This window comes from Notothenia rossii (genome assembly GCF_949606895.1).
Source record: "Notothenia rossii genome assembly, chromosome: 2".
NCBI classification, from domain to species: domain Eukaryota; kingdom Metazoa; phylum Chordata; class Actinopteri; order Perciformes; family Nototheniidae; genus Notothenia; species Notothenia rossii.
Window position 1 is genome coordinate 44,247,434 of NC_136904.1, and position 144,179 is coordinate 44,391,612.

At 42.1% G+C, this 144,179-nt stretch overlaps 3 protein-coding genes and 3 long non-coding RNA genes across 6 annotated transcripts; 1 reads left to right on the top strand and 5 right to left on the bottom strand.

Annotated features, from left to right (window-relative positions):
- Positions 1-23,396: 23,396 nt before the first annotated feature.
- Positions 23,397-24,617, bottom strand: LOC307030325. Its single transcript, XR_013805618.1, has 2 exons — positions 24,129-24,617; positions 23,397-23,911 (listed from the first exon to the last, which is right to left on the bottom strand). It is a non-coding gene; the product is annotated as an uncharacterized lncRNA (long non-coding RNA).
- Positions 24,618-24,688: 71 nt separating this feature from the next.
- On the bottom strand, positions 24,689-26,973 carry LOC307028952 (zinc finger BED domain-containing protein 5-like). The gene is made up of 2 exons (XM_079664371.1): positions 25,812-26,973; positions 24,689-25,573 (listed from the first exon to the last, which is right to left on the bottom strand). Exons 1-2 carry the CDS (start codon positions 25,980-25,982, stop codon positions 25,097-25,099), a joined length of 648 nt encoding a protein of 215 aa, XP_079520497.1. The 5' UTR covers positions 25,983-26,973; the 3' UTR covers positions 24,689-25,096.
- Positions 26,974-50,039: 23,066 nt separating this feature from the next.
- Positions 50,040-52,834, top strand: LOC307030576. The gene is made up of 3 exons (XR_013805697.1): positions 50,040-50,429; positions 51,441-51,716; positions 52,772-52,834. It is a non-coding gene; the product is annotated as an uncharacterized lncRNA (long non-coding RNA).
- Positions 52,835-57,229: 4,395 nt separating this feature from the next.
- On the bottom strand, positions 57,230-59,378 carry LOC307030575 (uncharacterized protein). Its single transcript, XM_079667079.1, has 2 exons — positions 58,839-59,378; positions 57,230-58,465 (listed from the first exon to the last, which is right to left on the bottom strand). Exons 1-2 carry the CDS (start codon positions 59,224-59,226, stop codon positions 57,420-57,422), a joined length of 1,434 nt encoding a protein of 477 aa, XP_079523205.1. The 5' UTR covers positions 59,227-59,378; the 3' UTR covers positions 57,230-57,419.
- A 15,204-nt stretch (positions 59,379-74,582) lies between these two features.
- Positions 74,583-75,754, bottom strand: LOC307030552. Its single transcript, XR_013805686.1, has 2 exons — positions 75,022-75,754; positions 74,583-74,928 (listed from the first exon to the last, which is right to left on the bottom strand). It is a non-coding gene; the product is annotated as an uncharacterized lncRNA (long non-coding RNA).
- A 987-nt stretch (positions 75,755-76,741) lies between these two features.
- Positions 76,742-99,199, bottom strand: LOC307029614 (uncharacterized protein). Its single transcript, XM_079665694.1, has 10 exons — positions 98,993-99,199; positions 98,212-98,292; positions 97,776-97,888; positions 97,414-97,583; positions 97,225-97,323; positions 96,793-97,025; positions 96,526-96,704; positions 91,111-91,455; positions 77,930-78,129; positions 76,742-77,761 (listed from the first exon to the last, which is right to left on the bottom strand). The coding sequence occupies exons 1-8, from the start codon at positions 99,092-99,094 to the stop codon at positions 91,332-91,334; spliced, it is 1,101 nt and encodes a 366-aa protein (XP_079521820.1). The 5' UTR covers positions 99,095-99,199; the 3' UTR covers positions 76,742-77,761; positions 77,930-78,129; positions 91,111-91,331.
- Between the last annotated feature and the right edge of the window lie 44,980 nt (positions 99,200-144,179).

The following is a 144,179-nucleotide window of genomic DNA, read 5'->3' on the forward strand; positions in this document are numbered from 1 at the left end:
TGCATGATGAGTCTGAATGAGTCTGCACGAGTCTGCAGGAAGTTTCACTGAGCCGCATCCCCTGAGCCAAACAATAACTTCTGGCTAAAGACTGGGCAGATGGACTGGGGTACGTTGTAATGTGATTTTACATGTTATAAGGAGAGTAGCGAGTGACGCAATTTATAGTTTTCATTTTTTATCATAACTGGCAAAAGAGATATTTTCTACGTCATGCTATCTGCGCAAACGACATATAATATGAAAGCTGAGATTCCACAGATTCCATATGTATAAGTCATCTCATCCCTGTACGACCAAAACTCACTGAACTAGCTGCCAGGAAAGAGCAAGAAAACAACTTTCTGTTCAATAAACAATAAATATGTCTTACCTTTGCTGTTTTGTGATCAAAAGTTGTGTTCAAGGGCATATAAACGCTGCTGAAGGTTAATCCAATGTCTCTATGTCACTTTGAAATGATTTCTGATAATCCATCATTACATTTATGGCAATAAACGGGGCATAATGGTTAGCAGTCCGGAGCGTCAGCCTTAGGGCATACATGCGTGTGTGTCATTCTAACTGACCAATGGTAATGTTTACATGGATTTATGAACTGTCCCTCAATTCTATTGGCTGTAAATGTTACAAAGAGGTGTCACCCAATTTGACCAATGGGTTCCAGAGATACATTCCTGCGTAATGCATACGAAGAGATAGAGATGTTTTTGAATCAGTTGGAGTTTTATTGCTTGTAAACATCTCTCTTAGCTCAGGATGTGTCCCAGCTGCCTTCAAACATGCAGTGGTTAAGCCACTACTTAAAAAGAGAAATCTCGATCCCTCCATTCTCCAAATTTTAGGCCCATCTCACAGCTACCTTTTTTATCTAAAGCCCTGGAGTAAGTCCAGCTGCAGTCGTTTTTAACCACACATGGCATCCACGAAAAGTTTCAGTCTGGCTTCAAACCCATGCACAGCACTGAAACAGCCCTTTTAAAGTCCATGAAATGTCCAAAATAAACGTTATTCTGTGTTAATAAATCGCTTCATCACTTTCCACTGTTTCATTTGACATATCAACATTGATCATGGGTGCTGGAAGATTGTGCACAAAACTCGGGTCAGAATTAAGTTACTACAGGTGTTATGCCAGCTTGAGCTAAATGTCACCAGAGTGAACTTGCCTAGTGACTGAAATATATAAAAGTTGAAGTGAAATAAGTAAGGCCAAAAATGAATTACGTCTGAATATCTTTATTATTTTTACCACTTTTAATTATTTGTGGGCTCGCATATATACCAAAATAGACTAATGTACACTGCAATAAAGATCAAATGTTACAAGTGAAAAATTAACAAAAGAACCCTTTTTTATTTATCAAACAGTAAATTAATACAATCTTACAAACTTCTGATTTGGAAAATGTTGTTATATTTACATGTTTCTTTGGAAAAATAATATTGTAAATGATGTACTTTGTAAATTATTTACATCATGCGAAACCATTTTAACCAGTTCAGCTGCATGACTTATGTCAAATTACAGATTTGGCCATTGAAATCCCTGATAGCGGCCTCCCGGTTCAGGGTAAGTCTTCCGTATCTCGGTTACAGCACATGCAGGCAGCGGGACTCTGATTTTTGGGCCGAGTACACCCCAGCACCAACGTACAAACTGTCGATAAGCTGTATATCGATACTTCCTAATGAAAAAAAAGTATACAGATTATAAATATATTTGGAGAAAAATAAAATGTTATGTAGTACTATTATGTAGCAATGGTTACAAATTGGCTTATAACATGATATTTTTATTTTACTTGTACAAAATAAATATGAGGTTGTACATGACTGCTTGACAGAATCATAGACCTCTTATATATTTCCTCACATGTGTAGTTGTTTCTTTTCCCAAGCATACATTGAACTTGCATACACAGAAAAAATAAAAGCCAAGCTGTTTTTGACTGCTTGAAAGAGTTTAATGGTATCTTTAAAAGTGTACCATATCTGTAGCGACTAAAAGTATTATATGGAAGCAAAGCTGCAATAGGCAGTTGGGTCAATCAATATTTACTTACTGGTGTAGTGGGCCATCAACTGCTCTGTGTTGTTGTTTATATTGAAGATACGCTATTTTCAGTGTCCAAACACTGAGACAGCCTTCTCTAAAGCCTGGGTGGCTAATAATGCACCTTGGTTTCTTGTCGGTGTTTTCTATCTGGTCAGTAGGTTGCAAACTGTCTATTTGTTCCATCACCTGCCAGATCTCTCTGCAGCATACACATTCATCTGCAGTGGGCATGCTTTCACAGCATTGACATGTACACCTGAATATTGTACATAACATTAAAAAAAAACTATATCTGCCGGACGTGTGAGGAACAGATGACAAATTAAGATTGACATTTAGTGCAGGTCAAATTAAATAAAACAGAATACCATTCAGTATTGCCGACTCGAGTCTCGCCGGCTGCGGAATCCGCTTCTCTTTCACAAGTTTCTGCCTCGTTGTTCGATTGCCGGGCAGGAGGCTCGTACTGATAAGGCAAGATGCCTTGAAGTGAAAGGCTAGCTGGTTCACTCTCTACTTCTGTAACTGAATCCAGATAACCCACCGAATCTGAGCTTGAATGATCGCTGTCGCTGTCGCTGTCTGAAATTGTCGCGTTGCTTGCCATTTGGACTGATTTGATCAAATGGCAATATTTGCCACGTGTGACTTCACCGCTCGTTCGGGAGTGATCGGGGGCGTACTCGGCAAACTTCGGAACCAACATCGGTTTTTAATGTATATGTCATTTAATTATGACCAAACTTTAAACATTTTTATTTATTTTTATTCTGGTGATATCTAAACTACATGTTAAAAAACACCTGTGTTAGATGCATTACATGGCCTTTAAGAGTTTTTAATGATCTGCTCCTAGCCGCCAACTCAGGTAGCCCTGCTGTCTTGGTGCTGTTGGACCTGACAGCTGCCTTCAACACTGTGGATCATATCCTGTTGTCGCGGCTCGAACAGTCCGCAGGCATCACAGGCTCTGCCCTTGCATGGTTCAGGTCCTACCTGACACACCGTAGCCTCTCAGTGCAGCTAAGTGCCTTCTCCTCTGCCAAAGCCCCTCTTACCTGTGGGGTTCCCCAAGGCTCGATTCTGGGCCCCATCCTTTTTCTACTGTACATACTGCCCCTAGGTTTAATTCTCACAAAACATAATATCCCCTTCCATTGTTACGCTGATGATGTACAGATCTATCTGCCTCTCAATCAAAATGCCAACTCACTACAGCAGTTGATGGACTGCTTAACAGAGATTAAATCCTGGCTGAGCCAAAACTTCCTCACCCTCTACGAGAGCAAGACCGAGGTCATCTTTTTTGGACCCCGACCTCCAGCCTCTCCGGTTGATATTCTGGGCTCCCTCAATAAAAACATCCTCCCCTCTGTCATGAACCTTGGAGTGACCTTCAATAGCACTTTTAAATGTGATAAGCAGGTCAGCACCTTAGTCAAGACCTGCTTTTTTAAAATACGACTATTGGCTAAGACCAAGTCGTTTTTATCTTTTAAAGATCTAGAAAGGGTTATTAAAGCCTTTGTTACCTCGAGACTGGATTACTGCAATGCTCTGTATGTGGGTATGGACCAGGTCTCAATTAGACGCCTGCAGCTAGCAGAACGCAGCTGCACGTCTTCTAACTGGCCATAAAAAGCGTGACCACATCACCCTAATTCTGGCCTCATTGCACTCCTCCATCGCTACACCCCAGGCAGAGCCATAAGGCAGGGTTGCAAACTTTGGGTACCTGGTTGGAGTGAGATTTCGATATCATGGGTTTAATTACACATGCACACGAAATGACTGCTATTGTGTCAGCAGCGGGACCTTAGCATATATATCGGATATATACAATATATACAAATACACAATATTGGACACAGACTATAAAGGGCACACAGTTTCATTCACTAATGAAAGTCAAACACATGTTTGTTTCCACTGTTTTATTGTGTGCCTGTCGCGATAAGCAATTAATTCACTTATCGTACGATAAATAAAAATGAACTCGATAAATTGCCATTTACATGAGGATGTGACTAGCAGTTTGAAAGGATGTACTTGAATTATTATTATTATATATTATCATTATGTCAGTGGTCTAAAATGGTCATACAATGGTGCCGACAATATTATCGTTTATCGCAATAATTTCCGGGAAAATGTATCCAACAAAATTAATTATCGTGAGAAGCCTATACATGAAACACACACACACAAACAAATCTACAGACTTACTCCAAACTGCAAAATATATTAATTAACACACTCTCACTCTCATATACTCTTTGACTCTAGTTTGGCCTAGTAGAACAATAAGAAGCAGACTTTTACTTTTTTATAATTTCTACTGGATCTTAGATTTGCGCATGCGCAATACGGGTCGGCAGTTGCAGCTCCAGAGTATTTTTGTTGGGTAATCTATGGTAGGGCTAACCCATACAGTGGTGGGGCTCAAATCAGTATTTGCAATGTAATTACATACACGCTCCCCTTGACAGTGAAACGCCACGCGTGAGGTTTAGATTATTTCCCTGTCTCAATCCAAATGTAACTGTATGAATGGGGTCTGGGGAGATCCTCCCCCAGGAGATTTTTTTGAAATACTAACATAAAATACACATTCTGGGAGGCTACTCTCTTGAGAAGAAAAATAAATAAATCTATTACTACACGACATATTTAAAAAAATGATTGCCATTTTAGTTTTGTGTTACTTTGTTCTGAAAGCTGAACCTGCTGCTCCTCACTGAGAGAAGAGGAAAGAGGTTGTGTGAATTACTTTACATTGTGGATAAGGGTGGAAAGCCCCCATTGTTCTGTGTGTCAAAATGAAAGACAGCCCACACACCTATCAATCATCAAACCGTGGGTTCTTATTTCATTACGTGTTAATTTCTATCAACACGTAATGTTGTATCGATGTATATACAGAGATGTAGGCCTACTACAGCAAAAGTATTCTCCGTCGGGACTTCCTGCAACAACACTGACTCTGATTGGCCAGAAGACATTATCAAAGATGTTCTATTGAGAAGACGATCACTACCTTACAAAAGTTTTCAAAACCGTTTCTAGTCTTCGGTATTCTTATTTTTGGCGTGATAATAGTTTGTTCAGCGTGAGAGCGTGAGATTGAGAGTGAAAGCGTGTCACACGCCAGATGCGTGAGAGTTGGCAACCCTGCCATAAGGTCGGCTGACCAGCTGCTGCTGGTAGTGCCTAAGACCAGGCTCCGAACCCGAGAGCACCGAGCATTCGCAGCAGCTGGCCCTAGGCTCTGGAACACTCTGCCCCTCCATGTGAGGTCGGCCCAGACCCTGGGGTTTTTTAATTTAACACTTAAAACTCACTTTTTCTCTCTGGCCTTCCAGGCTTCTCTTATCAAGAATAACTTTTATCTAGGACCTTTTCCCTCTCTAACCTCTCGAGGTTTTATTAGAGGGAAACGGTTTGCAGAGTGGCTTAGACAGGCCGGGGAATGTTACGATTCGTAGACACAGCGTACATCTATGGGCTCAGAACAGTCTCATAATACACACATGCACACAGTAGGGGTTTCACAACTACCAATATTTACTAGCCGACACATTTTTCAAAATAGTAGTCGACTAGTCCAGTGGTTTTCAAAGTGGGGGCCGCGGCCCCCTGGGGGGCCGCCAGGGGGCGCTAGGGGGGCCTCAGAAAATTGGAGGGAAGATAAGAAAAAAAAAGGAAAGACAAAAAAAAAAATTCTAATTATTTTTTAATAAATATTTTAAATCTGATTTTTAAAAAAAAATCATAATTATAAAATATAATTTATAATAATGGAACATATAATTTGCCATAGTCATCTTTCTGATTGCCTACCAGTCAAAACATCGTTCACGACGCCATGGCGTCATGTTTAGACCTGGCGGTTTGCGCCATTTATCAAGCTGCTTTGCTCCTCAAGCGAGCAAGCTAGCTAGCTCAAAATGGACAGGTTTTTGACAAAGAACAGGTCAACGGAACCGACCAACAGCCCTGCTGTGGAGGACACTGCTGCAAAAAAACCTAAGAACTCCTGGCCAATTAAAATCAGAAGGTACGAGGCAGCGTACATTAAGTATGGCTTTACAGCCATACAGAAAAATGGCCATGATTGCCCGAAGTGTGTGCTCTGTCTGGAGACCCTCTCAAACGAGTGTTTAAAACCTTCGAAACTTCAGCGTCACTTGATGCAAAAACATCCGGCAGAGGCCGAAAAAACGGCAGACTTCTTCAGACGTAAAGAGGAGCATTTGGCCAGGCAATCTGCTGCATTCACACAGCAAGCTACCGTTCCCGAGCGGGCCCTGAAGGCATCATTTTTAGCTTCATACCACATTGCTCGTGCAAAAAAACCTCACACAATCGGAGAGGATTTGCTTTTACCAGCTACCAAAGACATTGTCCGAGAATTGCTTGGCGAGGATGCTGCTAAAAAAATTTACGCAGTCCCACTCTCGGACAACACCGTCAGCCGACGGATTGGTGACATGGCGCAGGACGTATCTGCTCAGCTTTTGGAGCAGGTGAGAGCCAGCGAGTACTTCGCTCTTCAACTAGATGAGAGCACAGACATATCGAATGAGGCCCAACTGCTTGTGTACATTCGATTTATTTCCCAGGAGAGATTTGTCGAGGAAATACTGTTTTGTAAAGCACTTGAAAGAAGAACCACTGGGAAAGATATTTTTCAAGTTTTGGACGATTACATCGAGTCTAACGGATTGAACTGGGCCCGCTGTGTGGGGGTGTGTTCGGACGGAGCCGCGGCAATGACCGGCAAGATCAGTGGAGTGACCGCTCTCATTAAGCAGAAAGCCCCGCATGTAGTCGCCACACACTGCATGCTCCACCGTGAGGCACTTGTCGCAAAAAGGATGGATAACGAGTTGAATCAGGTACTACAGGAGGTTGTACAAGTGGTGAATTTTATTAAAGCCCGCCCCTTGAAACACAGACTGTTTACCCTGCTTTGTAATGAGATGGGCGCCCGTTTTGAGGGGCTGCTGCTTCACTCAAACGTGCGCTGGCTGTCACGGGGCGCAGTTTTGAACCGTGTCTATGAGCTGCGGAGGGAGGTTGGAGAGTTCCTCTCTTCTGAAAAGCATCAGCTGGCAGAGCGGTTCACTGATGCAACCTGGATCCGCAAACTTGCATACATGTCAGACATTTTTCTGCATCTAAATGTACTGAACCAAAGCATGCAAGGACGTGACACGTACATACTGCAGGTGCAAGACAAAGTGCGTGCTTTTTCCAAAAAGATTATGCTGTGGTCAAACAAGCTCCAGGAGGGAGTCACAGAGATGTTCCCACTACTTCACCAGGAGCTGCTGTCATGTGATGATTTGGGCTCCATCTCTCCAATGATCCAGTCCCACCTGGAGCACCTCCAAGGATATTTTAAAGACTATTTCCCTGACCTTGAAAACACACATTTAAACTGGGTTAGGAACCCCTTTTCCCCCGGTGTCGGTTCTAGTTTGGACATAAAGTCACAGGAGGAGCTGATTGAGATGACAAACTCAGGGGATTTAAAACTAAACTTTGAGGCTCTTCCCCTGTCTAACTACTGGCTACATGTAAGAAAGGACTATCCCACCTTGGCTGACAGGGCACTGAAATGCCTTCTCCCTTTTGCAACAACTTACTTGTGTGAGTCTGGCTTTTCAACTTTAAAGGTACTCAAAACTAAACATAGAGCACGTCTACATGTGGACAATGACATGCGTATGGCACTGACAGACATTAAGCCCAGGCTTGACAGACTGTGTAGGAGCCACCAAGCCCATCCCTCCCACTAGTGTGATCACTGTCTGTCACTTCCAACACACACACACACACACACACACACACACACACACACACACACACACACACACACACACACACACACACACACACACACACACACACACACACACACACACACACACACACACACACACACACACACACACACACACACACACACACACAAAAGAGAGGTTTGGTTTCTTTTTTCTGTTTTTGTATCATCAACAGTTTGTTGAAAGGTTTGTTATTCAGTGGGAATATAGTGTTGAACTTACAGAACCAAGTCAGTTTAATAGATTTTTTTTCTTTTTTGACTGAAAACTTTTGAAGACATAATGCAAGAAAGACAAAAAAAAAAAACTCTTGCATATGTAAATATATTTTCTGTAGGGTAAAATGTATTGCAACATAGTGTCTATAATAAGAAAAACATTGTGGTGGAACAAAGATGCCCTGCCATACAAATCTTATTCTGTGTTGAAAACATATTGTTAATATTATTCTCATGCTAAACAAATGTAATAATTACAGTATTGAATAGAGAATAAAAGTAACAAAAACGTTCTTAAAGTTGATGTGTGACATATTTTGTAGCATTGTTGGTGGGTTTGCAAAGGGGGTCCCCGGCCAGAAGCTAATGATTTTTGGGGGGCCTTGGCATGGAAAAGTTTGGGAACCCCTGGACTAGTCGACCAGTCGTTACGTCATAATAAAGACACACAAAGATAGGTGTACAACTGTATTTTATATTGGAACTCATACAGTAACATTAAACACTGCATTTTAATTTGTGTTACATGGCTGAGTAAATAACAAACAGTAACTGGACTCACCAAAATCGACAGCAAAAAACTCTTGTTTACATAAATGCCACGTAAATCCAGTGCGCAACAGTTTATTCGCTGTCCTCCACGATAACGTCCACCTTTCCATATTTTTGGTTTGGTTTGAACACCAACGCATCGACATGTGAGGGAAGGAGGCTTGACCGCTTTCGGGTGACAGTGTTGCCTGCCAGGGAAAAAACCCTCTCACTCGGGGTGCTTGTGGCAGGAATAGCCAGGTAGCTCCTCGAAAGCGGGGGAAGCGGTGCACGTTTTCTGCCCACCACTCCAGTGGATTATCCATTGTGGGGATATGCGGTGTCCGCTGGCAGTAATCCCGTAGCTCATCATCCGCATCACTGTTGACCCGTGTTTTCTTGCTGTTCGTTTGCCTCTGTTCAGCGCTGACGCCGGTCCGTTGCTCACTGATGCTAGCATTACTGCTAGTGCTAGCTGTCGGCAGCGGGTGTCTCATCTTCAGATGGTTGCGCATAGCAGATGCATTTGTATTGTACTTCAGTACAGCTGTACACAACTGACACTTCACTGTGGAGTTGGTTACATCTTCGTTGAAGTACTGCCATACATAAGAATGTCGGACGTGTTTTGGAGCATTTTGCAGCACCTCGTTTACCTCAATTTTTTTCACGACTGGTCGACTAGGGCCTACAGCGCCGACTAGTGGTAAAGGTAGTCGACTAGTCGACTAGTCGATTAGTTGGTGAAACCCCTAGCACACAGAAGGATTCACACTTGTATTTCATGATCTGCAAAAGGATTCACACTTGTATTTCCGGATCCACACTTGTGTTTTTCAATGCACGGTCAGCCGATTCGTACTTGTAATTTTTCTATCTATAGCCAATCAGATGTCTCCTCAATTCTAAGCCAATCACATGAGCGCGCCCCCACGAGGGTAGATTTCTTGCGTTCATGACGTAGCGTTTCATGTACGCATTTTGCGCAGTCCGGAACTGACAAGTCCATGGAGCCTGCCTGCAGGCGCTAATCTCAGGACACCTCCACTCTCAGTACATTGCCACTTTCCGAACAGGAAATGCACGCAAATACAAACCTTTATATTATTAAGGTACAGCGCCACTTTCCGAACCATTGATGAATGCCTGTGTGTACACAAAAACGGCTGGCAAAACCGTTTTAAATGTGTGTTTCCTGTATGGCGAATACAGATTAGGGCTGAACGATTAATCGATTTTAAATCGAAATCGCGATTCGAAATTATGCGATTATAAATCGCAAAGCCTGCGATTTATTTAAACCTTTTTTTTTTTTTCTTTTTTTTTGATTCAAAAAATAAATAAATAAATGTCTTCTTGTGTGTCAGTCATCCACACCAATCAGAAGTGCTGTGCTCCACATGTACTAGCCATTGTTAACCAATCAGAAGTGGCCCATGATAGAAGGTGATAGACAGATTGATCCAAGTATTTTTGAAAGTGCCTGCCCTTTCCAAATGGCTTCCAATGGAGCTTTCCTAGATGGTTTGGTAAAAGAAACCATCTGAGTCAGGTTAGTAATGCTCCATCACATGTTTTATATTAAAGGGTGAATCTTAAACTGAAGCTTGACTTTAAAGCAGGGGTGGGGAACAATTTTCCTCTCAAGGGCCATCTCAATTTTTTCAACATCCTCCAAGGGCCGTATAAATTATTGACCTCTGCTTAAAAATACTAAAATCACAGCCCATTAATTTCGCCTTTCTTTCACGCTGTGCAAAGAAAAAGCAACCTCTTAATCCAGATATCTTGCCATGACTCGCGCATGCATGCACGTGAATGGTTGTGGCATGACCACCAAAACAGAAAGATACGGACACAACATGTGTGCAATTTAGTTTCCTATCCATGTGAACATGTTTTAAGTGGGGGGGGGACCTAACCTCCTCTAGGGGGGTCCGGGGGCATGCTCCCCTGGGAAGATCTTTTTTTTTAAATCTTGAAGTTAAAAGCATCAATCTGGTGCACTTTGAGAGCAACATTAGGAGATCTATGGAAACATCTCTCAACATCAATATGAAACAGAACTGTAAGCAGATTTATTTTTTATTTATGGATATTTTACAAATCACTCCCCTTTCAAACTGTATTCTTGTTTATTAATAACAACTTTTTTTACTGTCATATAGTATTTTATATAGTAGTTTACTTTATTCTCTTATTTTTTTATAACTATATTGATCATATAAAGATGTGCCTTTACCTCACTGGTTGTAGAAAAAGCTTCTTATATTTGTTAGCATAGCTAGCTAACCAGATGCTAATAACAACAAAGATTTGTTGATTGATTGTATGATCAGTATGACAAATGAACAGATCGCCACTGGGCTTACAACTAAGACACAGCCACGCAAAAACTGCAGCATGTTTACAGCTCATTATCTGAAGTGGCGGAGCGACGTTCTGGTGCTCTCTGTCAGAACTGCACCCCTGTCAGACGAGACATATACCACGTGATGACACGTTAGGCTCGTGTTGTGTTCAAGGACCCTGACATATATGGCCAAGGCCAGGAAAAATAGGCACTCGCTTGTTTAATTATTTTGCCGTCTAGATTTCTTTCATTTTTTTCTTTTTTGAGTGTGTTTATAAATGATCTCGACGGGCTGTACCAAATGGTCTCGCGGGGGGGCCGGAGGTTCCCCACCCCTGCTTTAAAGCAACCCAACAGAAGTTTCAAGTAAGTTTATTTCTTTCACTTGTAGCTCGGGCTGCGGGGGTGCTAGAGACGGGGGCATGTTTATGCGACCTTCCTAGCCGGAGATAAGGCCGCATTTTACAATAAACTTCCGTTGGGTCGCTTAAAAACAAATATCGCAAATCAAATCGCAATCGCAATATTTGACAGAAAAATCGCAATTAGATTTTTTCCCAAAATCGTGCAGCCCTAATACAGATGCTTTATTTATGTCCGTAAGAAGTTGTCGTGAGTGTGGAGGGAGCAGCTACAGGTTAACTTAGCCTAATCGATCAGTGCACTACGAAGCCAGTGTAGACAGTGAACTGTCAACGGGGGGGAGCCCGGCCCCGCCGGTCATTATCGGCCGATATTCACTCTAAATAGTTTGATCGGTGCTCTCTATAAAGTCCGATCAGGAGAGCTGGATCTGATCGATATGGACATAAACGCGAGTGAAGTATAACCGGATGCGAGAGAGAGATCAGATCAGCTGCTGAGTCTGACGGAGACATGCAGCTGTACATGATCACCTGATGCTCCGCCCTCTGTTTAGCGAGCTGACCGGACTGCGCAAAATAAGTATATGAAGTGTCATGAACGCAATAAATCCTACCCTCGTGGGGGCGTGCTCATGTGATTGGCTTAGACTGGAGGAGACATCTGATTGGCTATAGACGAGAGAAATTACAAGTACGAATCGGGTGAGCGTCAGGGGAGTCTCAAAAGACCCACACACGAATGCACAGCGATCCGTGCACAGAAAGCGGTTTGTGTTTGCAGGTTCAGGGGATTTAAACGGAAAACAAATATGTGAGGATCAAAAATACTAGGGGTGCACCGAATGGGAAATTCTTGGCCGAAACCGATACCGAAAATAGGAAACAGTTGGCCGAAAAACGAATGCCGAAAGGCCGAAAATGATTAATAGAAATATATATATATATAATGTATACATTTTTTACCAATGTTGTTCAGCTACCTGATTATGGAAAAAGACATGATTATGGCAAAACTTAACTTAAATAATAATCACTATTATGGGTCCATAAAACATTTATTCAGCACTTTTGAATGCATACAGTACATTCATTCCAAGTCAAGTGCATTTTCTCTGTAGGATAACTAGAACAAAGTGCATTCAGAACAAAGCCAAGGTACTTTAAAACTGCATAAACATCTAGGCAAGTAGGCCTACAACAAAATAGTGTAAATAAAGACTGTAACAGCCAGGCCTTCAACAACAACAAATGCACCAATAAGTGCATGCATACAAATCTGCAAACTGGATAAATCCACATGAATGTAACTATTTACAAATGAAATTACAATTCAATTTCAAGAATCTGTAAATAAGGCTGTCTGTCCTCATAAGCAAAGTAGTAAACATTGTATAAAGATACATAAAGTGAAAACTGGATACAAAATCCACAATCAATTACAAATTAAATTACAATTTCAAGAATGTGCAAATAAGGTGGTCTGTCCTCATGAGCAATGTAAACAACATTGTATCATTTAGATACAGAAAGTACAATATATTGAACACTGTGCTGCTGTCATTTCCCCCTAATGATAACTTGAGATGGTGAATTATAACTCACAATGAAAATTGTTCAGGAAAGTGGGTATAGAGTAGACATGTAGAACTAGATAAGCTTATGATAAGCCAGCCTTGTCTACTTATTAAGGAAAAGTGGGAGGTTCTTTTGAATGAACATTAGCTTCTCTGCTTTATCAGCCATAAGTCTGCTCCTCTTCTCATCAAGCACATGAGAGGCAGCGCTGAACAGTCTCTCGCTGTCAGTGCTTGTGATTTGATCTTACTCCGCATATTTGTCCGGGTGTTTTGATTTCAAGTGGTGGAGTAATCCCGAAGTGGTGAAAGTCTTTGCAGTTACACCCCCTCGAGAAATGTCAGCTGAACACGTTTTACAAATCGCAATCCGCACCTCTTTCTCTGATATTTTTAAATATCTCCAAGCGCCAGACATGTTGGCTGTGAGCCAGCCGCGAGCATGGTCGCGCGCTGTGCTTGTCGCCGCGTTTTGATTACGTCATCACAACAACACGTTAGCTAACCAACGTAACCCTGTTCTCTGACATTCTGTGATATTTTTTCGGCCGAAAGGGCCTTTTTAACCATTTTCGTCCGATAATTTTCGGCGGCCGAATATTCTGTGCATCCCTAAAAAATACATATGTAAAACGTTTTTCTGTGTTTGGATTTTATTTACATGTAAATGAAAACACATTTGTGTGTGCATTGAAAAACACAAGTGTGGATCCGGAAATACAAGTGTGAATCCTTTTGCGGATCATGAAATACAAGTGTGAATCCTACTGTGTGCATGTGTGTATTATGAAACTGTTCTGAGCCCATATACCTCCCTATCTCTCATCAATTTCCAACTAAGTCTCCAGTGGGGACCTTGTTCCCTGAGTGTGCCTCTCCACCTATGTTTCTTGCTCTCTTACTTGCTACCCTTTGCCCTCAACCTATTCTATGGGAGTGCTTGTTCTTCCGTCTGTCTGTCTGTCAGTGTATTCTCTTGTTCCGATTAACCCAGCCACATTTTTTCTTGTTTTTTGTCTGCCGGAGTCGAGGCCATAGCCGTGGGAACATGTTTCAAATGGGGGGTGCTGTGGGGATGACACCAGGGCTGGTTCTGACCAATGTGCCCTATTGGCAAGATTTTAGCTGGTAATGAAAAACCTCTACAAAAGACCAATACACTACAAAAAGAGAAACATATTGACATGGTGGACAGCTTATATAACAAGGCTTCAAATTTATTTAGTATTATAACATGTTTTAATTGGGGGGGTGGACTTCACATCCTCTAGGGGGGTCCGGGGGTACTCCCCCTGGAAGATTTTTTTAACATTTTAAAGTAAAATGCTTCAATTTGGTGCACTTTGAGCGCCCAATTAGAGACTGATCTAGGGGCTACAACTCTAAACACCCATATGAAAAAGATCGGTTTGCATTTTATTAATCAAATAAGTAGGTATGTGAACATTTCCAATAACCTACCATAGCCAATAACAAATACATGTAACTTATTTTATTTGTGTTGTTCATTCATATCTTATTTTACCAGTTAACATTTATTTATTTATGTATATTTTTAAATCTCTCCATTTTTTAACGATGTTTTTGGTTTACTGTCCTATAGTATACATTGGAATGATTTCAAACCTGTTTTTATTTATCCTAATAATTATAAAGGTGTGCCTTGGAAATATTTGTTTACATAAATTGTGATCAAAACGTTTGAGACCCACTGAGATAACTTAGACTAAAGTGAACTATCTAAACCCTCAGAGTCCTTTACCTCACTGTGCCTCTCAGTCTGACAGGACAGAACTCTCCCTCCAAATTATTGTCGAAACAGCTTCTTATATCCGTTAGCGCAGCAGAAGCTAAAAACAATCCCCCCGGTACCGCGGTATCCCCTCTCTCTATCTCTCTCACTTTGGCTGCGGGCGCCTGCTAAGCCAACATCCCCCACTTTCATCACTTACAGCGCCCATCGTACAGGGCAAATGGAAAATGTAACCGGGATGAAAAGGGTGTTATCTTTACTTAATTATGAATGTTGTTACATCAAGGCTGAAAATTCGTTTTTTTTGTATTGTGGAAGTGCAGATCCCCTGTCCTCCACCAGGGGGTGCTGCAGCGCCCTCAGCACCCCTACTTCCCACGGCCCTGGTCGAGGCTGATCTTCTTGCTGTGGTCCTGTGTCCTGGATCCTGAGTTCTGGATTAAGTCGTGGACTTCGGGTCGTGGCTAAACCTGTCTCTGCGGTCCTGCCTGGGTCTCGTCATGCTGCTTCCCTGAAGGCTCCCACAGGATTGTAGTTGACATCTTCGTAGATTCATCTTGTTATTACAGACACATGCATTTCCTAACATTTGGACTACCTATGCTGTAAAATGTATTATCTCTTCGATTTACACACGGCATCTATTGCACGTCTGTCCGTCCTGGGAGAGGGATCCCTCCTCTGTTGCTCTCCCTGAGGTTTCTCCCATTTTTTCCCTTTAAACTGTGGGTTTTCTCCGGAAGTTTTTCCTTGTACGATGTGAGGGTCTAAGGATAGAGGGTGTCGTTTTTCTCATACTGATATTCTGAACAATCTGTGTTGTTGTATTAGCTGTAAAGTGTCTCTACTGTAGGCTATTTTTATTATATGTACAGCACTGTGGCTTGACCAAAAATCGTTTATAAAATGTGTTATATAAATAAAACTTGATTTGATTTGATACGTAATGCATAGGTCTGACTAGCAGCCTGCGCACCATTACGCCGGGATTCCACCGGGTCCGTCTGCACCGCGGTTTTGTTCCGACCTCCGAACAGCGCCAAACCACACCGGGCGCGTTTCAGAAGCGGAGCGTCTTGCGTGCCGGCTCGCAGTTTTTGCACAAAGAAAGTAAGGCTACTTTGTACAGACAAAGTTAATAATAATTGTAGTAGTCCAGTTACAAGCGACATGAATCAAAGATGTGTTGCTGCATTTTAGTGGTAAAAAAATGCATTAATCATAGTTATTCTTTATATAATTTACACACAGTGCCTGTAAACTCTGTAAATTCTCCTACTTGAAAGACTAGGGAGGGATGGAGGTTAGGGCTGCACGCTATATCGTGTCGTCGTGATATATATATATTTTTTTTTAGGACGTGCGATATTAAGTAGACAAATTAACTCAAACACGTCGTGTTATAATTCTTTTGCTGCTTGTTACAAAAGGAAAACTTGCGCGGCTCTCATGTCAGGGTTACTTGAGTGAGTGACATGCAGACTCTGACAAAGCAACATCTAAATTGATTCTGACACTTCTACAGCCAACTCACAGGTGTATCATTGCTTTGATAAAAAATATTATTTATATACTGAAGTATTATTTGAATTATTTGAAGTATTAAAGTAACTAGTTATGGCAGGAAAGTTCAATCTGGTATATTCATTTTAATGTCACCTTAATGTGTGTTAAACTTGTGATTTCTGCATTGAGTGACTTCTGCCTAGCAGATACCAAGAAGAGGCCCCTAGAGTCTCTCTGTTAATTATCAATAGTCCTTGCAATTAACAGGGGAATTCCCGGATACATTTTCAGATATAAGACAGTTAAAGTCTTGTAGAATTAATGATTTATCTCCTACACATCCTGCAGGCCTTGAGACTTGGGGCACCCAGCAGTAAACAAGATAAACGTCCTTTTGAGCTTATCAATAAAATGTATTCATTCCTAGTAAGCTGACTTTGGGGTGAAGGGAAGTTCAGGGAAGCCATTAAGCCACAAGAACAATTAACTTATGTTGGTTGACTGATGCGGGGACTGTCATGGGACGATGGCGTTTGGATATTTACAAATATGGCTTTCATAAAGAAAAACAGGTGACTGTTGTGTGATAAGATACATCATAGGATGTGTGTGTTGAAGATGTTTAGGGGAAATGAGTATGTGTCCTGTCAAAGAGTCCTCTGTCATGACTCCAAATCATTGATTGGGGGATCTGCCTAAGGGCAGAGGGACAGAAACACACACACACATACACTGTGAAGCAAACGATGGAATCAACAACTGTGGACTTACTACTGTGGACTTACTACTTGGGGTCCCGCTCAGAAGTGAAACCGACCAATGGAATACTGCCAACTCACTGTCTAGCTCGCTCAGAAGTGAACTCTGTGTATAAATGTTGTGATCATTTTGAAGATCGGCGCTCTTGTTTTTGACTTGCCGTTCCTGAGACGTGTCTCACACGGTGGTAGAACCTGAGCCCGGAGTACTCTGCAGAGTGCTTCGTGATTAGGTGAAGTATTTGTATGTTTCCACCATTAAAGCAGATTATTGTTTAACCCTTATCCTGGCTGCTTTGAATTTTTCCTTCTTTTGAGAACCCGCTCATATAGGAACGGCGCGGAGCAGAGATTCTGCCCCAACAATACCCCTTTTAGAAGTGAAGATATAGTCATTCATTCTGGGCATTTCATTTTAGAGCTTGAGTGCTGAGAAATAGGCTCAGGGCTTAACAGGTTAACAAGGGAGACGCAGTTTTTTTGAATATAGGTCTCTATCAAACGGTTGAGGTGTTGCTAAATAAAAAGTGCATTTCTAAGAATCTGCATAGATTGTTATTTGTTGCAGTTTGGGGAAGGTAGCACCCAAAAGCAGATTACAAAAAAAAGGCTAAGGTCTACAAACAAAAGCGAGCTTTACTACAAAGCCGATCAGCAAAATAGCATGGCATGGATAGCACAGAGGTAACACGAGGAAAATACAAAACCCAAAACACGGTCGTGACCAACATGGAGGGAGACGGGAAATAACAAACAATGAACCAACACCAAACACAGGAAGACACAAGACTAAATACAGGGGGGGGTAATCACGAGACGAGAAACAGCCGGGCAGGGGAGGAGAAACACAAGGGCAACAGATGAACACAATCAGACAATTAGACACACCAGGGAAACTAATGACTGGGAGGAAAACACAGGGAGAAGGACCAGACAATAAACAAGGAGGAAAACATGACAGGGAGAACAGAACAGCAAAAATAACCCCACAACTAGACACAACAAAACTCAAACCCTGACAGTTATTGTCACAATCAGACGAAAGACCCAAATGCGCTCTAAAAACCAAGGAGTATTGGTAGCAGACTTTATTTGCAATACTTGAGCAAAGGGAGATCCAGCAGAGCAGTAACAGCTAGACCCTCCAGAAAAACGCGATTCTGTGATCGCAAAATTTACCGCATAGTCAGCAAAATGGCGCAGATTTTTAAAAGGCCGCATATTTATCAAAAGGCCGCATAATCCCCGCATTTTTCCACACAAAGTTGATTTAAAAAAAAGTGAACTCGTCTTGACGTGAAGTAGTGATGATGAAGACGCAACGTCATCAGCCCGCGCATCACAGAAGTTAAACAACACCGTAGAGTGAACGTGTGGAACTCACACGAGAGAGAAAACACCAAGATGAAAAAATCTGATCCATCTCATTTACCGGGAGCATTTCTGCTAAAGACCGGGCAAAGCAGTACCCTGATGTCTTTCACGAAAGTGGGGGGAAACTATTCTGCACCCCGTGCAACTGTGTTGGAGCATAAGAGAAAATTGACGGTGACGACCCACTTTGATTCATTCAAACATTCGAAAATGCTTTCTGCTGCTGCGGACAAGAAAGCCAAACAACTCACGTTCACCTAGGCATCAACCTCCAAAACCCTTTCGAGGGCTACAAGAAACGAAGTGAGTAGCCTACAAGATTGAAGCTCGTCAGATAACGAACGAGTAAATGAAAACAGAATGAGGCGGAGAAGTGTGTGTGTGTGTGTGTGTGTGTGTGTGTGTGTGTGTGTGTGTGTGTGTGTGTGTGTGTGTGTGTGTGTGTGTGTGTGTGTGTGTGTGTGTGTGTGTGTGTGTGTGTGTGTGTGTGTGTGTGTGTGTGTGTGTGTGTGTGTGTGTGTGTGTGTGTGTGTGTGTGTGTGTGTGTGTGTGTGTGTGTGTGTGTGTGTGTGTGTGTGTGTGGTGAGTGAGTGAGTAAAATAGCCCAATTGCTTTTACAATAAATAAACATTGAATATGTGTAATTGAATAGGAAAGGGGTTTAACGTTAGTGGCAGGTTGTGTGTGAGAGAAAATAAATAAGACAGCCCAATATTTAAAAAGAAATCTATTTTTTTTTCCGCAACTTTCCGCATATTTCGCAACTTCCCGCAATTTCACCGCATAAAATCAGATAAAAACCCTGCATGTTTAATCGCATAATCAAGGATTTTAGCCCGCATAATCAAGGATTTTTGCCCGCGTTTTTCTGGAGGGTCTAAACAGCCGGATGATGGTGCAGGCAAGCGAACCAGAGGACAGCAGGCAGAAGGCGAGTCAGGGCCGGGCAGAGGGTCAGGGAGCAGGCGAGACAGGCAACACAGGTACAGGGAGCAGGCAGGTCAGGGAGCAGGCAGGTCAGGGACAGGCGGGGTTGAAACCGGGTAAGCAATCTGGGAACAAATGCGGGAAAGACTTGCATGAAGGCTGTTAGAAATTAAAATCAATATTGAATGACGTAATTTAGCTTAAACAAACAGTAGGTTCAAAACTGTTTTATTCTGAAAACAGTTCCGGTGTCGGTACAAGATGTGTTCGGGGTACCATATGTGTTCGGGGGCCGTCTCTTACCAATGACGTCACGCATTGTACGCATTGGGATTGGCTGTACGGTAATTTACCCAGGGGTGCTCGGGGGCAAATCACATCTACAGATCATGACGAACCGAATTGAATTATTCCTTTGCTCCTAGCGTGTGAAAATGTTTGTGAAAAACCTGTTAAAAAAACATGAAAACGGAGCAATGGCTGTACGCCATTGGCTGTACGGCAACTCAAGAGCACCATCATACACGGTCAAATTCCGAACATTTAAACATAGCCTACACTTCATTCTTTACTTTGTCCGTTATTATATGTAGAAGATGAACTACCTCTCTGAAAGGTCCCAATGTGTTAATTTTGATGGGCTGTCTTCTGAGTGGTTAAACATCACTAAAGATTTTCTGACTTCTGACTGCTTTGGATATATAATTACACCACATTAAGGTTTTACTATCACAGTGCACTGAGATTTGTGACAAACTGTAAAGCACTTACGCATCACTGTACACTGTAAACCAAGGCGGTTTTGCCATCACTTACTGTACTGAGGCTCAGTCACTGGTACATTTTCATTTACAAAGCCATGTTGGATAAAGTACCATCTTATATCTGCTCCCTGATCTCTCGGCAAATTGAAAGTACTTATTGCCTGAGATCTCATGCTGTGGTTTTATTAAATGTGCCAAGTGCTAGGACTGTCTTAGGGAAGAAAGCTTTTAGATGTGCAGCTCCACTAAATTGGAACAGTCTGCAAAAAGAATGTAAAATTACAAAGCTGGTACCACTACATGTTTTTAAAGCTCGGTTGGATGCTCCACAGTCAGATGCTGTTGATACCTGTACATGTGGATAGATATGTACATTGTAATCCCTGTAATTTTTGCTGTATGATGTCCTTTTGTTGTTCTGTTGTTTATGTTTTTATGTCTTCATGTGGAACCTACTGCTGCAGGTCTCCCTTGAAAAATAGATCATTGATCTCAATGGGATTTTACCTGGATAAATAAAGGTTTTGAATTGAATGTCGAGCATTAACTGCAAGTCACTCAAATGCATAAACTGGAGAATAATTATGTTACAAGTGTTACAGAAAACATATCCAAGTGTAACAAACATCCAGTATTAACCTTACTGTTTTTTTACTAACAGTAACCAACTAATAATTTTCATGAAGTGCATATTTATTCCAAACTCACAATATATATATATATATATATATGTAATAAAACATAATGCACAATGGTACACAGTATCCAAACTCTTTAGGCACTGGTCAGAGGCATTCATGTAAAGCAGATCACCAGAATCCAATACCGGTAAAAACGTTGCAGAGATCAAATGTTTCCTTGTCTGAAAGGAGAAACCTAATTTTAAAACAACATTTTCAGTGTGTGACTTGAAAGATAAGTTCTGATCAATAATAAAAGCTAGATATGTGTATGTAGTGACCCTTTCAATGTCAATGTCAGTCCCTTGAACAGTACAAATGTTGGGGAGAAAAGAAGTTAACTTTTTGCGATTTGAGAATATCATGAGTTTGGAGTTGTCTGCATTTAATACTAACTTGAGTTGAGATAAATGGGATGGAATAACATCAAAGGCAGACTGGAGGAAATCAAGACTTTACTCTATAGAAGAGGATGAACAATAAATAACAGTATCATCTGCATAAAAATGGAAAGCAGCATTTGAAAGATTATTAGAGATTATTTACATACAGTATATGGTGAAATTATTGGTCCTAATATGGAACCTTGGCGCACACCCTTTCAAATCAAATCAATCAAATCAAGTTTTATTTATATAGCACATTTATAAACGATTTTTGGTCGAGCCAAAGTGCTGTACAAATAATAAAAATACCCTACAGTAAAGACATTTTACAGCTAATACAACAGCAGTTTGTTCAGAATATCAGTATGAGAAGAAAACGACACCCTTTGTCCTTAGACCCTCACATCGTACAAGGAAAAACTTCAAGAGAAAACCCCCGGTTTAAAGGGAAAAATGGGAGAAACCTCGGGGAGAGCAACAGAAGAGGGATCCCTCTCCCAGGACGGACAGACGTGCAATAGATGCCGTGTGTAAATCGAAGAGATAATACATTTTACAACATAGGTAGACCGAATGTTAGGAAATGCATGCGTCTATAATAATAGGATGAATCCACGAAGATGTCAACAATCCTGTGGGAGCCTTCAGGGAGGCAGCACGACGAGACCCAGGCAGGACCGCAGAGACAGGTTCAGCCACGACCCGAAGTCCACGACTTAATCCAGAACTCAGGATAGAGGATCCAGGAAGCGGGACCACAGCAAGAGGATCAGCCTCGACTCAAGATCACATCAAGATACAAAAGAAGAAAAATTTGGCTGGGTTAATCGGAACATGAGAATACACAGATACAGACAGACAGAAGGAAGAACAAGCACTCCAAGCAAAACATTTTTTTAAAATTGAAGTTAAATGCATCAATCTGGTGCACTTTGAGAGCAAAATGAAGAGATATATGGATACCTCTCAACATCCATATGAAACAACTGTAAACAGATTTACTTTGTCTTTATGGATTCGATTGTGGACTTTATTGTGATTGCTGCACATTATCCCTTACTTAATAAATAGTTTTTTTGATAATCTATTATATAGAAAAGTATATCATATTGATATATAATATATAATTCATTGATAATATATAATATAATCAAATATAACAATCAAAACGAAATAAGTAGTATTAAGTATTAGGGCTAAGAAAATATTGTACATGTGAAATAGTTTTATGTATTGATTTAAATTGACATGCATACGCTAAGAAAAATAGTCCATTGTTACTGTTGGAACTAACGTACCAACGGCACTGAACATATTACATATTACCTACCATATTACGTTATATACTTTTTACCTTCAATTTCTCTTGTTCTTCTCCTCATTCGTCTTTGTTTTTCTTCAAGTTTTATTGTATTTCTTCAAGTTTTTATCTTGTTGGTCGAATGCACTTAAGCGTCAGCTAAATACAATGTAATGTAATGATCAAAAAACCCCTCTATACTCTAGACAGCGTGGGTGAATTGCCGTACAGCCAATCACAATGCGTGACGTCATTACGTCGTGACGTCACTGGTAAGAGACGGACCCCGAACACATATGGTACCCCGAACACATCTAGTACCGACACCGGTTAAAGGGTTATGGCTAGAAAGGATCCGTCTAATGTAAATATGACGTCACGTTCTCGTTCTAACTCTCGTTGTAATCGGAGCGGCTCGGTTGTAATCGGAGCGGCTCGGAAGCGCAGTAACGTGGCTGAATGTTTACGTTTGGGATGGCGAGAAACTAAACTATATTAAGTATGTAAATACTTGTTAGCGGTCTTGCTGTTGAAAGAAGAATGACAACACTGTAGATCAGCAACACTATGGTTTATTTTGTATTCACAGGCAAGTCAACGTTGTTGCAGTAAAAGTCCCAAGATAGGTCCTGGTGCAATAAAATATATGTTGCATGTTACTGCTGTAGATGTGTTTACCTCTTTTATATCCCGTTGGGTAGTTTAATCTTCAGCAATACATCATATTCTATAATATCATCATATATGCGTAGCTTTGTCTCTGTCATATCTTTCAAAAGTAAAGTGAAACAGCTGTTTTCAGTTTTGTGATGTATTTTCCAGCTGATCCAAGAGGCTTTTTAAACACCTTACTTGGCTTAAGAGGGAGGGGAATTTTATTAACACTTTATCCTTCAGTTTATCAAAAACATTACATCAACACATTTGGAGATCCTAATTTGAATTCAGTCTGTAATTTGATATTAAGGTTTTAATAATGAAATGAGGTCATGAATCGAGTTCAAGGTTAAGATCATCTTTATTATCCTATGTACAAAAATTAACATACAACATTAATATAACAGTAACGAATAAAACAAAATAACATTATGCAACTCTGATCTTCTTGCTGATACTTTTCAAAGTTACTTTTACATTTGCTCTACTTCTCCTGCTACTGTTTGCTCTGCTTTCAACTTCTCTTTCAACTCTGCTCTTTACTCTGCTTTCCCTGTTTCCTCTGTTCTCCTCTCCTCATCTTCTCCTCAGACTATCCTCCTTTTGCTGTATCCTCTCCTCTCCTGTTCTCCTATCCTCATACTCTCCTCCTTTTGCTGTTTCCTCTCCTCTGTTCTCCTCATCTCCTCAGACTCTCCTCCTTTTGCTGTTAGATATTTAGACTGTAATGACAGCTTATGATATACTTTTTATAACTACATAAATCACATGCAACGGATTAAAAACGTTGTTTTACTTACCACCTCTTTACAGCTCCATTCATCTCCAAGCTTCCAACATTCACCTGGCGGTGGTGCCTTGGATGAAAACAACTTTTGATATGATACAATACAACAACAATAGTTAACACCTATCCACAGCAATAAGCACAATGAGAAGACTAATGGTCTCTTTTATATCAGTTTCTATTGGAGTGAAATGAACTGTGCCATGTCACATAGGATTGGAATGGATGATTGGCTGTGTTTTGTGAATATAGAGGAGATGGCAAAAGTAAATATACTTTGTTCTTACCTAAAGCATCTATCCTCCTCTTCGTACCCCTGCCTGCTCCTCCCGCATTAGACTCTGGGGACTTAGCTTTTAAAATCTTGTTCAAGCTGTCCACTCTGTAGTTGGATCTCATGACCTCAGCTTTATGACCCACCCGGCCTGAAAAAGGGTGTCTACGATGGCTGGTACTGAGAGGTGTTATGGTCCTCTTCTGCCTTTTGTGTTTGGGGGGCGTGAAGGTGAGAGGAAGACTACTGTCATGTGGGGTGTGTTGCTTTACGCCCTCCAAAAGATAATTTAGTCTTGATATCACTGTACACATGAACGTCTCATCCTGTAGGTGGTATGTGTGCTCAGTAATTTCCTGCAACAAGGTCCCACACTGCTGTCGTTTCCTATCTCTTGAGGACTTTGAGTGGTTACCACTGCTCTGATTACAACGAGAGTTAGAACGACGTCTCTTCCCGCGTCCCGCCCACCCCGACCCTTTCCGATTACAGCCGAGCCGCTCCGATTACAACGAGAGTTAGAACGAGAACGTGACGTCATATTTACGGGGTTCTCAACCTTTTTTGGGCCAGCGCCCCCCTGTCCATTATCCAGGTCTCTTACCGCCCCCCATCAAAATAAGTAGACTTATTTTCTTCCCTGAATATTAATGTTGACTAAAATTCTGTGTTATATCATTTAAAAAGAATGTCACTGAATGCCAAATAATAGATTTGATTTAACTGGGCAGTTGGAATATCATTATCATTAGTTTACCAGAGAGCAGAAAAGCCATGTGAATGTGAATTAAAATGATATTTATGAGTGTTAAACAAACTCAGACAAGGGCAGAGAATACAAACAGACTGCTACGGAACAGCAGCAATTTCACACATGTCCAGTGCAGAACAAACAGTAGGCTACAAAACTGTACATTAGGCCTACAGAACTAACAGGTCGGAAAGGTGTTGCATTTCGCCGAATTGCGGGGGGGGGGAAGGTTAGTGTGAGCCCTGCGCTTGGTGGTTCTCCGCCAGTTTCTTCACTGCGGGTTGCAGAGAACTTAGTTTCAGTCGCAGTGCACCTGAGGCCGTCAAGTTCAAGCGATTGCGGTACTTGGACTGCATGTGGAGGACCTGGCTGAATCCCTGCTCCACGAGGTATGTGGTTGGGAAAGCCAGAAGAAGCAGCCTCGCTTTCTCCCAGAGAGCCGGGTAACGCTGAGAGTATTTGACCCACAAGTTGCCCCAGCCAGAGGTGCGGAAAATAGCCTGGGCCTCATCGTCACTCTGGATGTCGATGAGATGCTCCTGTATTGCTGGCTCGCATTCCGCCACGTCCGCCTGAAAGGGCTGCACCACCCAGGTGGGAACATCGAGGTCCAAAAGATCTCTGAAGTGGATCTTCAAATCGGCATTCACCATCCTCAGGTGGTCTGTGTAAATGAGAAGGCGCTCATCGGTAAGAGCCTCAGACACCTGCAATGAGTATAACCAGGAAATTGTTATCGGTGCAGAATGTTACCATCTGATTTTAAACTGGTTATTTTATTGCTAATTAGTTTACTAATTGATGTTTCTTTATTCTCATAATACATTCAGAACATAAGTTATTTATACTAACCAGGAACACAAATATAGTGTTGCATAGAGTAGCCTACATTTATTACATGTATTATTTATTATTATCATTATTTAGTAGCCTAGGCTAGATCACCTTGGTCAACAGCGGGAAATGAGCAAACTGCCTCCTGCCTATGCTCCGGTATAGATCCAGCCTGGAGGTGAGACTGTGGATGACCGCCTTAGTCTGGATCAGAGTAACTCCTTTTCCTTGGAGCTTCAGCGTTACTTCATTCATTTTGCCAAAGAAGTCTGTGAGGTACATGATGTCGCAGCGGCTGGATGACACCTGTTCCCCGAGAGCTGCATCCACCTCCTCCAGGAACTCCACGATGCTGTCAAACAGCTCACAAAAACGAGCAAGGCAGTTTCCTTTTGAGAGCCAGCGGACATCAGTGTGGAGAAGAAGACGCTCAAAGGTCTCATCATTTTCCTGACACAGCTGTCGGAACAATCTGTTATTCAGGGCGTGGGCTTTTATTTTGTTTATTGCCTTTACTGCAACATTGAGAGACTTGTGGAGAGGTGGACTTTTAGATTTGGCCACAAGTAGTGTCACGATAACGCTAGAGGGCTAGCTGGTGACATGACAAGACATCGTGCCGGGAGCGGACCGGAAGTCGTTGTAATTTTGAACAAACAGCTCTGTGTGGAGCAGCCTGGCTAGCCAGCTCTTCCATGTCGTAGCAGACATAGAAACGGGTATTATTTTCATAAACTGACCACTTAGTTCGAATCTGTTAGTGGAATTTGTCATATCAAAACATATCAAAATTTAACAAAGTGACACAGATTATTAACAGTCGCGATCCCAAAATTACAACGACTTCCGGTCCGCTCCCGGCTGCTTTTTGTAGGGTACGTTCGTAAATGCGCTCAGAGCGCTCCGAGCGTCCCCGTTCCACAGTCCAGAGCGCTGCGCTCTGAGCGCTCACAGCTGGGTGCTCTGGCGGAACAGACGGGTTGTCCGAGCGGACTGACCGTTCGTGCATTTACGAACGTACCCGTAATAACACTGCTGACAGCTGACCAATCGCAAGCAGAGTTGTGGTTTCCTATAGCAACAAAAGATGCTGACAGCTGCTTTTTGTACAGGAAAAGACGCTGTGGGTGGCCAGCGTTTTTCATGACAAAAAGACATTATTCGTGAACGCCCCCCAAGAACACCTCAACGCCCCCCTTTCAAAAATATTGCTTCCAGCGCCCCCCGACGTTCTCTGAACGCCCCCTGGGGGGCGGTACCGCCCCCGTTGAGAACCAGTGACGGATCCTTTCTAGCCATAACCAATATATAGAGAGGTGACGGAGCTTCGTGCGGGGGCTTCCGACCGGAACCACTGCGAGACAACAGCTGCCCTGTCTCCTCCAACTCCTCTCTTTGTTTCATTACCATGCTACTTAATTAAAGTAACCAATTTGAACCTTTTCAGAGCCTCCATTAGTCTCTTTATTTCAAGCTTCTCTGGACCTGTATAGGAAAGGAGTAAGCAGAGGGTCGAGTTGTCGATTCTTGTTCCGTTTTCTGTGACTATCTGCCTCACCCCCTTAGACTTTCAGTTGCGCGCGCTACTAAAGAGACGCACTACCATGGAAACCAAACAATGGTGTAGCTGTATTAAAGTCCGAGTGGAAACAGTCCTGAGTAAATCTGATTGTGTCAGAAATCGGGAGAAATGCGGGAGAAATATGACCCCGGGAGGAAACCGGGAGAGGGCAGTGAAACCGGGAGTCTCCCGTGAAAATCGGGAGGGTTGGCAAGTGTGAGTATGACTAATGGGTGCAGTAGAGAAAGTGAGTGAGTGTGGTTAACAGGTGAGTCAGGTGAATGGAAAACTACTGGTGAATGACAGGTGAGTAATGGAGCAGACTGTGACAGTTATGCATTTAACTGAATGACAATATATGTCAATGCATATTCTTCAATATAGGAACATCACTTATGTATACAACCTGAAAATAAAACATACCTTCAAAATGTACAAATTTGAATAGCCAATGTAACAAAATACATTTACAAATGTGAGAAATGCAGAAAAAACTCAAATAAAGTGCAGACTATTGCAAAAATACATCAGACTTGTTTCTTCAAAAATAAATCAGACTTGTTTCCTCTATATAGTCAGCATCATTACTTATATCCACATCAGATTGTTAAGAAATTAACAATAATAAATGGTCAGAAGTTTTATAATTGTCTAACAAATTGTCAATTTTACTTAGGTAAGCTTAGCTTCACTACCTTTACCATAAAGCGTCAAATTGACCGTTTGGTAGAGCATGTTTTGAAAAATCCTTAAACCCTTTTTAATCTTTCTTTTTTGTATTAAGTTACACAGTTATGATCGGTAAATCCTTAAATACTATATTATGTCAATAAATTAGAGACTGCTGACACAGGTGGAATTAAGTAAAACACATTTTTCAATAAGATATAGTGACTCAAAGTGTTCTCTACCACAGGGTTGTGCAGAGTTTAGCAGTATTGCATAATATTGATGTTGTGTCTTATTTTTAGACAATACTTTTGTAATTTCAGAGGTAATAAACTCAGGCTCTAGGTGCCCCTAATGAAATCTGAGACTGTAATGCCCCTTTCACACTAACGCGTTTTCAGGGCCGGCTCGGAGCTAGAGCCTGAAAAGTACCTGTTTTTCCTCTTCACACCGCAGCGGCGCCGCCTCTTAGCTCCGGAATCCGGTTCGTTTCCAGCTCCAAAAAATTGTCGGTCTAGAAGCAAGACTCCGGAGCTAAGAGGCAGCGCCGCTTACGTCGAGGCGTGCAGGAAACCACACACTTATAAAAAAAAAAAACACTTTATAAAGTCAGGCAACACTAACCAGGCTTCGTGTGATTCTGTTTATTTGTACCTTACTTTGACCATCCATTCGCTGTTATTGATCATTGTGGAGAGCAGGCAGACGTTTTATTTTGTATTATAGCAGCTATAGGATGGAATCAATACATGGGCTGCACAGGTTGTGCTGTCGGACTATCACAAGTAGAATCATAATGAAAAGGTCAAATGTGCCTGTAGAAAACGGCTTATGCCACAATAGGATAGCAACAAGTAGTCAAGTTAGTCAGATTAGCTTTGGTTGCTATGCTAACTTCACCCATTGTATACCAGAGAGACTTTCATAACAGCGTTGTGATGCCAAACAGCGTCAATTCAGACTGACACACATTCACTTAAGGGGAACTGGGGATATGTATCAGCTGCTTGTGTGACAGTCAGACAGTGAATACTTTACAGTGGCCGCTGCTGTGTGAGCTAACCCGGAGCTAACGGGAGAATAAACTCCAGTGGACGAGCAGCACTGCAGCGGTCGGTAAATGCCGCTGAAACACATTAATAAACAATGAACCACGGCACTCTGGAGAAAAGTATAAGCTTGGAGAAGTCGTTATTTAATTTAATCTGGCTTCGTATGATTAAAAGCAACACGATCATCGGCCCGACGCAGTCCCCCGTTGTTGTTGTTTTAAGCTCTGTAACGCTGTTTGGGAGCAAATCAGCGACCTAAACGGTGACGTCATGACGCAGCAGCGGCAGCACCAGTCGGGCTCTGGGCGGTGTGAACAAAACGGGAGCAGAAAAGGGAAACCGGAGCTGAACCAGAAAAGCTCTAGCACGGAGCTAGAACGGGAAAAGCGCTGGTGTGAAAGCCGCATAAGTGTCTGATCTACTTTCCATTAAGTTGAAGTAGCACATTAGCATGAGGTTTCCTAGTTTTGTTCACTTGCCTATTGCATCCTAAATGCAATGAGCAACAGTGAAGTTACTTCATTCAATAAAAAAGGAAGCCTTTTTTCGACCAGAAGGCACAGTTGCATTTGTATTGTTCTCACTGTTTTTTAAATAGAACCCTCTGAAAAGTGGCTACAACAGACTGAATGGCTCATATGCATGAAAGAAGACGGGGTTCAACAGAAAACAAGAAGTTGCCTAACATTTTAGTTAAAGTCCAGCCAATTGAAACGCAGCCTCTGTTCAACTACATACTGTCGAAGCACTGAATAGCAGCCTTCTTTTGTAGCATGACAGTTTCAAGTGTCAGATGCTCCAATATGACCAGGCTTCCTGATTCATAGGGGCTTACTCGGCAGCCATTTACAGTCATTTGGAGCACTTATGCCTCACATGTGATTCTAGTTAAAAGAAAATAGAAATGGGTCTTTTGTCTTCCATTCTCATCTTTGTTCACATTAAGAGCTATTGGTCCTTTCTTCTCTCTTCTTTCCTCTTTCTTCTCTTTAGAAATGCTAATTGCTCTCATTGCTTTTCTCTGAAGTTGCAATTTTGGGACAATAATCTGATGGTTGTTTTCAACATCAATAAGTCAATTAAAAACATATATATTTCCATGTATTTCTTAACATGTAGACATTTGTACTGAGGAAAGCACCAAGAATGTAAAATCCTTTTTAAAATATGACATCTTTGCAATTCACTGGCAACTAACTAACTCTTATTTTATTTCACTCCAGTCCTGCCTTCCCCACAGTCGCCTGCTTTCCGTTTCTCTACCCAGCCTTAGAGTCTACCCTGCCCTGTTTGTCTAGTTTGCATATACCTAGCTTTCCAGCCTTTGCGTTTGGGTTCAAGCTTGCTGTTTTTCTTGGCCATTACAGTATAACTTTGGCCATAATGAACCAATCCGGTTGACGGCCTGTCTCATCATAGTCCATACAACTTAGACCTTCTCCATGGTTCTGCTCCATCCCAGAATAAAACATCAATTTATTTACAGCAAACAGTTAACACCTTTTGTCACAAGTAACCCTCAAAGTTGATTAGTGTGGTTCATTTTTTTACATAGTTGGAGAAACTGTTCTGAAATCCATTTTTAAACTGTTCATTAACTGTTGATTTACTACATATGAAGAGGAGGTTGTAGAAACTATAACTTTTCCTCCTGTCATGCACTTTTTTATTACAAAACAATATTCTTATAGTGAATCTGCTGTTTTTGAGGTCCTGTAGCTCCAGTTGGATGAGACTTTTTCATGGACCGGACTCTCCTCAAACTGACCATCAGAGAAGAAGCATCCTTACTGTCAGTATGAAGAAGAATGTGACTGCAGAGTTCTATTACCTGCTCCCACCACTTCAGTACATAAGAAACACTCTACTGGATGGAGGAGATGATTTGAACACTTATGTGTCCCTGATTTATATTTCAATGGCATTGTCTATGAATGAAGTGCTTTATTTTTAAGAAGGGTCATTTTCTAAAGGATTGTATCTACTAAATGTTAACTGTGTGTACTATATGTAATTCCTTAAATACAGATACTTGGCAGATAGTATCTGGTTTACAGTCAAACTATATTACGGTGTTGACAGATTAAACTAGGAATTCTACACTGTTGTCTCCAGCATTATCAGCCTTCAAACAGATACGATATTACTTTATTTGTCAGATCAAGTCTGAAATTCGACTTGCGTCACAGCAGCTCCATGTCCAACATCAACAGACAAATATCCAGACACAAATACATGAAACACAAACAAAAAAACATTTAACATAACAGCACAATCAGTGAGAGAAAAGCTGCTCAAAGAGCCTTCAGCGTGCATTTGATCTGGGATTAGATAATATGTAATTTAATCATTTTTATAGCAGACGTTGTTGGGGAAATATTTCCGTAGGCCCACACCTTTGACTCCAACACACTCTCACTCCCTAAACGTCCAGGAGCGACGCTTGGTCAGGGTCCCGTGGCGTGCATTTGGGACGCACCAAGGCTCCTTCAGCTTCATAAACGGACGCAAATACCGCATTTAAAATCTGAAGAACTCAGTGTGCATCTAGACCGGGAGACGACACTACCTATTGACTCAGCAATCACTGTAAGTTATATTCTTGTTTAAATAGACTTCTCTGTTTCATTTATTCTACTCTGTATAATTGTTCTGTAGTTATTGTAGCTGAAACTGCGCTTTTTTGAGACTTTAAATCTCAGATCTGCTCAACAGAACCTGTTACACAAGTCTCAGTGGGTCACTCGTCTCAACCCTGCATTACAATAGACAGGAAGACTCTTCTTCTTCTTCTTCTTCTTCTTCTTCTTCTTCTTCTTCTTCTTCTTCTTCTTTTCTTTAATGGCGTATCGCTTCCACTTGGAGCATATATCGCCACCTACTGTTGAGTTATTAAATGTTCATATTAAATCCTTGTCCTCAGACCAGTGTTTTTGAGGAATTTGAAGATCAGCTTGTTTGCTTCATTTCTTGATTTACTTTCGTATATTGCCTTGAAATCCATGTCATTGATGTTGAGTTGTTCCAGTGCAGTTTTCAGAATGAATCTTTGTCTGTTATAATCCGGGCAGCTAAAAAATACATGATGTATTGTCTCTGGTTGTTGGCAACCATCACAATTGCCATTTGGATGTTTTCCAATCAGATGCAATGATGAGTTTAGTCCAGAGTGTCCCAATTTTATCCTGCTGTTAATGCTCTGTTCTCTTCTACTACTCCCCCAAGTGCTTCCTGTTCCTACTTCCCTTTGTATCTGATATAAATGTCTTCCTTTGGTGTTACTGTCCCATAGTTTTTGCCATTGTTGCTTGATAACCACTTTTGTAAAAGATTTGACTTCTGCTCTACTGATGGGTACTATAATATCAATCTGGTTTGCTTTCAAACCACATTTTGCCAGTTGATCCACTACTTCATTCCCTCCAATACCCACATGCGCTGGAACCCACACAAATTGAACAACAATTCCCAGATGAACTAACAGGCTTTGTAAAATGTCATGTAAAATGTCCTGACGACATTCTGAAGAGAAGTTGTTTATACTCTCCAGAGCTGCACTGGAGTCAGAGCAAATGACCACTCGCATTGGCTGTATTTCCTCTACCCACTGAAGTGCTAGAGAGATAGCCATCATCTCTACTGTATATACTGCAATGTGATCACTTGTACGCTTTCCCACTTTGACTTTTAACTCAGGAACATAAAATGCACAACTAGTTAGACCATTTTCTGGATTTTTGGATCCATCATTAAATATTTTTATAAAGTGCACATATTGTTCATGTAGAACAGTGTTCACATAAGCCTGTACATTGATTTTGTTTTTCATTGAATGTAACCGTTTCAATAGTGATAAATCTACTATAGGTTGAGGTAGCAACCATGGTGGAACAGCTGATAACAACACCGTCGGACTAATATTCCATTCTTTAACTTTGAATTCCTTACATATTTCCAAAACACAAACACAAAAGCTTTCTTTTTTTATTTTGTTACTTTCCCAACTTGTTTGTAGGCCTACAGTTTGTTTAGTAGGGTGAGTATCTTTATGACCCTGTAGATTTGCCCAGTAATGAACAATTAACTGCTTTCTCCTCAAAGAAATAGGTACTTCTCCGACCTCTACCTGAAGTGCCGACACTGGTGTAGATCTTACTGCCCCACAGCATATCCTTAGTGCTTGTGCCTGGACTCTATCTAATTTTTGAAGAGAAGAATATGCAGCTGAACCATACACTATTAGTCCATACTCTATGGCTGATCTTATTAAGGCTGTGTATACGTTCCTCAAAGCAGCTTTATCAGCCCCCCACTTAGTGCCTGCCAAGCACCTCATAACATTTAAAACCCTTTTACATTTATCTACGACTTTATCAATGTGAGTACTCCATGTGACTCATAGCTCCATCATCTGCAAAAAGTGACTTACCAATATCAGATCCTACTTGTGTATATATATCATTGATCATGATAGAAAATAATAGAGGACTGATGACACTCCTCTGCGGGGTTCCATTTTCAACTTCATGCCTTCGAGAATATGACTTGCCAACTCGGACTCTGATGGCACGGCCAAACAAAAAATCCCTAATCCAATTATATACATTACCTCCCAGACCCATAATGTCCAGCTTTATTAATAATCCTTCCTTCCACATCATATCGTAAGCTTTTTCCACATCAAAGAATACAGCTACAACACACTCCTTATTCGCTTGGGCTTTCCTGACTTCAGACTCCAGGCACAGCAGTGGATCTAAAGTACTCTGCCCTCTTCTAAACCCACTCTGATAAGGAGTCATTAGTTCAATGTAGTATGTCAGCCTTTCTGTTATCATTCTTTCCATAACTTTACACAAGAGTGATGTCAGAGCTATAGGTCTATAACTGCCTGGACTGATTGGATCTTTCCCAGGTTTCCTAATAGGAATAATGACTGACTCTTTCCATATTATTGGCAGCTTCCCTTTCTCCCAGATCTTATTGTACATCTCCAGCAGCTTTCCTAATGCAAAATCACTTAATTTGGTCAACATTATATAACATACATTATCTTTCCCAGGAGCAGTCATTTTACACTTACTTAATGCTCTTCTCAACTCTTGAATATAAAAAGGTATATTTACAACACTCTGTGACGAATGTCTTTCTTCATATACATTAGGATGTTCATCTAACACCTCCTGCCTCCTGATCTTACCTTCTTCTGTCAAATTTTCCGAAGAATGAACTTTGACAAAAACATTTGCTAGAATTTCTGCCTTCTCCAAAGCACCAGTGGCAACTTCCCCTCCAATCTCTAATACTGGCAGGTTACTCTGATGTCTTATTCCCCTCATCTTCTTAATCATTCCCCATACTTTATCAACACTCACTTTTTGCTCTTTTAACAATGTTCCTTACCTGAGCCTGTGCCTTTTTATATTCTAATAAATTATGTAATGAATGTGTCTTTCTTAGCTTTCCAAACAGCCTGATTTTGTTTCGGATTGCATCATTACATTCTTTGTTCCACCACGGTACCATCTTAACACATTTACTAAGTTTACCAGTTTTATTCCCAATAGTTTGATTAGCGCTTTTAATTATATTTGAAGTAAATTGCTCATTTATTTCATCAATACTTTCTGCCATATCAATCTGATCCAATTCATTATCGCACAATTTAGCAAACATCTCCCAATTTGCTTTAGAAAAAGTCCATCTCATGATACCGTCTAGCTCAACCACATGATTTATATCAAACTTGATTATAATCGGAAGATGATCACTCCCAATACTGTTATTTGCCAATACTTCCCAACTGCTAACAGAAGCTAATTCACTTGTCACAAGAGTTAGGTCGATCGCAGACTCTGTTCCATCTCTAAAATTGATCCTTGTACCTTGCCCATTATTTAAACAAACTAATTCCTTTGCCTCCATTAAATCCTCCACCACCTGTCCGTTGTAATCTGTTGATCTCCCTCCCCACATTGTATTATGTGCATTAAAATCACCACACCATATTATTTCATTTCCTTGGCAAAGACTGTCTAATTCCTCTATTTTGAGTTTATTACATGGATTATAAAAATTCAGGACACTAATTTTCCTTTTATTAATCCAAACTTCTATACCCACTATTTCTAAATCATGACTGTTCTTAAATGTTAGCTTACAGACATGACTTCTCTGATAAAGATTGCACATCCCCCTCCCTGGCCATCATTTCTATCTTGTCTTATAGCAGTATATCCCCCAATTATGAAGTCCAAATTAGTCTTCAGCCATGTTTCTTGAATACAAATAACGTCTGGTTTTTCTTTTAACTGATATATATAGGTCTTGAATTCTTGTCCATTTGCAATAAAGCTTCTAGTAGAGATGTCCCGATCCGATCACGTGATCGGGGATCGGAGCCGATCACGTGATTTTCAAAAGATCGGAATCGGGAGGAAAAAAATCGGGGATCGGGATTTTTTTTTATTTTTTATAAATATATTTTTTTAAATGTTGTATTCAGTGTTACAAAACAAAAATGACCATGTTCAAGTCTTAAAGTCATTCTGAGGCCTTAGTTTTGGTTTCAAATTACAGAACATCATGTATGTGTTGCTTCTTTGGGGCTTGTTTTCATAGACCTGGTTGCTTATTTCTCTCAAATCTGGCAACAGAGTGGGCAGGGCGCAGTGTCTAATTGTAGCAGTAAGCTAACGAGTACTGAAAGCTTTATTTTGTTTTGATGCAATGCTGCACAACTGAACTGATCCAATGCTGCTGTGAAAGAAAGAAGCTATATCCATGTTGGATAGAATATCCAATTTAAATAAAAAAAATAACCTTAAGGGACAACTTGAATGCTTTTTTTCTCCTCTTAATGCATTGCATAAAGATCGGATCGGGAAAAATCGGTATCGGCAAATTGTCAAAATTAAATGATCGGAATCGGATCGGGAGCAAAAAAAGGTGATCGGGACATCCCTAGCTTCTAGCATTCCATTGCAGAATGAGAAAAAACATTAATCTATTCATTAATCTGTGAATCATCATTATTGGTGGCTAGCATATCATGTATCATTTCAACGGTTATATCCTTTATCCCCAAAAATTCACCTGCTGCTTCCACTATTGTTTTCAGTCTTGACCTCTTTTTTGTTTGTTGTAAAGCAAAATTCAACACTTTTCCAATAAAGGCCACAAATTGGTACTTATTAACAATCAATGCATCCTCTCCTATCTGTTGGAGATCGGAGGATGTTTAAAACCAACCTCGTCTCCGCGTGTCGTTTGGTAAGCTGGGTAAATTCGTAAAAAAGGAAGGGATTAAGAAACACCAGAATGCAAGTTCAACAATAATCTTGTTTTAATGATAAAAAGTAACAATACAAATACAAAGGAAGTACTTCCTCCAATCTTACGGATCTGGTCAGTTTGAAGAAAATAAGAGACTATCACACACTTATGTGAACACTTTTTTGAGCTTTCCTTTGCCTGAGGGAGTTTGGAAAAATCTTTTGAAGAGAACGATGCTACTTGGGATTTCCTAGCTATGTTTAGTGAAACCTTTTCTGTTGCTTCAGCATATGAGACTTTATTTTGCACTTTGTATCTCTGCACTTCACAGCCCTGATACGCAGCACTATGTTCCCCACCACAGTTACAACATTTCACCTTAGCACCTGCATTACAACTACCATATTCGTGCAGGACCACTTTATGATCTGACAAGGAGAGTTTCTGGTCTTTAAAGTCAGGTTCCCAAACTATGACAGTAGTGAAAAAGACATAATTGACTCAATAAAAGCACGATAAAACATGATCATGGTCTTGTCAATTTTAAAATAGGACAGTTTCCTAAGACAGTACAAACGCTGGTGCCCCCTTTTGCACACAGCTTCAGTTTGGATCCGAGCTCAATTTTGAGTCAATAATTGTCCCGAGATATATGTATGATTGCACAAATTCTACTTTCTGATTCTGGATTGTTAAGACTTCATGTATGTGGGGATGTCTTCTAAAATCAATGATCATGTCCTTGATTTTGCTTATGTTCAGTTGTAGATAGGACTCCTCACACCACCTGACAAAGTTATCAATGACAGAGCCGTTGTTGTTCTCATTGTCCTGGAGCCTACTAACAATTCAGAGTCATCTGCATACTTTAAAATTGTCCTATTTTCCCACCTACATATTGTACAGTATAAATAATAGTGGCGAAAGGACACATCCTTGTGGGGAGCCAGTGGAGGAGTTGACTTGATCAGATAAGGTCCCATTCACCCTCACTCTTTGTGTCCTATTGGTTAAAAAATCAAGAATCCAGCCCATAAGATTATTGCTTATTTCAAATTGTTCTAAAAGTCTGCCAATTAGAATATGAGGTTGAATTGTGTTAAAAGAAGAGGAAAAATCAACAAATAAAAGTCTAGCATGAGATCCATTTCCCTCCAACTGTTTAAAAAATAAGTTAAATAAGGTGACCGTGGCATCCTATACTCTGTGTGGCCTGTAAGCAAACTGCAAGGGTTCGAGTGAATGCTCAGTCTTCCTTAAGATTTCTGCTCTGACTAGTTTTTCCAATGCCTTCATTAGAATTGATGTAAGTGCAACTGGTCTAAAATCATTAAGAGTTGTGGGGCCTCTGAATTTGGGAACAGGGACTACCACAGCATCTTTCCAAACCTTTGGCACATGCTGTGTCTGTAAAGACATATTAAAAATGTAGTGGAACACAGGGCTAAGTTTTTTTGTGCAAAGTTTAAGTAGACGACCGCAGATTTTGTCAGGTCCATGACCTTTTCCACTTCCCTCTGATCTATGTCAAAATGCTGATCTATCCACCTTGGGACCCGTTATCGTTTGAGTGGTCCGTTTCCGCGGTTCCGTTATGGCCTTGTGTGAGCGGGGAACGGGCTATACGAAAGAGAAAAGCAGCAGATACAACCCGTTTCGTTCCCGTGTAAACAGCGCCTCAGACTGTCTCCTGCTGCTCTTCTCCTTCTATTTATAGGCAGAGCTGTTGGTACAAATTGGCTCCAGGTGTGGCAACTCATTGTCAATCAGCATGGCAGAAGGGGTTAAAATTAGGGCTGTCAAGTTAACGCGATTAACGCATATGTATTTTTTGTCCTCGGCCGCCCCGTAGTTTCAGAGTGCATCGAGTTTAAAATACCATCTACAAGCTGATGCTGACAGCCCCGCTCCTGTCGCCTGCTTGTGGCAGACCACACTTCCACGCTCACCGGCAGGCCCGGACTGGCCATCCAACCCAGTCTCAAAGCATTTCATGTTCACCAACACGATTTTTAATCTATTGATTCGTGTTCACCAACACGATTTCCCCCTTTTTTTCGTGTTGCACAGCACGATTTTAAAAGCAATGTATTTCTATTGGTAGTCTCACGGCATTACGTGTTATAGGAAGACCGGAAGCTGTGTGGTTCCTAAAAACATGTTCTTACTCAATATCAAGCCACGATTATTGCTTTTATTTAAAATCGTATCATTTCTGACTTTTGTTGCTGTCTGTGAGGAGAATAAATGGGGCTCATTTTTCCTTCTAATTTGTTATTCTTTTCAAAATAACACACTGTTATTTAGTCAACAATAACACACAATTATCCTTGTTTTTATTTATTTGTTTGATTCTATAATCTCGGGCTTTTTTACCGTCCTTCAGGAACTGAATTTCAAAATAAAAATAACCGGAAACAGACGTAAGCCTATAAGGGACATTTCGAGCATCATCGAGTTTAGGATGGCCGAAGACACTACACTACCCATAATCCCCAGCTATCGTTTAGGACTACAGTCCCCGTGATTAAACTTCAAGTCGGGATTGGATGTTGGAGTGGCAGTGCGCCAAGGTTACGGAATCGAAACTGGATCGAACGTCCATGACTGCCCCTGAGCTGTGTTTTATTTGTTAACTTCATATTTTTCATTTCCTATAACATTTATTTTCCTCTCATATTAACATTGTCGATCATTGAGACAGCGTGGCGTCCAGAGTCTTATCCCGTTTTCCCACTTCCTCTGAGGGGACAGCACGGAGGGGGGGGCATGAAGAAAGACCTGCACCAGCTTCATCCATGCTGGCGTTACTGTTATCACCTGCTCAGTGTCATTTCATTTGACCAAATGTCTTTACTAGGGCCAGGACTCGATTAAAAAAATTCATCTAATTAATTAGAGGCTTTGTAATTAATTAATCGAAATTAATGGCATTTTTAATCACATATAAATATTTGACCTGAGAACAGTGAGAAGCAATTTTTTTTTCACATGGATTTTAGTATACCATTGAATAATGACTGAATACATAAGGTTAATAAACAAAACATTGTTTATTTTTTTCAAGGTGGTACTTAACCAAGACCAACAGAAAAGTGCAATTTTTGCCATAAAGTGTAGCAATAGCATATTTAGGAATATAGTACATTTCAGAGATTCAGGTAGCCTATAGGTAGGTAGACCTTCTGTAAACTATAACACTTTGTTTTTTAAGTAAAACACAATACTTTCAAGTACATTCAGAACATTAACCCTGACTATTAGAAAACATCTCTCTGTTGCTTCAGAGGCCATAACAGACTTTGTTGATTTACCAACATTTGATTTAAAAAATCTAATCAATTTCAGTCCAACTCTCTCAATAACCTTGGCCAAAACAATAAACAGTTCAACATAAAGTGCCAGTTGCACCAACAACGTAATAAATAGTTCAACATAAAGTGTAACATTTCAAATAAAATAAAAAAGTGCCAGTGATTGACCTCAATCAGTCCTATTCTTCCAATATCCTGATGAAAAATAAAATCTCTCTGTTGCATAGACCACTGTTTGATCAACGCGAATTGGGTGTGGGTCCTTGTACTCCGAGTCGGGCTAACGTCCACGCTAGCTGCTATATGTTTTGCATTGAGGTGATACTTGAGGCTTGATGTGCTGCGGTGATATGCAAATTCCTTTTTGCATAATTTGCAAACAACCGTGCTCTTATTGACGCTTCCATCCCTCCATTTTTTAAAACAAAATGTCCCATCCACGGGGCCAACCAAAGCGGTCTCATCAGCTTCTTCGTTCATGTTTGACTATTGTTCACTGTGGTTTGTTGTTGTCTGAAGTCATGAACGTTAGTTGGTGCTCCAGTATAATCGGTACCCCTGAAACTCATCCAGTGAGAAACGTTCCGCGGTGCAAAAATAAGTGCGATTAAAATGCGTTAATTTTTGTGTAATTAATTAATCTTAATTAACGCGTTAAAGTCCCGGCCCTAGTCTTTACATATACATGTAATATATTTTATTATTATCCACCTTTTTGTTTTATGTCCTTTTATTTAAAACATTCTTTGAGACTTCATCTGGTTCAAATTTCAATAAATGTAATTTGTATAATCATTCTTTTCTCTTTATTCTACATGAAAATGTTAGAGATTCCATTCAAATCTGTTGATTATTCATATCTTCCCTCAGGCTAGGAATAGTATGTCGAATTTGTAATGCTAAATGTATATCATTTTCTCACAGGATATAGAATGAAACAACACCGTTTTATCCATTGTGTATGAATGCTTCAGCTCTTCAGACCAACATAGTAAGATGTGAGCATGTTCCTAATTGTGTTGGTATGCAGCCAAGGTCTGGTCTGTTTCATAAAGCAAATCTGCCGCTTTTATATTGCAGAATTTGTTAAATTAAAGCAGTCTTTAATTGTTTGTCTAAACATAGCAATATATGCTTTTGAAACATGTCTTTGAACAAAATAATAGTATACAGTTTATATTGTGTATCACTTTTAGCTTGAAAATACATAGATGTGTTTTTTTCATCTATAAAATAAATAGACAGACACTTTATCAATCCCAAATTGGGAAAATATTTAACAGCAGCAGTGTGTTCAGGTATTAAAATATTTAAAGTTGGAATAAAGTATGAACTACACAACTCAAGTGTAATGCTCAGCAATCCATAAGAGAAGTCCGATATGTTCATGAAACTCCCCAGGAGACACCAACACTAACGTGGACGAGTGGACTCCGGTTTTTGCTGCATGAGTTGCACTGTATGATCTGTGGTGTAGTGGGCTGTCACTCAAAAACTGAGTAGCCAATGGGGACACACCCCTGAAAGTCCCGCCCACCTGGGATGTTTGTGTCCAAATCTCAAACAAAAAATGAGGGAGCGCAAACGAGAAGAGCTGCAGAGAGAGCAAAAGTCTGATCATTGAGAAAGAAGAAACAAGAACTGCAAACAAAGAAAAAAAGACTTATAGTTTACATGATTACACAAATGATTTGTTTGCAACTTATAGTTTTATTTTTTAAATTTATTTTATTTTGCTTGACTTCGTTTTTTTTTTTTTTAAACCAGTGATGCAAACACACATGGTGAAAAAAGAGAGAACGATTCGAAGCAGAAAAAAAAAAACGTAATAGAGAACTGCAGTGACGCGTCGTAAAACCCGGAAGTAAGTTAGCATTTTTAGCACTTCCGGTTCCTTCCTCAAAAAGCAATGCATTTTTTCCATAGGGTTTTGGAAAATAGCTCGAAATAAGGTCTGTGGTTGACACAAATCTAAGAGGTAAATCACGTTTTGTTCTACGACATTAAATACATCAGCAGTGACCCCACTGGGGATTTTTGAGGAGTTTACGTGTCTGAAAAACGATGGTTGTTACCGAATGGCTGAATAGGACTACAGAAATTGTCGAGACCGTTGTACGTCATTACGCCGAACACGTAAACACTCCCGCTAAGTTTGTTTTCCCCTGTGTTCTGCTTGAAAGCAAGTACCTGCCTATCTTTAGTATCTGTATATCTATATCTGACCATTAGAATCTGTATTTTTGAAATTGTCGTTTTTAACACCGTAGTTTTACAAATGATAGAATAATTAATTACCAGTGTGGATCAATACAGTAATATCTTATCTTAATTAATTAAGAAATATAACTATTATAATTAGTGTAGCAGCTGACACCTATTTTCAATATGGATTAATCTACCATTTATTTCTTTAGTTCAATTTTCATCTATAAAAATGTCAAAATAGTGAAAATGTTCACGAGACTTATCAAAGTGCAAGGTTATATCTTTAGATGTTTTGTTTTAGCCTATGTACTGTATGTCTTAATGCTCTTACAGTATATGTGACGGTGTGACTTCCATGAAACTAATATTTTATATCTTCCCAACAGACGAGCTGACAGGAAACCTAACACTCTAACAACCACAACATTGCAAAGGCGAGTAAATGTAAATTAAAAACAATTCACATTTTTTTTATTTCTTCTTCCTTGCAGTGAGGTGAAGCTGACCTTGCACTTGGTGCCAGTAAGGATGTTCCTCTCGCAGGCTGAATGTTTCTCCTTCCTTACTGACACAGAAGCCCTTGATTTGCAATGCTTCACTCATTGTCATTTCCCTGGCTCCGTAGGGACACTTTACCTCCAGCACAGCGGAAGACCCTACCAGACCATCTGGAGATGCCCCCAACAATCCTGATAGGGAGAGCCACAAATCTGACTCATGGACCTACATCTGAGTTGCAGTGGTGAATGCCCTGACGCCCTCACATTCATTCATAGTCCCCCACTGTACAGACAAAACACCATCAAGGGCCTGTTGTTGCCCTAGCACCCTGGCAATAAAGGAAGCAGTCACACGCTTTGACCTCAGGACAGCTCCAAAGTTGCTGGCAGTCAACCTTCCTTTCCTGAACAAATGCCAGTTTGGGTTGGTTCGCTGACCAGTGGTAGCCACCTGAATTGCCCTCTGTTGCTCTTCAGACAATGCCATGCTTGCCACAATTGCCTCAGGTCCCTGATGCCCAACAGATTTGATAATTTCAGGAACAGTAAGTGTTTCCAAGCTGTAGTGTTCCTCTTCTGGCTCGGGGGAGAGAAGCCAAGAAATTCCTGAGAACCTGCCCCCGAGTCTGTCCCTCAGCCAGTCACGATCTTCGGAGGTGGGCTCTCTTGTCAGCGGGTTAAATTAGTTATTGGTTTCAACAGTCACATTAAAACAGTTACTAAATCAGCTTACTATCACCTAAAGAACATATCTAGGATTAAAAGACTAATGTCACAGCAGGATTTGGAAAAACGTGTCCATGCTTTTATCTTCAATAGACTGGACTACTGCAATGGTGTCTTCACAGGTCTCACTAAAAAATCTATTAGAAAGCTGCAGCTGATTCAGAACACCGCTGCTCGAGTCCTTACCAACACTAAGAAAGTGGATCACATCGCTCCAGTTCTGAAGTCTTTACACTAGCTTCCTGTGTGTCAAAGAATATATTTCAAAATACTGCTGCTGTTTATAAAGCACTGAATGGTTTAGGACCAAAATGCATTTCTGACCTCCTGCTAAATGATGAACCATCCAGATCTCTCAGGTCTTCAGGGACTGGTCAGCTTTCTGTCCCCAGAGTCAGAACTAAACATGGTAAATCAGCGTACAGTTATTATGCTCCAAATATCTGGAACAAACTCCCAGAAACCGGCAGGTCCGCTGCAACTCTTACTACTTTTAAATCCAGGCTGAAGACTTTTCTTTTTGTCGCTGCTTTTAATTGAACTATTCATATCTTAGACTGCACTGTAACTTTTATGTATTTTTTCTTTTAATGTTTATTTTATTAGCTTTTCTTTTTAATGACTGATTTTAAATGCCATTTTCTTAATGTCTTTCATTTTTTGTAAAGCACTTTGAATTGCCTTGTGTTGAAAAGTGCTATATAAATAAACTTGCCTTGCCTTGCCTAATAAAGATTTCATGTGACACATACAATTGATTTGTTGATGGGAATTAATGTGAATAAATTAACTCTATGTTAACGGTACTCTTGCTATCACTACTCACCGAAACTATAAACCTTGTCCCTCATGCTAGCCCTGACAACACCGGTAAGCACACCTTCATCTAGGCTGCACTGTAACGTGTCCTGACTTGTAGTGGTTCTCTCCTCTATCTACACTCTTCTTGTCATCTTTGTAAAACAATATCAGACTGGTAATTGACACAGCCATGACTTCTAGTTAAATTCAGTGTGGCTAAAATGAAAAGCTTTGTTAAAATATGCAAGCACGCGAAAGTCAAATTCAGCTTTATTGTCAAAAATTCTACATGTGTTATACATCCAGAAATATCGAAATATCATTTCCCACAGTGTGACATGTATACATAAAACAAAAAGGGCCTAGATAAATGTGGTATACATTAAACAAAACGGGCCTAGATAACCGGGGTATACAGTTTAAAATGTTAATATATTTAAAGTGTTCAAAGTGCAGTTTCAGTGCAAGTCAGTTGAAACGATCTTAAGTTGGCGTGACGTTGAAGTCGTGCGACCCTGCTGCTGTACTGGCTTGTAGTTCGTTTATAGCATAACGTTAGCATTTTGCTTTTGGCGACTAGATTTATGATTCAAAAATTATAAAAGTAAGGTTGACATGTGGAGATTATCCGGCTGAACAAAACGTGATCCCTCTCTTAAATGTGTGTCGACCACAGACCTTATTTCGAGTTATTTTCCAAAATCCTATGGAGAATTTGCATTGGTTTTTCGCGAAGGAACCGGAAGAAGTTTACTTCCGGGTTTTACGACGCGTCACTGCGGTTCTCTATATACCATCTGACAAAGACCTGTGCTATAATGCTTCAATTAACTGGCTATTCTTTATAATATACTCAGATCAATAGGAGACAGAGATGTTAAGTTATAAATCAAGGGTTTTTATTATTATTTACAGCAGGGGTGGGTAACCTTTTTCCTTTCAATTTTTACAACATCCTCCGAGGGCCGTACAAATGATTGAACTCAACCTCTGCTTAAAAAAACTAAAATCACAGCCCATTAATTTGGCCTTTCTTTCATGCTGTGCAAAGAAAAAGCAACCTCTTAATCCAGATATCTCACCAATGACTCGCGCATGCATGCACGTGCAGTTGTGGCAGAAATATATGGACACAAGATGTGTGCAAATGTGTTTAGTATCCTATCCATGTGAACATGATTTAAGTGGGGAAGGGTACCTAACCTCCTCTAGTGGGGTCCGGGGGCATGCTCCCCCGGGAAGATTTTTTTTCAAATATTGAAGTTAAAAGCATCAATCTGGTGCACTTTGAGAGCAACATGAGGAGATCTATGGATACATCTTTCAACACCCATATGAAACAGAACTGTAAGCAGATTCTTCTTTTTGGATATTTTAAAAATCACTCCCCTTTTAAACTGTATTCTTGTTATTTTTAACAACGTTTTTGTTACTGTCATATAGTATTTTATACCTGTTTTTCATTTAGTCTCATTAATAACTATAATGATCATATCAAGGTGTGCCTTAACCTCACTGAGCTGAGGTTATTTGAGCCTCTCAGGAGAGAGCTCTCTTCCACCCGGCAAGGGCGCCGGAAGCAGGGGGGCCAGGGGGCCATTGGCCCCCCCACTTTTCAGCCCTGCCCCACATTTTCGCAGCAGCAGATGCCGCGGAAAACTGTACAAATCCCGTTTCAATAATTCCCCTCTACTCTAAAGTCGCATCTAAAACGCGATCTGATCTAGCTGTGTACATTTTGTTATTTTTGATTGTTATATTCAGTCTCACTAGCTTCAGGCATGTTTGAAGCTTGTAAAGGGAAGATGACAGCTCTCACTCGCCACTCTGCTGTTCCTCAGCGCCGCTCCCCCTCCCTCCCGCTGAAATTATGAATGTAAGGTGTATAGTAATCATAGATAACACGGCAGGGTCCGTTACAGTTTGTTTTTATCTGATTTCAAATAAACAAAGTCTTGGCTTTCAGTACATTAAACTTGTTTCGGCAAATTCAGATGTTAATAGGCCTACAACTTTGAAGCTTGTAACGGAATAATTACAAGCGGAGAACGGAGTAATTTAACGTCACTGCAGGCATAACAACAGCCGGTGTTTCTCGTGAGTCTTTTCCCCGGGAAACAAACACAATACACACAAACGCAAAAATACACAAACACACACGTATATACACGTGGCGCGGAACACTGTACAAATCCCGTTTCAATAATTCCCCTCTACTCTAAAGTCGCATCTAAAACGCGATCTGATCTAGCTGTGTATATTTTGTTATTTTGTATTGTTATATATATTCAATCTCATTAGCTACACGCATTTTTTAAGCTTGTAAAGGGAAGACCACAGCTCGCCTCTCACTGGCCACTCTGCTCTTCCGCAGCGCCGCTCCCCCTCCCTCCCGCTGAAATTATGAATGTAAGGCATAGTAATCATAGATAACACGGCAGGGTCCGTTACAGTTCGTTTTCATCTGATTTCAAATAAACAAAGTCTTGGCTTTCAGAATATTAAACTTGTTTCGGCAAATGCAGATGATAAATACAGGTTTGAAGTTTGTAATGGCATAATTACAAGCGGAGAACTGAGTAATTTAACGTCACAACAGGCATAACAACAGCCGGTGTTTCCCGTGAGTGCAGTAATCCAAACGAAAATATCTTCCCTCCGTAGTATTTTTGATAATTTGCTCCGCTAATAATCAATCAGATCGATGGATTCCAGAGAAGAGAAACACTTTAAAGGCCTTTTTCTCAAAATGATGACTCTGTAACAGTCATTATATAATGTGACATATTTTGCTTAATATTTGGAGTACAAAAACAATCCTGATCTCATTAGAAAGCTAGGAATCAAAATGTGTCTTCGGGTCAATGCGAACGATTTCGATGGAGCAGGTCACTTTGCATTAGGTAAAATAAAGCAGGCAGACATAACAGGAAGAATATGTACATTTTAACCCAATCAAATAGGACATTGTCACACCATTCAAATGTATCCATGTAAATTACAACCAATAAAAAAGCTTAGATTTGTTTATTTGTTACGTTGTTTACTTTATTTGTTACGTTGTTCTGCTGTGTGTGTCAGCCGTTAACCTAGAGATATAAAGAATATATACACTTGCAAACATGTCAGAAGAACCAGCGCAGAAGAAAACTAAATACGGTCAATCTAAACTTAAATTTAACAACTGGAAGGTCACATCCCTGACTACCACATCTCCGGAGGCTGGACCTTCTTCAAACAGCGAAGCCAGATGAACCCAAAAGCAGCAGCTCTAGTCTGCGGCCGCAGAAACTGTCAAAACCGCCGCCGACCCCACCGCCGCCGTTGTTGAACCGAAACAGGCTGGTTCCAACTGCATGGAGGTTTGCTGTCGGGACATTGAGGCGGTTAAAGCTGTACAGCTAACTATCAGAAAAAAGGAGACCGCTAGTAGATTATTTGGGCAAAGAGAAGGTACTTCAAGGCAGAATGGTACAAAAACAGAGTGGTTAATTCTTTGCAAAACCACTAAACGATAGTGATAAATTGCGATGTTAACAACCTCATGATAACCTCTTCTTTTTTTTTACTTAGGATCATACCTGTGTTTAGTCTAGAAAAAGGTGAATGTGTGCATTTTATTATAAAATTGTGTATATTTACAGACTGTTGCAAACACTAAGAAGCTTATAAACATCAGGTTTAAAACTAAGAGCTTTACAAAAAAGTAACACAATTAAAGATGTTTGGAGTTTTATTTGAGTTATTCATTTACATTTTTTGTCAAAGAGATGCTGATTTGAAACCGTTGTAGCCGTTACGGCATTTCCTGTTTCTGCCGGAGAGAGGGGAGTTTGTCCCAAAGCTTGCCGCTGTATTTACTCCCTCCATCTGACAGGAGGGAGCCTCATGTGTCACTCCACGGAGTTCACTCCGTCACGGAGGGGGAGTGTCTAGGGCGTAGTTTGGGATTGGGCCATACACACGCACTTTTTTTGGCCCCCCCAATTCTAAAATGAATCCGGCGCGCCTGCCACCCGGTTGTAGAAAAGCTCTTTAAATTCGTTAGCATAGCTAGCTAACCAGATGCTAATAACAACAGATCGCCACTGTGCTTACAACTAAAGACACAGCCACGCAAACACTGCAGCATGTGTACGGCTCCTTATGTGTACTGCAATATTTCAAGAGCTGGAGCGGCGTTCCGGTGCTCTCAGTCAGCACTCAAGTCTACACTCTCTTCAGACGAGACGTAACCACGTGAAGACACGGTACGCTCGTGTTGAGTTCAAGGAACCTGTCCTTGGCCAGGAAAAACAGGCACTCGCTTGTTTAATTATTTTGCGGTCTAGATTTCTTCTTCTTTTTTGAAGTGAGAAGTTGTCCGTCAGTCGGACTGACGGTCGGACTGACGGACCCCCCCCCCCCCCCCAAACAAAAACTCTTCGGTTCTCCACGAATTACACAAGTCACCCAAATCAGCATTAAAAAAGCGGGAGGCGCCGAAAAGCGACTAATTTGCATCACTGTTAAACTCATAGTTTTGCTTTATTCTGAGAAAGTGCTGCTTTATCTTTATGAAACAAAACTAATCCCATATATTCCATTCTTGCTTATGTACACACTTTTAGACCTTAAAGGTAGGGTATGTAAGTTTGAGAAACCAGCTCGAGATCGCTAGAATTTGAAAATACACAACCGGAGAAAATCTGCCACTTCCTTATAGAGCCCCTCCTCCAACACACACGAACGCGCACATGACCAATGAGGGCACGAGATAAGTTTGTGCACAGATGGAAGGCTGACAGGCAGGTAGGCCATCCAGTTATTTTAGCCGGGCCGGCTCAGATGATTGGTCATACTTTTTACAGTACTACGGCTTCCACAGATGACCTTTTTTAATGGATTTTTTATCAAAGCACTTCAGATATTCATTGCTATCGGGATGTTAAGAGCATTCCATGGAATATAACAAAAAGTGTATCTCGAGCCGGTTTCTCAAACTTACCTACCCTACCTTTAATAAGACTACATATGTTTATGGTGGTTATTTGTAGGGCTCTGTCCTAATATTTATTTTTGTTTTAAACTATGTTGAAAGATTAGTTTAATATCATTTTTTTATTTTGCTATGAAATTCTTAATGAAATTCTGAATGAAAGGCGAGATTGGTTTTTCGCTGGGTTGAGTTGTGTGGGTGTTTGAGTGAGATGCGGCACAGCAGCCTGTCAGTTTACTCTTGCTAGGTTAGTTTGGCTATTATCATTTATATTTATCTGCAATAATGGATATTAGGAAGTGGTTCATGAAAGGAATATGGCAACTCCGCGCCAGATGCAGGCACTTTAGAAGAAATCAGTTCCGTTACCAACGAGCTAGCAAGCCAGCTAGGGACAAGGGAGGCTGGCAATCAATTATATTTTGAAGAGAAATTGACTCTCAAGCCGGCTCTCTCACAAACTCCGGCTCAGTGCGCAAGCAGACCGCTGCACACGCTATCTGCCTCGCTCAATCTCTCTCTCTCTCTCTCTCCCTTTCTCTCCATCGCTCAACCTCACTCCACCCTGTGTGCGCTCCTCAAGTTGTCCTGTGTGCTTGCCCAAGTTGGCACAGCGTTACAAATGTGCCACAAAACCAACCAATGGATGTAGCCTATAATAAGACCGTCAACAGCCTTATGGCAACCTAAAATCCCTTTGTTTCGGTAACAACAATTCACGTGCCCCTCCCCCCCCCCTTAAGCTATAACTTAAGCTGAAGCTAACAGTAATAACTATAAGATATATTTGAAATAAATAAGTGTACTGAAACAAATACCAATAACTGTATTGCATTGTTTTCTTATAAGCAATTACTTCATACTGTCTAGTTCTCTTTTTCGTCCTGCATTTATTGTGCCCCCCTCAGAAAATAACTGGCCCCCCAGTGGCCCCCCCAGTGAAATTGGTCTAGAACCGCCACTGCCCGCCTTGGTAAATCAAATGCCCGCCCAGAGACGTATGTCTGCCGCCCGGTCTGGTTACTACTCTATATTACTCTTACAACTGCAGCCACAACATACGGGAATGTTTTACATCGTAGCACGCAATTTCAATTTCAACAGTGTCAAGCTATTCTTGGATTGTGTTTCATTTTTTATTATGCAATAGTCATTGTAAGTGTTAACTGTTAATTGTTGAGCGGTCACACATTTGTATCTTATTGTACTTTAACTTTAAGATTATCAGGGTTCGAACTGGGACTCAGGATACTGATTTATTTGTATTTTGTGTTTGTCTATAACATATTTTCTGCTTCTACTGTGTAACCCTTCCTGGTAAATACATGATTCTGCAAAAGCTTAACTCAGCATCTAGGTTTATGAATGGCATACGACTAGATGCTGTCATCAGTAATGTTATAGTTGTAGTTATATAGTTGTTGTTGATGTTTCCTTTCCATTTCTTTAAACAGTAAATATATTATTTTGTCATTACAGCTTGAGAAACTCCATGCCATTGGCTTTAAACCAGTGCTGCTTCTTGGCAAGGAGACCAGGAAGAAGGACGTCAAATGTGAAATCCTAACCCCTTGCTGCACACTGACCACCTATGCCCAGGATTACCTTGACAAGATAGGCACTTTTTATGAGTACCTTTGTGAAGGTGAGATGCTTGCACTATATCTTCACAGTTCACAGTATTGTGTACACAAAATGTTTGTATCAATGGAGAGCTTAACATTTCCTTATAACCAACACAGTTATATGGAATGAGTTTGGATCAACTCATTTAATAAAGTCAGTTAAGTTAACAACAACTTACAGCTACTGTTTTCAATCCATCCAAATCTTGTGGGACAACAACTTGATCCAGTATTTATCTTTTGATACAGCCAGAAAGCAGTCATTCGAGCCATTTATTTGGGTTTGGCAAACTATATTTTTGTGAGACAACTAACACACATCTTTTCTACCTGTTAACTGTCACTATCTTTAGCTGCTGTCAAGGTGGTTAGGTTTGATGACTGAAGTGTATGTTTAGGCTTGAGCCATCCCTTAAGCAATTTCCTTTTAGCAAACCGTTCCTAAACTGTTTCCTTTATCAACGCCCAAAAGGGAGAAATATTTTGAGGTTAATGGTAAGAGCACAATACATGAAGACGATCCCAGTTGACCACATATTCAGTTTGGCAGTTCTGTATTAAGGTCATGTTTCTCGGGTTGTAAACAAAAGCAGTTATCCAGTGCATCCAGAGGTCCCTTTACATTACATTTATGTTTTTATCCAAAGCGACTTGCTACTTATTTGATTGCACTTATGCAAAACTAGTTTGCGTCAGTCTCATAAATTCTGAACAAAATGTGTGGATGTAAATAATGTAAGGGAACATACATGCACACGTCTATATGTTGTCTACCGACAAATTGACATGTCACATCACATGGAATGTAGACACAAATCGGAAGAATAATATCGCAAAAACAAAACCATAAATGGTTGACTGGATAAATACCACTATTACTTTGACTGCACACAGTCCTATGACATGACGAGTATATTTTTGACCCTGTCTGGAAACATACCTTAAGCACGCTGTATTTCTTATTTCTAGATATATGAGTTCACCTCTTTGTCTTAAGCAAGTCAAGACCAACATTTGTTTAACTTGCACAGGTTGGACACAGGACTCCACTGGCCAGGGGGTTGCGGAAGATCCTGAGGAAGAGACAGTCACGCTGAACCTCACACCCTGTGACCCATCTGAACCAGAAAACAACTGGCAGGAGGCAGGGACCACAGAGAGCCAGGTGCCAGAGACAAGCACCGTGCAGGGGGAGGTGCTGAAGACCCCCCCCCCCCCTGTGAAGCAGTGCACCATCATAGAGGTGGGGCAGGAGGAGCAGCCCCGGCGGGATGATGTGAGACAGGCTACCACCACGGAGGGGCCAGGTAATAAAATAGATAGATAGAATCGGAGGGATGAAACCCTCTTTAATGGCCACATGCAGAGCACACAGCAGACACAGTGACATTTGTTCTCTGAGATTTGCAGCTTTTATATTTATAAAAGTCAAGAGTGTTTTCCGATATTTTCCTAAAAAATTATTGTAGGTAACTTGTTGACAAGTCATGCTTCTACAATATCTCAAAACACCTAATTGCACTTCTTGCATTTTTGGGAATAATGATTGTTCCAAAAGGTAAATAATAATAACAACAATAGCTTAATCTAAATAATAATTTCACCTACAACTTCATAAATATGAAAGGAAAATGGGATACTTGGGTATGTGTATATCCTTAGGTACTCGGATATAAATAAACATTAAACGTTTAGAAAAATACAGTCTTTCATTCCTGAACAGACATGTGGTTACTATATGGTTATACCTTTTTCACACAAAAATGCAAAGCAACAGCAGGCTTACTTTACATTTGATAAATCACAAAATAAAACTCATATGTGATTTGGTTTACACACAGAAAGGGTCTTACATTGTAGCGTTGGGCAGTAGGTTGATTACATCAAAATGATTTGGCTCATGTCCATATATTGTACGAGAGGTTGATATCATTAATATTGTGGTCTACCTAAAGCAATCCCTGACCATAGGGGTAAACTTTGAAGCAACTCATGCAGCATATTTAAACTTTATACTCAAGAACTGCATTTAGATACGACACTATCCCATAATGAACATACGGGGAATAAACTTAGGTTTTTGAATCAAAGTTAAATTCATTTAACGTTACAGCACAACATGTTAATATTTATCAAACTATTCCTTACACATAAAGTATGGAGTCAATTATATAGGCAAGACAACAAAACACCTAGACTTCATAGATCAACCTCAATTAAATCGCAATAACAAAAAAATATCTTTACCTAACACCTATTGCATCATGTGATGCTGCATTTGTGGGATTTATTTTGAAACTTGAGTTTAAGCTTAACTTGGTATACTGTATGTATATAGTAATATTTCTTCTTCAACCCACAGCTGTCGGGACAGGGTCCGTGAGGGACACAGTACTTGGTCCTAGACGCAAAAAGAAAAAGTCAGGTATATTAACAGTATTAAGTATTTTTGACTGATTATAAACATTTGCATGAGTCGAATTGATTGGTATTCTAATAAATCTATCGACATGTACTTTAGCAAAGTGCATGTAAACGCAGTGATTGATGCTTCTTCAGTGAGTTAACAATGCTTTATTGTGACTAATAACTATAACAAAAATCCAAACGGCTTTAAAGAGCATCTTGCAGGTTTTTATTTTTTCTACATTTATGCTTAACCTTGCTTGAAAATTACAATTAAAAAAGTGAATGCAGGATTTGATATGTTTTACGAGACATAAGGGAAGGAATTCAGAGGGAAAGGAGCAATTTTGAGCTCTGCTCTTAAAAACTGCTTTTTTTTAAGGTCATACGTCAAACGCGTCATATTACATCACACAGGGGACACATCTCCGCTCTCTGACCGTGGGTATAGTAGAGTTGCGTTGAGTAGAGCGGTTGTGTTTTAAGGAGCTGGTATTTTTCGGTAGTTTTAAATTGTATTTCACCATTTGTAATCATGGTGCAGTATTGTGTTTGTGCAGGTTGCACAAATACCAGCCTCTCAGGACATCGAGTCCACAGTAAAAAGGACCGGTGCTAGCGTTTGTTCCTGGGTGCGTTGTGCATCCACCTCCCTGCAGCACATACTCTCCACAGCTTTATCAGGAAACCGTATTACTTCTCTCTCTCCCCCCCCCCCCCCCCCTTCGCTTCTCTCTCTCTCCCCTCCGGTACACGGCACCGTAAGACGTAGTGTGGAGTTGCATTAGGTAACGCTGTGGTGGCTGTACTGCTCCAGCCGTCTCCTTTGTGTTTGTTTGTTTCCCCCTGTCTGTGTTGTTTGTGTGTGCGTGGTGGCTGTCACTCCTGGCTCCCGGCTCAACCTCCACTCACCTGCTGCAATCAGCTGTGCACCCTCCCCGACTACACACCTGCTTTCCATCAAGCCATTTACAACGGCATATCAACGGAGGCTCCACAACCTTTCTCCGCCAGATCGTTAAGTTTCAGCCGTATCTCGCGTCTCTCCTCCGGTACACAGCACCGTAGTGTGGAGTTGCATTAGGTAACGCGAGATACGGCTGATACTTGCGCATTAGTTTCTGTTATGGATCAGTATCAACCGTCCTGCCAGTAACGTTACTATATTATCAATGCTACTTTAGTTATAGCCTGATATATGATAGCTAACTTTACAATGTTGTGATGGGACGTTAGCTAACATTCTGTAGCTAACGCCGGTCACTCACCAAGATAGCTGCCCAGTTTTCCACTGGTTCTCCTCAAACCACAACTCAATTTCTCTCCGATGGCCGTTATTTCTTCTAATCCTTGGCTGCTCCTGGTCTCTTGGACGCCTAGCAGGCTCATAATTATAAGGTTGTGGTCCGTCATATGCGTTCGAATATTCATGTTCAACTTCTTCTGTGTCTTCTGTGTCGAAACTAGCATTGGGATTGTTGAGGCAGAATCTCTGCTTTGCGCGTTCCTCTATGAGTTTGTTTTAAAAGAAGGAAAAGTCAAAGCACCAGGATAAGGGTTAAACAATAATCTGCTTTAATGGTAGAAACATACAATACATCACCCAATCACCTAATCACGAATCACTCTGCAACAGCAGCTTCAGAATGCAGAATGCTCCGGCTCAGGTTCATCCAGCCGGAAAAGGACTTACCATTTCAGCAACAGGAGGAAAAGAGAACGAACTTAGAGAAAAAAAAGGCTTTCATACTAAAAACACAGGAGGAGGTGTGTGGATGCTTCCCCCAGAGATCATCTCATTGGGAGAGACCAACACATGGCCTGTCGTAGACGCAACAGAAGAAACCCGGAAACAAAAAGTCTCTTTCAGTTTGACGAAAACCAGATACCTTTTGGTGTCTGGAACGAACCTGCTCTAAATAACAAGTTTGCTTATCTTATTTCACATATTGCAGCCAGCACACACACATATTCCCCTTTATGGCTCTTTGTCTCTGTGGCCATCTTCCCCCCCTCAGTTGTTAAAGCACCTTTTGTTTCACCTACTCTTGGCATCTTTTAAGATATAGTTGGATTATACAAATATCACATGTGAGTTACCTTAATATCCACAATACCGAGGAAAACATTATTGCTATTCTTGATACAAAGTAATTAAACACACACATATATTTAAGACAAGTAGATTTCCCTGATATCTGACATGCTGAAAATCTTAAGAAGAATGTCTCTCTTCTCTGTCCTGAAGAGCTGCTTTCCACTTTATATAGAGTAATTAAACAGGTTTAAGCTAATTTCTGCACGATGTTTGTAGCATTTTGGAGGCATGCCCAAATAAGGATGTCCCCTGCTCACATCCCCCTCTAAACCCAAAGACTTCTCCTCTCTATGTTGGGGAGGAAAAATATACTTTGTCCCTTCAAATTTAACACACCCGAATATATAAGGTGGCATTAAAATAAATATCTCACAGGATCCATGTTTATTAATATGTTACACCGGCCGCTCTCCCCCTTGTGTCCCCCGTGTTACGTCACACGCGGGACGTCACGTGCCGAGGCTTTTTTATGCGGAAGTGAACATTTCTTACAAAAACGACGCCAGATGTCACTGTAGTGTATATTTCTGTATATTTTTTTGAAAATCTAGTGTATTCATCATTTTCCTACACATTTATTCACAGGTGTCTTTAACCTAGAAGTTGCTCTTTAATTGTCTAATTAGACTAAAATACATACAGTCATAGTTGATAAGGTGGTGATGAGATGCTAGGCAGTAAAGGAAGCAGCAGTGCGTTATTTTCTTTGGTCATCTCAGGCTCAGCAGTGGTATGGCCATTCAAACAAACATCCCATGTTAGGACTGAGAGCAGCTTGGTTCCATTTCAATGATGCAGTGGCGTTTCTATATGTACAAAAGTGGTGGGGCACAGAAAACTTAGATGTCTATATATAAGCTTCTGCAGTGAGATTCATGGCTGGTGAGGCACTGGCACTGACTCTTCAGGTTTACAAATATAATATTTTGACCTAAAATATAATATTATTTTCAAAAGCTTTTTTAGTCTGATGCTTCGATTAATTTTAAACAGACAGTTCAACAAAAGGATACCCAAAAAATGTAATTTTATCATTTAAATATTGAATTGTTCTCTCTTAGTAAGATCCCATTTTCAATAAGATGGCCGTCTTACCTTGACTTGAAGTCCATTGGTCTATCCTTCTGGACAAAAATCTCTATTACTTTTTTTGTAAAAGTCCTCCTTATCTTCTTGTAGTTTCAAAAGTCTATCATAAATCTAATCGATAGATTTATTATTCGAAAATTATAAAAGTAGGGTAGACATGTGGATATTATCCAGCTGAAAAAAATGTGCATTTATCTAACAGGTACGTTTCCCACAGATCTTGTTTTGAGCTATTTTCTAAAATCCTATGGAGAAATCTCATTGCTATTTGCGGAGGGAACCCATGTGCAGCTTACTTCCTGGTTTTGGGACGCTTCTCTCTCCTCCTCTTCACACACCACACTTTTCGCAGCACACGTACTTACAGCCGATCAGCTCTGAATGATGTGAGATGACATATGGTGGGGATGGCAGCTCAGTGCCCCTATGGTCATAATTTTTTTGCCACACACATTAAATAGACAAGTTTACGCGACAAACCACGGGTAGCGCCATAACCCTACACAAATGCACTTCATTTCCGCCGGAAGTCTTTTGCACAGCGTCTGTCGGTGTAAACCGGTGTAAACAGTCAGAAGGGCACTGGTGTAAACACAGCGATTTCGATGCTAACAGTGATGCTAGCTTGGGAACACGATTCTACTTCTTTGACTGGAGATGGCGTTACTCTCCCCCACCCGAATTCAGTGCAAAACTGGGAGGATAACATGACGACGTGGCCCAGCATAACGTACAGCAAAATGTGCTCCTACTTCGTTCAATCCATGGCAATAGATGGAAAAGCAATGGACAGTCTGAAGGCATATCATAAGGCTGCGCACATTCTACTTTGCCCACATGCTCCCGAAAATTGTTGACGATTTTGTTGAGGGAAGGTTACAGTTCTGCAGTAAATATCTCAGCATTTTAAAACCAAAATAAACTGCCTTATTTAGGTCATGCCCACAGGAGCCAACAGTTGTCTGTTGTTTACATAATGCACAATTTACATGATCTCTTTATGCTGTGCAATATATCATATGTGCCTGTACTGTTTGAGTGAAAATAAAGTTTGATGTAATTTCATTTCATTATTGCACTGTTATTGCATTATTGCATTTCATATGTTCCTTAGAGTGCTACAATTTCTTTTAACACAGTTCATCATTCATATTAAGCTCATACTGTACATAAATAACACTGAATGAATTAATTGTTGAGAGGAAACTAAAGAAATGGCTTCAACAAGAAAGATCACATGTTTAATCCTAACAGGTATTACAAATTAAAATATAAAAGCAGCCCACACAATTACATCACTATGAAAATATTCATATATAATATTAAAAAATACAATGCATGCAGTATTTGTTGTGTTTATCTGTATTTAATGAACAACATGGCTGGGTGTTGGTAGACAGGGACACGAGGCAAGATTCTAAACCTCACGAGGCACTCTGATCAGTGGACTCTTCAGGTTAACTAGGCCAGCACAGATGGTTAAGATGTTGTCCAGTTTCGGTGCCATGCTGATGGGAACGGTCTGGGATAAAATCTTAAAGACCTTCAGTCTCTGGATTGCTCTTTCCACGTGTATGCGGACATTGGCTACTCGCCTGGTGCGTGTCGTCTCCTCATTGGTCAACGGATTGCGCCTGTAGGTGAAAGCAGGGATGTTCAAACTGACCCTTCTCTCATCAAGCAAGTCTCGAATGGTGAACCCACGGTCCGCCATGACCTCATCACCAGCCCTCAGATAGTCTAGAAACCCACTGTCCATGGTGATAAACTTATCGCTGCTTCTGCCAGCATAGGCGTCAGATATAAACATGATTAGCCCATTAGGGGCCACAGTGACAAGATATTTCACAGTGTTGCGTGATTTGTACTGGCTGAAAGTGTCACTCCTTGAGTCGTGGTTTGTGGCTCTCTGCATGGCACTTTCGGCACAGTCAATGATGCAGGTGGTTCGAGGGTAGTTCCTCTGAAACGACAAGGGCATGGTGGCACGAATTGTCTCTCTTGGAAGCCAGGGGATCAGGACTTTGAACTGTTCACCCATCACGTCAATCCAGTGACTAATCACAATGCTTGCCATTGATGTAGACACATTGAAGCGGTGAGCAATATCTCCTAATATTAGGTTTAGTTTTAGCTTCATCAAGGTCATCAGGATTTGGTCAACAACAGGGAGGGTAATTGATGGCTTACTGAAAGGCAACAACACCGTCACCAGGGTGAAAAATTGAACCATACGCACTCCTGTATACAGCCGGGACCTAGCATCATCAATGACCGTGGTGCTAGTCACAGTAGGACCCATTTCTGCCTCGCACTGTGTGGCCTTGTCTATTTTAACAGACTGTGTTGTTGAAGAGTATGTGTGGTCAATATGTGACGGATCCTCCCATTGGGTCTGGGCATCTTGAAATGTTGGTGTAGCAGGCTCAGTCTCACAGGCAGGCTGACAGGTTTCAGGAGCATCTAAAAAGGGGAAGAGAAAACATGGATGGAGCTAAATTAATGCAGGCATAGAGTCCAGGCAGGCATTTGGGGATCAATAAAGTATCTATCTATCTATCTATCTATCTATCTATCTACACGCAGGCGCACACACACACATACATACACACACACATACATACACACACACACACACACACAGAGAGAGACACACACACACACACACACACACACACACACACACAATTAATGAAGTAGCCGTCCTGGGCATTGTTTGTCCCATCTCCAAAACAATCAACTGCCTTAGCAAAATACCGGTAGCAATGTTAGTGTATGACAACTTATTCATAATTAACAGTATTGTCAGCTTCATAGCTAAAGTTGCTGAACTTACCCTCAGCTTCAAGTCTGCGTTTCTTTATCTGGGGGGAGGCAGTGGTCCGCTGGGTGAGTTGACGTCTCTTTGGCTGGGGAGGGCGATTGTACCCCAACCACAACGCTGGGAAAGGATTATCCTTGGTTGGTTTTTGGTCAACAAAGTGATAGGAACAAACAAAAACGTTGCGGGGTGGTTTCTTTAAATTCAATGCCTTCAGCCAGGTCCTTGATTCCGAGTCGGTATCAGGCTTGCGAAAAAATGTCAACAATGGAGCGCATGGACATTGCCTCTTCGTAGCTGGTTTGTGGTCGTAGCACTCTCTATCTAACCACTCGTTCAGGTGCTTTCTCGAGTGATTGCAACCAACTACCGCACACGTAGTTCCCGAACCACTTTTCTTCATGTTGTAATTGTTATATCCTCTTTGTCTCTGCGATATCAGTGCTTTGTCGGCACAACGGAGCTAGCTAGCAAAACAAACCCAGTCCGCCAAAACGGAAGTGCATTGCATCGAAGGGAGGAGTTCAGGATGTAGAGCGGAAACGGCTCAATAACTTGTGTATAGGACAATACTCTGAGCATGCGCAGTGTAGTTTTGACAGTCACCGTTCACTTAGACAGGGAGAGGGAGGGCATGATCGGGTTTTGTCCCACATGGCTCTAAACAGCTCAATAGGCACACACTGTAGACACTAATTAGAAGAACACAGACTAAAACAGCAATGTACAGACGAATCAGATGATTAAACATGATCTTAAAATATATTTTATGTATTTTTTTATTTTTTTTTGCATTTTTTTGTAATCATTATTTGTAATACTTTCTGCTGACACTAGGTGGGGCTGTGCCCCACCTGCCCCTAATGACCAGTCGCCACTGCAATGATGTACAGTAACTTTTGACCAGGTATAACAGTGTGGTCACTTTTTATCGTGCAAGTCTGGTTGCTACTTAAGTGTTCATAGTTGTATTTATTTTACTTCTAATAAGACTAATACTGTATGTGGAACCTGCTTTGATGTTCACAGATTGCTCCTACCACACTCGCCTAGAAACTTTCCCCATCAGGAGTGTAATAAAAGCAAAGAATGAGAAAGGTTAGACGGGAATAAAAGTAATGCATAGGGTGTGCTATGATTTACAAACTTCCAACACAATTGTTTGCTAAATAGCTAATATGCGTTTGGTCTTTCCGAAATTAGAGATTTGTTTTCTTCTCTTGATAGGGAAAAGCAGAAATGTTGGTGGAGTGGGAGCCCTGTCCAGTATGGTATATATCGTCCAGTTACTTGGCTTCATGTCATCTGATGTAGTCCCATGTTGGAGAACAAACACATGATATTTAACAAATGCAAAACATCCAAATCTACCACCAGTCCTCTTTTATATATATCTTATATATTTCACTGCTGTTATTCTGAAGCAGGTGAAGTAGTGTAGGAACAAATGATTGTTTGACTTCATTGTTGTTAATGTCTGTATTTTTGTTTGTTTTTATTGTTTGTTTGAAAATTTGTTTTCATTTCTATGTTCACTTTTTCTAAATGGTAAATGAAACATTTACTTATATAAATTGAGTTATAAGATGTTTGCTTCACACATGGTTTATGCTTTTCGGAAAGACGAAACCAGTAACTGTAACTAACATTATTTCATTCTGTTTTCAGTGGCAAGGAGTGGGCTCATTCCTGGCAGCCGAAGAATTCTCCGGGATAATGCATAAAAATCTGTTATTTGAACACCAGTTTTGTTTTTGCATGTTTGTTCTCTTGTTTATATGCTCCATTTGAGTCATATTTAATATGTTTCTATTAGAAATAAGATGAAAACCTCCACCAAAATGCATTTGACTTTTTAGGAAATTAGAGTTGAAATACTACATGATTTCATTGTCAGTGATAGGAACACCATAACCTATTTTAAGCATATTCATGTGTGAAATCTGGTACTTTGCCATCCACTGCCTTATCTAATTGTTTAACTTCCGAAGTATAACGCTTTGGAGTTAGGCTTGCATATAAAGCGTCTTTGGGTTTCAGAAAAGCGCTCTAAAAATAAAATGTATTATTATTATATCATTTAATTATAGGCCTAATTAAAATGATCCTGATCTGGATCACTTGTTTTGCTACTACATTTAAATGCTTGAGATGCTTAAAATGGTAGTGATTACTTTGAATTTTCTTTTTCACTTGAAAACCACAACTCGAGTATCAGGATGGTCTTTATCTGGAAAGTTATCCACATCACATCACCACGTTGTCACGGCGACCCTTTGTCACGTCACAGATACGGTACCCGAACTCAGATCGCCACCCGGAACTAGCCAAACGATACTGCCGTTCAGGGGCGGAACTTCCTACAGGCAATATAGGCGGTTGCCTAGAGCGCCACCCAGAGGGGGGCGCCAAAAATTGCAACAAAAAAAAAAAACTTTTTTTTTTTTTTTTTTTGCTTGGCGCAGTTTTGGCGCCCCCCCTCTATATCTGCAACCATTATTCTTACATAAAAAAAAAAATTCTAACATAAGGGAAAATGAGCCAAAAATCTAAAACGGTCGGTCGATCTAAGAGCCTCGGCTTTAGGTGTTCACAGTCAGAACATGCTAGAGCGCTGTGCATTGATGGGTATCGGTCAAGTGTTTATAAAATTGAGCGTTGAGGAAAGAAAGACTAACGTTAGAGAACTATGAAGAGGCAAAAGCCATCTGGGGCGCAGTATAAAAACAGAAGAAAAGAAGAAGAAGAGAAACGTGCCAAGGTGAAAGGTATGCAATTTTGATTGTATTGTCAACATTAGCGAATGGATCATGTCATCTTGCTAGTTAGCCAAGCCAACGTTAGCTAGCCAGCGTTTGTTATTGCCATTCAGTCGAAACTGTCATAAGGCTATTTTCTTTGTGTCATGAAATAGAAATATTAGTAATAATAACAATGTTAGTTTTGGTGTAGCGAGCTAGCCAGTGTGGTGGAATGTTAGTTAGTTGGTAACGTTAGCTAACGTTAAGTTTACCTCAGAAAGCACATTGACTATCCGAGTCAAACATTTGCCAAATTCAACCCTGTCATAATGTGCGCTAACGTTAGCTAACTAGCTCAGTGGTTCTCAACTCCAGTCCTGTTGAATGTTTTCGTTCCAACCCAGAACTAACACACCTGATTCAACTGTTCTAATAAGATAGGCATAGCTCTTGATTAGTTGAATCAGACCTGTCAGGCTGTCCTAATGCTTACTAACTAAATAATAGCTACATTTAACAAATGGAAATTATTCAATGTTGATAATACACATTTTGTTATATCATTTTAGATTCACTTTTAAAATATCTGGGACCATCTGCTGCATCAGTTGACAAGGAACCGCCATGCACCTCAGCTGTGCCGGCTTCCTCAGGTGAATGCAATGTGTCAATAGATGTTCCTGATGATAAATAATTGAATGTGAAATCCAGTCAATATATTTGCTCTTGTGTGTTCTTTCTATATTTATAGACCTAGAACCACATGAAGGAACGTCAGAACAGCAAGCTGCTCATCCTGATGAGATGACCACTGATTCCACCCTGCCACTGACCACTGTGTCTGTTTGTTCTGGTGAGTACAATATGTCAATAGATGTTCCTGATGTGATGATAAATAATTGAATGTAAAAATGACTGTCGTGCCATTTCTAATCCAGCCAATATATTTGCTCTTGTGTGTTCTCTATATATGTATAGGCCCAGAACCACTGCAAGGAACGTCAGAACAGCCTGCTGCATCTCATCCTGATTGCACCACAGATTCCACCCATACACTCTTCTCAGGTGTGTGCCTTATGAATGTAAAGATGTTTAGCTATAAACCTAATTGTCCTCATGCTTTCAAATAATTGCTTTCTGTTTTTATTTACATTTTACACACTGTCCCAACCTTTTTGGAATTGGGGTTGTGTGTGTGTGTGTGTGTGTGTGTGTGTGTGTGTGTGTGTGTGTGTGTGTGTGTGTGTGTGTGTGTGTGTGTGTGTGTGTGTGTGTGTGTGTGTGTGTGTGTGTGTGTGTGTGTGTGTGTGTGTGTGTGTGTGTGTGTGTGTGTGTGTGTGTGTGTGTGTGTGTGTGTGTGTGTGTGTGTGTGTGTGAAGATATTGTGAATATGAGGCGAGAAAATGTGCTTCACATGCCCTCCAGATGCAGCAAAGACAGACGATCCACTACCAACCGATCCTGCTGACTGCCCTTCACATCTCACAGACACAATGAGGACAGAGTTTGTTCGGAGAGGACCATATCAGATAACACCTGATTTCATTTTCCCAAGGAGAGATGATGGGAGAAGTTGCCACCACCAGTACTTCAGCAGGACCTTAGTAAATGGAGAAAGGATCAAAAGAAGTTGGGTGACATATTCAAAAAAGAAGAACAGTCTTTTTTGTTTTTGTTGTCAACTTTTATCTCCAAAACAAATTCATTTAACAAATGCAGGACTGTCGGATTGGAAAAATGCAAGTGCTGCTTTGACCAGCCATGAAAATAGTCCGGAACACCTGAACAATTTGGCGTCATGGAAAGAATTGGCAGTTCGATTAAAACAAGGTACAACAATAGACAAACAAGAGCAGGCCCTCCTTGAGGCAGAGAAGAGTCGGTGGAGAGCAGTGCTGACACGACTGGTTGCTATTGTACAGTCTCTGGCAGGGCGAAATATGGCATTGAGAGGAAAGACAGAAATACTCCACTCTCCTTCAAATGGAAACTTTTTGAAAGAGGTTGAGCTTTTGGCGCAGTTTGACCCAGTGATGAAAGACCACATCCACAAGATTAAAAGTTAAACATCCCACCACAGCTACTTGGGCAAAACCATTCAGAATGAGTTGATTGAATGCATCAGTGGAAAGATTATATCAACAATAGTGCAAGAAATAAAGAAATGCAAGTACTTTTCCCTCATTTTAGATTGCACCCCGGATGTTAGCCACACTGAACAGCTGTCAGTAGTGTTGGAGATTTGGAGGATGTTTAAAACCAACCTCGTCTCCGCGTGTCGTTTGATAAGCTGGGTGAATTCGTGAAAAGGAAGGGATTAAGAAACACCAGAATGCAAGTGAAACAATAATCTTGTTTTCATGATAAAAGGTAAAAATACAAATACAAAGGAATCACGAAGCACTCTGCAGAGTACTCCGGGCTCAGGTTCTACCACGTGTGAGACAGGTCTCAGGAACGGCCGGTCAAAAACAAGAGCGCGAACCAAAGGAAAACACAGGCTTTCATACTAAAACACAGGAGGAGGAGGTGTACGTGCTTTCCCCCAGAGGTCATCTTATTGGCAGAGACCAACACATGGCCTGTCGCACCCAATCAGTGCGACACAGCAGAAGAAACCCGATTCACATCTTGTAGCCAGCACACACACATCCCCTTTATGGCCCTTTGTCCCTGAGTCCATCTTCCCCCCTTCAGGTTACCACACACAAGTTAAAAGTATGTTTTAAGATATAGTTGTTATAGTTGGCTAAATATACGTAATACATGTAAATCACTTTCATATCAATAATAACGAGGAACACATTACCTATGCTCTTAAACAGTATTAGAGATGCTTTTCAAATAGTCAAACTTCACACAGGCCTAATATAGAGAACACACTCATTTGTCCTACCACCTTTCCATTTGTTTGAGCTATCGTTCACATCTTTACTTCAATTAAAAAGGTTTCACATTGCATATTTCCAGCTTCCTTTACACATACTGTTATTATTAATACAAAGTAACCAACCACACATATCTATTGAAAACAAGTCGATTTCCCTGATAATTGACATGCTGAAACTCTTCGGAATGTGTCCCCTCCCCCAGCTCTCTCGTCCCTGTCATAAAAAACTGCTTCCATTTCATATAGAGTAATAAAAGATGTTTAAGCTAATTTCTCCACAATGTTTGTAGCCATTTAGTACCCACACATGAAAGAATAAGAACAGAGGTATAGTTGACCAGTAATCCTGTAGCACATATATTTACTGCAATGAAAACACACACACATCTGCTACAAGATTGTGTAACGCACACCCTTCTTTTACGAGGGAAACATTCCAGCGTCTTGGCACTATCTCCAAATAAGGGTGTCCCCTGCTCGCCTCTCTCTCTAAACACAAGGACTTCACCTCAATATATTGGGGGAGGGAAAAGATACTTTGTCCCTTCTAATTTAACACACATGAATATATATAAGGTGACATTAAAAGGAATATACCAGATTGAACTTTCCTGCCATACCACGTTACTTTAATACTTCAAATAATTCAAATAATCCTTCAGTAGTCATCAGAATTGTGACACTGGAAGAAGACCCCCAGATTAAAGAGCACTTCATGGGATTCCTAGTAGCAGAGGAGTCCACTGGTGAAAGTTTGTCCGCCCTGATTTTGAAGAGGCTGGAGGAGTTGCAGATTGCCTTTGATGACTGCAGAGGACAGTCATATGACAACGGCGCAAATATGAGAGGGAAGAACAAGGGATTACAGGCCAGGCTACTGCAGTTGAACCCAAGAGCTTTGTTTGTGCCTTGTGGGGCACATACACTCAATTTGGTCATTGCTGATGCTGCCAAAAGCTCCAAAGATGCCATATCATTTTTTGGCATTGTGCAGAAGCTATACTGCCTGTTTTCTGCCTCTACACAGAGATGGGCCATCCTCAAGAAACACGTCAACCTTTCACTCAAAATGTGGTCAGAAACCAGATGGGAGAGCAGAGTGAAAGCTGTGGAGCCTCTGCGATATGAAGCCGCAGCTGTGAGAGAGGCACTGCTTGAGGTGAGAAACCAGGCCAAAGACCCAATCATCAGGATTGAAGCCCAGTCTCTGGCAGAAGAAGTGGGGTCATTCCGCTTTACACTGTGCACAGTGGTCTGGTATGACATGTTAAGTCAAATTCAGCAGGTGAGCAAAGTCCTGCAGTCCCAAACAATGCAAGTGGATGTAGCAGTAAGTCTACTGAAAAAGACTGAAAAAGCTCTCAAATCCTACAGAGCCACAGGCTTTGTGGCTGCACAAACATCAGCCAAGGACATCTGTGAAGACATGAATGTGGATGCAGTCCTTGTGCAAAAGCGGCTGAAGTCAACAAAGAGGCACTTCTCATATGAGTCTCCTGATGAGCCATTGAGGAATGCCTTGCAAAATCTGGAGGTAACGTTCTTTAACGTGGTGGTAGATGCTGCAGTGTCAGCACAAAAGGAGAGGTTTACCACTCTTGAACATGTGCAAGACAAGTTTGGCATTCTGTACAACTTCCCAGACCTGCCACACCAAGAGCTGATGAAGCAAGCAGAGGCACTTGCACACACCTTAAGCCATGGAGGGCAATCTGATTTGGATGGGAAGGAGCTGGCTCAGGAGTTGGAAAATGTACCTGACTTGCCATCAAAGAGCATGACAACTCTTGAGTTGTTGAAATTCATACACACAAAGCAGCTCACCGAAATATATCCCAACTTGTGTATTGCTCTGCGGATCAGTGCAACAAGCTACCAGTAGCTTCAGCCGAGAGGAGTTTTTCCAAATTAAAACTCTTGAAAACATACCTGAGGTCCACCATGGCTCAAGAACGCCTCAGTGGTCTGGCTGTAATCAGTATTAACCATGAGGTTGGTGGTCAGATTTCATATGATGATGTGATTGATGACTTTGCAGCGAGGAAGGCCAGAAGGATTGCACTGTAAATGGAAACCAGTAGGAGCTAATATGTAGGCCAACCTTGTGTGATGATAGGGAGTGGAATGTAAATAGTTCTTGAGACAAAGTGAATTTGTAATTGTTATGTATTTGTTTGTTTATTTAGCATATTATATTTTGATTATTTGACATGTGTAACATATTTTACAATACATAATTTTCTTTTAAAGCGAATGTGCACGTTATTTTATTGTTTGTTATTGTTATTATTATTATTGTTTGTTAGCTAAGTTGTTTGTTTTAATTCTTTAGTGTGCACCTTACATTTCTTCTTAATTTTCTTTGAAAGCAAATTTGCACATTCTTTTATTGTTTGTTATTGATATTATTATTGTTTGTTAGCTAAGTTGTTTATTTGTTTTAATTCTTTAGTGTGAACTTTACATTTATTCTTAGCTCTTGTTCTTGCTTTTAATAAATAAAGCTGCAGTACTTTACTGTATAACTGTTAAGATGTTTTGATTATTTTTTTGGGGGGGGCGCAGTGGTGAAGCTCGCCTAGGGCACCAAATGTGCTAGGTCCGCCCCTGCTGCCGTTGCTAAGGAGGCAAAAGTGCAAATTTGGATTTTATATTTTTTTAAACACAGGGTTTGGTTTCGGATCGCGCCCGATTGACGGATTTCTGAAAGGGAATGGAGCCTAAACGGCCGTCAACGCAAGACAATTCGTACGAGTCCAAGCACACACGCCGGAAGAACTACAAATATGTCAGCTCTGTGTACTTCGTAACGATTTTTGGTCGCGTATCTAATGGGAATTGTAGTTTGTAGCGCTGCTCTCATATCATTTCAATGGGTTAACTTTCTATTCTTCTGTGTTTTTGTATGTTTTGAGCTGAGGTGCCAACTCAACATTCAATGTTGATGAAATGAATGAAATTTGGTGATGATTAATGGTTTTTGTGTTAATGTAATAGCAGTTAAAACAGGACCGGTCAAATTTGACCGCGAACACCAAAGTAAGAGGGTAAACGAATACAATGGGAGGGTTTTAATGTAACCATTGCTTATGACATTGATGATATTTTAAATCAAAAAACATATTCCCTAAAATGTGGAAGCTCTGGATGCCATACAAATGAACAGTTGATATTTTTTTAGGGCCACAACTTTGGCACTAGAGCACCTAGTGTTATCAAACGCATTTCAATAGTGAAACTATCCAAACATATTGCATATGAGAACATTTTCCACTACGATGAAAGGCGTGTAAGCCACCAAACCTTATTCTGGTTCTATGATGGGTAACCCCACCCATCCTCTCCACCTGCAGCTGGACAGACAGATACCCCCCCCCCCCCCTCCTGGACAGACAGGAGCTCCTTCTCCAACAGACTGCTGCAGTCACAGGAACCGATACAGGAAAACATTCCTGCCCACTGCAATAACTCTGTACACAACACGTTCTCACTCCCAACCGGTCACATGTCAACTCCTTGCAGTATCAATACTAATTTGGCTGACTTTTATATTTGATCCAATCGGTATATTGGTATATTTACACCATAACGGTGCACAGCTGATAGAAAGGGACACCTAGTGGTTAAAGCATGTTATTGAAATGTATTATTTGTATTATTAGATATTAATAGGAGACACAGACAGACAAGCTAATAAGGCTTTATTTAAACATTAAAGAATACTTTAGGTTAAGGTCTTATTTTGAATAAGAAAAAAGCTTTGGGGGCATAAATATTAAGCCTTACAAAGTACTAATATATTGCTTTCCTGCAATGTTAACTACTGTATGTTTAAGCACTTATTTTAACTGATATTATATTATATAGTATACTCTTATAAGATGTATGTAGATAGTATAAGAAATGTGCAGAATACAACAGTTTAATGGTGGAGGTATACACACATATTGATAGATGTCTTGTAATGCACTGTTGAGGAACGTGCGACCCAAGTTGTTCATCTCCGACCTTGTCAGGTATTGAACATTCAATAAATAAAGAACACAGAATTATTAAATATAAAACACAGAATTTGTGTGATTATACTAAATTATTTACAAATAAACACCACTGCATATTTACAACTGTTACACATGCTGGTGTAACGCAAATGTTTACAACTTGGGATCAATAAAGTATATCTTATCTTAAGATGATCGATGGCTACTGCCATATTTGCAAAATTTGCCTCTGAACCATGACAAGTGCATGTTTCAGGCTTATCAATTAACAACAGGAGGGGTCACAGACATAAGACCAGCTGTTAAATAAAGCTCTTCTGATCTTAGCTGTCATGTGGGTATATATTAATGCTGCCCATTATGGGCACAATCAATTTTCCCGCATTTATTAATTATATGTTTTAAATGTGAGTGTTTCCCATCCCCTAAACCTCCAGGGATGTACACAGTTTAATACTGGCAACTTCTTATTATGGGAAATATGAAAACGTCTTTTAAAACTACAATTCCCAGCAAAGACGTGCCATAGATAGAGAATATGTTGCGAAACACAGAGAGGCGAAGTCCCTCCCCTTCCGGGAGCCTCCATGGGACCCGGAAGCGGAAAATTATACATTGAATTCAATGGAGAGAGAAAACGTATCTTTTGATACCGTTTGAATTGTGCCACGAATGACACATATGATGTTTGTCAATTTAAAAGAACATTTTGAAAGTCAAAAAAATTAAAATGTGTCGTAAAACTGTGAAGTAACACATTTTTTTGTGTTAAGCCGCTCAGTGAACTACATGTCTCTGGTCCCGCACAATAAGCGTCACCAACACAAAGATGACCGTCACGTTGACACATTTCACCTCATTCTTTCAGAATGAGAATAAAAGTATAAAACGAGGTGAAAATCACTACAAGTCTGGGCACGTTGAGAGCTGTACATACACGAAAGGGGAGTTAGTCGGTTCTGTAAGGTAGTGATGTGTCGGTCGTGAACGAGCCGATTCTTTTGAACGGCTCTTTGGTATGAACGAGGGGAACCGAGTCGTACTTGGTGAGAGCCGTTCTTGTTATCGTTCAATTGTTAGTCCGCACTCACTGCCTGCCAAAATCCACTCGCCTGTTGAAAAGCTTGATTTTGTTCCCCAAACGTATTCTGTCAAGACCCGCCCCTACTCTGATTAGTAGGTTTCAGCAGGAGGAGTGAGATGGGGTGGGTCTTAACGGAATACGCGAGAGAGAGAAGTCATAACAAGTGGTAGGCTACAGGACAGGTAGACGACGTGTTGTTCGGATGGAAAATGAGCCAAACGCGAAAACGCAGCAGCATTTTGATGCACTTCAACCAAAAAAGCGCACCATTTGTAAAGGCAAAATATCCTTTAAAGCAGGGCCAACAAATGATCTCCATCGCCACTTAAAAACACAGTATCTATATTAAGAGTTGCGTGAATTTCATTCAAGGCAAGGCAACTTTATTTACTTAACACATACGGAGGGTAAATTCAAAGTAGTACATTCACGGACATGAATGACATGGATATGGCGCCACCTTATGTCGTGTTTACAAAGCAGATTATTGACATTAGGTCTGGCAATACAGTCAATCATTATCCTGGTGATTATTTCACAGACAAACCAAGTAACCCCGCCAAAAAAAACGGCTCTTTTGAACGGCTCTTTTGAACGGCTCTTTGAAAGGAACGGAGCCATAAGATCCGGCTCCCTTCAAAGAGCCATAAATCCCATCACAAAGAGCCAGCATGCGGGACCGGCTTTACAAGGTTTCGGTGAGTAACATGAGTGCAATGTTTAACGTTAATGTCAGTCAATAAGGAGGAGAATGAAAAAGAAGATGATGAACCACAGACAATACAATATAATGACTGCAGTGTGCAGGGCTGTGTTAATTTATGTTACTGTTATCAATAGCATTAGTTGACTGAGAAAACCGTCAAGAAAAAAAGTTTAGCGATGTTACGAGTCGACTAGCATAATATGAACCACGGCTGTGATTGACAACCTGGACAGCCAGTCAGAAGCTAGAATGCCAACCTAGAGAGCCAATCAGAACCTAGAACGGGTGTACTGTATACGGGTGTGTATGCTGTGGATAACATTAGTGTTCACAAGAACAAGGTACACTCCCGTGTTTTGTTTTAGTTGCTCTTCAGATTGAAGCGGCCAGTTTTATATCGACTATGTGTGATCTCCTTTTTACATCTCGTTGTGTCATTTGAGTTTATTTGCTGTGTGTAGATTCAAGGATTTTGGTTATCTTGTCAATTTGTTTGGTTATCTAGGCGCAGCTGTGTGTGACTCCCTCTGGTACACTGGTATGTGTTTTCCTAATGTAGAGAGCATTGATTAATTCATAAACTACACACTGAGTCTAGATCCTGACCAAATCCTTTTTTGTTGATCAAATGTTTTTCAAAAATGTAATACACATTTAAAAAAATACAATGTACAATCACAACCAATACAACACAAATTACAAAAAATTCAGAAAAAACAAACAATAACAACAATCAGACAAGAGGACAAAACTATGGAAAAATAAACCCTCCCACCCCCAGATCTGGACCATCCTTGTATTGCTCATTCAATCTATTATAGCATGTTAACACACATGGTACTTACTTTATTTGTACAGATCTACATGGGAGAGGATGGCACGATGCAGAGCGCTGTCTGTGGTTGTGCACGGGGGATGTACAAATGCAGCCACGCTGCAGCATTGGCAATATTTGCCATGTGGCAGATCAGCTCCACATAAGTTGAGTGCCAGTAGAGGAAGCCTGGCACTTCAAAAGTAGTCCAGCCGGTGTCTCAACTCTACCAACAGCAAGAGGAGACATACAACCCACTGGCCAGAGACATCGCCACTGAGGAAGTAGACTGGTTCAGGTCTGCACTGAGGGGCGCAGCGTGGCATGGCATGGCTTTTGTCACCTGAGCCAGAGCTGCAGCCTCAACATCAGGTCATTTTCAACGTGCCGGAGATGGTGAAGGAGCATGGGGGTCGGGGGCTTGAGGCAATTATTGCCTCAATGCGACTGAGCAGAGACCAGCAAGCTGCCATCCAGACAGCCACCGTAGGACAGCAGACAAATCCTCAGTGGCAGTTACAAAGGCAGGGCAGGTTGACAGCCAGCAATTTTGGTGCTGTGCTGAGGTCGGGACTTTCATCCACTCCATGCGCGTCCCTCATGAAGAGGGTGCTTGGGGGGTACAATTTAGACGGAGTCATGGCTGTCAACTGGGGAGTTGTAAACGAGGTGTGTTTGGCCAGTGTGTTTGGCCTTTTAAGTTTGACACATATGTAGTGATAAATGCTTCACCTGACCACTGTTCCTAAATAAAAAAAGTGTTCTGCATCGTCAGTCATTTTTTCCAAATAATTACCAATATTTCACAAATTCTTCATGTCAACTTAAGAGCACAGCTGTATGTTGAGTGTCAGCTTTGCTTGGTTCATCTTACTGGGGGGCAGCTACATGGATGTCGGTGCAGTCCACAATCATTTTGCAGTTGAAGGCAGAATGAATTTATTATTGACTCAGAATGAAGCACAACTTCATGTCATACAATACATTGACTTTATTTGTAATTGTGTAAAAAAATATGAGCATTGATTAGCAAGCAGGACCTGCAGGAACAGAGAATGGTGATGGATGAAGCTGGGAAGAGAGAAGAATAAAGAAAACAGATCAACTTTATTATCGGATATTAAAAATTCAATTTCAAAACAAGTTGCCGCTCCTACAGTTTTCTAGTATGTAAAGATGATTTCACATGACCTATGCAAAATATCACACTCAATACATGTGTCTCTCTGGGGGGTACATTGTGCCTTTGATGTATATAAATAATATACCATAACCAAATACTATTACGTACAGTGGAAATCAGGTTGCCAGAGCAGGTCAGTCCAGTGTGCATGTTCCTCAGGGTCTCAGCAGTTACAGGTGAGGTAAAGAAAATAAAAGAGAAAAAGGTCAGTAACAACACTTTAAAGTAACAACACTGAATAATTATCTCTTTTAATAATTTTCTCTCAGTAATCACTCAAGTACTGTCTTTCCAACAAACAGATTGACTCACCCTCACTGTCATCACAATGACACATGTCCAGAAGAATGTCATGCAAAGCTCCCTGCCTGCCTGCCTTCCTTCGACTCTCCCTGAACTGCTTCCTTAGCACCCGGTGGAGGGCGCAGTAGGCTACTCTTCAAATGTTTCACGAAATACTTACCATGATGACTACTCTTACTGTTTAACATTTTGGTGTACTTCATGTAATAAAATAATAACTTCATGGTAAGGCTACTAAAAATGACAAGGCTAAGTAATGTAATGCTAACTAACGTGCTCGCTACTCGTCGCTACTAGCTAGGTAGCTAACTTGACTATGTTCCATGCACAACATGTATATTACCTATGATATTACCTGATATGTCTGATCCAGCGACCCCTGGTCCTTTCATAAGACGGGAAGCGATAGAACGAGCAAGTGGTATGATCACTTTTGTGATTACAACATGGTACAAAGCACACAGGCATCTTGTAAAAGTGAATTTATTGGAGCAATCTCTTATATTTATTGGAGGGAATAAATCAGTTATGAAATCTTCTTCTTCGCTTTAATTACGAGTCTCAACCACTTGGAGCATTATCGCCTGTGACATCACATGCGCGACCCAGAATGGGATTTGTAGTCTTTGTAGTCGCGTATTTTTCATAGTCTTATATTTCAACAGTTTTACGACAAAATGTGACTTTTTTGACATGGAAATGATTGTTTAAGATTGACAAACATCATATGTGTAGTTCGTGGCACAATTCAAACGGGATCAAAAGATACGTTTTCTCTCTCCATTAAATTCAATGTATAATTTTTCGCTTCCGGGGTCCCATGGACCGGAAGTAGATGGGCGTGACTTCGCCTCTCTATAGTGTGTAGTTACTACACAGTTACTACATTTGTAGTTCTGGGGACGAGGTGGGGGAGGGGGTGGACCCGTTCAAATCCAGTTTTGGAGCGTCTGCCGTGGTTCCATCCCATTTCAAAGTGCTGTTCGACGCTCGGCGTAACCCTCTGCGCACACTCAAACATCCAATCAGAGCTTGAGGACTATAACAAGGTTTGTCCATGGATGGGTTTGTCCAGCGCCATATAGATAGAAGAGTTACGACAGCGGAGGTCCAAAAACGGTTATCGTCACGTGGTTCATGTAGACGAGGATCGTTCCCCGGAAGTTCATGGCGGGCAATGTGAATGCATTGATAACAGGAGATAGAACTACGATTTTTGGTAATTATTAGTGAATAAAGGTTTTGATTTGCAATATTTATACAACAAATCGATATGTGTATGTATTTACATCAATATGTTTAAAAAAAAAATAGAATTTGATAATATTAATTGATAATATTAGGATTAGTGTGAACAACTAGTTTACATGTTAGGCTAACAGTGCCTTGGTTGAAGAGCCTGTTGCTGTTTATTTATTTATATTGTATGGTAGTCAGGAGCATCACTTTCTAATGTTTATTGATATATTTAGAGGGAGGGGATCTAAAGGAATGCTTCAAAATTCAGATTAGATTCATTTCTACCATTTTCTTAAATTCATGGTAGTTTCAGTAATCCCATGGTAATTGAGGACACAAGTTATCTAAATGACTAATGTCATCTTTATAGCTTTCAGAAAGAACAGGAGACCGACAGGTGACTATCAAAGGACGAGCAGCAGCAGCAGCAGCAGCAGCATGATGATGATGATGTTAAATGTGTTGTTTTAGGAACATCCATTGCAAATACATGGAATTCAATAAACATTGAATAGCATATCATGCAGTTTGTCTGTGCCTTTTCCTCCGTGTTGTCCTGGTTTGCTGTGCTGCCTCCTAGTCGCCACCATGGTTTGCTGTGCTGCCTGGGGATGCTCAAATCGCTCCGAGAAAGGAGTACGAATGTACGGCTTCCCCACTGACACAGAGCGGAGGAAAAAATGGCTGGCTCAAGTCAGCAGGAGCAATTTCACGACCAACAGCAAAAAAATATGTGAGGTTATTATATACAAACACTGCATTTGCACTTTTTCACAAAATGAAAACCACACCATTGGGAAAGCTTAATGTTTTGTTTAATACAAAAAAACCGGGAAAGGCTTGAAAAACACAGAGTTGAGACTCAGGGTGCAGGGTGAGGGTCTCAGTGCAGGTATTCAGGCTCCATTGAATCCCCCTCTGGTTCTTGTGCTGAAAGAGGGAGTAACAGACAGGAGAAAGGGTTATACATGTTAGGGCTGGGTCCAAAGTTCAGGACCTACAATGGCAGCGACCAGATGGATTCAGTCTTTTAACAAAGTTTAATAAAGGAAAAAAGGAGCAACTAAAAAACAATCCACAAAATGAAGGTGGATCTAGTTCACGCTGGTGGCGGCAGCAGGACTCAGGCTGGCTCGAGCAGACACTGGAAAAACAGAGGAAAAAACAAGGTTACTCTTCAACAAAAACAGCAAGAGAAAATCACACTAAGCTAGGCTACTACGACATTCAGCTCTACCGAGTGAGACGGAATTATCTGGCACTGGAGTGTGAACATGACCAGGGTTTTATGGAGGAGTTGATTAGATGAGTACAGGTGCTCCTCATTGTGAACCAGCTGAGCCTTCTAACGATCACCACACTGCACAGGAGAGAGAGAGAAGACAGAGGGGAGGGGGAGAAAGCAACACACCTAAACCATAACAATACACACCTATATAGCACACCTATTGGATGGGAAATTGCCTTGGGGAGATAAGGTGTGGTCTTTGTTCCCAACTGAAGTTATGGAACTTTATTATTTGTGAGTTTAACAAAGTATGACAAATGGCATCAGTAACAGATGTGATATGAATTTCTATAAAGTTGTCTCACATTCTTGGTCATATTTTATATACAGTATGTAATGAGTATAACATGTCCAGTAAGTATAAAGTGTTTCCTAATACTGTGTATTCAACCACTATGGTATAGTGGATGGTACTATGGTATGGTATCCAAGCTTAATCTGTTATCTGTAAACGTTCCCTAAATCTACTAATTTATGGATAATCCACTGACATCCTTTAATACACATGTTAATTTGAATCAGATGTAGGCCTACTGATAATATCCGCAATCTAAATCTTTAAACTTCTTCTTACCTTTAAAAGTCCGTCACCAACGGGCTATTATGCTGCAACTCTACAACTCTGTTAGCCTCTCAATCGCCGGGGAACGATTGAGAGGCTCCACGATCCGCCATTGCTGTAAAAAAGTGGTCCATTGGAGTGAACGGAGATGACGTAACTCTCAGTCTATATGGCGCTGGGTTTGTCAAGCGAAGCGGAGAGAATACTTCCTTCCGTGTGTAAAATTCTCTAAAGCAAATGAGCTGCTCCGACCCTCGGTCCTGACGGACTCCAACTTGTGTTTATTAATCAAACAAACAAATAAATACACACAAGGATACTTATGTGTTATTGTTGAGTAAATAACTGTGTGTGGTTTAGAAAATAATACAAAATTAGAAGGAAAAAACGATGAAACAATACAGATTTCAGTATTCTGAGCCCCACTCTCCCCATAACTGACGGCAACAAAAGTCCTCCATTATTCAATTAAAATAAAGAAGCAAAAACAATAAGTGTGGCTTGATATTGAGTAAGAAAAAGGTTGATAAACGCTGTGAGAATGGATCTGCGGAGAGCATTTCACCCCGATCCCAACGTGTCTATTACCAACGTTCAGGGAGCTCTATGCAAGTCGGTGACGGGGAGGGGCCCTGACCGTCCGTCAACATGTGACGGGTTGGGAGTGAGAACGTGTTGCTGTACAACAAATCACCTCTGGCTGGAAGAGAACTCTCTGCTCCATAGTTTCTCTCTTCACTGTACATTTGACATATTCAGTGTAATATGTAATATTCCATCTGTCACATTCTTATGTAAATATAACACCTTGCATATCTTGTTATTGCTCATTTATAAATTCAACATGTATATTTTCTTCTTTATTTCTTGTCTTTTTATTTGTATTGTATAATGCCATGTGTTTTAATGCTGCTGCAACACAAAGATTTCCCAAATTGGGATCAATAAAGTTCTATCTTATCTTAAACCAACAACCAGTGTTCCGGATGAGGATCATCTCTTTACGAACATATTCAAGTGCTAACCCATATTGTTACTTCTAAATGAATTTATTTCCAAACGCATTATAATGCAGTGTGATGTAAACAACAAAAAGTACCACAGACGTATGCTTAATTTATATTTATTCATCAACCAACCACATCAATAACATTGTTTTTAAAACAATAAAATGGTCCTCTCTGGCAATGGTTTACTTATGTGTTTCACCACAATACAAGTAAAAGGCCACCATAAGGGTGTATGTCTTGACTCTAGAGCGTTGGGGTTAGTCTAACATGAAAAGCATGGACAACAGAACATAAAATCAAGTTATGCAAACGGTTATAACATACAGTATTAAGAAATCATACAACACAACAATTTTTTTATGATTTAACTATGTATATTAAACATGTACATTCTATGTGTAAATCAAATATAACAATTTATAACAATGTATTATTTGGTTTTGAGAACAACAATGAGGTGATTCACCAAATAAACTATTTGTTGTTTATCTCAATGTCCCTAATTATACATCCTAAAAGACTGTGCATTGTACATGTTGATTGAAGTACTTCAATCAATCAGGTTAATAGCTGGAGACCAAAAAGGAAATATAACTGACAAAGCAATTAAAGCAAGTAACGCAAAAGAAACAAAAATGAACAATTAGAGGAAAGCTGTTATTGGCCTGCGGTGTAACAGGTGCAGTCATATAAAGTTAATGACAGGTAAATCCTATAAGAGATCGAAAATAATAATGCATAGGCATCCCGTTCTGGGAAAAAAAAGGAAAGACCTCCTGCTCTTGGACAATGATGTGCTCACCAAGTTGTATGGTAACCAGCAAGATATACTTGGAGATTTAGGAATTTACATTCTAGTGTTTCAAAAAGGATCAAAAGTGAATGGTTCATTGCTCAGGATGCATTCCAGGGACGCTGAGCATTTTCTTCAATACAATTTAAGTTGTGTACAAGTGAAATATTTGGCCTGATGCTGTGGCATAGGGAAAAGTCATATGGTCAACATATTCAAGGGTGATCTTCCATTGAGGAGTATGAATACAATCTCTATACAAAGTCAGTAAAGTATTTATATTTATTTATTTATTTGATATTCGTGCTTGAGAGCAGCAGCAACCTGGGGAAATACAGAGAAACAAAAAAGAGGGGCAGATCAGAAACCAAATTTGAGGTTTTTGAATACACAATGTAAGTTTAGCATTAATGAATACAAAAGTAACAGCAACATGTCTAGTTTGAGGCTAAATCAACAAAGATACTGTACATTAATTCATAAGTAAATTACCTAAATTATGTTTCCTTCTTCATCCTCACTGGTGTCTGGACTGCTTAGGCCACTTTGACTTTCCTCTTCATGTTGAAGGAAAGAAGCATCAGGACCTAAAGCAGTCTTGTACTGCTGCAGTACCACCTGCAACCTCTCCAACGCCTCAGCATGCTTCCTTCTGAGGGTGCACCCATGTCCTCCATTCCCCTTGTCTACATCTGAAAATACACAAAATATTGTTATATGGACATACTATAAAGTAAGATTGCTTCACGAGGCCAGAGCACTTCAATGGAGTATATTCTCTCCCATGTACATATAAAGATGATTGTCACTGTCAAGGGACTTCATTACAGATGTAGCACTGAATTTCGGACTCCAGCTTACAGCTTCCTGCCTACTACCTGCCAAATACCAGTATAGACAAGTTTACGCGACAAACCACGGGTAGCGCCATAACCCTACACAAATGCACTTCATTTCCGCCGGAAGTCTTTTGCACAGCGTCTGTCGGTGTAAACCGGTGTAAACAGTCAGACGGGCACTGGTGTAAACACAGCGATTTCGATGCTAACAGTGATGCTAGCTTGGGAACACGATTCTACTTCTTTGACTGGAGATGGCGTTACTCTCCCCCACCCAAATTCAGTGCAAAACTGGGAGGATAACATGACGACGTGGCCCAGCATAACGTACAGCAAAATTTGCTCCTACTTCGTTCAATCCATGGCAATAGATGGAAAAGCAATGGACAGTCTGAAGGCATATCATAAGGCTGCGCACATTCTACTTTGCCCACATGCTCCCGAAAATTGTTGACGATTTTGTTGAGGGAAGGTTACAGTTCTGCAGTAAATATCTCAGCATTTTAAAACCAAAATAAACTGCCTTATTTAGGTCATGCCCACAGGAGCCAACAGTTGTCTGTTGTTTACATAATGCACAATTTACATGATCTCTTTATGCTGTGCAATATATCATATGTGCCTGTACTGTTTGAGTGAAAATAAAGTTTGATGTAATTTCATTTCATTATTGCACTGTTATTGCATTATTGCATTTCATATGTTCCTTAGAGTGCTACAATTTCTTTTAACACAGTTCATCATTCATATTAAGCTCATACTGTACATAAATAACACTGAATGAATTAATTGTTGAGAGGAAACTAAAGAAATGGCTTCAACAAGAAAGATCACATGTTTAATCCTAACAGGTATTACAAATTAAAATATAAAAGCAGCCCACACAATTACATCACTATGAAAATATTCATATATAATATTAAAAAATACAATGCATGCAGTATTTGTTGTGTTTATCTGTATTTAATGAACAACATGGCTGGGTGTTGGTAGACAGGGACACGAGGCAAGATTCTAAACCTCACGAGGCACTCTGATCAGTGGACTCTTCAGGTTAACTAGGCCAGCACAGATGGTTAAGATGTTGTCCAGTTTCGGTGCCATGCTGATGGGAACGGTCTGGGATAAAATCTTAAAGACCTTCATTCTCTGGATTGCTCTTTCCACGTGTATGCGGACATTGGCTACTCGCCTGGTGCGTGTCGTTTCCTCATTGGTCAACTGATTGCGCCTGTAGGTGAAAGCAGGGATGTTCAAACTGACCCTTCTCTCATCAAGCAAGTCTCGAATGGTGAACCCACGGTCCGCCATGACCTCATCACCAGCCCTCAGTCTAGAAACCCACTGTCCATGGTGATAAACTTATCGCTGCTTCTGCCAGCATAGGCGTCAGATATAAACATGATTAGCCCATTAGGGGCCACAGTGACAAGATATTTCACAGTGTTGCGTGATTTGTACTGGCTGAAAGTGTCACTCCTTGAGTCGTGGTTTGTGGCTCTCTGCATGGCACTTTCGGCACAGTCAATGATGCAGGTGGTTCGAGGGTAGTTCCTCTGAAACGACAAGGGCATGGTGGCACGAATTGTCTCTCTTGGAAGCCAGGGGATCAGGACTTTGAACTGTTCACCCATCACGTCAATCCAGTGACTAATCACAATGCTTGCCATTGATGTAGACACATTGAAGCGGTGAGCAATATCTCCTAATATTAGGTTTAGTTTTAGCTTCATCAAGGTCATCAGGATTTGGTCAACAACAGGGAGGGTAATTGATGGCTTACTGAAAGGCAACAACACCGTCACCAGGGTGAAAAATTGAACCATACGCACTCCTGTATACAGCCGGGACCTAGCATCATCAATGACCATGGTGCTAGTCACAGTAGGACCCATTTCTGCCTCGCACTGTGTGGCCTTGTCTATTTTAACAGACTGTGTTGTTGAAGAGTATGTGTGGTCAATATGTGACGGATCCTCCCATTGGGTCTGGGCATCTTGAAATGTTGGTGTAGCAGGCTCAGTCTCACAGGCAGGCTGACAGGTTTCAGGAGCATCTAAAAAGGGGAAGAGAAAACATGGATGGAGCTAAATTAATGCAGGCATAGAGTCCAGGCAGGCATTTGGGGATCAATAAAGTATCTATCTATCTATCTATCTATCTATCTATCTACACGCAGGCGCGCACACACACACACACACACACACACACACACACACACACACACACACACACACACACACAATTAATGAAGTAGCCGTCCTGGGCATTGTTTGTCCCATCTCCAAAACAATCAACTGCCTTAGCAAAATACCGGTAGCAATGTTAGTGTATGACAACTTATTCATAATTAACAGTATTGTCAGCTTCATAGCTAAAGTTGCTGAACTTACCCTCAGCTTCAAGTCTGCGTTTCTTTATCTGGGGGGAGGCAGTGGTCCGCTGGGTGAGTTGACGTCTCTTTGGCTGGGGAGGGCGATTGTACCCCAACCACAACGCTGGGAAAGGATTATCCTTGGTTGGTTTTTGGTCAACAAAGTGATAGGAACAAACAAAAACGTTGCGGGGTGGTTTCTTTAAATTCAATGCCTTCAGCCAGGTCCTTGATTCCGAGTCGGTATCAGGCTTGCGAAAAAATGTCAACAATGGAGCGCATGGACATTGCCTCTTCGTAGCTGGTTTGTGGTCGTAGCACTCTATCTAACCACTCGTTCAGTCGGCACAACGGAGCTAGCTAGCAAAACAAACCCAGTCCGCCAAAACGGAAGTGCATTGCATCGAAGGGAGGAGTTCAGGATGTAGAGCGGAAACGGCTCAATAACTTGTGTATAGAGGAATGTTAAGCCCTCCCACTATTTTCCAAGAGGGCGTTGCCAGATTTTCAATTTCAGGTTTTAACCAGGAGATGGCGCTTCATTCACAAATACAGAAAGACAAGTTTCATGGACTTTCAGTTGTGTTTTGAAGAGCATTTGAACACGTCAATATTTTAGATCAACTAAAGTATATCTAATCTTGTAATTCAATAATATATAGTCTTTATATATTACATAATCATAATGTAAATGTTTACATTACACTTCTTTATTTGTTATGCTCATACTTTAACCTTTACAATCGTTTGCTTTAATATGCAGTATATTTTTGTGTGTGCTTCCTCCTGCTCCCTTTCGGACACATACTGTATGATTTATTATTAATATAAAGATATTATTAAGATAAGATAAGATGTTACTTTATTGATTGAACATTTTAGTTTAGAATGTGCTGTCCCACGGTAATTCAGAAGGCTCACAGGTCACATTCCGACCATTATTTAAAACAATAGGTGCTTTCACACCGTCTACAGTTTGATTTGTATAGAGGGAGCTCTGTCAGTTTTCGAATTACCCATTTGTTTTCGGGGAGCCCTATTTTTCAGAGCACATCCTGCTACTAAATATGTCACACGCACGCTCTGTTGACTGGCGCAGCAGCGCGGATGCGATCAATTGCTATAAAAACACTCTTCTACTAATACAGACGGTGTCACTATGCCGGCGGATGTGGCCGTTGTTGAAGCCTCTTCAGGCTCCGCATCGGCAGGCCTCTCCCTCGGTTTGGAGCTGTCAAGCTCGACCCTAACGCCGCTTACAGCCGGCCAACTAAAAGTTGTTTTCCGTTCACGTTGTCATTTTTAGACTCCTTCGCTTCTTTGCTTGTGAATCCAAAAGCTGTGCCGCTTGGCTGTTCTCGTTTTGCCATATTTTTTTATTACACAGCCAGAGTTAAAAAAATATCAATATGAACATTTCAAATACCGCGCCGGCATCACCGCCGTAACCATAGCAACGTAAGTAAGAATGCAGCGCCGCCACGTACAGATGGCAACACCCAGACATATTCACAAATATAAAACAAATATTCAGAAACTGTAATGAACAATAACTATTATTTATTTCAAGAACTGTTATTTACAGAAACTCAACATTTCTAATCTGTGTGACTGTTACGTCCCAACTAGGGGAAGAGGAATGCAACACACACCAGTATGTAATTAGTATTAATTATAAGTGTTTATTTAAAACAGCTGTGAACAAAATGGCAGGCAAGCAGCCTGAAACAAACAAAAGAGCCAAAAGGGCACAGGTTGACAAATAACCAACTAAAGGAGGACTCTAAAAAAGGAGTCTAAAGACATACAGGGAAAATACATACTAATATACTAAATAAAGAACGAAACAAAACCTCACTCTAAAAGTGGTACAACTAACACAAAGAATCTATACAAAAACACAGCTAAACTAAAGGCAACCGTCACAGAATCCTAACCTACTCTAAACACTAACTAAGCTACTCTACACTCTAACTAATCACACACGTTTAACCCCAGAACACAGAGCAAGTAGCGAGAGGCATCTGTCCACATACAGAGCCTCCAGAATGATGATTGTCCCCAAGCTTTGTAATAATCTCCAGCAGGTATGCGCCGGCTGTGCGCTGCGATTGGAGTGCATCGGGCCCGGCGTGCTCCAATCGCAATCTTCAGGGGCGGACCAGGAGATGGGAGCCAATGCCGGGAGGGCAACCGCACAGCTCATGTACATAGAACACACACAGCTGAAAACACTCCGACGACCAGGAAGGCAGCAGCCGTAACACTCCCCCCCTTAAGACACAAACCCACAGGTTTTGTGAACCTAAGCACACTAACGAAATTCCTAATAACACACATACATCACAAACTCAACCTGACACACTAACATCTCAAACTCAACCTGGACAAGCATTGGCCAACACATTCTCTGAACCCTTTAATGACGGGTGTCTACTGCTGTAGTCCCGCACAATCAGAGCCCATTGCAGGAGACGCTGATTGTGCGTGGACACGCTAGGGCAGAATATAAAGGGATCGTAACAGCTAAACACCACAATTGGCCAAAGGCTGGGTCCAACATGAATCTTAAAATGTTGTAGAGCCAACACCAACACTAAGATCCGATGAACTACCTGACGCTCTCTGGTTACCGGGAGTGTCGAGAAGTCTAGAGGCTTGTCTGAGCAGGCGTTTTGCGCTGGTCTCATGACATCCTCACGAGGAGGAGGGGGAGCCACAATTTCTGGCTTCTCCTCAGACACTGGTTTATCTGAAGGCACAGGCACAATCACAGGATCAGACAATGGGACATCAGGGTCACGTTTACTTGCCTGTGCGCGTGCGTGTGTAGCCAGACCAATGCCTTTAGGCGGAGATATTTTCTGCCGCTGTTCCTTGCGCTTCAGCGCTGCACAGTTGGCGATGACATGTCCAGGTTTGTGACAGTAAAAACACTCCCTCTCTTCTCTGTTCACGTTACACACATTTGCTGGCTGAGTAAATGGTGCGGCTGACACACGGCGGGATCTCTCCGTAGAGACAGGGGAAAACACAGTTTTATGCATCAGCACATACTCATCAGCTAACACAGCGGCAGCAGAGAGAGAGTTTACCCTTTTGCTTGTTCACGTACTCCGCAATGCGATCAGGCAAACACTTCTTAAACTCCTCCAACATGATCAATTCTCTCAGAGAAGAATAATCGGTAGCATTACATGAAGCAATCCACTTAGCAAAACACATTCCCTTTTTCCTAGCGAACTCTACGTGCGTTTGATCAGGACTCTTCCTATAGTGTCTAAACTTTTGCCGGTAAGCTTCAGGAACTAACTCATACACTCTGAGGATGGCACCTTTTACTGAGTCATACTGCAGGCTGTCCTCTAACGTGAGAGCCACAACTGCTTCCCGAGCTTTTCCATGTAATTTGCACGTTACCATCAGAGCCCAAACTTCAACCGGCCACCGCAATGCTGTAGCAATGCTCTCGAATGCGCTAAAATAGGCATCCACCTAAGTCTCACAGAATGTTGGCACTAGCGAAATGTTGTTGCTCACGTCAAAGGCAGGTGGAGGAGGTGGAGATGGCAAGTATCTTCCGGCAGAATCAAAAGCACCGGATGCGCGCAGTTGGGAGTCTAGCTCCGTCTGCCGTACCCGGAGTTCCTTATCTGCTTCGATTTTTTTGATTTCCTTATCAGCTTTGATTTTCTTTACCTCCAACTGAAACTGATACTGCCTGTCTTGCTCCCTATCTTTTGCCTCTAACTGAAGTTGCCTGTCTTTAGCTTCCAACTGAAGTCGGGCGAGGCGGACTTTAAGTTTATTCCCTTCCCGGGGATCAGGACTACCAGGAGACGGTGGACGATAGCGAGGCGGCACAGACGGTGCTTTACACTGCTCGCTCCCCTCGCTGTCACTACCCTCTCCTTTAGCACGGACATTTGGCACAGTGAGCTCAGCTTGTGCAGACAGCACCAGAAAACCCCTTTCCACCAACTCATCCACCACCAGAGCCTTTAACTCTTTTTTTAACAATTGTTTTGCCACTGGGAGACCGAAATGTTGCGCTATCTCATATAAGTCGTTTCTACGACACTGAACTAACTGCTCATGAGAAGGACAGACCAAAAACGACTCTAAATCAAAAGTTGCCATACTCAGCTAAAACTGCACACAACCTTACCAAATAGTTTTTAGCTATACAAACCACTAATAACCCCAGGAAGTAGTTATTTATCCCGGACGAGCCCCCTATGTTACGTCCCAACTAGGGGAAGAGGAATGCAACACACACCAGTATGTAATTGGTATTAATTATAAGTGTTTATTTAAAACAGCTGTGAACAAAATGGCAGGCAAGCAGCCTGAAACAAACAAAAGAGCCAAAAGGGCACAGGTTGACAAATAACCAACTAAAGGAGGACTCTAAAAAAGGAGTCTAAAGACATACAGGGAAAATACATACTAATATACTAAATAAAGAACGAAACAAAACCTCACTCTAAAAGTGGTAGCCTACAACTAACACAAAGAATATATACAAAAACACAGCTAAACTAAAGGCAACCGTCACAGAATCCTAACCTACTCTAAACACTAACTAAGCTACTCTACACTCTAACTAATCACACACGTTTAACCCCAGAACACAGAGCAAGTAGCGAGAGGCATCTGTCCACATACAGAGTCTCCAGAATGATGATTGTCCCCAAGCTTTGTAATAATCTCCAGCAGGGCTGTGCGCTGCGATTGGAGTGCGTCGGCCCGGCGTGCTCCAATCGCAATCTTCAGGGGCGGACCAGGAGATGGGAGCCAATGCCGGGAGGGCAACCGCACAGCTCATGTACATAGAACACACACAGCTGAAAACACTCCGACGACCAGGAAGGCAGCAGCCGTAACAGTGACACAAATATGCACGATTGTTTTGGGCTCCCCCTATTTATCTCAAAGTCAGAATTCAGGGGAGCTCCCTCCCTCTTCGGGGGAGCCAAGCTCCCCCTAGCTCCCCCCCATTTCGAACAGTGTCTGTGGCTGAATGGCCAGCGATTAGGTGCGGCGCATTTATCATAGGTGATCAGAGCTAACTGCCTGCCGTCAGATTTCATTTAAAAAACAGATCTGATTTTAAGACTATTTCTGCGCTCATAAAGAATGATAAGAATAAGAATAATGCGTATTGAACTGGTTTCATTAATTAGTGAGTTTATTTAACACTAGAACCGCCAATCGGGTCAATTTGTGTGATGTGTGTTGTGTGTGTGCAATGTAACTTTTTTTCAATAAAATATTAAAGTTTCCCAGTCCGTGACTTTTCCTGAAAGTGTGTTATGTAGCACCCTATGTTGTTAAAAATTGCATTCTAATCGCGGGATTTGACGGGTTTAGGTAGGCCTATACAAAAACCTCTGGCGGTTCTAGTGTTAAGGTAATTAGGTACGGTAGAAGCCCTTTTTTATCAGTAACGAATTTAGCAGTTGAACATAAAAGTCAACTAACTGAGGGTCACTTGCAATTACAGTGTTGTGTCTAACTGTAAGCTTGTCACTCAGAGTAACCTACCGTTAATTTAGCTGCTGGAGAAGAAAGATCAAGGGGGGAGGGGGGGAGAGAGCTGTGGTTGATGGGCCATTAGTTGTGTAAATACACAGCTGAGAGCTGCCGTTTCATTCAGACTGTTTAAAAAACTGTAACAATGGACTATTTTTCTTAGCGGATGCATGTCAATTTAAATCAATACATACAACTATTTTTTAAATCAATACATACAACTATTTTTTAAATCAATAAAAACATTTTCTAAATTCATAAAAGCATTTCAATTAATATTGGGAGTCATGTCGTTACTTTGTTGAGAATGTGGCCGTGTAATAAGCGGGATAATTTGCAGCGACTTGTTCCTTATGGGGAAAATAACACCCGTCATGTGTGTGTAGAGGTGTGTGTGGTTAAAACACTTTCATGAAGTGAAGGAATTTCCTTCTATAAAACAGCTGTGGGCAGCAGTGAGTGTCACGGACATGAATTCATAGATCAAGGCAGACTGGTGCACACACTCTCCTGTCCTGCCAGGCGACACGTCCGTTCTAAGCCGTGTCACTCACTCCTCACATCCCAAGCATCCCCGAAAAGTGTAATATGTTGTTACATCTCAGATGTTATGTTTCAGTTGTGCTCTGTCTATGTTCAGTGATGCAAACTTGTCACCTTTCGGCGAAATTCGCCGTTTTGAATCCAAAATAAGTCGTTTGTGTGATTCATGTAAATCTGCAATACAAATATTTTTGGGGTATGGGGGGGGCTGGGACCCGGAGTAATCTGCGACCGTGAGCTGTTATGTGCCATCATGACACGCATGGTGTTCTTTTTTTATATATTATAATGAAGTACGAGCTGTGTGCTCGAGTCTTCCTGCCTGTCGGCTCTGCTCATGGATGTATAATAAGGCTCTGCTGCTCCAAGATGATGGTCTAGCTTCAGCAGCTATATTACCTACGGGTGCGTTCGTTAATATTAACTGTGCGTCCGGAGTCACTGTGGCACAGACTGGACCGCTGGTGAACAGCTGTTAGAACGGGCCGTTCAGGTGTTCAGAGCAGAGCTCCCTGTCGGAGCGGCAGAGCGGGATGAGAATTGAAAAGATTTTCTGTGGCAATATTATTTAAGGAATCGTTGAGCTAGCTAGCTAGCATACATTGTCACTATCTGCTTACGTTAGCTTTAGCCTTTTATTTCTAATAGTTTTTTTCATAGGCTATAAACAGAGGTGGTATAAGTATATATATTGTACTTGAGTAAAAGTAGAAGCACTCAGATCTTGCACTAGAATAAAAGTAGAAGTACTCAGATCTTGTACTAGAGTAAAAGTATAAGTACTCAGGTCTTGTACTACAGTAAAAGTAGAAGCAGATCTTGTACTAGAGTAAAAGTAGAAGTACTCAGATCTTGTACTAGAGTAAAAGTAGAAGTACTCAAATCTTGTACTTGAGTAAAAGTAGAAGCACACAGATCTTGTACTAGAGTAAAAGTAGAAGTACTCAAATCTTGTACTTGAGTAAAAGTAGAAGCACTCAGGTCTTGTACTTGAGTAAAAGGAGAAGCACACAGATCTTGTACTAGAGTAAAAGTAGAAGTACTCAGGTCTTGTACTTGAGTAAAAGTAGAAGTACTCAGATCTTGTAATTGAGTAAAAGTAATAGTCCCAGAGTGTAGGAATACTCTGTTACAGTAAAAGTCCTGCATTCAAAATGTTCCTCAAGTAAAAGTAGAAAAGTATTATCATCAAAATATATTGAAAGTAGCGACAGTAAAAGTAGTCATTGTGCAGATTGGTCCATTTCAGAATAATATATATGATATGTTTTATAATGATTGATCATGAAAGTGTTCTCAAAGCTGGTAAAGGTGCAGCTAGTTTGAATGACTTTGTATACTGCAGGGTAGCTTGTGGATTTACTCCAGGTGGAACTAAAGTCTGATTTAACACTTGATTATATTTCACTTAATTAATCCAGATCTGTGAAGTAACTAAAGGTATTAAATACATGTAGTGGAGTCAAAGTACACCATGTACCTCTGAACTGTAGTGGAGTAGAAGAACAAAGTAGCAAAACATTGAAATACTTAAATAAAGTACAAGTATCTCAAAATTGTGCCCAAGTATAGTACTTGTTGAGTTTATGAACTTAGTTACTTTACACCATGTGGCTATAAAGATAAAAAGACTTAAGCCTTGCACAGAGGCACGAAAATACATTTTTAAAATGCTCAACAGTGCTGCCAAAATTATAAACTGACTGCTACACAATTTAAAATAAATGCTTTTATATATTTCTATTAGATGTGACTCTTTGGCGTTTCTGTTATTATTAACACTGCTGCTTTAGTTCTGACTGCTAAAATCCTCTGTCATTCCGTGGGGTGGGGGAGCCGGGGGCTCGGATCCTTGTCACCTTTTTCATACCTGATGAGTTTGCATCCCTGTATGTTAAAAAGCCTCAGTCACCTTAATTCATGTAATAAAAACATCTCAGGTCAGTAACACTCAAAGCTAAATGTGCAATACCATGTTCAGCTATGTTACTATTTATAATGTTATTGTTGTTACATCAGAATATGTACATATTGAAATGATTTCTTAACTTACAGTAGGCTATTTTTTACAATGTGTGTTGGAAGGATTTATTAAATTACAATGAATATTGTCATTGTTGAAGGCTTTTAGAGAAGGGTGAACTATAAGCCTGAATTACATAACATTTTATACCTAAAAACATAAAAGCCACAATAAATAAATCACAATTATTCTAGTTATTTTTACCTCCGGCCCCCCGCGAGACCATTTGGTACAGCCCGTCGAGATCATTTATAAACATACGCAAAAAAGAAAAAAATTAAAGAAATCTAGATGGCAAAAGAATTAAACAAGCGAGTGCCTATTTTTCCTGGCCTTGGCCATATATGTCAGGGTCCTTGAACACAACACGAGCCTGACGTGTCATCACGTGTTATATGTCTCGTCTGACAGGGGTGCAGTTCTGACAGAGAGCACCAGAACGTCGCTCCGCCACTTCAGATAATGAGCTGTACACATGCTGCAGTTTTTGCGTGGCTGTGTCTTTAGTTGAAAGCCCAGTGGCGATCTGTTCATTTGTCATACTGATCATACAATCAATCAACAAATCTTTGTTGTTACTAGTATCTGGTTAGCTAGCTATGCTAACAAATATAAGAAGCTTTTCTACAACCAGTGAGGTAAAGGCACATCTTTATATGATCAATATAGTTATAAAAAAATTAGAGAATAAAGTAAACTACTATATAAAATACTATATGACAGTAAAAAAAGTTGTTATTAATAAACAAGAATACAGTTTGAAAGGGGAGTGATTTGTAAAATATCCATAAATAAAAAATAAATCTGCTTACAGTTCTGTTTCATATTGATGTTGAGAGATGTATCCATAGATCTCCTAATGTTGCTCTCAAAGTGCACCAGATTGATGCTTTTAACTTCAAGATTTAAAAAAAAAAAGATCTTCCCAGGTGAGCATGCCCCCGGACCCCCCAAGAGGAGGTTAGGTCCCCCCCCATTTAAAACATGTTCACATGGATAGGAAACTAAATTGCACACATGTTGTGTCCGTATCTTTCTGTTTTGGTGGTCATGCCAAAACCATGCACGTGCATGCATGCGCGAGTCATGGCAAGATATCTGGATTAAGAGGTTGCTTTTTCTTTGCACAGCATGAAAGAAAGGCGAAATTAATGGGCTGTGATTTTAGTATTTTTAAGCAGAGGTCAATTATTTGTACGGCCCTTGGAGGATGTTGAAAAAATTGAAATGGCCCTTGAGAGGAAAATTGTTCCTCACCCCTGCTTTAAAGTCAAGCTTCAGTTTAAGACTCACCCTGTAATATAAAACATGTGATGGAGCATTACTAACCTTATTCAGATGGTTTCTTTCACCAAACCATCTAGGAAAGCTCCATTGGAAGCCATTTGGAAAGGGCAGGCACTTTAAAAAATACTTGGATCAATCTGTCTATCACCTTCTATCATGGGCCACTTCTGATTGGTTAACAATGGCTGGTACATGTGGAGCACAGCACTTCTGATTGGTGTGGATGACTGACACACAAGAAGAAATATTATTATTTTATTTTTTTAAATGTAAAAAAAAAAAAAAAGTTTTAAAAGATTGCAGGCTTTGCGATTTATAATCGCATAATTTCGAATCGCGATTTCGATTTAAAATCGATTAATCGTTCAGCCCTACCGCCCGGCGCCTCACACCTTGAGCAACTCCGGAGTAGAATAGAGTCCAACCCCTATCCAGAAGTAGGGTTCCAGAGCCGACGTTGTGCGTAGAGGTCAGCCCAACTAGATCCAACTGGTAACGCTCCACCTCCCGCACAAGCTCCGACTTCTTCCCCCCCAGAGAGGTGACGTTCAACGTCCCCAAAGCCAGCTTCTGTCGCCCGGGTCTGGTCCGTCGAGACCCTCTGCCTTCACTGCCACCCTTCTGGCAGCGCACCCGACCCCATCGCTGTTTCCCGTAGGTGGTGGGCCCGCGGGACGGAGAAGCGGAGGTGTTGCCCACGTTGCCTTTTCGGGCTGTGCCCGGCCGGGCTCCGTGGCAAGCCTGGCCACCAGACGCTCGCAGACGAGTCCTCCTTCTGGGCCTAGCTCCAGAAGGGGACCCCGGGCTTCCTCCGGGCCGGGTATCCTCACTTCTTTGTTGTTCTTTCATGAGTTCTTGTGAACCAATCTTAATCTGGCCCCTTGCCTGAGACCAATTTGCCATGGGAGGAAATACCAGGAAATACCAGGAACACAAGGTTCCAGACAACACAGCCCCCAGGTTCATCAGGGCACACAAACCTCTCGGTAAAGTGCTGGTTCTTCAGAGAGGTACTTCAGTATTATAAATATAAAAAATATAAATGTACGTGATACAAAAATATTTCACATACCTCGCATTTGGTAGCATGGGCTCGAGCATGCATTACACTGAGGAATGGCTTCATGGTGGTCAGCTCCTGGAGAGCAGGAAGGACACTTGCAGCTTTCTCCATATACGGCCAGTACTTGCAAGCCACATCCATGGCGAAGAACTTGGCTTTGGCTGGCATGAGTTCCTTTTGAAGATACAGGGGGTAGGCGAATATCTCCCCCCTGTACATATTTAAGGCCTTCAAAAGAAACCCATGGCGACATACTGCCACCTCCATCCCTTCTTCATCCAGTTTAGAAGCCCTCCTTGACGTCTCCCTCGCTGCTGTCCACTGGGAGTCCCCACATGTGCCTCTTCCTTGGGTCTAAGAGAAGCATTACATCATGACAAATCAGTTAAAAGCAATGGAATCACGATCTACACCATTTGTTCTAATTATCTGATTTTGGAGTAGATGGTAAGGAGAAGTAGCTGAATTTGAAGAAAGTCAAGGTCGGATATACATGGCTATTTTTGTGATATACCTGTAAGGTAAAATGACGAATAAAAACTTGCATTTTGCAGTGATCTCTGTATTTTGCCGACAAATGCAGCCACTGCGCTGTCTTCTGCTACAAAGAGCTCATTAAAAAAGGCGCTGCCATCAGAACTGAGGAAAAAAAGATTAGCAAATATATCCATGAAATATATATATATTTTTTTCGAGTTTATCTTCTTTTAACCACAAGGTGTGTGAAGGGGATGTTGGAGACTTCCACGTGAGCAATATCAGGCGTCTGGCTAGTAAGGTAACAAAGGCTATGAAGGCTGTCTCCAGAGAAGAGAGTGGCCATGTGGGTGGGGTTACACCAAACAGTGCGGTCATGGCATTAGGAGCGATCGGTTTTCCAGTGATTTCTGACAGTGATCTAAAGATGTCAGTCCAATAAAAGTGTAAGACTGGACAAGACCCGAACATGTGTGCGTGACTCGCCGGTGCTTGGCTACATCTGTCACAAGTTGGGTCAACCTCCTTATATATTTTAGAGAGCCTGAGTTTAGTAAAGTGTGTACGATGCACTACTTTGCACTGCATCAGTCCATGTCTAGCACAAATAGAAGAGTTATGTACATTAGCGAGTGCTTTTTCCCAAAGTTCTTCAGAAATCTCCTCCCCAAGATCTGTTTCCCAAAGAGATTTAATGGAGTTCAGGGTAACCAAACGAAGAGAATAAATCTGAGCGTAAATACACGTCATCATTCCCTTCAGAGTAGGTAACGGCCTAAGGAGTGTGTCTAACGGCGAATCAGTTGGGTGATTAGGAAACTGAGGAAATCTATTATTAACAAAACTGCAAATCTGTAGATACCTAAAGAAATGTTGCTTAGGTACTGTAAATTTATCAGATAGCTGTTGGAAAGAGGCAAATGTTTTGTAAATATAAAGGTCTTTGAATGTTTTAACGCCTTGGTTAAACCAAATAGTAAATGCGCCATCTACTAAGGATGGAGGAAAAACATGGTTTGCAGTTAAAGGGGCTTTTATTTAAATTGAGTTTATAACCGGATACAGCACCAAATGAGCTAAGGATAGAGAGAGCTGCAGGGACAGACACAGATAAATTAGAGACGTAAAGAAGAAGGTCATCAACGTATAGAGAAGCTTTCTGTTCTATCCCATTTCTGAATATACCTCTAATGCGGGGGTCACAACGAAGAGCGATGGAGAGGGGCTCAATAGCTAAGGCAAATAAGACAGGGCTCAAGGGACAACCCTGCCAGGTGGAGCGGTGGAGAGGGAAATATTCAGAGTGCGTATTATTCGTTCTCACTGAAGCTAGGGGAGAGGACTACAATAGCTTCACCCATGAGGTAAAGTTCTTTCCAAAGCCAAATTTCTCCAAGGTGTGAAAAAGATAGCTCCACTCCACACGATCAAATGCTTTTTCTGCATCTAAAGATATCACAGCTTCAGGTACAGAATTTGCGGAAGGCTGGTAGATTATGTTAAAAAGTCGTCTTAAGTTAAAAAATGAATGCCTATTTTGATGAAGCCGGTTTGATCGGGAGAGATAATGGTTGGTAACACAGTTTCCAAACGTAAAGCGAGCATTTTAGACAGTAATTTAAAATCCACATTTAATAAGCTGATTGGTCGGTAGGAGGGGCATGCAAGGGGATCCTTATTCCTTTATCAAATGAGGGAGATAGAGGCCTGATTAAGCGTTGGGGGTAAACTAGTAGAATTAAACGATTCACGAAACATATCTATCAAAACAGGGGCTAATTTCTGTTGAAACTTCTTGTAAAATTCCAGTGGATAACCGTCCGGCCCCGGAGATTTTCCACCTTGCATCGATGCAATAGCAACGGAGAGTTCAACAGCAGTTACTGGCTTCTCCAAATCCTCAGTCATATCAGGATGTATCACCACTTCGAGGGTTGTAAAAAAAAAATCCAAATCTTGCGTGTCTGAGCTGGTTTCAGATGTGTATAACAAAGAATAATAGTCTCTAAACTCGTCATTAATTCTTTGGGGATCGATCGTAATGTCCGAGGATGTTTGGATTCTGGGAATCTGGTAAGAGGCAACATTCTGTCGTAATTGATGCGCCAGTAATCTGCCAGCTTTGTCACCCTGTTCGTAATAATTACTTCTAGCCTTAAGAAGAAGTGCAGCAGCCTGGTCTGCGGTCAGCGTATTAAATTCCGATTGAAGAATGAGGCGTTCCTTAAACACATCTGGAGTTGGTGAAACGGAATAGAGGTCATCCAGTTGAGCAATACGCCTCGTTAGTTCAGTTAATCTCTCTCTTTTCTGTTTCCTCTCATGGCTAACATAGGAAATAATTTGCCCTCTAATATAAGCTTTCAATGTCTCCCATAACACAGATGCAGAAATGTCCGGAGTCTTGTTAATGCTAAGAAATATGTCAATTTGGTTGGAAATCAACTCTGTAAAATGTTCATCCGAAAGCAAATGCGTGTTTAAACGCCATGGGGTTTGCGTGCGTACAGAACCCTTACATTTTATACTCATTACAACAGGGGCATGATCCGAAATAACTGTAGTTTCATATGAACAGGAGCTCACGGAAGGGAGAAGTCTATCATCTACCATAAAGTAGTCTATCCGAGTAAACGTATGGTGAACATGGAAAAAAAAGGAGTATGCTTTACCGGTGGGGTTAAAGAAGCGCCAGGGATCCGTTATTGCAAACTCACTCACAAGTCTCTAATCATCTTAGCAGACCCCGAAGGCGTAACAGTCTTCTTGGAGGAGCGGTCCAGCTGTGGGCTAAGCCAACAATTAAAGTCACCACCTAAGATAAGGAAGTGTGAGGACATGTCAGGAAGGTTAGAAAAGAGCTGCCGAAAAAAATTCACATCATCCCAGTTCCTGGCGTACACATTCACAAGTAGAGCAGGGGTGTCATATATCATGCCAATAACAATCAGGTATCTGCCATTCGGATCGGAAACCATCCGAGTAAAAACAAAGGGAACCGATTTGTGTATCAAGATAGCAACTGCTCTAGACTTGCTGTTAAATGATGAATAGTAAGCGTGTCCAATCCATCTATTCTTAAGTCTAGAAAAAACTGATGGTTTGAAGTGTGTTTCTTGAAGATAAATCACTTGAGCACCCAAATATTGAAGATGGCGCATGACCCTGGTGCGCTTAACTGGGGAGTTCAGACCCCTGCAATTCCAACTAGTAAACTTAAGGGCGCTCCCATCATGGCGTTGAATTAACCTGGGCTGGACCATTTAAAGATAAAACGGAAATATGAAGGACCGGCAGCACAACCAACAAAACAGAGTGCAATAATGAATACAATACAAATAAAAAATAAAACATAAAACATACAAGACAAGAACATGAAACATACAGAACCCAGCTCCCAGGTCCACCCCATCACAGCAATCTCCCCAAACGAGATGCCACGTGCAAAACCCAAACTAATAACTAGGCCTAAACCTAAACGCTCCAAGGTAGCCACAATTGCGCTACCTGAGATAAAGTGACAAATTAAGAATTATTAAATGTACATTGTACAAACCACTGTGTATAAGTTATCCATAATTGAACTAACAACCAGAGTGAAGAGGTATCCGTGATGGCCCAATATGTAGTACAAAAATAAACACTAATGCTAGTATATATATATATTCTCTTAATTGTATTTTTATTATTTATCAGAGCTCGGTCACGTGGACCGGGCAAGGCACTTGGGAGATGTAGTCCACAATATTGTCAACAAAATCTAGCGATCTCCAGCCGTAGAATGAACGACCATCATAACTGTTTTTAAACAGACCCACTGTAGGATAGGCAGTCTATTTACAGTTCTTATTAACAAAGTCAGTGGCCACCGTAGGATCCTCAAACCTGTGTGACGTTCCATTCGGCATGGTCATTTTGAGAGTTGCCGGGAAGAGGAGACCAAACTTCACATTTGGGTAGGAATGTAGAGTACGCTTCACTGGGACAAAAGCAGCTCGCTTCTTGGCAACGGAGGACGTACAGTATAGTCCGGGAAAATGGAGATCCTCTTGCCGTTGTAGAGAAGAGGAGAGGATTCACCACCCCGCTGCAGGATCTGGCTCCGGATATGAAAGCAGTGTACCCTTACAACAAAGGGCCGAGGTAAGGTCCCCTCCTTGGGTCTCTCTCGCAGGGTGCGATGGGCACGGTCAAGGAGAGGCTTCTCGTCCAGCTTGAGCAAGTCCCGGAGCAACTGCGCGACGAAATCAGTGGCACGGGCTCCCTCCAGTCCCTCCGGAATACCCATCACACGCAAATTATTCCTCCGCGACCTGCCCTCAAGATCCTCACATTTGTCATCCAAGCGTTTCACTTGTGAAGTTAGCATGTCAGCTGTAGCTTCCAGCTTGTCTATCCGAGTGTTGTGGTCAGTGGCAGCTTGCTCCAGATCTCGAATCGTGGCTTTGTGTGCCTCTACTGCGCGCTGAAGTGGTTCAACTGAGCTCTTCAGTTCTTGTCTCACAGACAATATTTCAGAGTGCAGACTCGAGGCCGATTCATCAATTTTCTTGAATATGTCATTCTTGAGAGATTCCATCATTGATTGTAGCAGCGAGGCATCTAGGGTGTCCCCAGCAGCGTCAGCAGTAGCAGCGCTAGCCGAGTCAGGAAGGAGTGAGGGTTTGAGGCCTCCTTTTGCGAGGTCTTGTTTAGATCGACTAGTAGTCATTTTGGCCGGTTACAAATCAAAATAATTGAGCTAGAGTAATTTATAAGTACCTTATGAGTTGTTGCATACTATTAGTGAGCCAAACTGCACAATGGGAAGGTATTTTGAAGTCACTAATCTCGGAACTGTCAGGACACGCGTCTACTCGCCTCCGTGCATTCCCCCGTCTTTTAGCATATCCATGAAATATAAACAGTAATCAAAAAAGTTAAATAACAACATTGTAAAAACAGCACCTTCCACTTCGCCGAAAACGATACAGCTTCCTGTTTCCATCGGCAGAAACAGCCAACATCTCCGGCGTGCAGGCAGGGCAGATGAAAGGAAAACCACAGCAGAGCTGGTCTTCCTCATACGAGGCATAGGAGAACTCCAGAAAGCTGCGCTGCAGTGCATCTCCGTTGACAGGTCCAGACTGGAAGATAATTACATATATTGCTGTGATTTTGTCTATTTACAGAAATGTTATAATGTATAATATGGTAAAGAATATTTACACTTACTCTTCCTCCACACTTTGTGCGATGCTCCAGCAGCTTTGCAAAGGCCTGTCTGGAGAATCCCGGAGAGATGACCTTGAGCTCTTCAAAGGAGCTCAGGAGGTCCAAGGTGTAAAGTGTGGTTATACTGACCGAAGCTGGCCAGTATCCACTCTTAAGGAGGACTTTCAAGTTGGGGGTCCACTGCTGCTGGCAAGTTTGACAGACATATAGTGGCAGATGCAAGTCATAACGCCCTTGGAACAAGTAAATAAACATAATTAAGACACACATTTTACAACAGTTCCATCTACAAATAGTCAAAGATGAACAGATATTACATGAAGGTTTTACTCCAAGTGGAAGCACAATGCCTCAGCCCACAACAGTAAACATATAACAACAATTCAATAGAAATCCAAATATATATATATATATATATATAGATTTGTTTACCATTGATGGTAATTAAAATCACTGGTTTGCCTGGTACCACAGTGAAGTTTTTGCCTTTACAGGAGAAGTTGGGTGCCTTCACAGTTGGCAATATGCAAGCTGTCAAAAAAAAAAGAAAAGCACTAATTACCATTATATGCTGGCCGAAGAGACATGTGAACATCAAAATGCAAGTTTGAGAGAGCATACCTTGGTCATGGGTGTCATATCCACCTTCCACTCTAACAACACACGTTGTTTGACTAATTGGTTTAAAAAAACCATTCATTAAACTGTCCCTGTTGTGGAGTGGCTGGTTCTTGTGATGAAGTACATCACAGTCTCCACAGAACCACTCCTCGGGGAGACACTCTCTACACCTTGGGAGGAAATACAAAATTATTCTAATATGCTAGGATTACTTTCATTTTCATCTGGGTTTTCTCTTGGTATCCAGTTTTCTAACATCCCAAAAGTCATGCATGTTAGCTGAAATAGCAGGGCACTGAGCATTAATACTGAAAAATTACAATTAGGTAAAGTAATTTAAATAAAGGTAAATGTTATCTCACCTAATAACAGCCGGCTCGTGGCAGAGGCCACACAGGGGATGACCAACAGCCTCTTTTTCTAGAAGGCATTGCAGGTGGTGTGGTCTTGCTTCTTTCCAGCGCTCTGAGGCTTTCTGCTGCAGAAAAGACCATGATGAGGCAGAGCTTTTTTGAGGCTCAGGAGGAGGACATGAGGAAAGAATGTCAGAGAGTCTCTCCATATTCTTTTCTGTGAACAGAATGGGAAACTTTAACTGTAAATGACTATATTTAAGATGAACACTAAAAATCAAGGATCATTTCTTTGCTCAGTATGGAACTGGCCAATATCTTTACTGAATTACATTCCTCGTTCGAGTCCTGAACTGTCAGTTGTGTAAGGTTATTTTCTCTCACTAACACAATTTATTTAAAAATTGATTTTAGTTTTAAACTTAAAGCCATTTTTGTGATTTACCAAATTTGTGTTGTGCTGAAGGTTCAGTACGCAGAACCTCCACACTGGAAGACTGGAAGCCCTCAGTCGGGGGGGATGTGACTGTAAAACATCACACAGAGGGTTAACAACAGATAACTGATGATTTGTATTATCTACCTATTGTTTAAAAGTGAAATTAAATAAAGCATAGTTCTTGTGACACCACAGTGGGAATGTCTCCGACTGTAGTGTCACTATGCGTTTATATATTGGAATTATTGTAGACCCTCAACAAGCAATTACTGTGTTTTAATTTTTATTTTCCAACCATTTACTTAGTAAATTCATAAAAATGATTTCAACCTGTAGCTGAGCCTTGGCGTCGCCCTCCACGCCTCCCTCTCGGCTTGCCACGTCCTACTCAGCCCCTTTTAGGGGATTTTAAAGTGTCTCCCACAGAGCGTGCCCGTTTCCTCTCCTCAGCTGCTTTCTGTGACCAAGTAACAACTCATGTAAGGTTGATGTTGCTGATAAACTGATACCATATGACAGTGGACAAATAAAAGTAAATTCATTCACTTGAAGAACATTTTTGCTTCAAGTTTTTCCTACCATATACAACTAATGAAGTAAAACAAGTTGAACAAGCTTTATTTAGTAAGCCTCTGCCCCCCATGTTGTAATGATGAACCGTTTTGCAAAGGCCCTATACATTGATCCAAAATCCAGTTACTCTTGGCCTGTTCAGCATTTTTTGGATAACAGATAGTGCCAAATTCAAGTGGGAAATGAATGAGGTCATATGGGTTAAAACACCAACCTTAGCTTCAGCTAGCATGTGTTCATGCTTCAGCTCAAGAGCCATGCGTTTCCCTTCTTTGGATGTGGGATTATTGGGGTCTGGGTTGTGTTTTGTTGCCATTGCAACACAGCCAGCCAGCCAGCCAGCCAGCCAGCCAGCCAGCCAGCCAGCCAGCCAGCCAGCCAGCCAGCCAGCCAGCCAGACAGCCAGCCAGACACTCACAACAGATATACCAACCAAGTCTCATGGCATTTCGTGTTCACCAACACGATTTTTAATCTATTGATTCGTGTTCACCAACACGATTTTCCCCTTTCACCGGAAACAGACGTAGGCATTTCAAGCGATTACCCAAGATCCTCAGCTATGGTTTAAGCTCGCCGATTGGATGTTTTAGCCGCAATGCATGCCGGGATTTGGTGTTTATATGATATGAAATCCGGAAAACATTTTAAAAGAATAAAAATAATACTTAATTCCGTGTGTTCTTGCTTTTCTCTTTGAAAGTCATCACATAACGGCATTGTAATACACGGTTCGGCTGCATTAAATATTACAGATCTGCCGTAGTTCTTTATTTATAGAGCCCTGATGAGAAGACCTTTGGAAAAACTGGAAGAAATGCCGCCGAAACTGAAGACTTGACGTGGATCATATATATATATATCAACAATTAAACAACATCTTCAATTTTTCTTCACACAATTCGTCTCCTTGCAGTATCAACACTAATTCGGCTGACTGTTATATTTGATCCAATTGGTAGATAGGTTATATTTACACCATAACGGTGCACAGCTGATATAAAAGGACTTGTAGTTTTTAAAGATATTACTGATTTTCTTTGAATATAAGAATGTAAATACTGAGTCTGAAATAGTATAGCAATATGCTGTAAAATTATGTGAAAGCATGAATAAAACTACACATCTTCAGATGTTGTACATACATAAGTGTCCTACACTAATAATACAAAGTTATTATGGCTGTGTGCACCTTGTGTGCACCGCCTAGTGGTTAAAGCACGTTATTGAATTATTGTTTTTATGTGTTATATTTGATTAAAAAAATATTAAGAGTACATACTTTCATAGGGGGAAAGTAGAAGGTCTGTGATAGAAATATAGAATATAAAAAATCAAGAAGATACTGTAAGTGATCTCTACAATAAAACAGTTTAGTGTTGGATGTACAAAGATATTAATATGAGGATGTGCAAAACAGAAAAACGAATTAACCTTTATTCAAACATTAAATAATACTTTAGATTAAGGTCTTCTTTTAAATAAGAAAAAAGCTTTGGGGGTATCTACAGATAAATATTAAGCCTGACAAAGTACTTAACGTCTAATATATTGCTTTCCTGCAATATTGACTATGTTGAAGCACTTATTTTAACTGATATCATACATATGAATTATACTCTTATGTATGTAGATAGTATAAGAAATGTGCAGAATATGACAGTTTAATGGTGGTGGTACCATGGTGGTACACACATATTGATAGATGTCTTGTAATGCGCTGTTGAGGAACCTGTGACCCAAGTTTTTCATTCATTGCATACACAGTTGTGTATTATGATATGTCAATAAACCTTTGAAATCTTGAAATCTTGAAAGGGATGTGCAAAATAGCCATTATACAGTCTTTAATTAACTATTAGTAAAGAATAACGAGTAATGAATATACTTTATTACTATTTTCCATTCATGTCAATTGCAGATAAATGTTTAGTCTTCTCAAGCACCAACTATCAAATATCTCTCCTGATTGTTGGCACTTGACAATCACCTTCCCTGAATTTTACTCAGGTGTAACTAAAGTCTGCTTTAAGGGTTGTTTATATTTCACATCATTAATCAGAATCTGCAAAGTAACTCAAATAAATGTAGTGGAGTAAAAATACCAGGTTAACCTCTGAATTGTAGTGGAGTAGAATTACAAAGTAACAATGAGCTGTCATGTGGGTATATATTAATGCTGCGCATTATGGACACAAGCGATTTTCACCCATTTATTAATTATATGTTTTACATTTGATAACACCAATGTGTTTAATACTAGCAACTTCTAATTGTGGGAAAAAAGAAAACGTTCAGTAGAGACGTCCCATAGCATGTGTAGTCCTGGGGGGGCGTTCGATTCCAGTTTTGGATAGTCTGGCGTGGTTTCGTTCCATTTCAAACAGCTGTTTGACGCTCGGCGTAACCTTGGCGCACTGCCATTCCAACATCCAATCCCAGAGCTTGAAGATTAATCACGGGGACTGTAGTCCTAAACGATAGCTGGGTATTATGGGTAGTGTAGTGTCTTCGGCCATCCTGAACTCGAAATGCGTACATCTGTTTCCGGTTATCTTTATTTTGAAATTCAGTTCCTGACGGACGCTAAAAAGACCAGAGATTATGGAATTAAACAAATAAATAAAAACAAGGATAATTGTGTGTTATTGGTGAGTAAATAACAGTGTGTTATTTTGAAAAGAATAACAAATTAGAAGGAAAAAAAGATTTACATATATACAGATTTCAGTATCCTGAGGCTCTCAGCCCCATTTATTTTCTTCACAGACGGCAACAAAAGTCCGAAATTATACGATTTAAAATAAAAGCAATAATTGTGGCTTGATATTGAGTAAGAACATGCTTTTATGAACCACACAGCTTCCGGTCTTCCTATAACACGTAATGTCGTGAGACTACCAATAGAAATACATTGCTTTTAAAATCGTGCTGTGCAACACGAAAAAAAGGGGAAAATCGTGTTGGTGAACACGAATCAATAGATTAAAAATCGTGTTGGTGAACACGAATCAATAGATTAAAAATCGTGTTGGTGAACACGAAATGCCGTGAGACTGGGTTGGATATACAACAGCTGCTGTATGAGAGAAACAGAGATAGAGAGACAGATTGTAAGATTGAGATGGATAGATGAAGAAATAGATAATGAATGATAGAAAAAGATAGAGACAATAACTATAAGAAAGCTAGGTAGATAGACAGAGAGATAGGTTGAGTTTGGCTCTTAAAAGTGCCGTTGGTTTTATGATGGTGTAGATCAGTGTATGGGTTTGTGGTGTGGGTACAGGAGCTGCAGGAGAGAACAGAAAAAGTGAATTATGTAGTGAAACTCGTTTTTTTAAATGCATATTGTGACGGTTTAACTACTTTAGACAGATTGAGTTCATTTACGTGTTTCCTGTTTCATACGCGTAACAAGCACATGGGCGTGGACTATGCCCCTCCCACCAAACATATATTAAAATGTCGGCCAGCGTTAGTACTGTCATGTGTGAAACAAAAGCGATTAAGATAACGTATAACTCACACTTTAACACCAACGTATGTAGCCGTAATTAAGACAAATATTTTTCACACACCACTTATGAGCTGATATAAATGTAGCTAAACTAGTTTAAGCTTATGTTGAACGTGAGCTAGCTAGCTAGCTAGCCGCCCGCAAGAATAATTTCACATTAATGTTGCCTTGCTGATTATAGCGAAAGCATTTCTCAGACTTAGAACAGTTCATTATGTATGATGAACCATGCGAGTAAAGGCTTAAAAAAAAGCCCCAATTATTAAATCTAAGCAAAACATGTATCAGACTTTAGTGACCCAACTTACTTTGTCAGAGGATGGATCGCAATGCCGATGGCAGCGGTCTTTGGCCAATAGGTGGTGCTCTGAATGATGTAATTTCCTGTACCGATTATACAATAAAATATTAATACATTTCCTATATTTTGACACGATAACTCTTTAATAACCGAAGTATCCTACGGACAAAAAAAAAAAGTATATATTGCCTTATAAAATGCAGAAAAGTTTAAACATCTAGCATGATAATAATAAATTCCAAAAAATGATATCTTAAACCAAAATAAATAAAATGAAAAATTAACCGACAACAACAATTTAACATAAATAAAACAAGGATTAAAACAAGGATACGTTTGACTCAATGTTGTGTAAAGTACGGTTAAACATTTTTTTTTTTTTTTTTTATTGTTTGAAAATAATACAGCTTCTGGCTTCCCGAGACACGAAGAGGAGACACGAACAATTCTTCCACTTGAAATGCATTCAAACTGTGTCAGAGAGATGTTTAATCGGTTCATATTAATTGGTTAATAATTGGTGTTTAATACTGGCAACTTCTAATTTTTTTTTTTTGGGGGGGGGCGTTCGATCCAGTTTCGATTCCGTAACCTTGGCGCACTGCCACTCCAACATCCAATCCCGACTTCAAGTTTAATCACGGGGACTGTAGTCCTAAACGATAGCTGGGGATTATGGGTGGTGTAGTGTCTTCGGCCATCCTAAACTCGATGATGCTCGAAATGTCCCTTATAGGCCTACGTCTGTTTCCGGTTATTTTTATTTTGACATTCGGTTCCTGAAGGACGGCAAAAAAGCCAGAGATTATAGAATTAAACAAATAAAAACAAGGATAATTGTGTGTTATTGTTGACTAAATAACTATAGGTTACTTACGTAACCCCAGTTCTCAGAGTAACATGAAGTGAGATGTCTCACTATGGGATGCGCCTCATCGCGGAGCAAACAGAAGCATTAATCTCATTACGCCAATCCTGATTGGCTGGTGATCTTGACGTCAGCGTCAGGGAATCCACCCCCTATAAGTAGCTTGCGCTACGCCGCATGCGTCATTCAAAATAAGCACCTCTTCTCGCTTCACCATAGCAAGGAGGGCCGTCTGGTGAGACATCTCACTTCATGTTACTCTGAGAACTGGGGTTACGTAAGTAACCTATAGTTCTCATTCATAACACTCCGTTCGATGTCTCACTATGGGATATTGTAGCTCCCGAATTGCCAGACGAGCTTATCTCAAAAGTCACCAAGACCAACCAGAACTTAACAGTTAGAGCTCTAACTCAGCAGGGGGCCCAGCACTGCATGGGCCACACTGGGAGCAAAGACGTCTAATCTGTAAAAGCGGACAAAAGTGAGCGGCGAGGACCAGCTCGCTGCTTCACAAATGTCTTGGATGGAAACACCCCTGAACAAAGCCCAGGATGTAGCCAGACCACGAGTCGAATGAGCAAGCAAACCCGAAGGTGCCTGCAAACCCTGACTCGTGTAAGCCAAAGCAATTGCCTCCACAATCCAGTGAGAGAGCCGTTGCTTAGTAACAGGCTTGCCCTTCTGAGGGTTAGCCCAGGACACAAAGAGTTGGTCATTATGACGAAACTCTTTTGATCTGTCCATATAAGTGCGTAAAGCACGGACTGGACATAGCAAATTCGGCTGCTGTTCCCCGGAGGGACACAGCGGCGGAGGAAATGCCTCAATGTCAAAGGGGGTACATGAACCAACCACCTTAGGTATATAGGCAGGGTTGGGCTTCAGCAACACTCTCGTTAACCCTCGGGCGAACTGAGTGCATGAAGGATGTACAGATAGCGCATGAATGTCACTGACTCGCTTGGTGGATGCCAGAGTCAGTAACAGCACTGTCTTGAGTGACAGGTTCATGTCAGCTTCTTCCAGGGGTTCAAATGGGGCTCGAGTGAGCCCATCTAAAACCACTGTCAAGTCCCATAAGGGCACCAGTGACCTGGAAACAGGAAGGAGCCTGCGAGCTCCCTTCATAAAACGGCAGACCAGAGGATGCTGGCCGGCCGTCTTACCCTCAAAACCCACATGGCATGCAGCAATAGCAGCCAGGTAGACTTCGATCGTGGAGAAAGCTCTGTGTTTATCAATTAGGTCCTGTAGAAATGATAAAATCACTCCCACAGGGCATTGAAAAGAGGTGTGCCCTTTTTGAAGGCACCAGTCCTCAAACACCCTCCACTTACAGTCATAAAGAGACCTAGTGGAGGAAGCAGGAGGACCGGAGGCCAAATGTGCGCGAGCGCGTCCACGCCTAATGGTGCGTTTTGATCGCACATTGAAAAGAAAAGCTGACAGTGAGCATTTTCTTTTGATGCGAACAGATCTACCGTGGCTCGGCCGTAACGCACCCACAGCTGGCTCACAACCATTGGATGTAGAGTCAAGTCTGCATATAGTGGTACACCCCGGGACAGCAGGTCTGCCCCGAGGTTCATCACACCCGGTACGTGCGTCGCTCTCAGAGAGAGGAGACGGCCGCAGCTCCACAAGATCAGTTTGCGTGCCAGCATGTGTAACTGGAGAGAGCGCAAACCCCCTTGTCGGTTTATATACGATATTGTGGTCGTATTGTCCGTCCTCACAAGGACATGGTGTCCTCTGAGAAAAGGCAGAAAGCGTTTTAGGGTGAGGAACACCGCTAAAAGCTCCAGGTAATTTATGTGCGACCGCTGGAGGTCTCTGCTCCAGAGACCCCTCACCGGACGACCTTCGTAAATACCTCCCCAGCCTGTCAGACATGCGTCTGTGGTGACCACCTTCCGTGAAAGGACAGCACCCATAGGCACGCCCCGTACCAGAAAAGTCGGGTACAGCCAGTGGCGCAGTGCCATTATGCATTTCACAGTAACCATCACTCTCCGTGCTCCATGACGCGCGGGGTTTAGTTTTAGAGCGGCTACCCAGCGCTGAAACTCCCTCATGTGTAACCGTCCCAGCCGTACAACCAGGATGGCTGACGCCATGAGCCCCAGTAACCGCAGGCATGATCTGAAAAGAACATGTTTGCGCAGCTGGAAATGAGCGAGGCAAGCTCTGAAAGCTTTCACTCTTTCCGCTGACAGGCGGGTGTGAACCCAGGAAGAGTACAGTCTGTGCCGGGCACAACATGCTCTTTCCTGTGTTTATTATGAAACCCAGGTTGAGCAGGTGCTTTACGAGGACATTTGTCTGCGTAATAGCCTCCTGTTCCGACTGTGCGAGAAGCAGCCAGTCGTCTAGGTAGGTTGCCAGGCGAATACCCTGTTGTCTTAACGGGGCTATCGCGGCTTCCGTACATCGTACAAACACTCTTGGACTGAGAGACAGACCGAAGGGAAGTACTCTGTATTCGTAACAGATCCCCTGAAATGCGAACCTCAGATATTTCCTGTGTGGGTAATATACTGGGATGTGGAAATACGCATCTTTCAGGTTGACTGATGTAAACCAGTCGTTTTGTCGCACGAGACGCAGCAGAGATGTGTGAGTGAGCATTCTGAATTTGTATCTTCTTAGATATTTGTTCAGAGCCCTCAAATCTAGTATTGGCCGAATTCCGTTCCCTCCCCGTTTGGGAACGAGGAAATACTTGGAATAAAAGCCGCTCTGACTCTGCTCGGCGGGTATTATAGATATAGCCTCCTTTTCTAGAAGTGAGAGAATCTCTCTTTCTAGAATGTGGGCTGACTCCCCTCGGGCCTGTGAATACAGAACGCCCGAGAAGCAAGGGGGGGTGACAGCGAATTGGAGTCTGTAACCCCTTGTAACTGTCTTGAACACCCAAGCAGACGTTGTGAGCATCTTCCACTGTTCGCTCCTTAGAGCCAGCGGAGATGTCACGTCTTTTGCCCTCTGAGTCTCTATTTGTTGTGTTATGGGGCCCTCTAGTGTCTGAACACGGTGGTACCCCGATTTGACAGTCACCACCGACACTGCGCATGCGCGTGACGGAGGTGCCTTCACAACCCCAGCCGGCACTGCGCCTGCACGTGACGGTGGTAGCCTCACAGCCCCAGTCGTTACTGCGCATGCGCGTGGCGGTTCATCGTCCGCCTTTTGAGAGAGGCCGTAGCTGCTCTCAAAAGGGGAACAAATGGCGGGCTGTTTATTAGTTTTATTGTTTTCTCTTTCATTTTTCTGAGCTGCGCCCTCAGCCTGAGGCCTGGATGCGTCAGCGGAAAATGCTTTATCCGAGAAAACAGAGCAATATTGTGACATGTGTTTTGGTGCACTTGAGGATGGCTTTGAGGCATCTCTCGAGGCAGCGGGAACACATCTGGAGCTGGGGAACCTTCCAGCTCCGTCACCGAGGGAAGAAGAGGAGGCTGTCAGGCCGCCAGCTTCTTCTTCCTCGCCTGCTGGCCGAAATTCCGGGTTGGCTGCGCCTGGGCTGCAGCCGGAACCGGAGACTTTCTGGGCCAATTCGCCTTCGTCTCCTGCCTGGGCTGGGGATTCGGGGCGGGCCGTGACCTCTGCTGTTTCGGTACTTTAAACCGAGCAGCTGAGGTAGCTTGGGCGAGGGACTGCCGCTGTGAAGGCAGCGGCTGGACCCATCGAGGAAGACAGAGGTGGAGGGCCTCGTCATCCTTCTTCCTGGACTCGCATCTCTTCTGCATAGAAGCGAGCGCAGATCCAAAAATCCCCTCGGGAACGATGGGCATGTCCAGCACATCCTCTCTTTCCCGGTCTGGGAGGTTGGTGAGGTTGAGCCATCTAGCTCTTTCCTGCACCACCATAATTCCCATTGCCTTTCCCGTGGCCTGGACGGCGCAGCGTTGAACGCGGAGACAGATGTCCGTGATCGCGGCTATCTCGTCCAGTACTGCCGGTCCAGGATTACTCGATAGATCCTCGCAGAGCTCCGCTTGGTAAGCGGTTAGCAGCGAGGAAATGTTCAAAGCCCTGGCAGACAATGCTGCGGCTCTGTAGGACCGTTCAGTCATGGTTGACTGGAACCGGTCCGCCTTTGCCGGCAGCGTGGGGTTCCTGCTCGGTGTAGTCGCCATCCTCGGGAGGAGGTGAGCTGCCACCAGCGGTTCCATCGGCGGTATGCGGAGCAGGCCGAGCCTCTCCATACCGTCGCAGTCTAGGGGAGGAGGCACCCTGGATTGGGGCCTTGTTGCTGAAGGGCCGGTCTCTCCACGAGACCGACACCTCATCCAACATCTCCGGGAAGACCGGCAGGAGTTGCCTCTTTGTCGTCGTTGCTTGGGGCAAATGTTTCCCCTCGTAACGGGACCTGTAGGTCTCCTTGGCCATTTCGGGCCATGGGATGTCTAGTCTGGCTGCAGCACGCTGACACACGGCCTGCAGGTCTATACTCAGACAGGGCGAAGCTGGTGTGCTATCGCCCGGGAGAGCAGCCATCGCTCCCGGCTTTGCAGCCTGAGCTGATGACACGAAGACATCATCGTCTTGCTCATCAGAGTCGGACAGGAGGAATCCAGAGGTTTCATCCTCTTCGTCCTCCATGTAGTCCAACTCCGGGACATCATCCGCGGGCGAGACCATGGTGAGGTCCAGTTGGGAGCCCCAGCTTGACACAGCGCGGGGCTCCGCTCGCACGTCCCTCGCTGCCACCGAGTCCCAGCCTGACATGGCGCGGGACTCCGGTTCTGCAGCCGCCACTACTGATGAGCCCCAGACCGACACAGTGCGGGGCTCCATCTCTGTGGTGGACGACCCCGTGTCCTGATTTCCGTCCGGTAAATCAGAGGACATGAGGGAGTCCTGACCCGACAAGCTAGCTTGGCGTGCTAGCCGTCGGCGGAGGCTCTTGATGGTGAAGCGGGCACAATGTCCGCACGAGCCGGGGTTGTCGATAGCCTCCTGGGCGTGTTCCAGCCCGAGACAGGACGAGCAGACCTGGTGTGAGTCTGTGCCTGATATCTTCAACCCGCAGCCACAGAGCCGAGCCTCCGAGTCCCTGACTCCTCTGGTGTGAGGGAGAGAAGCGTCCATCTCGGTCGCCGTGGTGACGGCGTGGAGAGGACCCGCTCGTAACAGGTACGTTGCTGAGAAAAAATACTTCCCCAACTGTCGTTAATCCGGAGAAAAAACGACGGTGTAGAATTGTATTCTCAAAGAATATTAACTGGTGTCTTAATACCCTTTTTATCTTCCCCTCCTCTGGTGTGAGAGAGAAAAAGAAAAAACGTCCTCGCTACCGTGGTGTCGGTAGTGAGGGAAGACAAACTAGCAACACGTGTGTTGCTAGCTTGAAAAAATCAAAACCTTACCTTTATTCCCGAGGAGAAAACGGCGAGGTCGATTTGCAATACTAACTGGTGTGTTGGTATTAACAGTCTTCTTGCAGAAGTATATATAGAAGTAGCCGGCGAGCGCCCGTCGACCGAAGTTAGCTTGGATAGCTTGGTTCAGTCTGTGGACTGTTAAGCTAGCCCGGCTACCAATATAGAGATGTGCTCTGAAGCGAGAAGAGGTGTTTGAATGACGCATGCGGCGTAGCGCAAGCTACTTATAGGGGGTGGATTCCCTGACGCTGACGTCAAGATCACCAGCCAATCAGGATTGGCGTAATGAGATTAATGCTTCTGTTTGCTCCGCGATGAGGCGCATCCCATAGTGAGACATCGAACGGAGTGTTATTAATGAGAACAGTGTGTTATTTTGAAAAGAATAACAAATTAGAAGGAAAAATGAGCCCCATTTATTTTCCTCACAGACAGCAACAAAAGTCCGAAATGATACGATTTTAAATAAAAGCAATAATCGTGGCTTGATATTGAGTAAGAACATGTTTTTATGAACCCACACAGCATCCGGTCTTCCTATAACACGTAATGCCGTGATACTACCAATAGAAATACATTGCTTTTAAAATCATGCTGTGCAACACGAAAAAAAGGGGAAAGACTACCAATAGAAATACATTGCTTTTAAAATCGTGCTGTGCAACACGAAAAAAAGGGGAAAATCGTGTTGGTGAACACGAATCAATAGATTAAAAATTGTTTTGGTGAACACGAAATGCCATGAGACTGGGTTGGGCCATCGGGAGGACCAGGAGGGTGTGTGTATGTGTGGTGCGAGCGAGCGAGAGAGAGAGAACGCTCACACCTTGCGTGTATTGTTGTTGTTAGCATCTGGTGCTAGCTAGCTGCGCTAACGGATGGAGCTGTTTCAATGAAAACAGGGGAGCGACATTTCGCCGAGAACTGCGCCGAGCACTTGACTTTATGCAGGTAGCCAGACAGTGGGACATTGTACAAAAAGTCAGCACACTCAGCACGGATAGTGCGCGCAACATGATTGAGCACATTTGCGAGATAAGAGTAGTGCAGAGCTATTTCAGGAGCTTAGCAATACAAAATATCAGGACAAAGAAAGCCCGCAACAGTTCATGTATCGTTTGATAGGGCTAAAACAGAGAGTAATATTTGCTTCCCAACAAGGTAGCTCAGAGTTTCAGTATGACACTAAACTGGTACAAGGAGTATTTCTTAATTCACTGTATCAGGGAATAAGTGACAAATATGAATATGTTAGGCGAGACCTTAAACCTCTCATGAGCAACACAAGTGTAACTGATGATGTTATCTTAGAGATAATGACAAAATCAGTTGGTGAAGAATGTGAGAGACAGGTGCACCTGGTCACACACACAAATCCAAAACAGTCACAGTTAATACCACACAACAAGGGGAGAGACAGCATACAGTCCAGCCTCTAGCTGAAGTTCAAGCCAGCGTTTTACAGACTCAAGCTGAAGTCTAGGCAAACCGCACAGCCAAGGGTGTAACTTTGGTTTGAGAAGTGGGGGGGACACAAAACAGGGTGTCCTCCGCAATGAAACATTGTTCTTGATTTAATTCCATTTCCTGCCTTTCTACACATATAGGGATTATGGTGTTAACTAATCCAAGAAAAATGTATAGTGTATATAATGAGTGTGCAAACTTGTCTATCCATGAACCTGTTTTATTTGGGATGACCTCACATCCTATAGAGGGGTCCGGGAGAAGTTGGGTGCCTTCACATTTTTTTATAGTTTTTTTTTTTTTTTTTTTTTTATTGTTTGAAAATAATACAGCTTCTGGCTTCCCGAGACACGAAGAGGAGACAAGAACAATTATTCCACTTGAAATGCGTTTAAACTGTGTCAGAGAGATGTTTAATCGGTTCATATTAATTGGTTAATAATTGGTGTTTAATACTGGCAACTTCTAATTTTTTTTTTTCGGGGGGGGGCGTTCGATCCAGTTTCGATTCCGTAACCTTGGCGCACTGCCACTCCAACATCCAATCCCGACTTCAAGTTTAATCACGGGGACTGTAGTCCTAAACGATAGCTGGGGATTATGGGTGGTGTAGTGTCTTCGGCCATCCTAAACTCGATGATGCTCGAAATGTCCCTTATAGGCCTACGTCTGTTTCCGGTTATTTTTATTTTGACATTTGGTTCCTGAAGGACGGCAAAAAAGCCAGAGATTATAGAATTAAACAAATAAAAGCAAGGATAATTGTGTGTTATTGTTGACTAAATAACAGTGTGTTATTTTGAAAAGAATAACAAATTAGAAGGAAAAATGAGCCCCATTTATTTTCCTCACAGACAGCAACAAAAGTCCGAAATGATACGATTTTAAATAAAAGCAATAATCGTGGCTTGATATTGAGTAAGAACATGTTTTTATGAACCACACAGCATCCGGTCTTCCTATAACACGTAATGCCGTGATACTACCAATAGAAATACATTGCTTTTAAAATCGTGCTGTGCAACACGAAAAAAAGGGGAAAGACTACCAATAGAAATACATTGCTTTTAAAATCGTGCTGTGCAACACGAAAAAAAGGGGAAAATCGTGTTGGTGAACACGAATCAATAGATTAAAAATCGTGTTGGTGAACACGAAATGCCATGAGACTGGGTTGGGCCATCGGGAGGACCAGGAGGGTGTGTGTATGTGTGGTGCGAGCGAGCGAGAGAGAGAGAACGCTCACACCTTGCGTGTATTGTTGTTGTTAGCATCTGGTGCTAGCTAGCTGCGCTAACGGATGGAGCTGTTTCAATGAAAACAGGGGAGCGACATTTCGCCGAGAACTGCGCCGAGCACTTGACTTTATGCAGGTAGCCAGACAGTGGGACATTGTACAAAAAGTCAGCACACTCAGCACGGATAGTGCGCGCAACATGATTGAGCACATTTGTGAGATAAGAGTAGTGCAGAGCTATTTCAGGAGCTTAGCAATACAAAATATCAGGACAAAGAAAGCCCGCAACAGTTCATGTATCGTTTGATAGGGCTAAAACAGAGAGTAATATTTGCTTCCCAACAAGGTAGCTCAGAGTTTCAGTATGACACTAAACTGGTACATGGAGTATTTCTTAATTCACTGTATCAGGGAATAAGTGACAAATATGAATATGTTAGGCGAGACCTTAAACCTCTCATGAGCAACACAAGTGTAACTGATGATGTTATCTTAGAGATAATGACAAAATCAGTTGGTGAAGAATGTGAGAGACAGGTGCACCTGGTCACACACACAAATCCAAAACAGTCACAGTTAATACCACACAACAAGGGGAGAGACAGCATACAGTCCAGCCTCCAGCTGAAGTTCAAGCCAGCGTTTTACAGACTCAAGCTGAAGTCTAGGCAAACCGCACAGCCAAGGGTGTAACTTTGGTTTGAGAAGTGGGGGGGACACAAAACAGGGTGTCCTCCGCAATGAAACATTGTTCTCGATTTAATTCCATTTCCTGCCTTTCTACACATACAGGACTGTCTCAGAAAATTAGAATATTGTGATAAAGTTCTTTATTTTCTGTAATGCAATTAAAAAAACTAAAATGTCATACATTCTGGATTCATTACAAATCAACTGAAATATTGCAAGCCTTTTATTATTTTAATATTGCTGATTATGGCATACAGCTTAAGAAAACTCAAAAATCCTATCTCAAAAAATTAGAATAGTTCCTCAGACCAAGTAAAAAAAAAAGATTTATAACAGCAAAACACAATCAAACATTTGAAAATGTCCATTAATGCACTCAGTACTTGGTTGGGAATCCTTTTGCACGGATTACTGCATCAATGCGGTGTGGCATGGAGGCAATCAGCCTGTGGCATTGCTGAGGTGTTATGGATGCCCAGGATGCTTCAATAGCGGCCTTTAGCTCATTAGCATTGTTGGGTCTGGTGTCTTTCAGCTTCTTCTTCACAATACCCCACATATTCTCTATGGGGTTCAGGTCAGGGGAATTTGCAGGCCAATCGAGGACAGTAATGCCATGGTCAGTACACCAGTTACTGGTGGTTTTGGCACTGTGGGCAGGTGCCAGATCATGCTGGAAAATGAATTCCTCATCTCCATAGAGCTTTTCAGCAGACGGAAGCATGTAGTGCTCTAAAATCTCTTGGTACACAGCTGCATTTACTCTGGGCTTGATGAAACACAGTGGACCAACACCAGCAGCTGACATGGCTCCCCAAACCATCGCTGACTGTGGGAACTTCACACTGGATTTCAAGCAACTTGGATTTTGTTCCTCTCCAGCCTTTCTCCAGACTCTGGCGCCTTGACTTCCAAATGAAATACAAAACTTGCTTTCGTCTGAAAAGAGGACTTTGGACCACTGTGCAACTGTCCAGTGCTTCTTTTCCTTAGCCCAAGTCAGACGCCTCTTCCGTTGTCTTGAGTTCAGAAGTGGCTTGACCATGGGAATACGGCTATTGTAGCCCATTTCCCGGACACGTCTGTGAACAGTGACTTTTGATACCTGGACTCCAGCTTCAGTCCACTGTCTTTGAAGCTCCCCCAAATTCTGGAAGCGACTCTTCTTCACAATGCTGTTAAGGCTGCGGTCATCTCTCTTGGTTGTGCAGCGTTTCCTGCCACATTTCCCCCTTCCAACAGACTTTTTGTGGATGTGCTTTGAAACTGCACTCTGTGAACAGCTTGCTCTTTGAGAAATTTCTTTTTGTGTCTTACCCTCCTGATGGAGGGTGTCAATGACGGTCCTCTGGACAGCAGTCAGATCAGCAGTCTTCCCCATACTTGTGATTTAGTTTACTGAACCAAGCTGAGTGTTTTTCAAGGCTCAGGAAACCCTTGCAGGTGTTTCGAGTTAATTAGACGATTCAAGTGATTCGTTGAACACCCTACTAGTATACTTTTTCATGATATTCTAATATTTAGAGATAGGATATTTGAGTTTTCTTAAGCTGTATGCCATAATCAGCAATATTAAAATAATAAAAGGCTTGCAATATTTCAGTTGATTTGTAATGAATCCAGAATGTATGACATTTTTGTTTTTTTAATTGCATTACAGAAAATAAAGAACTTTATCACAATATTCAAATTTTCTGAGACAGTCCTGTATATGTGTTTTTAGTGTATTTATCCTAAAAAGTCTTTTAATTTGCTTTGTAAAGCACTTTGAATTGTCGCATACAGAAAAGTGCTATATAAATAAACTTGCATTGCCTTGCCTTACAGCCAAACTTGACAGGCTCTTCTCTGTCATTGATTGTAGACCGCAAACACCTCATTCCTTCCGTCTACTTGGATCCAAAATGCTTCTCGTTTTGCGCTGTCCCCCCGTTCAAATGAAATCGCCACCAATTATATTTCCAGGCTCGCGCCAGGGCCGGGGAAGGGGTTACAAGGCTCATGTCTTGTGCTGCATTCACTTGCACTCGGACATTAGAGATTTTCTCTCATAAATGTCCGATGAGCCACAACGGTTTATTGCTTGGGTTTAATGTGATAGAGGAGATCATTCTAGAGCAGTGGTTCCCAACCTTTTTTTTACCAAGGCACCCCTGAAAATATTTCTCGACCCCAAGGCACCCCAACTTTTTGTAGATTTAAAAACCACCTCAGAGCTTAAACTAAAATCCATAAATAAACCATAAATTGGTTTTCAAATGTGTATTTAATTGAATAGAACATTTTATAGAACAAATAATGTATTCACACATAATAACGAGAACCAGACTAAAAATGTCAACACCATTTCTATGATGAATTCAATATTATAAACAGGCCTACTAAGTAGGCTCTTTTGTTTTGGCTGAAAATAATAGGCCTACCTGTGTAAAAACACAAATACATATAAATACAGTTATTATTTTACATTTGGATTTCAAAAGAGGCAGGCCTATGATCACTTAGATTAAATAATAACTTAATAGAATTGGAGGGATGAAACAATGCCCTCTGACCTGACTGTGGTCATGTGACTCATCAACCACATCCCAAATATGAAACATTCTGCATTTCGCTATCCAGATAATACTGATTGACAAAATCCTAAATCATACATTTATAAGAAAGGCACACAAATTAACATCCGAACATAAACATTTCTCAGACCGTTACACGGTGCTAGTGCGACACTTGTGCCTGCTTTTGTGAGCAGAGTCTCTTGATGCGTGGGGGGATAGTGGACAGCGCAACGCGGAGGTCCTGCTCCAATGACAGCCGGGTCCGGGTCTTGTTTTTGACATATGCGAGTGAGGAAAACGCCAGCTCGCACAAGTAGGAGGTTGGAAACTGTAAAAGCACCTTGATGGCACTCTCTGAGAGGGATGGATACTCGTGTCCCACAAACAGCCAAAATATATCCAGACGTAGTTCCCCGTGCTTCAGTTTCAGGGAGCGGTCCATAGATAGCTCTGCGAGTTCATCCTGAGCTCTGCTGTTTAAACTTGTGGCTGATATTAATGACAGAGGATTAAACGGATCCCGGAGCCAATCGAAGTCTTCATTCATAGGAGGGAAATATGACTCAAACCTCTCCTCCAGCCCTCTCAGGTGAGCAGCTACAACTTGTATAAAAAATGCTGTCTTGTGCGCTGGGTCACTGGATGTCAGCGGAAACATTTCAATGTTTTTCTTGGCGACTTTATTTTGCCACAGTCTTAACTTGGATCGGAAACCATTGAGTTTGTCTGTGGCTGTCAGGATATTCTCATTCTTCCCTTGTATTCTGATGTTGAGGTCATTGAGGTGGCTAAAAATATCTGCCAGATATGCAAGCTTAACCCACCACGATTCATCATCCATGTGTTCTTTGTGGGATAAGTCGTGCTCATTTGCAAATGCAACAAGTTCGTCGCGGAGCTCGTAGACACGGGACAGCACCTTGCCCCGTGACAGCCAGCGGACCTCCGTGTTCAGTAAAAGGCCGTGGTGCTCAGCCCCCATCTCATTGCACAATGTGCTGAACAACCGCGACTTCAGCGGACGGGACTTGATGTAGTTCACTATTTTCACAGCTTGTTCTAATACTGCAGTGAGGTCTGGTGGCATAGCTTTGGCGACAAGGGCTTCTCGGTGTAACATGCAGTGGGTTATCTGTACATCGGGATTTACCTGTCTCACTTTATTTACAAAGCCTCTCACCCTCCATTGAAGCAGCCCCGTTGGTGCAAATGCTGTGGCACATCCCCCAGTTTAGACCCTGTTCTGTCAGGTAATCAGCTGTGGTCTTGTACATTTCCTCTCCGGTTGCATGTGTGTGTAACTCTTTGCAAAAAAAGAAGTTCTCCTCAATGGATTCTCCGTCAATATATCTCACGTTGGCAATGAGTTGACAGTGGCCACTTATGTCTGTTGAATCATCAACTTGCAGAGCGAATTTGCAACTTCTCTGTATTTTTTCAGTTAGGACCGTTTCTATGTCAACTGACATGTCATCGATGCGACGTTTGATTGTATTGTTGGATAATGGAATTTTATCGATTTCTTTAGTAGCATCTGGCCCTATCATTACCCTGACAATTTCCTTATATGCCGGTAGAATGAGGTTTTCCGCGATAGTGTGGGCCTTTTTTGCCTTGGCGATTAACTCAGCAACCAAATAGCTGGCCTCTTGTGCTTTGTCAGAGACACGTAGAGACGAAAGCATAGGTTGACTCTGCTTCTCATTTTGTGATTTCAGTCTCTGGAAATACTCAATGTCCTTGGAATTATAAGAAGGATGTTTTGTGCTAAAGTGTCTTGCTAGTTTACTTGGCACCATTCCTTCGTTGGATAATTTTTCTCTGCAGATTAGGCATTCTGGCGTCGGGCAGTCAGCATCCCCAGTCCAGGAGAAACCATACCGAAGGTAGCTTTCGCTGTACTGTCTGCTTTTAGACTTCTTTTGCACTGCTGTTCCATCATGTTCTGTCATCCCTGCCTGTGTTGTTGAGGGCTGGGGTGCTTCTTTATTTATTGTCACTACGTAACGATCCATCTTGAAATTATTTGGCGCGAGGATAAAAAGCTGCTCTGCACACCGTAAACAATGACGGCTGACGTAAATCATGAGAATTTAAGCTGTTTAATATTTCTAAATCTGAGCAATATATGTTTTATTAGCTTATGAACTCCATTGTACATGTAATAAAATAAAGTGTATATGAAGTGAAGTTTATTAAGTGAGAAAAAAATGTGGAACATAAAAATAAGTTTTTTTGCGACACACTTGGACAGTGCTCGCGGCACACCGGTTGGGAACCACTGTTCTAGAGAGTCTTGAAAATCCAGGAAGAGTCAGTCTAATGCAGCTTTCACACCAGCGCTTTTCCCTTTCAAGCTCCGAGCTAGAGCTTTTCTGGTTCAGCTCCGGTTTCCCTTTTCTGCTCCCGCTTAGTTCACACCGCGCAGAGCCCGACTGGTGCTGCCGCTGCTGCGTCATGACGTCACCGTTTACATCGCTGATTTGCTCCCCAACGGCGTTACGGCGTTCACAACAACAACAATGGAGGACTGCGTCGGGTCGATGATCGTGTTGCTTTTAATCACACAAAGCCAGATTAAATTAAATAACGACTTAAACAACCTTATGCTTTTCTCCAGAGTGCCGTGCTTCATTGTTTATTAATGTGTTTCAGCAAAATGTACCGACCGCTGCAGTGCTGGCTGCTCTTCCACGGGAGTTTATTCTCCCGTTAGCTCACACTGCAGCGGCTGCTCTAAAGTATTCACTGTCCGACTGTCACATAAGCAGCTGATACATATCCCCAGTACCCAGGGGTGCCGCCAGGGATTTTGGGCCCCGTGAAAAGATATCAAATTGGGCCCCCCCATCACCAGGCCCAGGCCACGCCAACCAAGCAAAATTGCTAACCACACCTCCAGAACCCAACCCACTCATTTATGCTTTAAATAACTCCACCTGTACAGGCTTGCATCTATCTTGTAGTCCAATACTAACCGCACAATATTTACTGACACTGAGCTGTGAAAATATAACACTGCAGACGTGCAACATTCTGCTGCAGTAGAATTCACTATTTGATATAACACTAACATTCCTGACAATAAATATAAATAGTCATCTTTTATGGTGTACATGCCTAACAATAACATTTATGAATGGAACATTCTCAACATGAATGCATAAATCCAAATAAATATAACTTAAATATACATGACCTCTTAAATTAAAATAAAGTGAACATTACCACCAACAAAATCATTTATAAAATGCTATAACACAAAAAATAACATAAGCAGCAGATTTTAAAATTAAATATACATACCAACTACAAAATATGCAGGTATTAAAGTGGAATACAACGGAAATGGAAATGAAAAGGCCTTATGGTGGTGCCAAATCAGAGCCTATTACCTTTTCTCAGTCTTTTTTTTACAGCTTCCTCACTTTGTCTGTCCTTTTCCTCACTTTGTCTGTCCCTTTCTGTACACCTTCTCTTGTCTTCACTGGAGCCTTCATCCTCATCATCTACATTGGTACTGCCACTGGCACTGTCACTGTCCTTCACCTCTTCCTCCACTTCCACACACCTTCCTGACAAAACTGAAGAGGGCCCTGGCTCTGTAGAGTGTACATGACAGATATGATAATATATTCTTTAATATTAGTATTAATATCATAACCAAAATGTTGGTGATTAACATTTTATTTACCTGATACAGACTGATCACTCAACGCTTCAAACATCCTAAATAGACTAAAAGCAGTTTTTTGTCTTATATAGATCAGTGGCTATGTGGGAAAATACTGTGTTTGAAATGTATAATTTAAATTAGATGTTAGCTTTTTGTTTTGATATATATATGTGTTGTATTCCAGTCTCCCTTCAGATATGTTAAGTGGCATGTCATTCAACACAATGCTGCTCACCTCCTTCAGTTGGGAGAAAAGCTGGTTCAGGTTCAGCCTTATAGGGGGACAGGGCTGCTGAGCCTGAAGATGGATCCGTTGGTCCTGGCACCAGGGGGAGGGACAACTGATTTAGTATGAATAGCTGATAAACATGTACCTGCATTTAATGTCAGCTAAAAGAGCAGTGAAATGAAAAACCTCTGAATTTTCTGTGAAGATATTAACAGTAGCCTACTTAATGTCAGCTTAGTAAAAAAAAACATTACAATTTACAATGGGCTACGCTTAGCTAACAGACTAAATTCCACCATTCATGGACCACACCCACCGCATCCCTCCTCACATGCTTTCACTCTGCTCGAAAAGTGCTGCGTTTGGAGGCAGGAGTCTTAGGACCAAACCATTACATGTAAATAGAGGGGGGTGTACAGAGGCTTTGGATAATTAACTATTGGAAGAAAATAAGTTAAATGAATCGTAAGTTTAGTGAGTAGCCTATTGCGCAATATAACGTTATATTAATGTTAATTATTGATGAAAGGGTACTTACATTTTTTTTCTTAATGTTCTAAACATTTTGGGGCCCCCTGCTAGTCATGGGCCCTTAGAATCGTCCTAACCTTTCACCCCCTTACGGCGCCCCTGCCAGTACCCCTTAAGTGAATGTGTGTCAGTCTGAATTGACGCTGTTTGGCATCACAACGCTGTTATGAAAGTTTCTCTGGTATAAAATGGGTGATGTTAGCATAGCAACCGAAGCTAAACTGACTCCTTGCTATTGCTATCCTATTGTAGCATAAACCGTTTTCTACAGGCACATTTTACCGGCGTATTTTTATTATGATTCTACTTGTGATAGTCGGACACGACAACCCAGCCCATATATTGATTCCATCCGATAGCTGCTAATACAAAACAAAACGTCTGCCTCTCTCCACAATGATCAATAACAGTGGACGGATGGTAAAAAGTAAGGCACAAATAAACAGAATCACACGAAGCCTGGTTAGTGTTGCCTGACTTTATAAAGTGTGTTTATAAGCCCTACTGCTTGTAGGGAGGCATGACGAGACTCTTCAGTCGACACATGTTCAGGGGAGGTGGGTTTAGTTTCCTGCACGCCTTGACGTAAGAGAGACGTAAGCAACGCCGCCTCTTAGCTCCGAAGCTCTTGCCTCTAGACCGACAATTTTTTGGAGCTGGAAGTGAACCGGATTCCGGAGCTAAGAGGCGGCGCCGCTGCGGTGTGAACAGGAAAAAACGGTACTTTTCAGGCTCTAGCTCCGAGCTGGAGCTGAAAACGCGTTGGTGTGAAAGGGACATTTGTGACTTACTTGCAGAAGCATTAAAGCTCCGACAAAAGACCGCTGAAAACATTGTGTCTGTAATCAGTGAGGCCCAAGAGCAAGAAAAGCCGGTAAATAACACCATTAAGGTAGGGAAAAGAGGTCTGTTTGAAGTAGATTGCAAAGTAAGGTCGTAGCCACAAGGAAAAACAATGCTATTTGAACCCACCTTAGAGAGTGTCCTACCAGAGGGGTTAGAACTGTTTCCTGCATTGGTTGATGTGCCCACTGGTCCTTCCAAAGTTGTTAAGATTCCAGTATGCAACTCCACCAAGCATGACGTCTTCCTGTCACTAAGAACCGTCTTAGGCTGTATAGAAGAAATCATTGACAGCACAGCAGTTGATCTCTGTTCAGCAGCAGCTAAGCCAAACAGTGACACGTACTTGAACCAAACGACGACACCAGTGACAGAATGGGCAGCTCAGCAAAGTCCCACACACAAGAAAATTGGCATCCTCCAGTCAATTTAGAGCATCTTACACAACAGCAGCAAGACATTGCGCAACAAATGCTTTTCGAGGAGTCGGATGTGTTTGCAAGAGGAGAGGGAGACATAGGCTGTATACCTGACTTACAGCTGAAAATCAATGTTGTGGACAACAAACCTGTTCAAAAGAACTACAACTCCATACCCAAGCCCTTGTACGAGGAGGTGAAGGACTATGTGCAGAATCTCCTGGACAGAGGTTGGATCTGCAAATCTGTGTCTTCTTATTCCTCCCCAGTTGTTTGTGTCCGGAAAAAGAACCAGAGCCTGCGGCTGTGTGTGGACTTCAGAGGACTGAACCAAAAGACTGTTCCTGATCGACATCCGTTGCCACGAATCAAAGACCTGCTTGACAGTTTGGGGGGCAACACATGGTTCTCCATACTGGATCAAGGCAGCGCTTATCACCAAGGTTTCGTGAGTGAGGAATCCAGACACCTCACAGCTTTCAGTACACCATGGGGGTTGTATGAATGGATCAGAATCCCATTTAGCTTGACAAATGCACCTGCAGCTTTTCAGCGGTGTATGGAGGGTGTGCTGGAAGGGATCCGAGATAAATCCTGTGCTCCATACCTTGATGATGTGCTGTGTTACTCATCGTACTTTGAGGATCACATTCAGCACTTCAGAAAGGTTCTCAGTTACATGAGCGAACATGGCATCAAACTGAGACCAGCAAAGTGCGACTTGTTTGACTTGGAGAAGAACAAGAGCCGCTTTCAAACCAAGTACATTACATTACATTACATTACATTGCATTTAGCTGACGCTTTTATCCAAAGCGACTTACAATAAGTGCATTCGACCAGGAAGATACAACCTTTAAGAAAACAGAATCATATAAGTACATCAGGTTTCATAGAGCCAAACATTTCAAGTGCTACTCAACTGGCATTTAGAAAGCCAGCCCTTTATTAGTATATAAGTGCTTTGTTAGTAATTCTATCGCTCGAAGTGGAGTCTAAAGAGATGAGTTTTCAGTTTGCGTCGGAAGATGTGTAAGCTATCTGCTGTCCTGATTTCAATGGGGAGCTCATTCCACCATTTTGGAGCCAGGATAGCAAACCCACGTGTTTTTGCTGACGGGAACTTGGGTCCCCCTCGCAGTGCGGGTGCAGCGAGCTGTTTGGCTGATGCAGAGCGGAGTGCACGTGCTGGGGTGTACGGTTTAACCATGTCCTGGATGTAGGAAGGGCCAGATCCATTCACAGCATGGTACGCAAGTACCAGTGTCTTGAAGTGGATTCTAGCAGTTACTGGAAGCCAGTGAAGGGAGCGGAGGAGCGGTGTGGTGTGGGAGAATTTGGGAAGGTTGAAGACCAGACGAGCCGCTGCATTCTGGATGAGCTGCAGAGGTCGGATGGCACATGCAGGTAGACCAGCCAGGAGGGAGTTGCAGTAGTCTAGGCGTGAGATGACGAGAGCCTGGACCAGAATCTGCGCTGATGTCTGGGTCAGCTGGGGACGTATCCTCCTGATGTTGTAAAGCGTGTATCTGCAGCAGCGGGTTGTAGCAGCGATGTTTGCAGTGAAGGACAATTTGTTATCTAGGACCACACCCAGATTCCTTGCAGTCTGAGTCGGGGAAACAACAGAGGTGCCGATGTTGATTGTTAGGTCAAGAGTGGGACAATCTTTTCCCGGAAGGAAGAGCAGTTCAGTCTTGTCAAGGTTGAGCTTGAGGTGATGAGCAGACATCCACCGAGAGATGTCTGCTAGGCAAGCAGAGATGCGTGCGACGACCTGGGTCTCTGAGCGGGGAAAGGACAGAATTAGTTGGGTGTCGTCAGCGTAGCAGTGGTATGAAAAACCATGCGGGCTAATGACAGACCCGAGCGAGTTTGTGTACAGGGAGAAGAGGAGGGGACCAAGAACCGAGCCCTGAGGGACCCCTGTAGTTAATTGACAAGGGTCGGACTCGGACCCTCTCCAAGTAACCCTGTAGGTGCGGTCGTTGAGGTATGAGGTGAGGAGGGAAAGTGCAGTGCCTGAAACTCCAAGTTCTTGGAGAGTGCGAAGGAGGATCCGATGGTTCACTGTGTCGAATGCAGCAGACAGGTCCAGAAGGATGATGACAGAGGAGAGGGAGGCTGCTTTAGCAGTGTGCAGTTCATCAGAGACAGCAAGGAGAGCAGTTTCTGTTGAGTGACCTGCCTTGAAACCAGACTGGTGCGGATCCAGAAGGTTGTTCTGATGGAGATAACAGGAGAGTTGTTTAAAGACAGCGCGTTCAAGTGTTTTAGACAGGAACGGGAGGAGAGAGACGGGCCTGTAGTTAATAACATCAGACGGATTGAGAGTGGGTTTCTTAAGGAGAGGGTTTACTCTTGCCTCCTTGAGACTGTTTGGAAAGTGACCAGAAGTTAGAGAAGTGTTGATGAAATGGGTGAGAAATGGTATAATATCAGGAGCGATAGTCTGAAGGAGGTTTGAGGGGATAGGGTCCAGAGAACAGGTGGTAGGACGGGCAGAGGTAACGAGGGTAAGAACCTCACTTGGAGAGAGAGGGGAGAAGGAGGTCAGTGTGTGGGTGAAGGGAGGGTCTGGTGACCCAGCGGTGAGTAAAGGTGAGTCAGAAAAGGAAGAGCGAATATCATCAACCTTTTTTTCAAAGTGGTTAACAAAGTCGCTTGACAGAAGGGAGGAGGGGGGAGGTGCTTTGGGAGGGTCCAAGAGGGTGGAGAAGATAGAAAATAGTTTTTTGGGATTGGAATAGGAAGATTGGATCTTATCTTGAAAGAAAGTGCTTTTTGCCTGAGAGATGGAAGCAGAGAAAGAGGAGAGGAGAGCCTGATAGGTTAGGAGGTCGTCATGGTGTTTGGATTTCCACCATTTCCGCTCTGCTGCCCGAAGGATGGTTCTATTAGCACGCAGTGCGTCATTTAGCCAGGGAGCAGGAGGGGACTGACGAGCCGGCCGCGATGTGAGAGGACAGAGAGAGTCCAGAGAGGATGAGAGAGTAGAGAGGAGAGTTTTTGCAGCAGCGTTTGGAGGCAGGAGTTGGAACGAGTCAGAGGAAGGGAGGGCTGAGAGCACCGATGAGGCAAAGGTAGAGGGGGAGAGGGAACGGAGGTTACGGCGGACAGGAGCAGAGTTAGAAGAGATTAGGTTGTTATGTTTGGAAAGGGGTAGAGAGAATGAAATGAAGAAGTGATCGGATGTGTGGAGCGGGTTTACAGAGAGGTTAGAAGTAGAGCAGTTCCTTGAGAATATGAGATCAAGGACATTGCCAGCTTTATGAGTTGGTGGGGATGGAGACAGTGAGAAAGCAAAGGTGGTTAACAGAGATGTTAGTTCAGATATCTTCCCTGTCTGGAGGTTGAAATCTCCGAGAAGTACAGCGGGAGGGCCAGTTTCAGGGATGTGTGAGAGGAGATTATCTAATTCCTCCAAGAAGTCCCCCAAGGCGCCTGGTGGACGGTAGAGAACAACAATGGTTAATTGTATAGGATGGGTTACTGTGACGGCATGGAATTCAAAGGTAGAAGGAGTGAAATTAGGTAGCTTGAAGAGGGAAAAGCTCCATTTGGGAGAGAGCAGGAGACCAGTGCCACCTCCTCTGCCAGAGGGTCTGGGTGTATGGGAGAAGGAATATGCTGTGGAGAGAGCTGCTGGGGTGGATGTGTTGGATGGAGTGATCCAGGTCTCCGTGAGAGCAAGGAAATCCAGAGACTGCAGGGAAGCGTAGCCAGAGATGAAGTCAGCCTTAGGGACAGCTGACTGGCAGTTCCACAGGCCCCCTGAAACGAGATGTTGGATCTCAGTGGAGCATGTGGGATAGACGAGAGCAGGCCGGTGAAATCGATTAGGAGAAACACGGGGCCAGTGATAATTGCGAGAAGACACATGAACAGGAATGCAGAAAATACACATGATTATAGCATGAGGGGCTAGAGAACCCAAGAGAATTGAATAAAACTAAATAACACCAGCGATACTTGGCGCAATCAGAGTAGGATTTGCCTCCTCTTTGCCTCCCACGTGACTCCCACAGGACTCTTAATGTCTTTGTCAGTCTTCGTCTGGCTGACGCTGAAGCTGACGCTCCAGGAAAACGCAACCTAAGATGGATACCTGATTGCTCAGTTCTCACAGCTTTGGGGGCACGCCGCTGTAATTAGTTAACTATTTTCTGCTGATGGGCGACAGCAGAGTCTTCCTACATCTTGGAATGCACACTTGAGGGGCGTGACTCACTGAGACCTGAGTTACAGCTGGTGGACTTGAGCAGATCTGAGATTTTAAAATCTCTCAGAAATCGCCGTTTTAGCTACAATAACTACAGAACAATTATACAGAGTAGAATAAATGAAACAGAGAAGTCTATTTAAACAAGAATATAACTTACAGTGATTGCTGAGTCAGTATCGATAGTGTCCTCACCGAGTCTGGATGCACACTCAGTTATTCTGATTTGAAATGCGCTATTTAAAATGTTTTTCGGCTGGGAAGCGTTTTGCACTTCACGCAATCAGCAGAGTCATCCTACCTCTTGGAATGCACACTTGAGGGGCGTGACTCACTGAGACCTGAGTTACAGCTGGTGGACTTGAGCAGATCTGAGATTTTAAAATCTCAGAAATCGCCGTTTTAGCTACAATAACTACAGAACAATTATACAGAGTAGAATAAATGAAACAGAGAAGTCTATTTAAACAAGAATGTACTTTGCTGTACTTAGTTCCCAGTACTTAGTCCCGCCTAACTCTTTAGTCCCATAACTCTCCTATTAAATCGTGTTCACACCGGAATAAGTCCCTGAGGGAGGATTGGGCAAATGAAGCCGATGACGTCACTTCTTCTTCTTCTGCTTTAGGTTTACTGGCAGGCCGCAAACAACTTCATGGCGTATACTGCCACCCGGAGTCCCCCGGAGTCCGGGACTTTGGGTGGCAGTAAATCGCCACCCGAAGCCCCGGGTAAATCGCCAGAAGTGCCAACACCTCCTCATCACTCCACCGATCCCATGTTTTATTTTGTGTTGCCATAAGTTAGTCCCTCTCCGTTGGTGTACTGGGCTAATGCTAATAATGCTAATAAAGCAAATAAAATGGCGGCTTCACAAAAACCTTTCAGAGTTTTACGGGGCGTGGTTTGCAATTCATCCAGCCAATCAGAAATCTCTAGCAGGGACTAAAAAGGGGTAAAAAGTAGTTCCAGATCTTTTTGGTGCGAACGCAAAATCCCAGGAACTATCGGAACTATTCCTGGGAAAAGTACTCCGGTGTGAAAGCGCTTTCACACCGGAGTACTTTTGTGAGATGTGAGTCGGTACTGCATGTTGGCTAATAAATTGGCTAGTGAAGCTAGTCTAAAGACGGTGTCTTATTTAAAACATATAAGAACATTACACTTTTGTTATTGTGTATGGTCTACCCCTAGCATTTACTACAAAACTATAAATAACGCTACATTTAAAAAGAAAACATGCCAAACAATGACACAACATGTCGATAAGTTATTGATAGTGCACATCATTTGTGTGGAAATAAATTATGAGATGTATAAAGACAGGAAGGAAATAATATAACGTCACTGAGTCCAAACAGAATGAGAGCTTTTTTTTGGTGTTCAAAGTGAAATAAACTTTGTATGCCTAACGTTAATACTTACCAACCTATAAACATCTGTTGAGTTGTGTTTCTTCTTCAGCTTCATCGCGTTTTGACATAAACTGCATCTTGTTTTGTTCTTCAAAATATATTTTTTCTGTAGCCATTTAATTAACTAACTAAAAGGAGGACATCCTTTTAGTTGGCTTTCCTTCAGTTAAAGACACTATTTTACTTGCCAGACTCATGTCTTAACATCAGATTTGCTGGTCTATTGTTGAAGCTCTGCAAGTAGTATCAGTAACGTTAAAGCCTGCGATTTCAGGGTCATGCAGATAGGATCACCTTTTGGGAGCGCTATTTCTTTTTTTTTCACCGCCTCCTATGCAGTGACTGGAAGGCATCATGCTTCCTAACAAAAACATCATAAAGGTTCTTAATGAAATAAAACTGTTTGGAGCGCCCTGTTCTCTGACAGTAGTGTCATCCTGGGACAACACGTTGGAAATCCAGGTTCCACCAGCGCTCCACTTTGAAATGTGCTTCGGAACGAAAACCACTTCCACCGTTCTGCAGATTGCACTAGACACCGAGGAGGACAGTGGGGAGCAGGAGGAGCATGCGCAACCTGCAAACACACATACAGTAGAGGCAAGAACGGAGAATGCAGCATGGAATCCTTAGCTCTGCGAAGAGGCAAGATAAATTGTTATTAAATTATTGGTATGTAGAAAACTTTAATATTGAGAATTTGGCGACGGAAATCACTTGCGTGTAAATTCCTACCACAAAAAATAGCTAAATAACGTAACGTTAGCAAGTACAAGCTAGCTAGGTTAACTGCGTGGCTAGCTTTCCGTAAATGAATGCTAATGGTTAACTCGGTTCTGTTAAAGGCTAACGTTAGCTAAAGGTTATTGTCATTTATTTGGCAGCCATCAGTTACAGTCTTATTACATCATCATTATGACTTTATTATTATTGTTATGTTTTAAATTGGAGTAGAAACCACAGCAGATAAACCTGTTAAGCCCCATTGCCCCCTTTGAAGGGGGCTTCTTAATTAACATTGAACAACCTATTAATGTGTACTGAGCTAGCAGCCAGGAAAGAGTAAAAAAAAACTTCGGTTTACAGAGCTATGATGATCTACTATCCCATCATTCAAGGGTGATTTTCACTATAAGTAATGTTTAGTTTTTTTAGGCGGAGATTAGAATTTACATTTTTTTTACTATGTTCCACCTGAATTCACTCTGACACAGCAACATCTATATTGTATTCTGACACTTCTTCAGCCAACTCACAGGTGTATCCTTGCTTTGAGAAAAAAGATTATTAATTTACCACTTTTAGAAGCGCCGACACCTCCTCATCACTCCACCGCTCCCAGCTTTTCTTTTGTGTTGCCATGAGTTAGTCTCTCTCCGTTGTTGCTCTGGGCTAATGCTAATGCGAGCAAATAAAATGGCGGCTTCACAAAACTTTTCGTAGTTTTACGGGGCGTGGTTTGCAATTCGCCCAGCCAATCAGAAATTGTTAGCGTGGCCGACACACCCACGAACCATTTCCTCCCCATGAAAGTACTACCTCGCTAGCAGGGAGGATCTGTTCGCGCTAACAAGGAACTAGGCCCAGATCCTTTTTGGTGTGAAACCAAATCCCCTCCCCCCTCCCTATCGGCAAGGCCTTATTATTAATTTGGTTACGGTTAATGTTACTTTTCCTTGAAGGGGCTTATATACAAATGCAGTTAAATAAGGTTCCACATTAATTTGAACAGAACACTTATAATTATGTAATGTATTGGTTTAATGTTAGGGAATTTACAGATTTTAGTCCGTAAATTGTATATTTTATTAAAATGTGTGCAGTAAAAGCTGAATAGTACCAAAAAGGAAATACGTGGAGCTGTCAGGTGCTGACCAATCACAAAGCGTAATTTCTTGACTGGCAGTGAAACAACCAATCACAGCAGTGCTTCGCCGGCTGGCTCTGTCCAATCACAAACAAGAAGGGTTCTCCCTAAAGGAATACCCTTTCCGTAATTTTCGAAATGTCGTTGTGTTTGGGAAATGCTGTAGTGTTTTCTGAAATGCTGTAGTGTTTTGTGAAATGTTATTTTGACTTGCACTTCAGGGCCACCGTACAAACCTGATATAAACAAAATTCCTGCTGACATTAGGATTTCTCTGCAGCTTGTTGTCAGTGTTACAGTAACAAAATACAGTTTGACTTAAAATATTAGCATGTTTGACTTCATTACCCATCTGTGCAGTTAAAAAAGTGAGATGTCATCAGGTAGGAAAGTTGATCTACTTGTCGTTAGAAAAAGTGATGAGAGATTCTATATCCAAGCTTTTTTTGTCTAACGCTATTCCTGAATGAATTTGCAAATACAAAGCATTCTCTCACTCTTTAGAACAGACTGGGTAAGAGGCTCGACTGATCTGAATTGATGAAAAACAGCCAGGAGTAAGAATCTGTTCCTCACATCAAAAGACTTCTGTCAGCTTGGACAGGGAGGGATGACAGAAGGCTGCCGGGCAGACACATATCCCTCTGCAAGCCCAGCCTGTGGAGCGTTGGCGATGAATGGAGATTGAGGCTCCGTCTGCACCACTGATGAAACCCTGGGTAAATATAGTACCCAAAAGAAAAAGGAGACAATGTGCACAGTCGTCCATCCAAGCAATCAAGTTTTTGTTCTATTATTACCTAAATTCTCATTGTTCTTTTTTAAAACAACTGTTAAAAAAGATGCAAGTACATTTCTGTACATCAATGTTAACTATATTTGGTTTAGAAGTATCAAAGGAGCCTCACAGTCCAGGAGTTGGTTTTACTCAGGATTATAAACCTCTGACCTTCAGTGGCACATTCACAAACTACGGTTGTATTACTCAAAATCAAGGTTCTTTTACTTTACTGAAGTATTGCCTTTGCCAATTCTACTCCATTCAGAGGTACATATTTAATTTTTCTTCCTCCTCTGCTGTATCTACATTGTTTATTTTTTTGGAACTGCAGAATGTGGTGTTTCTTTATGTATTGAGAACATTCTCCTAATTCCTAAGTTAAATATAAACTAATTAGAAATCCTCTTGCCTGTGACTAGTAAATATATACTGTACTTTACAGCTGTATGAAGCACATAAACATGCTTGTCTGATTGGGGGGTTGAGCATAGAGACCTTGAGAAGAATGGCCTTATTCAGATTTTTTTTTATTGCATTTTCCAGGAAACAACACAACCTTGGGATCCATTCAAGTTACAATTATGCTTGAAGGTTATTGTTTAATTATTGCCCAATAATGATCAAATATACGGGGTCCTTCAGCATTAAGTGTTTGGCTTATAATACGTACTTACCCTTACTTCAGTAAGATTTTAAATGAAGGAATTTACATGAAGTACATTGTTTCACGGTGTGGGAATCCTTAAACTTTAATCGCTGATATGTCAGTGTCAAATTTATGAGACATTTCTGCATTACATTAATAGAAAACATAATCTGGTCCACAAGACCTCATGAAAGACGACACACGAAGTGAGGATACCCGGCCCGGAGGAAGCCCGGGGTCCCCTTCTGGAGCCAGGCCCAGAAGGAGGACTCGTCGGCGAGCGTCTGGTGGCCGGGCTTGCCACGGAGCCCGGCCGGGCATAGCCCGAAAAGGCGACGTGGGCAACACCTCCGCTTCTCCGTCCCGCGGGGCCACCACCTACAGGAAACAGCGATGGGGTCGGGTGCGCTGCCAGAAGGGTGGCAGTGAAGGCAGAGGGTCTCGACGGACCAGATCCGGCGAACGAAGCTGGCTTTGGGGACGTGGAACGTCAACTCTCTGGGGGGGAAGGAGTCGGAGCTTGTGCGGGAGGTGGAGCGTTACCAGTTGGATCTGGTTGGGCTCACCTCTACGCACGGCGTCGGCTCTGGAACCTTACTTCTGGATAGGGGTTGGACTCTATTCTTCTCCGGAGTTGCTCAAGGTGTGAGGCGCCGGGCGGGTGTGGGGATACTCACAAGTCCCCGGTTGGGTGCTTCGTTGTTGGAGTCTACCCCAGTGGACGAGAGGGTCGCCTCCCTACGCCTGCGGTTTATGGGGGGGAAAACTCTGACTGTTGTGTGTGCTTATGCACCCAACAGCAGTTCAGAGTATACGGCCTTCTTGGAGACCCTGGAAAGAGTCCTGTATGGGGCTCCTGAAGGGGACTCTTTAATCCTTCTGGGAGACTTCAACGCACATGTGGGCAATGATGGAGACACTTGGAGGGGAGTGATTGGGAGGAACGGCCCCCTGATCTGAACCGGAGTGGTGGTTTGTTACTGGACTTCTGTGCTAGTCATGGATTGGCCATAACAAACACCATGTTCGAACATAAGGATGCTCATAAGTGTACGTGGTACCAGAGCACCCTAGGCAAAAGGTCCATGATCGATTTCGTTATCGTATCATCGAACCTGAGGCCGTATGTTTTGGACACTCGGGTAAAGAGGGGGGCGGAGTTGTCAACTGATCACCATCTGGTGGTGAGTTGGGTCGAGTGGCGGGGGAAGCCTCTGGATAGACCTGGTAAGCCCAAAAGTGTAGTTCGGGTGAACTGGGAACGTCTGGAGGAGGCCCAAGTTCAGGAGGCCTTCAACTCACACCTCCGGCGGAGCTTTTCGGGCATTCCTGTGGAGGTTGGGGACATTGAACCAGAGTGGTCGGTGTTCAAAGCCTCTATTGCCGAAGCCGCGGCGGGGAGCTGTGGTCTCAAAGTCCTAGGTGCCTCAAGGGGAGGTAACCCTCGAACCTCCTGGTGGACACCGGTGGTCAGGGAAGCTGTCCGACTGAAGAAGGAGGCCTTCAGGGATTTGTTATTCCGGGGGACTCCCGAGGCAGTTGCAAGGTACCGACAGGCCCGAAGGGCAGCAGCCTCAGCCGTGGCCGAGGCAAAGCAGCGGGTGTGGGAGAAGTTCGGAGAAGACATGGAAAAGGACTTTCGGGCGGCACCAAAGTTGTTCTGGAAAACTGTCCCACACCTCAGGAGGGGGAAGCAGGGAACCATCCAAGCTGTGTACAGTAAGGATGGGACGTTGTTGACCTCAACTGATGGAGTTTTAGGGCGTTGGAAGGAGCACTTTGAGGAACTCCTGAACCCGACAACTCCGCCCTCTATGTTAGAGGCAGAGCTGGAGTATGGCGGGGGATCGACACCAATCTCCCGGGGGGAGGTCACTGAGGTCGTCAAACAACTTCACAGTGGCAAAGCCCCGGGGGTGGATGAGATCCGCCCAGAAATGCTGAAGGCTCTGGGTGTTGAGGGACTGTCATGGTTGACACGTCTCATCAACGTTGCGTGGAAGTCGGAAACAGTACCGAAGGAGTGGCAGACTGGGGTGGTGGTTCCCCTTTTTAAAAAGGGGGATCAGAGGGTGTGTGCCAATTACAGAGGCATCTCACTACTCAGCCTCCCCGGGAAAGTTTACTCTAAGGTACTCGAAAGGAGGGTCAGGCCGATTGTCGAACCTCAGATTGAGGAGGAACAATGCGGATTCCGTCCTGGTCGTGGAACGACGGATCAGCTTTTTACTCTCGCAAGGATCCTGGAGGGGGCCTGGGAGTACGCTTATCCAGTCTACATGTGTTTTGGAGACTTGGAAAAGGCGTATGACCGGGTTCCCAGGGAGTCACTGTGGGAGGTGCTGCGGGAGTATGGGGTGATGGGGTCTCTACTCAGGGCCATCCAATGTCTGTACTCCCAAAGCGAAAGCTGTGTCCGGGTCCTCGGCAGTAAGTCGGACCAATTTCTGGTGAGGGTTGGCCTCCGCCAGGGCTGCGCTTTGTCACCAATCCTGTTTGTAATATACATTGATCGGATTTCGAGGCGTAGTCATGGGGGAGGGGGTCTGCAGTTCGGTGGACTAAGGATTGCACCACTGCTTTTTGCAGATGATGTGGTTCTGATGGCTTCATCGGTCTGCAACCTTCAGCACTCACTGGATCGGTTCGCAACCGAGTGTGAAGCGGCTGGGATGAGGATCAGCATCTCCAAATCTGAGGCCATGGTTCTCAGCAGGAAACCGATGGACTGTCCACTCCAAGTAGGGAATGAGTCCTTACCCCAAGTGAAGGAGTTCAAGTATCTCGGGGTCTTGTTCTCGAGTGAGGGAACAAGGGAGCGTGAGATGGGTCGGAGAATCGGAGCAGCGGGAGCGGTACTGCAGTCGCTTTACCGCACCGTTGTGACGAAAAGGGAGCTGAGCCAGAAGGCAAAGCTCTCTGTCTATCGCGCCATTTTCGTTCCTACCCTCACCTATGGTCATGAAGGATGGGTCATGACCGAAAGAACGAGATTGCGGGTACAAGCGGCCGAGATGGGTTTTCTCCGCAGGGTGGCTGGTGTCTCCCTTAGGGATAAGGTGAGAAGTTCGGTCATCCGGGAGGGACTCGGAGTTGAACCGCTCCTCCTTCGCGTTGAAAGGAGCCAGTTGAGCTGGTTCGGGCACCTAGTTAGGATGCCACCTGGTCGCTTCCCTAGGGAGGTGTTCCAGGCACGTCCAGCTGGGAAGAGACCAAGGGGTAGACCTAGAACCAGGTGGAGGGACTATATCTCTTCGCTGGCCTGGGAGCGCCTTGGGATCCCCCAGTCAGAGCTGGTTGATGTGGCCAGGGAAAAGAAAGTTTGGGGCTCTCTGCTGGAACTGCTACCTCTGCGACCCGACCACGGATAAGCGGGAGAAGATGGATGGATGGATAATCAGGTCCATATTATGCAGTGGTGGCTGGCCAATAGAGGGCGCTAGGGAGCCGCCCTCCCCAAATCACACACAAAAACATTATCATTACAGTTGCTAACACACAAAAAATCTCACATAAAGGATAATTATTTAAATTCACACACAAAGAGAAGAACCTCAACTGAAATCTCCAAAACTCTAAACACATTTTCAGCCCTGCACCCAATTTGCATTTTCAACTTGGAACGTTTTGCAAAACACTGCACACAGTTCTCTAAGACACACACATTGGACATATTCACTTGTTTGCCATTTTCAAAACACTGCCATTAAAAATGCTACACACATGAACCAATTAACAAATACACATGCCAAATGACCATAAACACCAAACTGCTTTATTGTTGACTCATCAATCAGGATGTAAGCACTAGAAAAAGGCTTCATGTAAGAAATGTATAAAAACAACAATGGATATATGGACAGCAGCAAGAGGAAAAAGGAGGATAAGAAATAAATTGGTTTTGAGAAAATTAGCCCTGTGTCAAAAAATTTGTTTTTAGCAATTGAAACAAACTGTAACAATAATAATAATTCTAATAATAATACAAATTAATTATATAAATGTTCAATATTTGTGTGTTTAAAATATGGAATGCACCCAGAAATATGTGTAAAATATCATTTTAAAATAATTTGCGCGGAGACTTCCGGTTGGACGAACATGCGAGGGCTGCGTTGTCTCGTTCTCCCACGACTTTACTTTCTACATTTAATTTAAAACCACCGAAGTTGAGTTAAACCCGTATTGTGTGAACATAATTTGGAATATAGATCAGAAAAAGCCGATGTGATGCCGAAATCTGCATTGAAAACGGAGACGAAACAGGCAAAAAAGACCGAAACTGCTGTCTCAGGCATGGCTAGCATAATTAGCCTGCTTGAAGAGCACAGAGCTAGCTCAGAGCTAGCACAGAGGGAGCACAGAGCTAGCATTTCAGCTGACTTCAAAGCTGCCTTTGCGGTACTGGAGGCAAAGCTGAACCAAACGCAGACCACAGTAGCAGAACATGGGGAACAAATAGACTCTCTTGAGACCAATGCCAATCTGCAAGATCAGCGACTCCGTATACTCGAGGAGAAGTGTGCGGTATTAGCAGATAGCAATGCTAAGCTGTCTGCGAAGACCGCAGATCTGGAAGGTCGGAGCCGCAGAAATAACATTAGAATCATTGGACTTCCTGAGTCTATTGAGGGACCCCGGCCTACAACCTTCTTTTCTGAACTTTTGGTCGAGCTGCTCGGCAATGAAACTCTCCAATCCCCTCCCGAGCTGGACCGTGCACACAGAGCACCGGCTGCTAGGCCGCAACCAGGGGCGAGACCGCGACCTGTGATATTGCGGCTGCATCGCTACCAAGTCAAGGACCTGATTGTCCGGGAGGCCCGCAAGAGACGAGGGGATCTCCGCTACCGTGGGACACCAGTGCAGATCTACGAAGACTTCACACAGGAGGTTCTCGAACAGCGGGCGAAATGCCGAGACATCATGTCAAAGCTGTACAACCTAGGCCTCAGACCGGCTCTTCTGTTCCCTGCTCGCCTGCAGATCACACTTGGAAGCGGGGGTAAGAAAAGGTTCCCCTCGACCCTGGAGGCTGTAGCCTTTGCAGCTGGCTATGAACGCGAGCCGGCTAAATAGCCACTGATGTTGTGCGAGGCTAGTGGTGGCTGAGCTAGGCTAGGCTAAACCACGCTAGCGCTGCATTGATGGTGGACTGGGTACGTTACAACCGTTATGTTTGGACACAATTGATTGTATAATCTAACGTTACCTAGCCATGACAGCGCACAATGCGACATGTGGTCTGCATTTATTTTTTGTATGATTACATTTTTGTATTTACATTATATACCCGGGTAGTTTCTTGCAGTTTTTCGAATGTCCTTGTTAACTCGTGCTGTTCACAATTGTTTCTGGGCACTTTACAGCCGTCGTTCTGTTGGGACGTAATTTATTTTATAACTAACGTTGCTCGGCCATGACAGCACACAATGTGACATGTTTACATCTATTTTTATTGGGAAGTTATTGCCAATTTCATTGGCAGAAGGAGCTCAGGGATGGGGAGGGAGGGGGGCTAGGGCATGGGAGGAGGTGGGAGGGAGTAGAGGATGGGAGGGAGAGGGCGGGAGAGGGTGGGGCATTTATTTTTGATGGGGCTATAGGTTTCCATTTGTTTGAGGCAGCTGTTTCATTTACATTCTGTTTTGTCATCTTTATGTACACTGTTCTCTCCATTTTTAGTTGCAGATGTTCTAGGGCTGTTTTTACACCTTCGATGCTGTACGCGTTGTCATGGCTAATGTAACTGCTACAGGGACTGGTGGTGGAAAGGCGGTCAGGATACTCTCTTTGAACACTGGTGGGTTGAATGCTTCATTGAAATGCACAAAGATTATGACACATCTTAAAAACCTGAAGGCGGATATAATGTTTTAAACAAGAGACACATCTATGTAAATCTTATCAGCGAAAGCTGAATAGGCCAATTGGACAAATGTTTCATTCACAATTTAACCTAAAGACAAGGGGCACAGCCATTTTAGCTCCGAAAAAAGTAAATTTCACCCCTACTAATAACATTTTAGATCCAAATGGACGTTATGTCATCATTTCTGGTACACTCTATCAGAAGCCGGTCATCTTAGTTTCTGTGTATGCTCCCAATTGGGATGATCATAATTTTGTGAAGTCGCTATTCTCCACCATCCCCGATTTGAATTCCCACCTATTGATACTGGGAGGAGATATGAATTGTGTTATAGACCCAGCACTAGACAGATCTAGTTCCAGAACTGTGGTGCCCTCTAAAACGGCACAAACTCTCTCTGCTTTTATGGACCATTATGGCTACGTCGACCCGTGGAGATTTTTACATCCCTCGGCTAGGCAATACTCTTTCTTTTCCCGTGCACATCGTTCATACTCTCGCATAGATTATTTTATTGTTGATAAAACATTTATTTTGTCGATTGTCTCTGTTCAGTACTCACCGATAACTGTATCAGATCATTCAACTTTGATCCTGGACCTTCACTTTGATCATAAGCCTAAGGAATTTAGATTCTGGCGTCTTGACCCTCTTTTACTTTCTGATGCAGCCTTTTGTGAGTGTATTTCGGAATCAATTGCATTCTTCTGTGAGACCAACCAAAATGAAGAGACCTCTGCGTCCCTACTCTGGGAAACCCTTAAAGCTTTTCTTAGGGGTAAGATCATCTCGCATACGTCTCATGTTAATAGACTTCGTAGAGCACGCCAAAGAGAACTGGAAGAATCTATCATTAATCTAGACCAGCCTTTCCCAAACTCAGGGTCGCGACCGGACCCGTTTGGATTGGGTCGCCATGTTAAATGCATTGCTACACACACACAGCGTCAGAGCTGATGGCTGCGTTGCAAATACAATTTTTTTATAATTTTTGTATTTTATTTTTTATTTTGAAAATGAAATTATGCAATATAGCATCGTATATTGAATGATTTAATTTTCTAAATACAAATAAACTAAAAATAAAAGATTGTATTTGTATCAGCTCTGACGCGTCCCCCGCGAAAGTCTTCGCGCCGTTTGTTTATTGTTTATTGTCTGTTGATTAATCCCGATCATACATGATGACAAAAAGACGATACAAAGAGGAGTTTTTAAACGTTGGCTTCACAAAAGCTGTTAGAAATGGAGAGGAGCGGCCTCAGTGTGTTTTATGTTGAGAGGTGCTCAGTAACGAAAGCTTGAAAATGAATAAATTGGACCGGCATCTCCAAACAAAACATCCTCTGCATCGGGACAAATCGAAGGATTTTTTCATCTGCAAAGAAGAGTCGTTCAAGAAGCAGTGTTTTGGCGGCGGAAAAGTAAGTCACTCATTTTAATCATTTGATTTGTGTGTTTGTGAGTTTGTCAGGGTCTGTTGTGAAATTGTTTCGTTAATGCAAAGTTGGATTAAATGCAGATTGAGCCACGGAGCGGACCGCCAGCTGCGCGCTCCTGCGAGTCCACTACATTCTGCAGCGGCACAGAGCGATGTTTCAACTTTTACTAGCCTAAAATGTATTTAAAACTGCCGGGAGAAAAACAGAGAAACAATAACAACAGGAAGATTAGAGGGAAAGTGGCAGGTAGTATGAGAAGGAAAGCGAGAGAAAGCTTTTTTCACTGCAGCCGCACGGACGTGACTGCTGCAGTGTGATGCACAATACATATGGGGGTTATTCCCTATCTTTATTCAAGAGCGTGTTTTTTAAATTTGAGAGCATACTTTATTGATTTCAGATTCAGAATATGTATTGCTTTCCCTCAAACCCTGTCCTCACACTCAAATAGTGCCTGCTTGCACTTATGGCGTGTTTCCACTGCAGCGGGTAGCTCGCTTTAAGCGTGCCGAGCCGTGCGGGGCCCGTTTTTGGTTGCGTTTCCACTTGGCCTAGTACCGGCTAGCGGGTCCTAGTTTACAGTTTTGAGTCGGGCTGAGTATGCTAAACTAGAGAGAGAATCGCTGGCAAGGGGCCTACAACTACAACAAGATGAACATATTTGACCGTGATTTAATTGTAATACACGTTTCAAAATGATGCCGAAGTAACAACATACTGATACCGGTTAGTAAAAACCATGAATTAATGCTTTGACAAGTCTGCAGACAGACGGCAGGCGAAAAACCCTTTTAAAATGCGTGTTTTCTAAATGGAGCTTGGCTAACCTAACGTTATATATGCTCCGACCGTCTACACTCACAACAACGGCCTATACAGACATAAATAAACCAGCGATTGTATTCGCCATGACAAAGACAGTATGTGGTTTGTACTTGTTTTACTTTTGTCTAGTTTCTGAACAGATATGAAGAGCTGTGAGCTCTGAGTGCTAAGAGCTAACGGCTGTGTTGTTTTTCTGGGGCGCTCAATGAAGATGACGTCACGGCTCCGCCTACACTGCGTTACTATAGTAACTACTCCAGTTCCTAAACTGTAATGGAAGCGCAGCATTAAAGTGAGCCGGGCCTAATAAGGCCTAACCAAACCGAGCAAGGCCGAGGCCTGTGTTCCAGCTTAAAACCTTTTCCTCGCACTCAGGCTGTTTCTGTGCGCTCGTGAAATGTCTTCTCTCAGATTTCTTCTGTTTGCACTTGGATCTTTTGTGCAACAACCCTGTCAAAATCCCCCTGTGGGGATTCCCCACAGTATTGAGTATGTAAGTCGCTTTGTATAAAAGCGTCTAACAAGTAACATGTAATGTAATGCGCTATAAATGCGGTTGCCAGGTCCACATTAGGTATACAGCGTATGCCGGCTCGTGTTAAAAATCACCCAATAACCCAGAAATGTTAATGATGATATCTTCTCTGTTATTTTCAGGCATTCAAAGGGAACAGAGGGGCACTGAGAGCATCATATCAAGTCAGCCTCCACATTGCCAAAGCAAAGAAGCCCCATTCCATCGGGGAGCAGCTGATCAAGCCTTGTCTTAAAAGATGTGTGTCTCTCTGTCTTGGGTGAGGATGCAGCGAACAAAATTGAGTCTGTCCCACTCTCAAACAACACCGTTGCATCCAGAATCAAGGATATGTCAGCTGACATCCAAAAAACAATCACAGAGGAAATACTGCAGCACAAATTATTTTCACTGCAGCTAGACGAGTCTGTGGATGTTGCTGGGATTCCCCAGTTAATGGTCTTTGCCAGGTACATTAGTGGTAAAGATATCTAGGAGAAGTTCCTATTCTGTGACCAGCTGCACACAACAACAAGGGGAGAGGATATTTTCAGAGTGGTGGACACACATTTGAAAGAACTGAAATTAGAATGGGAAAACTGTATAGGGTTTTGCACTGATGGTGCAAGGAGCATGACTGAGTGCAGGTCTGGTTTTGTGGCTCATGTACGTAAAGTGGTCCCAAATGTGAAGGTAACACACTGTATTATCCACAGGGAGGCTTTGGCTAGCAAAGCATTGCAGCAGGACTTAGGTGAGGTTCTTGATGTGGTTGTTAGAGTGGTAAATGTAATACAAAAGTGACCACTACAATCAAGGCTCTTCAGAGAGCTCTGCAAGGACATGGGGGCAGAGCATGAGCACCTACTCTTCCACTGTGAGGTACGGTGGCTCTGCAAGGGAAAAGTTCTACAGAGAGTGTGGGAGCTGAGAGAGCAGGTCATGGCTTACCTGAAAAATGAGGACGCTAACCTTGCCAAGCATTTTGATGACAAGCGCTGGTTGGCAAGATTTGCCTACCTTCTGGACATTTTTAACAAGCTCAACATGCTGAACACCAGCCTTCAAGGAAAAGAGAACAGCATATTGGATCTTGAAGATGGAATACAAGGATTCGAAGCACGCCTTGGTCTGTGGCATTCCCAGCTGGTTGCAGGAGAACTGGCAATGTTTCCTGTCCTCACTGCCTACCAAGTAAGCATCGGTCTTCCCTTGAGTGACTCTGTGAAGCAAAACATAGTCGAGCACTTGTCTCAACTACAGGAGAACTTCAAGCAGTACTTTCCTGACTCACAGAGAGCTCAAAACCTTCAGTGGGTGAAGTTTCCCTTCCAAGCTGTGCCATCACAAGACCTGGGTCTCAGTCAGGCAGAGTTAGAGGCACTGGTCACACTGCAGGTCAACAGGGGCAGTAAGATGCTGTTTGAAACAACCACTTTGGCACAGTTTTGGGTTGCTCATTTCCAGCAGGCTGAGTTCTCCTGCTTGGCTAAGATAGCTGTAGAAGTATTGATACAGTTTGGCACCACATACTTGTGTGAATCTAGGTTTTCTACTTTAGCATACCTGAAAAACAAATACAGAAACAGGCTAAATCCTGAGCATGACCTCAGATTGGCACTGTCAAAAACCCAGCCCAGAATAGATCTGCTGGTTGAAAACTTCAACCAGCCACATACCTCTCATTAGATCTAATTGTTATTATATTATATCATGTATCAATATATGATATAATACCCCTTCTAGCATGTCAGATGAGAACATATCGTAAATAAGTCAGTAAAGTTAATCAGTTGCCAAGTGTTGGAGTTTCTTTGTCTCTCAGAGTGTTTTACAACAGCTCTGTTCATTTAAAGGTGTTTGTACATAGTTTTTGATCTAGTGACAAACTTAATGTTGCACTTCTGATAATTTAAATGTCGTTTCACCTATGATATACTACACTTGACTGCACTTCCTATAGTTAGTGTTTTGTCCCTTTCTGTTTACAACATGTTCGTTCTTTGTTCATTTAAAATACTTTAAAATGGTGTGTACATAGTTTTTGAGCTAGTGAAAAACTTAATATTGCACTTTTGTTAATTGTATCATTTAAATTTGATTTGTACTATATATACTTGACTGCACTTCCCATTTTTCGTCTTTCTGCTTTGATCCTTATTTTTTCTGGGCAAGCTCAAAGGGAAGGTTGTTATGGTGAGAAACCTAATTGCTGCGAAGCACTTTTATAATTAAATAAACATTTTCATTTACATTTTAAATTCATGGTGTGTTGCATTCTTTGTTTATAAATGTAGATATTATGGAAAATCATGACATTTTTTTAGCTTGGGTCCCTTAGGACCACAACATTTCTGTTTTGGGTCTCATGCTGAAAAAGTTTGGGAACCCCTGATCTAGACAACCAACTATTTTCCACTCAATCACCTGATCTACTTAAAGAACGGATGGGGCTCAAAACAGAACTTGACCTTCTCCTAACAAGAGAGGCTGAACGACGACTCCTACATTCACGAGGGTCTATATATGAACATGGTGATAAAGCTGGCCGTCTCCTGGCCCACCAACTAAAGGCTAGGGTTGCCTCGAACCAAATCACCCAGATTCGGGACGGGTTGGGCTCTCTCACTTCTGACCTGGGAGAGATTAATAACATCTTTAAAACCTACTACTCTCGTCTCTACACGTCTGAATCCCCTGATAACGAAGATCAGCTACATACATTTTTGGATAAATTAGATATGCCCAAGATTTCGACTAATGACCAACAGACACTAGATGCCAAACTGCAGCTCGCTGAGATTAAAGAGGCAATACAGTCCATGAACAGTGGCAAATCACCGGGACCTGACGGATACCCGGTAGAATTCTACAAAAAATTCTCAAATCAACTGTCCCCATTATTATTAGATATGTTTAATTCGTCGTACGACCAAGGCTCACTGCCGCCCACCCTTATGCAAGCCTCTATCTCTCTGATCTTTAAGAAGGGCAAGGAACGGTGAGCTGTGCATCAAATCGCCCCAATCTCACTCCTTTCTGTAGATGTGAAAATACTTGCGAAGATTTTTGCTCGCCGGTTGGAATCTATTATACCCTCCATCATTTCGGAAGATCAGACGGGATTCATAAGAGGGAGGCACTCCTTCACAAATGTCCGAAGACTTCTCAGCGTCATCCACAGCCCGCCTTCTCCTGCTGAACCGGAGGTTGTCATATCTCTTGATGCTGAGAAGGCATTCGACAGGGTTGAGTGGGCCTATCTGTTTTCTGTCCTTCAACGGCTGGGCTTTGGTCCAGGCCTCATCTCCTGGGTTAGACTTCTGTACTCTTCTCCTCACTCCTCTGTATGTACGAACACCCAGCGCTCCAAATTCTTCCCTCTTTTCCGCGGGACGTGTCAGGGGTGTCCGCTTTCCCCACTACTATTTGCAATTGCTATCGAGCCATTGTCGATTGCTCTAAAAGCAGAGAGAGGAATTATGGGGATTCAGAGAGGGGATATCGAACACAGGGTCTCATTATATGCTGACGACCTTCTTCTGTATGTGCGCGATCCTATAGCTAGTAATCCACACATACTCTCACTTTTGACCACTTTTGGTTCATTTTCAGGATACAAATTAAACATCCAAAAGACTGAATGTTTCCCTATCAACCAATTGGCTGCAGAATTACCTCCGTTGTCGTTGCCTTTTAGAATATCCAACTCAGGGTTTAAATATCTGGGCATTGCAATCACGCAGTCTTTTAGTGCGCGACGGGAACAAAATCTTACTGTCCTGACGGCAACAGTCAAATCTGACCTACAGAGGTGGGGCCATCTGGCACTCTCTTTAGCAGGAAGAGTTCAGACGATAAAAATGAATGTACTGCCCAGATATCTATACATCTTCCAATGCCTACCTATTTTTTTGCCTAAATCTTTTTTCACTGCTATAGATAATATAATTTTCTAATTTGTTTGGGCTGGTAAACATGCAAGATCTAGTAGACCATTACTGCAGAGGGACAGGTTCCTGGGTGGGCTTGGTTTACCTAACCTTATGGGTTACTACTGGGCCACAAACACACACAAGATCATGCTCTGGTTCACTTCAGCCCAGAGTGACTGGTATCTTGTGGAGGCCAACTCATGTCGATCCACGTCACTTCAAGCCCTCGCGTGTAGCACTCTGCCCCTTTCCCCCTCACAATTCACATCTAACCCCGTTGTAATTGGCACTTTAAAGATCTGGGTACAAGTTAGACATCACTTTGGTTGGCTTACTCTTCCTCAAGCGACTCCTGTCTGTGACAACCATCTATTTTTACCAGCCACAATTGACCCCCGATTTTCTTACTTGGAGAGGGAAGGCCTCCGCTGCATAGGGGAGTTATACATTGATAGCCTGTTTGCCAGTTTTGACCAACTACGGGTTGCCTTTAATCTAAGAGGATCTGATTTCTTTAGATACTTTCAACTAAGGGATTTTGCTAAGACCCGCTCTCCACAATTCCCCCAATCCCTGCCTCCCAGTGGAGTGGATCTTGTACTTAGAGCAAGAACTTTGTCTAGGCGCCATGTCTCTTATTTTTATGAACTTTTTTCTGCGGTTGATGCATCTGCCATTAACAAGATTAAAACTAATTGGGAAAAGGAACTACAGTTCACCTTCTCTGATGACTTTTGGAAGGAGGCCCTGAGAGCCGTTAACTCATCCTCCAGTTGCGCTAGACTCAGCCTAATACAGTTTAAAGTTCTCCATAGACTACATTATAGCAAGGCTAAGCTCTCCAAGATTTATCCAGATAGATTACATGACCGGTGTGATAGATGCTCCCAGGCCCCCTGCGACCTGACTCACATGTTTTGGTCATGCCCTAAATTATCTAGATTTTGGCAATCTTTCTTTGAGTGTATTTCTGAAATTGTAGTTCTAAAAATCTCTCCATCCCCTCATGTAACTATTTTCGGTAGGACCCCAGATGAAATCAACATTACAAACACTCAAACCAATGTCATTGCCTTTACCGCCTTGATTGCTCGTAGGAAAATCCTTCTTTTGTGGAAATCTCCTTTACCTCCCTCTTTTAAAATGTGGCTGAGTGATACTATGTCTCTTCTAAAGTTGGAAAAAATTAAGTTTACTCTCCGGGGTTCCTCAGATAAGTTTTACGCTCATTGGAGGCCACTGATCAGCTATGTAGACCGTCTTCCCCCTGATATGGTGTCGCTGTAGGGATTCTCCCTTTATTTATCCATCTATAATTATGATATGATTACTCCCCTGTCCGCCACACATGCAGCTTGTGTGACATCCCTGAATATGTGTTAGTACATGTATGTATGTATGTATGTATGTATGCATGCAGGTATGTGCATGTATATTATTGTATCTATCATTTTGTATTGTATTGATGTACTGTTGCCTCAGTGCTACGGGAGATGGGTGGTTGGGATGGGATGGGATGGGATGGGTTGGGATGGGGCGGGGTTAAGGGAAAGTGAGTAAGGGTTCTTTTGGGCGGGAAAAAAATGAAAATGCCTTAATTGCTGTAATGCACTGTTACACTTTTGTCTTACATGTGAATAAAAATATTTGGGAAAAAAAATAATAATAATTTGCGCAATACATATGCTTTTCCTACTACTGCGTGACTGAAGTTCAGTTCTGGGTCGATGGAGAAATCGCCCCACGGAGGCGGGTGTCAGTAGCACGTTAGCCAATTGCTGATTCAGGATATGTACATATGTCATAAACTTTAGCCAATCGGCGTCCTCAAAACTAATACGAAAGGATCGATTGTTTTATCGTCCCCAGTAAGCTACTGCTACGCAGCTGGAAGACAGACAACACAATGAGGAGGTGGATAAAAACAGGTATATTTGTATCCAAAATAACCAATTGTGTGAAGTTTTGTGGGGCTTTTGAGTTGGCTTTGCGTGGGCACGACGAGACTTGACTCTCCAGTCAACCCTGGCATTTTCAGTGGAATTGGTGGATTTTGTTTCCTCCCTGGACACCGTGCCGCCACCATTTTTAAAGGCCACATTGATTTTAAGAATAAGAATAATTATTATCGGTTTGTTACATCTTCAGCTTTC

Excerpts from the sequence above, each read along its gene's own strand:
- LOC307028952 (XM_079664371.1), bottom strand. The coding sequence starts at position 25,982 with ATGTACCTCACAGACTTCTTTGGCAAAATGAATGAAGTAACGCTGAAG. Across the intron at positions 25,574-25,811 it reads ATTTCCCGCTGTTGACCAAG|GTGTCTGAGGCTCTTACCGA; the intron begins GTGATCTAGCCT and ends TACTCATTGCAG.
- LOC307030575 (XM_079667079.1), bottom strand. The coding sequence starts at position 59,226 with ATGAAGAAAAGTGGTTCGGGAACTACGTGTGCGGTAGTTGGTTGCAAT. Across the intron at positions 58,466-58,838 it reads ACGCAGACTTGAAGCTGAGG|ATGCTCCTGAAACCTGTCAG; the intron begins GTAAGTTCAGCA and ends TCCCCTTTTTAG.
- LOC307029614 (XM_079665694.1), bottom strand. The coding sequence starts at position 99,094 with ATGGCAACAAAACACAACCCAGACCCCAATAATCCCACATCCAAAGAA. Across the intron at positions 98,293-98,992 it reads ACATGCTAGCTGAAGCTAAG|TCACATCCCCCCCGACTGAG; the intron begins GTTGGTGTTTTA and ends GATGTTTTACAG. Across the intron at positions 91,456-96,525 it reads CGTTTTCGGCGAAGTGGAAG|ACCCAAGGAAGAGGCACATG; the intron begins GTGCTGTTTTTA and ends TGCTTCTCTTAG.